At 37.4% G+C, this 144,179-nt stretch overlaps 4 protein-coding genes and 1 pseudogene across 9 annotated transcripts; 1 reads left to right on the top strand and 4 right to left on the bottom strand.

Moving 5' to 3' along the window:
- Positions 1-5,052: 5,052 nt before the first annotated feature.
- On the bottom strand, positions 5,053-27,356 carry LOC127442218 (nardilysin-like). Of its 2 annotated transcripts, none has more exons than XM_051700083.1 (31): positions 27,300-27,356; positions 26,426-26,632; positions 23,181-23,427; positions 22,754-22,835; positions 22,508-22,661; positions 21,938-22,011; positions 21,754-21,849; positions 21,474-21,596; positions 21,284-21,341; positions 21,126-21,199; positions 20,111-20,180; positions 19,757-19,834; positions 19,497-19,617; positions 19,114-19,172; positions 18,913-18,967; positions 18,639-18,743; positions 17,940-18,063; positions 17,059-17,145; positions 16,824-16,943; positions 15,199-15,250; positions 14,870-15,020; positions 14,653-14,780; positions 12,741-12,903; positions 12,217-12,248; positions 11,963-12,101; positions 11,678-11,725; positions 10,304-10,356; positions 10,130-10,213; positions 6,384-6,591; positions 6,188-6,277; positions 5,053-5,923 (listed from the first exon to the last, which is right to left on the bottom strand). In XM_051700083.1, the coding sequence occupies exons 2-31, from the start codon at positions 26,605-26,607 to the stop codon at positions 5,705-5,707; spliced, it is 3,276 nt and encodes a 1,091-aa protein (XP_051556043.1). In that variant the 5' UTR covers positions 26,608-26,632; positions 27,300-27,356; the 3' UTR covers positions 5,053-5,704. The 2 variants fall into 2 exon arrangements, with proteins under 2 accessions (XP_051556043.1, XP_051556044.1); XM_051700084.1 differs by having other exon boundaries at positions 26,426-26,742; positions 27,300-27,329.
- A 9,103-nt stretch (positions 27,357-36,459) lies between these two features.
- Positions 36,460-99,024, top strand: LOC127442220 (SLIT and NTRK-like protein 3). 4 transcript variants are annotated; one of them, XM_051700089.1, is made up of 2 exons: positions 36,460-42,551; positions 98,874-99,024. In XM_051700089.1, the coding sequence occupies exon 1, from the start codon at positions 39,866-39,868 to the stop codon at positions 42,509-42,511; it is 2,646 nt and encodes an 881-aa protein (XP_051556049.1). In that variant the 5' UTR covers positions 36,460-39,865; the 3' UTR covers positions 42,512-42,551; positions 98,874-99,024. The 4 variants fall into 4 exon arrangements, with proteins under 4 accessions (XP_051556049.1, XP_051556046.1, XP_051556048.1 ...); XM_051700086.1 differs by lacking the exon at positions 98,874-99,024 and having other exon boundaries at positions 36,460-37,074; positions 39,842-43,169; XM_051700088.1 differs by lacking the exon at positions 98,874-99,024 and having other exon boundaries at positions 36,460-37,074; positions 37,590-43,169.
- Positions 97,038-102,863, bottom strand: LOC127442241 (programmed cell death protein 10-like; annotated as a pseudogene).
- A 5,805-nt stretch (positions 102,864-108,668) lies between these two features.
- Positions 108,669-117,983, bottom strand: LOC127442230 (Golgi integral membrane protein 4-like). Its single transcript, XM_051700106.1, has 9 exons — positions 117,515-117,983; positions 116,464-116,538; positions 116,241-116,290; positions 116,067-116,120; positions 115,724-115,874; positions 114,440-114,522; positions 114,165-114,248; positions 113,605-113,662; positions 108,669-108,787 (listed from the first exon to the last, which is right to left on the bottom strand). Exons 1-8 carry the CDS (start codon positions 117,699-117,701, stop codon positions 113,618-113,620), a joined length of 729 nt encoding a protein of 242 aa, XP_051556066.1. The 5' UTR covers positions 117,702-117,983; the 3' UTR covers positions 108,669-108,787; positions 113,605-113,617.
- Positions 117,984-119,117: 1,134 nt separating this feature from the next.
- On the bottom strand, positions 119,118-126,984 carry LOC127442226 (pentraxin-related protein PTX3-like). Of its 2 annotated transcripts, none has more exons than XM_051700099.1 (3): positions 126,621-126,984; positions 123,603-124,163; positions 119,118-121,286 (listed from the first exon to the last, which is right to left on the bottom strand). In XM_051700099.1, exons 1-3 carry the CDS (start codon positions 126,751-126,753, stop codon positions 120,670-120,672), a joined length of 1,311 nt encoding a protein of 436 aa, XP_051556059.1. In that variant the 5' UTR covers positions 126,754-126,984; the 3' UTR covers positions 119,118-120,669. The 2 variants fall into 2 exon arrangements, with proteins under 2 accessions (XP_051556059.1, XP_051556058.1); XM_051700098.1 differs by having other exon boundaries at positions 119,120-121,286; positions 123,603-124,166.
- Between the last annotated feature and the right edge of the window lie 17,195 nt (positions 126,985-144,179).

Here is a 144,179-nt window from a genome sequence, read left to right as displayed (position 1 = left end):
TTAGGAATGAGTGTTCCTGAACAACATGTCAGTGTGGGATTATATGTTTTGTTTGGCACATTTCTCTAAGGATTCTTTTGAGAACCATTATAATTCAGACTTTGCAAATAAACAAAGGATATATTGAAAGATTGAGCAGTGCTAACTATACTGGACATGACAGTAATGCCGGTGAGTAACAAATTTAATACTACAGTTTCTGTCTGCGTTTGTTTGATATGTAAGGAATTGTATAGTCAGCTGATTTTATTGAAAAATAAACCATGATAAGGACTCCAGCACAGAGGGGATCGGGCTTATTACACTGTTACACGGAGTGCAATGAAAGAAAATTGTATAGTACAAGCTAGTGGCTTGAGTCTCACCTGTCTTGTATTAGCCAGGACGTCCCATAATTTAGCCAAAATGAATGCATCGGGAAGCCCATTCTCCCATATTTAAGCAGCGAAACCCCTCCCCCTGTCGACTGGCGAACATCCCGTATTTCTCATCATACTGGATGGGTATTGAAGCGTATTGTGTATCTTAACACAGTGGGCGTGTATATACTGAAATCTTAAAGGGACCATACAGCAAACTAAGTGTTTCAGACAGAGGGCCAGAGACAGGATGAAAAAGGTAATTTAATAATATATTATGACAGTTTTTTTGTGCAAAAACCTTAACTTTGCTGCCAGCATCCTCATACCTATGGCTTAATCACAACCATGTGATATTGGTTAAGTAATAATCATCCATCCATCAGTTTTAATAAGATTCTAATAAGAATAACAGTCTAATAAATTAAATATATATTTTTCTGAATATGTCAAGACAATAGACTTGAATGCAAGTTCATGAGATGCAAAGACAAAAGATGCAAGACAATACACTTGAACAGGCTCTCATTTTCATGTATTAATGCTGGCGCAGGTAACATATAATACTAAAAAGAAAAATAATAAATGTATTCTTTTACAGTTTCTACTGTACATGTGCGAGAATTTCAACCACTGTGAAAATGTTAGTAGATTTTCTTCATATCTGTTATGACTGCTCTGTAAATTATGTTTCTGATGAGGTTTTCTCTGCAAAATATCCCACAGAATTATTATCTGTTGCGATCATGCAAATACACATCCATGTAAACCACTTGCTTGAAACAAATTTAGCCATGCTGGTCTAATGTATTGCATATTATCATAGTATCAGTACAGACAATTTATCTGTTTTTGGTGAGATCAATAAGCAAAATTAATGACAATCTCAAAATTCAGGTCGAGCCCTTTTGTGTAAGTGTATTCTCTAAAAATTAAAGATCTTTGACTACTGCATCAAATTAAGACAATACCTTGGGCCCATATGCACAAAGACAATCCAATCAACTCCAGCTCTCTCCGCTGAATTTGCATGCATGTACATTTACTGTATGTGAGCTCACTTACACATGCAGCAAGGTGCCACATCATTTGCAGATTCGATTATGACACCTGGACGGGAATTGTTGCATAAATAGAATAGTACCAGCATAGGGAACCTATAACAATGCTGAATGCACGACATTAAGAGCTTGCTGGACTCATACTGTATGTGTCAGTGTATTCATGTAGTGAGAATGCTTTAGTACTTGGCTACCATATTTGTTATTTGACATATTTCAAATTAAACACTAAACATGACATGTAAATGTCATTTCTTCTTTCCAGAATGTCATTACATAGACAGGCAAATCTTCAAATGCAGGAATGATTACATGAAAATGTCATCTCGGTGAGCATGAGAAGTTGGATTCAATTTGTGCCGGCTGTATTTCTGCCATCTATTTAGGTTGCAGTGTCACAACAATTTTAACTTATACTGATGGCTATGTCTTTTTCAAGGTCTTAAATGAGATTCTTTAAACACACGTGATCATAGATAGGCCAACACCTCAATATCATCAGCCATGTTCTTATAAATTAGAGCTTTTGTTTGTATCACTGTCTGATAATAAAGAACAAATTAAGGCTTCATAAAGAGCAGCCTTTTAAAATCCATAATAGTGCAGTTACACAAAATGAAATGAGTTATAATATTACAACTTTTTATTTATCTATTGTGTATTGAATTGGGGGGGGGGGGGGTCTTGCATTATCTCGGTATTGAAAGGCCAGACCCAATTAACCTGCCTAACAGAAGTCCTTGTTTCACTGCCTGTGCTTTGATGCCTGGGAGGCACATAACTCATGTCTTTCTAATAGTTAACATGGTCCGTAAAAAAGAGCAACAAAGCCAGAGCTCGATGACTAAGCTGAGAATATTCCCAATAGAGAAGGAAGCTGACTTTTCCCCATTTACATCTGCCTTTTTCTCTGAATTTATTCATATTATCTAGAGGCCCCCTACCACTTAAGCAGCTTATCAATTAAGATACCCTGCAGGAAGTGAGATCAACTGACAGCATGGTGACAAACCGTATAACTATAAGACACAAATGAATGAACAATGACACAAGGCCAGCAGTGCACTCAGAAACAGTCAAAATACTTAGAACTTGTTCCATGTTTCCGGTGTGCCATGATGAAACTCTAGTCATTGATCTGCACATATGAACTGCTTCAGGCCAGCAATATCTGAACAATAAAAAGAGGGGGTGAAAGGAGAAGAACTATTTTAGAGAACCGAGAGACAAAATCTTGCTTTGCTGCTATGTGCCACCTGCCTGGACAAGGAGACACAATGCCAGCTCCATGTGGTGTGTTGGCTGTGTTAATTCTCAGTGAATTTTCACACAGATTTAAGGTGACCTTTAGAGAGTTGAGAGCTACTACATCTACTACACATAAATCACATCGATATTAAAGGTGCACTCAGTAATCTTTTCCTCATTAAAAAAGTTTAACTCTTAAAGACATGAATCATAATTTTGCAATATATATAGGAAGACTCCAGTCATATCAGTAACCTTATAAAAGCCGTTTTATTCTACAGGGAGAGGGTCAGCACATGGGGGCTGCCATAGTATCACATGACCAGCCGAATACTACTCACTTAATCTCAGTAACCATCCTGTTATTTGACACTTTCACTCATTGATTAAAGAAATCATGGCTGACTGTGAAAAAATAAAAAAATAAAGAGATATATCTACAATGGCATCTGAAAACTATTGATTTTAAATAATGCTGCATCCAAGTCGCTTGGTGTCAGTGTAAGATCAAGATGACACAAAGAGAAAAGTTACTGAGTGCACCTTTACATGAGAAAAAAATGTAGGGTGACATTTTATCCACTGAAAGCTGATTAGATAAAAAAAAAAAAAAAAAAAAGGGTTAAAAAGAAAGATATGTGACCAGATATTGACCTACAAACTAGGCAGAGCAAGATTTATTTTTTGTTTTGTTTTGCACTGTAAATACTTCATTAAACAAATGTTGTGATACTTTACCCAGATTTGAAGTCTGTCTAGTTGAAATATCCCACATTATACAATCTCTTAAAGGAATATTCTGTGTTCAATAAGTAAAGCTCAATCGACAGCATTTGTGGCATAATGATGATTACCACAAAAAATAATTTCGACTTGTCCTTCCTTATCTTTAAAAAAAAGAAGCAAAAATCGAGGTTACAGTGAGGCACTTACAATGGAAGTGAATGGGGACCAATTTTTGGAGGGTTCAAAAGCAGAAATACGAAGCTTGTTATTTATAAAAGCACTTACATTAATTCTTCTGTTAAAACATGTATTATTTGAGCTGTAAGGTTTAAATCATCATTTTTACAGTCATTTTAAGGTTTGTGGACATTACATCGTCATGGCAACGAAGTTGTACAATTGGATATAACTACACAGTAAAGGTTAGCAAGCGATTTTATCACACTAAAATCATGTTAACATGCATATTGTTTATGTCTTGTGGCTATACTTTTCAAAAAGTATTTTAACGTTTATGGATTGGCCCCATTATATTATATCTCTTCCATTCTAAGTGCCTCACTGGAACCCAGATTTCTGCTTTTTTTTTTTTTGTTTTTTTAAAAGGAGGGACAAGTCAAAATAATCAATATTATGCTAGAAATGCTGTCAATTGAACTTAACTTGTATCCAACCCACAATATTCCTTTAAACTCATAATAGCAAGAATAACACATTTCTTTTTTTCAGTATTATGACCATGTCTGTCTTTCTGATTGAGTTGTTTTATTCATTTCCTTTTTAAATTTGTATACAACTTATTTTTAAATGTATTCTAAATTACATCTACATTATATATATATATATATATATATATATATATATATATATATATATATAGTTTTTTTTTTCTTTTCTGTATTTCTCTAATGCAGTGCTAAATGTTCTTTGAGTAATGTGAAAAAAAAAAAAAAAAAAAAAAAACATTAGGAAGACTATTTTTTATTTATCTGGATAAACGTGCACCGATAAATCACAGACAATAACACCAGGGATGTGCATTTAGATAATAAGAGTGAATCAGCGTTTTCAGAATGATGCTTTTTCAGCGGGAGGAATATAGATAAATGTTGTTTTTTCACATTTTGCTGCAAATGTCTGTCTTCAACATGTTCATTTAAACAACTGTGGCTTCATTTCGCATCGGAAAAATGAAAGTAAAGTCTACTTGCGGTTCAGTGAGTCAGATACCGCTCTGACTGATTCAGTGACTTCATTCAGTGAACAATTCGTCAGACTGATTCAAACTGACTTCTTGTGAGTTGGTAAATCATTTGGAGTGATTTATTCAAAGAACCGGCTCAGAATAGTAATTTGTTCGTGAATAGGACTATGTTAGTCACGCTGCTTTAACGTGCAGGCAGCGAACACAATGCAATAAGAAAGACGTGTTGTTTTGAGTGTCAGTCCATGGTGTACACACTTTTTATGTCATTACATTAAATCCACACTGCCTTCTTGCAACTTGGGTAAAATATAAATACTTGTGCCGTGGCATGGAAGATTCAGTAGCGGCCTACAGCGATCACTGGGGTTTGTTTTGATTTCATGTGACTGAAATTATATTTTAAAACAGAATGTTATATTTAAGATGAAAATGATCAAAAGCAGACGAGCCATTAGTAGTTTTACAGTGCTTTTAATAAATATATATTTGCACACTCTAAGGTCAAGCAGTGACATTAGCCATCCCTCAGTTCACAGGTTGAAGTTGTGCCAAATGCAGAATGATGCTATAGCAGTAAAAGGGACCATCATCATTTTGGTCATGCACGCTCCACTCTAATGCCCATCTCGGAGCACCATTACAGATCCTCAGTATCAGGCATCATCAGCTGGCCACATAAAAAGCACTCCAACAATCTCTCTTACTGCATCTCATTCAAATATATTTTATTAGTACAAACATAACACTGCAGACCTAATGATAAAATGCACACCTTTATGAGTAGTATGTCATGTTTATGCTCTAAAAGTTCACTACAGCCAGGGAGGAGTATAATGAGATCCATCTTGATCTGCCAGACCCCCAGACTGAGCCCCATCCATGCCCGCACTCTCTCTCACACACTCACACAGCAATGTCATTCTAACAGCATGGCTCAGGATATGAATGCACACATGGCTGAGGCTCTTTTCTCATGTGCGAGAGCATCGGGAGACTGCCACACCTGACCAAACCTTGCTCAAGTAAGACAGAAGACAGAAGGAGAAGATAGAAGATGGAGGTAGGGGTCTGCCTGCCTGGCAGTGTGAGTCCATGCTGGCTGTTTATTTGAGAATCTTGTGGTAAGGGTAGAGGTTGAGGGTGGAGGTGAAGGCCCGGATGTCTGTGATGGTCGTGGCTGAGGACAGTAAAGAGGAAGCTGGAAGGAAGGTGAGTTTGGAGACCTCCCCATACAATGACATCTTACTGCCTTCCTCCTCCTCACCTTCAGTGGCAAGATGTTCACTAGGAGGGTCGTTCTCTTCTATTCCGTAACCAACAACCTAAGGACACCAATCATCCTTCAGAGTGTTATCTACAACTGTATTTTCACTATACAAGGTGAATACTAAATGGTCTACACATTACAATTGCAAATGCACAAATGTTAAGTTTAAAGCAAAATTCTCAGTTATTTTAGAGGAGTACCTGTGTTAACTGAGCTTGGGTGTATGTGTTATTTCAGTAAAGTGCTGCCTGGCAAGCAATGTAATTTAGATTCACTTTTATAGATTAATTTCAAATGAGTGACAGGTGGGTGAACTTACATGCACACTGAGCTCCCTCTTGCCTTCACCCCGGTGTTCCATGAACCAGTTAACGAGTTCAGCCTTGGTCATGAGTTTCAGTGCATCAATCTTTTGTACAAGTACAAAATAAAAATGTCAGAGCATTTCCCCACAATTCATCATTAACACGTTACAGAACTGTCAGATACTGCTCATGCACAACAGGTTTCCTCACCTCTCGGCTGAGTCTGTCGAAGACGTATTGCTGCGTGACCACCTCTGTCCAGTTCCTGTCCACCTCCTCGCCGAGATGCGTGTCTTCACAACCCTTCAGTTTGACGAGAGCAGTCACCTGTGTCTTAAAAGCCTCATCACTCAAGCTGTTCATCTTCTCCCCAAAGCTCACCAGGAACTCCTCGATCTTTGTCTCCACCAGCTCAGTGCTGGAGCACAGGAAGAAAAGTGAGTGAGGGAGTGAAAGAGAGCCTTAAAGACTGAAAGTATAAAACTTGTTCAGGGTAGAAGCCATAATTAATTTTACATGAATTAAATTGAGGCTGTGAGGGAAAAACTTAAGAGGCTGTTTAGGCCGAATGCGCTCGAGTTAAAAAAAGCTAGACGCAGTGTAACAACAGAATGCAGGTGTCTCAAAACACTTTTAAAACGGCATCTTAAAAATGTGGTGCTCCTGCACGAGATACTAAAAAAAACAGCGAGACAGTGATGTAGACGGTTAACCGGCTAACCAATTAACCAGCATTAACAAATTGTTTGACTAATTCTATCAGTTAAAACTAACCGAGAGGTTAATTAAAGTAACAACAGGGCTAATTTGATGGGTTTAACTTGTAGGGCATGTTATATGTACACATGAGAGCACTGTTAACACGTAAACTACTATCTTCCTCTCAGTCTGAATGACAAAAAAATTAAGCATGCACTATGGGAGCATTTAGTCCGTGAAGATGACATGTTCAGGTGTAAATTGTAAAATAGGACTTTAAAGTTTAGTAGTAGCATGAGTAAAATGCGGTACCATATAAAAAAACAAACATCTGCAAGCCTCTACATCTAAGCGCATGTTTACGGCTGGACGTCAGTGCATCCGAAGCGGGTTCCCAAGCTTCCCGGTTTTGCTGCGTACCATAATGACCAATGCTCATGTAGATAAGTTGATTTTTCTAAACAAAAATTATTAGGATTGCCCAGCAGCACAGGGGTGGGTAGGCTATGTTTTTATTCATCCATTGTTAAACTGCCATAAGTTATTGCCTCGTAGGTTAATTGGGCATGCAAGTGATCCATTCAAAATTAGTTTGTTATGAAATATCAGAAGGAAATATACGGTTGTTCATTCAAATGTTGATGTAATAACTATTTCTAAATATTCACATCTGTCATGTTAGCCTGTTTTGTTTAAGCCAGACATTTTTTATGCCTGTTTGGCTTATTGGTTAACCAGTTAAATGCTGGTGGTTACTCGGTTTAAAAAAATGTGCATCCCTACAGCAAGATGTGATGCCATGGTCAAATACATCTGTCTTTGTGTATGTTTACAAAGAAAAATCTATTAAAGAAAAACAGTGCATATGAATGCAAAAAATGTGTTTGGTGTGAACAGCCCCCTACAGTCTGTTTGAAGGGTTGTACCGTTTAATATCGTTGTGTCAAATGTCAGCTGATTCAACAAAAAAATATGTGAAAAGTCAAAAGAATATCTCCGTATCCCAGTAATATCCCAGCTTCCATCCCAGTATTTTTATGCAAATTTTGGGATACTGCATAAAAACTGCTGGATGGAAACACCAAGATGTGAACAAAAACTTAAACGCTAACTTGTGTAGGATACATTTTATATTTGATTGCACATAAACTATGATAGAAACACATTTACTGAATAAACTCTTATAGAATTTATATAGGGATATAGATGTGCATCAAAAAATGCTTGTGACTTTGCCTGAACAAGTCATGCGACTGAATATTTAGTTCAAAACTGGACTAATCAGTGAACCTCAAATGATGCTCTGGTCATTCTGAAATGCTGCTGTCCTGAAAATCCAAAGCCCGTGTAAAGTAAAAAAGTCTCATTAAAACTTGAACTATGCCAAAGAGCAGGTTAATTGACGCTTTTGGTTCATCAGACACATATCTGAAAAATACATAGATCTGCACGGCAAAGTCATAAGGTTGGAGAAACGCATACACTTAAAGCTCCCAGAACTTATCGTTAGCAAACAAGTACTTCAGAGAGTTTTGTCTGTGTGTTCTAAAAAGCAGGTATTTTATTAAATGTCAGAGTCACAGTGTTTACATGCACTTAAGAAAACGGTTTATTCCAGGGTTTTTGCAGAAAACGGCATTCTGAAAACTCATGTAAACGAGGACGCTGATTTCCTTACGCCACTTAAGGGATTAAGCAAGCAGTTTAACACACCTAGGTTTTTCCTCAAGAACGCGGCTTAATGTGGACATGTAAACATAAGCGGCGTTCTGATGGGTGTTTGAATAGTGTGCATGTGCGTGGAACAGACCGGATAACTAATGTCATAGGATGGAGCCCAACAACAAGAAACCACAGCAGAACAGAATTTCTGGGACTACAGTGGGAAAAGCACATGCAAAATAAAATATACCCATTTATTAGAGGTGGGGGAAAAAATTGTTCAGCAATGCATCACGATTCATACTCAAATGATTCTGAATCGATTCTCAAAAGAATCAGAATCGATTCTGAGTTCAGTTTAAATCACGGCAGAGCAGTGGCGCGCGCCAAAGACAGAGGTAGAAACGGACCCTTTTGCGACAGGGTCATGCGAAACTGAAAAAAGAAAGAAATTGAATCGTAATCGAATCAAATCATGAGGCCAGTGAAGATTCACACCTCTACTATTTATACATAATATCGACAGTCCCTAATGTTCACGTTTATGCATTTGTAGGGGGAATCCCGGAGTTTTACATAAGAGGGAAACCCCAATATTGCGGTGCAATTCCACTGCAGGTTGCAATAGAAAGTTAAGAAAACAAACACAGCATCATCTCTGGAATATCTGGAAATAAAGTGAAGCAATGGAGAATGAAAAAGAGAACTCTTCTCCAGATGCCATGTTTGTTATTTACAAAAGCGTCAGGGGGAAATTACGTTGCTGTGGAGAAAGCTGCTTACTGACCGAGCCACATGTATTCGGGAGTAAAGAGTACACCACTTATACAGTACACGTAAACCGGAACGCTGCTTTCTCGCAATAATGCTCTTTCACGCAATAAGCTGCTTTCTGGTGTCCATGTTAATGTAGTCAATGGCTACAATTTCCCTGGAAGTGACTATTTTGTTTTCTTATACACAAGGGATGGAAACGCGGCTTTATTCACAAATTATTTTTGCGATATTCAGATTTTTCGCATGAATTCAATTCGCAATTAGGATGGAAACATAGCTCATGGTATCAAAAGAAATCCAGTGGACAAAAAAACTCTTTAAAAAAAAAAAAAACAAAAAAAAACATGGGTTGTGATAATTAGACGTATTTAGACCATTTAGACCCATTGTTCAGACTGTAAGTCTATCCTTCACAACCCTGTTTTAAATTGTGAAAATTTAAATATGGCATCTACCCTGACAGGTTTATTGGCTATGGTCGGAATAGCATGCTACCATATTACTGTTACACTCACTAATTTTTTTTTCATTAGCAAGCAGTATACAATGTGTACTGCATAGTATTCAGTTAGTAATAAGGTAGTATGCCATTCCAAATATAGCCAATGTTAACATTTAATGAAGGTTTTATTTCACTTCAGAAATAATGAGAACCAATCAGAGAAAATAAACATTGCAATTTAGTTGAGATAGAGGTGGAGATAAAGGTTAATTGTGAATTTTGGAGTCAAGAGGCAACAGCTGCAAACTTCAGTGGATAAATCAGATAATTCTGATGCAACAGAGAACTGCAACTAAAATGCACAGTGAGAGCTCACTTGAACTTTGTGGCCTGAGTCTCCACTGTGACTGAGAATCCAAGGACACCTGATGTGTTTCTACAGGTGGGGTAGACGTGATATCTATAAAAACAGACGGAGTACAACTAATTAGAACCAGGAACTGCAGCAAGATAAAGTCTTAACAATATAGTCCCTGTGCTATAGACTCACCCTAGTGTCTCTTTGGTTCTGAGGAAGTCAAAGCAAGGCTCCTCCATGTGCATCTATAACACAGAAGTAAGAATGAGACGATAAAGCTCTGTCAAGGTCCAAAATTAACTTTGCCATACCTGGCAATGATTGGTATATTGAAAAAAAATGTATGCCAGAAATATTAAATTGTATTTTGCATTAATATTATTCAAAAAAAATATTTAAGGACTTCAGAGGACTTATAGTGAATATAGTCACTTTTCACTTTGATTCACTATATGGCAAATAAACCCAGTGAAGAATTTTTTATTTTTTTTTCTCCCCTGTTCTCCCCAATTTGGAATGGCCAACGCGCTCTAAGTCCTCGTGGTGGCATAGTGACTCGCCTCAATCCGGGTGGAGGAGGATGAATCTCAGTTGCCTCTGCATCTGAGACCATCTATTCGAGCATCTTATCACGTGGCTTGTTGAGCGCGTTACTGCGGAGACATAGCACGTGTGGAGTCTTCACGCTATTCTCCGCGGCATCCACGCAAACTCACCACGTGCCCCACCGAGAGCGAGAACCACATTATGGCGACCACAAGGAGGTTAACCCAACGTGACTCTACCCACCCTAGCAACCCGGCCAATTGGTTGCTTAGGAAGCCTTACTGGTGTCACTCAGCACGTCCTGGATTTGAACTTGCAACTCCAGGTGTGGTAGTCAGCGTCTTTACTTGCTGAGCTACCCAGGCCCCTCCCAGTGAAGAATTTTTATAAATTCACCTTTTGCGTTCCAGAGAAAACAGAAATTCATTTGGGTTTGGAGCGACATTAGGATGATTAAATAATGACAGAATTTTCATTTTTGGGTAAACTATTCCTTTGGGACAAATTATTCCACATGTATATTATCACACAGTTCTGAACGAAAATCTTCACACAAATCGATGAGTAATTGGTTAATGGTGTTCAAATGCAACCAAAGTATAACACTCACCAAGTGCCAAATGCAAGTGAAAAGTGTTACATTTTGCACCCTTAGCACAGCTAATGTAAGGCACCCTATGCAGGAACAGGCTCTAGCCTGCAGCTATAGAGTAGGACAGTACATCACACTTTACAATGAGAGCCAGCTCAACTTTTCAGAGTCTTTTAAAGTAACTGCTGAGAAAGACAGAAAGCTGGACAGCATCCAAAGCCAAAGTCTTCTGTGTAAAGTGGATGAGTTGAGCTTATGGCCATGCAGATATGTGTGCTCAGCGCTCTGGAGTGCAATAACTGAAAACTTCTTCTGAAACTGGCAGCAGGGACCGATTTCATTGCTTAAAAAACCTTGAGGAGGCTGCTCTTATACTTTTGCACCAATATAATAATCTTGTTCTCCATGGCACAATGTTAACAACTCACCACAAGCAGCTCCATCAGAGTGTGTTCACTCAAGTTCTTAGGACCAGACTGCCAAAGGACAGAAATGACAGAGACAGGGTGACATTAGGTACAATACAGAAAAACAATGCATTGCTATTATAGGATGGACATTTCAACATCTGGGCTTTTTATATCTGTGCACATATTCGTGAAATTATGTGCTGCATTTATTTATTTATTTTTGTCTCCTTTGTTGAGCTAAACTAATGAACCTGATAGTAAGAAGTTTAATGTACTGTATGAAAAAGTATTAACAGATATTACCTGGTAATACACAGTGACCTCAGAGTTTGCATCTCCCTTGTTGAGAGACTTGACTTTGCAGAGATGGTGTTTCTGAGGGAGCTCTACAACTCTGAAGAGAACAGGGACCTCTACTGACAACTTCTTGAACTGCAGTTTGCTGAAAGGGGAACATTTTAAGGAAAAAAAATAAATATTTATGGTTCTATTTTTTTTTATTGTGGTACTGCTCTACAAAACACCACAAACTCTATAACAAAAAGTCAAGTGCTTACTCTGAAACATACTGCAAAAACTCCATGGATTCCTGCAGTCAATGAGAAATTCAACATTCACGTTATTACATTCTTAACAGATCTGTAGTTCTGAGTGTAAATTGAAAGCTTTATACTTAAAGGAACATTCTGTGTGCTCTATCAGCAGCATCTATGTCATGCTGTTAATTACCACAGAAAATAATTGCAACTTGCCCCCCAGTCTGTAAAAAAAAAAAATAAATAAAAAAAAAATAAAAAAAAAGAAATTGACAGTTATGCACTTACAACAAAGTCAACGATTGCCCTGTAGACTTCCAATGTACTGTAACTGCATTTCTGTCAACACATTTTTTGTTTGCTTTTACAAACTGAGGTACGAGTCAAAATTATTTGCTGAGGAAATCACCGATAATATGCCACAGATATTGGTGATAAAGCATATCTTGTTTTTAACCTGGAATATTCCTTAACAACAATATACAGTACTGTACATACACAATGTTTATATAAAAAAGTATGTGAAAGTTTTGGGTGAAACTCACAGAACTAGTGAAGTTTCCTTGCACTAGTCCTTCAGCATACAGCTCTGACTTGAAGCTGCTCACAAACTCCATGAGCTCATCCACACTGAGCCCATCTACCACCGCTTGGTACTTCTGGATGGTTGACCAGCGAGAGTGCTCCAAAATCAGAAGCCTAATGTCCCTGAGGAGAAATAGGAAATAATTAGGAAAATAAATAAACCAAAAATAAGGAAAGACACAGCTAAGATGAGAAAAGCTATGGTTTACATTTAACAGCAATAGCTATGGAAAGGATATCACTGTGCAATAGCAATAACATGGACATCATCACTGTGTTTAAAGGAGCAGTTCACCCAAAAACTTCATTTACTCACCCTCATGCCATCCCAGATGTGTATGACTTACTTTCTTCTGCAGAACACAAATTAAGATTTTTGGAAGCTCTGCAATTCAAGTGAATGGTGACCAAAACTTTGAAGCTCCAAAAAAACACACACACACAAAAAAAAAACACAAAGGCAGCATAAAAGTAAACCATATGACACAATGGTTTAATCCATGTCTTCTTAAGAGATCTAATCCATTTTGGGTGAGAACAGAAAAAAATTAAAAACTCCTTTTTCACTATAAAACTTTCCATTGCAGTCTCTAAGCACGGTCATGATTTCCAAGCATGATAACACTTTCTAGTGCTTGATGGCGCTATAGGAAGTGTAATAAAACTTGAAATGATGGTCGCCAAGGAGACTGCTGATGTCAAGATTTATAGTGAAAAAAAAAAGTGTTATATTTTGGTCTGTTCTCAACCAAAACCGATTGGATTGCTTCAGAAGACATGGATTAAACCACTGGAGTATTATATATTACTTTTATGCTGCCTTTTTGTACTTTTTGGAGCTTCAAAGTTTTGGTCTCCATTCATTTTGCATCGTGTGGACCTACAGAGCTGAGATATATTTTTCTAAAAGTCTTCATTTGCGTTTTACAGAAGAAATAATGTCATACACATCTGGGATGGCATGAGGGTGAGCAAATTATGAGAGTATTTTCATTTTCAGGTGAATGGTTCCTTCAAAAAATGGTGGGGGCAGTTTGGGGGGAGCACAGGTTCCAGGTTCTAATCTGCCATAATATTACTTTCTACTGCAATAAAGAAAATTGCAGCTGAATGTCAAAAGAATGTATATCAGGAGTGGGGAAACTTGTTTGCATTTTGTTTTGTGATTTCACTAAAATGGATAGTGAGTCACTAACAAACGACAGATTGGAGCGTGCTGGAGAGAACATTGCTGCCGTCACTTTCCGCAACTGATGAACCCTTTACTCACTTCCTGGTTTGGAACGCAGTGAGTGGGAGACCACATCAAATATTATATTTGTGTTCCTATTTGCTCCAAAAAACAAAACAAAAAAAAAAAACTATAATGTTTTCACGACTTTCCAAAAGAGGACAAATTACGGCAGTCAGAAGAAAGATGCCAAATTTACTGTCACTGCCTCAGCAGATGTTTTTGAAACCCAATTACAGCAGTGCTGACTATTTTTACTAATGCATGCCAGGGAAGATAACACAAATAATAATTTAATTTACATTTAATAATTAAAAAGCTGAATATAATATAATATAATATATATATATATATACACACTTTTTGTTTTTTTTACTTGACTTGAAAGCTTGGTAGATTTACACAGCTAAAATAAGGTGGCAATGCCTCACAGTCTGTGAAAAAGGTCCATAACAACTTCAGCGACCACATGGCTCATTTTTTATTAAAAGCAATAAACAGAGCTAGATCAGTACTCATTAAAACACACACAAAAAAATTCAAACTCCTGCATGATAATTGGAGACGCTTCCTCTGTATTAGACAAATTTGGCCATGTCAATATAAGGAATGCAATTTAAGTGAATGCAAAGGAGACATACTTTCCAAGCTTCTCTGGCTTAATGAGGATGTTAAAATAGGTCTTCTTTAGCTGCTCTGCAAACATGCTGAACACGTCAGGAGCGGCGGAGAAATCAGTGAGATAATCCACAATGAGGTTGAACAGCAACTGCACATGGAGAAAAGAGGGAAATAATGACAATTTTTAAATCTGGAACTAATTTCTTTATATAACCTGAAATTGTAAGTGTTACTTACAGGTAGTTTGTGGTTGAAGCCCTTAACCTTGATGACAAGGCCATGTTCCCCAGCCACTAGTTTATATTCTAGCTGAGCCACATCGGCCTCGTAGGCTGGCTCAGCCAGGTTATGCACCAGGATATTCACAAACAGGTCAAAGAGCACCAAGCTAAGTGGAGGTGAGAAAGAAAAGGACAGAAAGAAAGGTAAATGGATGGACAAGAATAGAAACCAGACATGAAGTTATTCCTAAAGCCTGAACGGACGCACTAATGGCTAGACAGGGTTACCATGGCTACAGCATTTACAAGATACGCTCGTACTTCTGTACATGATCTTCAGCTTACTTTTTAGGAGACTTCTGAACCACAGGTGATATGAGGTGGAACCGCACATATGCTGGAGAAAGAGAGAGAGTGTGAGGTGGGTAATTGAGCATGGAGGTTGCAGGGTCAGAAAGACACTTAAACTGCAACTAAATGTATTTTGCTAGTAGACATCAGATACAGAGGGGTTAACATTGAAAATCTGGGATTCAAAATCTAATTTAAAACCAAGAAAAAAAAAAAGGTTTAGGATTACAGAAAAAATCGTATGAAAAAGTTATAATGAAGAAATGTTTAAGATTCAGCACAATTTCAAGGTCGCTATTGCAATGCAAGCAAATGTTGTGACATTGACCATGTTAACACCTTTAAACAAAAGGTCAGTTTTCCTTGCTTCCATTGAAGCACACAAGATAATCTTTGTGAATTCTCAAATCATGTTGGGATAACATGGATCATCAGGTTTTACACAATCTTCCAGCTCCATGCCAGCTCAAGCGCAGGCTGACATTTAAACAAAAAGGGGACCAAAATAGTAAGAATTCATTTTCAATCAAAATGTCATGCTGATAAAGTAATCTGTCCTGAAAAAACTGTAATAAATGATAAAAATGCAAAATAAAAAAATGTTCACAAGTGGACTCAGACTTTTGAGCCCCACTGTATGCGATAGTCTCTAAAACACTAAAAACGCCAGTTATTTGCATACAGTGTCTGCGCTGATTTAGTGCCCGAATCACTAAAGGAATTATACAGATCAGTCAAAAGCACTATTCAGACAGGACTAGTTTTCTAAACGACGTTTGAGTTACAATTAGTATCACCCGACATCTGAGATTTTATATACTGATTCGGACGGGACTAAAGATCTCCGTGTTTATAACAGAGGTACGATCTTAACGGTAGTTCATATAGGTCAAAATACACGTGAAGCATTGTGAAAACTCAATAATCAGCAATCACAGACATTCGCATTCGGACGGGATTAGAATTCTCAGAGGACCCTTGAGTTAGCCGAAAAACAGTAGGTAATTTGATCTGGAATTTTTACAGAGGTTTCGTGAGAAAAAGACTTGTCAGATTCGGACAGGATTAAAATCATAAAGTACATCTGTGAAATGCAAATTTCCCTAACCTCCAAAGGGAAAACTAGTCCCATCCGAATAGGGATTAAGGCACAAAACGAGCCCACAAAATCGCTGCTGAATGTAATTTGCACATGCAATTCTGAATTTACGGGCCGATTCTGAGCACTATATAACAGAGGATGCAGCAGACCACCGATATCTGACATACTTTGGCAGGACTGAACAGCATTCCTGCCCACTGTGATCCAGAAACATCCATCATCTCTTTAACATGCTGAAAGTGCACTTGACTACATCACACATCTGAAAATATGCTAGGTTATAATGCTCCATCTTTTGATGAATAACTGCTGATATGATTGATAGAAAATGTACACAAACATCGCTTTTAAATAAAATACATTTTACCACCTGCTTTCATTTGACGGTAATAGCACGTTGAATGCTTGAACTAAAATTGCAGGTGGTTAGTGAATAAGTTGCAGGTTTTTGCGCTAAAAAAGTGGCGCAACCATTCAGTGAATTCACCCCTCAATATATTCACAAACACATCCACACCTTTGGGAATTTTGAACTTGTTATCCTTCTTGTACCACAGACATCCTCTGTCATTGTTAACTATTCGGATAGGATACTCGGTGTCCGGACAGTCAGGTGTTTTAAGGGCAAAATCAGTGGCTGAATGTGAAAAGAGAAAACAACAATTGTAAACAGCCTTAAAACAGGATACAGAAACAGTACATTAGAATAAGATTCCACTGTTCACTACAGCAAAGCATTACAGCACTCCTACCAATGAACTTGTTCTCAGCAGGAAGGTGAAGGCTTGGATTTAAATCAAAATCTCCAGCCCAGAGATCTCTCCAGTATTGCTGTATGTCTGTGGGCCAAAAGAAAAGAGGTGTTTGAAACAGTTCTTTCTGGAGGAATGGGCCAAAATTCCAGCAACTTATTGTGAGAAGCTTGTGGAAAGCTACCCAAAAAATTTGACCCAAGTTAAACAATTCAAAGGCAATGCTACCAAATACTGACAAAGTGTTTGTAAACTTCTTACCCACTTGGAATGTGATGAAAGAAATAAAAGCTGAAATAAATCATTCTCTCTACAATTATTCTGACATTTTACATTCTTAAAATAAAGTAGTGATCCTAACTGACCTAAGACAGGGAATGTTTTCTACAATGTCAGGAACTGTATTTGGCTAAGGTGTATGTAAACTTCTGACTTCAACTGTATTTACTATAAATTCTCCTCCCTCCCAGTAGGTGGCGATATACACGAAGAATGCGGATTGCCAAAAACAAAAGAAGAAGAATGTGAATGTGAAAGTGGAGACTGATAGTAAAAAATTATTTAAATATTGATCTGTTTCTCACCCACACCTATTATATAACTTCTGAAGATATGGATTTAACCACTATCTTGTTGCCTTTATATACTTTTTGGACCTTCAAAGTTCACTTGCATTGTATAGACCTACAAAGCTGAGATATTCTTCTAAAAATCTTAATTTGTGTTCAGCAGAAAAAAAGAAAGTCGTATACATGGGATGGCATGAGGGCGAGTAAATGATGAGAGAATTTTCCTTTTTTGGGTGAACTATCCCTTTAACACCGTTTCTGATCCTGAATATTGTTATGCAAACAAAACTGAAATTATAATGATCTACGAACCCTCCACACTGTATTGTGTCCCAAACCACTTTTCCTTGAGTGGACACTGGCCTTCGTGCTCAGGGGACAAAAGGAGCAAGTTGGCCTTCTCTGGTGTGAGGAGGTTCAATGGAGCAGAGATCACCTAAGAAAGTAACACAATTCAACACCTTTGGTTATCAGAAGTTCCTGTGTCTGCTTGGCATACTTATATAGCACAAATATGTACCAGTGTCAGAAATGAACTATTAATTAGATTTGATTTTCTTTAATTTGTATAATTTCTTTATTCTTTACCTTTATGAGGTCAAATTTTTTAACCATATAAAAAATATACTATATTTCATCCTTTTATGTGAAATTGTTCAATTCAATAAATTCATTAACACAATTCTCAATCTAAATAATTAGTTTATAATAATCTTCTATAATTAGAATTTTTTACCTTATTTAAATCTTACCCGTAAAAATAAATCAACATCAACAACTATATATCTTATGCTATGATATGTATAACCAGGCCTACAACAGAATAATATAAACTATATATGATGTTTCAAATAAAAAACAAATTCATTGTGGTTGTATTTTTTGCCCGCATATTTAGATTTTTGAAGGCAATTTTGTCCCATGCCTCCCTTAATTTCTGACCCTGATATGTACTCATTCTTTTTAACACTGTAAACTGTAAGTCAGTGGTGACTGCGATCAGGCATCTACCTCTGGTTTGAACTCAAACATAAGCTGGTCTCCAGTTAAGAAGTCCTCTTTTGGGAACAGCTGCATGTTTTCACAGATATCCTCCACATACTCAATGGGATCAGTCTGTAAAAGCAACACTGTGAGTACTAAGTGAGCCCCTACAAAGCAAAGTCCTCATCACCAACTCTTTGTTTAATTGGTTCTTGGTCACGAACACCAAAATGCTTAAATGTTGGAGGAAAACAACAAATCATTCATACACTGACAGCAGTGTTAAAAGCTCAACCCTTACCTGCTCCTGATAGTGGAATTCATTGGCCTCGATCTTTTGAATTTCCTCAAATATTCTACAGAAGAAAAAACATTTTTAAAGTTTGTTGAGAAGTCTTACAAGCTGCTACATTCTTCAGTGTTGTGTGTGCTAAAGGTCTGCAAAGATTCTCTTCAATAAAACTGGACACCTGTTAAGGTATACTTCAAGTAAACGGCCTACCTTTGTTGGGGCCCAAGTGTCTGAAGCATTTTCAAATACTGGAACACCAGATCAGCAACCTGAATGAAGAAAACCAGCTGAATTATCATGGATGCATTCATTCTGACACTAAACTTTAAAGAAATTGTGTCTTGTTATAATTTAGGATGGTAAAGAGTGTGTTTGTGCCTCAGAGGCTTTGTAATCCTATTTTACACACATCCAGCAATTCTGTTTTCTGTTTCTCAGCTTTCCCCCTGTACTTCTATAATGACATTAAGTGTGTAAAGTATATTATTTCTTAAGGATGCTAGTAACTGTAGTGGATGTTTTCTGACATGTTCAAAAACACAGTGTAAGCTCATAAAAGTCAGTTAGTCAATGTTCCATTTAGACTTACAGACCTTATAAAAGTTCTGGTAGCCCTCATCGGTCAGAGTAATGGAGATACTCAAAATTGAATAGGTGGTGTTCTGATCGAAACCAGTTTCACTGTTTCCACCAAACAAAGCTAAGGCCCAGCACCTGGACAAAGAGATCAGATGTAAAAAAAAAATTCATTGACATTTCAAAACAACACTTGCTACGAGCAGTGGCAAGTTACATGGAACGCAGAATCACAATGCCACTTACTAAAAACGAAATCAAGAGAGAAGTGACTTACTTCTTCCTAAGCACAGACAGGATACTGCCACTTCCCTCGTGACCAATCAGCCAAGCAATGTAATGCAGAGGCTTTACCCTGAGGACAGACATAAAGAGCTTTGGATAAGCATCATATTGTTAAAAAATAACAATAATACTGGGCCTCTGGAAATCATTACAGACAGGCACAAATAAAATCAATCTTTTAGAACTACAGAGCTCTTTTCCGAAGGTTACTTTTGCCAATATTTTGGGACCGAATATAAGTTATTTAAGGAGTCGCAGAAGCATTCAATTGAATCTCAATGTGGGTTACTGTGCTTTAGATGTTTTGAGGAACTGAAACTGAAAAGTTTGATTCCAACTGGTTTACCTGTAGTGCTTCTCTTGTGGTGGAAGTGCCCATGTGATGGTAAGGGCATTCACTTTTCTAACAGGCACCACTGTAACAAACATACAAGACATTAGTATTGTGTTAAAGGGATAGTTCACCCAATAATGAAAATTCTGCTACTGTGTTCTACGAAAGAAAGACATTAACTGTGACTTTAAATGATAAAGTACACACAAAAATTCTCATATAATTTACTTACCCTCATACTATCCCAGATGTGTATGACTTTCTTTCTTCTGCAGAACACAAAAAAAGATTTTTTGAAGAATATCTCAGCTCTGTAGGTCCATACAATGCAAGTGAATGGAGACCAAAACTTTGAACCACCGAAAAAGCACATAAAGACAGTATAAAAGTAATCCATAAGACTCCCGTGGTTTTAGCCTTGTCTTCAGCAGTGATCCAATCGGTTTTGGGTGGGAACGGACCAGAATGTAACTAATTTTCACTATAAGTCTTGACATATGCAGTCTCCTTGGCAATCATGAGTTCAAGCTCGATTACACTTCCTAGCGCCATCTAGTGCTCTGCACATGCGTCAAGCACTAGGAAGTGTAATCGAGCTTGAAATCATGATTGTGCCTAGAGACTGCAATAGCAAGATGTACAGTAAAAACTGAGTGACATTTTGGTCTGTTTTCACCTCAGACTGATTGGACTGCTTCACAAGACTTGGATTAATGGATTAAACCACTGTAGTCTTATGGATTACTGGTCACCATTTACTTGCATTGTATTTACCTAAAGAGCTGAGATATTCTTCTAAAAATCTTTGTTTGTGTTCTGCAGAAGAAAGAAAGTCATACACATCTGGGATGTCATGAGAGTGAGTAAATGTTGAGAGAATTTGAATTTTTGAGTGAACTATTCCTTTAAGATGAGTCACAGTTATTGTATCATCATAACTCCTAAACTGCCTATCCAAAAACAAGTGTAGACAAGAGTCTAGAGTTATCTCTAACCATGAACAGACACTACATTCTATGTCATATACCTCGGTAAAGTTTGTTGAAGGCAGGTGTGTCAAAGGGGTCCAGTTGCCCTGAAAAATCAGGCTTTGGCTGCCCACTGAAAGAATTGAGAAATAATTGTTTTAGCACATTAATATTATCACATTTTACTCAATCTAAATAATGCTTAAGTTCCACTTACTTGTTGGGCACATGACTAAAAATTTCTCTAACCCATTCCTCAAGAGTGTCAAGTTTCTCTATAAAAGGTAAGAGCAGAGTACACCTTAGGATCAACTAAAACATTTCAATATTTTCCTTAAAATATTACAAAAATATTATAAATATTTCCAAATTTCATGTCCAAGGCAGGCTCTTCCCACAATACCTACCTTTGGACTGTACAGCTAAGGTCATATAGTGGGCAGAGTAGTACCTCTTCCAAAACTCACGCAATCGCTTATAAACATTGATATTCTTTTCCTTGGGTTCAGTCTTCAGGGTCTGTGCATTTCCTTAAATAAAAACAGAAGACTGCACAATAAGCTGAAATAAATCTATGACTTGTCAGAAAAAACAATGCTATAAAACAAATCAAAGAGGCTGAGTCAATTAGTATAAAGCAGCTTTGTAAATCAGAGACTGTAATGTGTATGGAAGTATTTGACTTACCCCAGCAAAACTTGCCCATGGGATGGTTGGGCTTCGCTAGACTGCCAAAGAGCATTTCCTTACGGTGAGAGTCTGAAGGCTTAGCGAGCTGATATTCTGTAACAAACACAAACATATAAGGGTGTTAATATGCTCCATCTAGTTTTCAAGACTTTTTAAAATTTATAACTGAAGCTTCACTCACCACTGTCCACAGCCTCAACCTCTCGGTCAATGGCGTCTTCAATCATAAGGGGACAGATGAAAAACTGAGCCCATCTGAGAAAAAACGACAATATCACTCTGATAAAGGTTTTGTAGGGTCAAAGCTTAAAGGCATAGTTGGCCCAAAAATTAAAATTCTGTCATCATTCACCCACATGTTGTTCCGAAATGAGATGTTAGCAGAATGTAAGCCATTTACTTTCAATGTATGGAAAAAAATATGCAATTAAAGTGAATAGTGACTGAGGCTAACATTCTGCCCAACATTTCCTTTTGTGTTCCATGGAAGAAAGAAGATTATATGGGTTTGAAACAACATGAGGATGAGTGAATGATGACAGTATATTCAGTTTTTGGTCAACTATCCCTTTAATACATATAAAAAAATGTATTTGTTTTTGTTTTAAAGCTTTGGGTTCCGAAAATATTCAAAAGAGGGGTGTTGAAGTGTGAATTATGACAACTGCACTCATTCCAAATCAAAAAGAGACAAAGAGGACATCAAGATAAGAGCCGATGTGATATGATCCCATCTTTAGAGCTACTTCACCTGTCAAGGGCCTCTTTGAAGCGTTTCCTCTGCACGTCAAATTGGAAAATGGTTCTCTCGCAGTCAGTGGAAGCATTATCACTGCCGCCATGCTTTTTCAAGAACGCATCAAAGCCGTTCTCAGAAGGGTACTTTTCACTGCCCATGAACACCACTGAGACACGAAAGAGAGAGGATAGAGTCAAGAAAAACAGGTCTAAGAATAAACTGCTAAAAAATTGGAGAATGCCAGCTGTTGTGACATACTGTGCTCTAGGAAGTGTGCAAGTCCAGGCAGGTCATTAGGGTCACTGAAACTCCCTACGCCAATGCAAAGGGCAGCTGCAGACTGATTTCAGGAAAAACATTGTCAGACTACTCCTTAAAGGGATAGTTCCACAAAAATGTCATGAAAATTCTGTCAACATTTACTCACCCTCAAGTTGTCCTAAACCCATATGATTCTCTTTCTTCCATGGAACACAAAAGTGGATTTTAGGCAGAATGACGGTCTCCATAACCATTCAATTTCATTGCATCTTTTACCATACAATGAAAGTGAATGGTGACCGAGACTGTTCCACAGAAGGTAGAAAGTCCTAATGGTTCAGAGTAACATGAGGGTGAATAAATTAAAAATTAACCTATCCTTTCAAATGACCTGTTGCTCATCATTATTGACCACTATACAAACCTGTTTTTCAGATCCCTTTTTCTTTTTGTCACTGTCCTCATCCAGCTCTTCAAAGTCACTGTCCTGACTCTCCCCTTCCTCCTCAGACTCTTCATCTGTTCCCTCCCCTGAGTCTCCCTCCTCTTCCTCTCCCTCTGCCTCTTCTTCTTCTGAATCTTCTTCATCCTCCTCATCTTCAGCTTTCCCATCTAAACCACTCAGATCAGAGATCAAAAGAGCCCTCAGTCCGTTACTCAGCTCAATGAATCTGGAATGGAAAGAGAGAAAATATTTTGTTAGCTGGATTAGCTTTTAAAGAGATAGTTCATCCAAAAATGGTAATTCTGCCATTTACTCACACTCATGCTGTTCCAAACCCATCGGATTGACTTTCTTTCGTGGAACACAAAGGAGATGCCAGGCAAAATGTTAGCATTAGTCATCATTCACTTTCATAGCATCTTTTTTCCATACAATGAAAGTTAATGATGACTAAGGTTTTTCAGTGTAATAACCCCTTTTTTGTTCCAAAGAAAAATGAAATTCATATGGGGTTAGAACAACATAAGGGTGCTTTCCCTGTGTGTAGTTTTAAATTACATACTCCAATATGAAACAAGAGCATGTGTTTTACCTATGTGATCTCATATTTCTGTTTATTCCTTATCCTTCAGTATCAACATATCATTCTTAATGTAAAATGATCCTTTGAAATGTTTGACTTGTTACTACTGTTATGAAACTGTTAACTGGGTCATTCTTCAATTGGAGAATTTGTTAAAATGCTTCTTATTTATTAAAAAATATACTTTATTGCTAAGTATTTAAAAATAGTTTATTATGCTTTATCCAGTAAAATGGAAGCTTAAAGACATTTCGGTTTTTAAAAAATTTAATGAAATACTGGTGACACCACAGCTTATGTCAGTGGTGTTAACAATATTGAAGTGAAATTCTGGGTTGTTCTAAAATGAGAAAATGCTATTATGATAGTTTCAAGGTCAGAGGGACATTCTGTAAATATTAATAAGATTATATTGATCAAACTTTGGATTAAAATCTATCAAATCTGCAAGTTATGATTGTAGCACCAAAGACTCTGTTATAGTGTGACACATGAAATTATCAGAAATTTGGTGAAATACATTCAGTTTAATAAGAAAGAATTAATTCACCATGCACTCCTCAGATTAACTATCACCTACAATGGGGAGGGGGGGCTTTTTCCATTGTTGTAATGCCACAAAAATGAAGTTGAGGGACAACTTTTTCTTAAAATATCACAAAAAATTTGGGATATTCTAAAATGCTTAACGTGAAAAACGCTTAACATGGCTTAATGTACTAAAACAGTGACATCTGAAGACCAAATTCAGTATGCACGTTATTGTTGACGCATACTACAGTTGCAATCAAAATTATTCAACCCCCCCAAGACAGTGAGGATTTACAAAGGTAAGCTTTTCTGATGACCCAGAATTTTTAAACTTTACATCTATATCAGTTGAGTGACACATTCAAAGTCATAGTGTGAATATATAACCTAATATTTGTAAATATTTTTAAAAAATACAGCCATGTCATAATTATTCAACCTCTATTGCATGTAGCTGTTTCTTAAATGTGTAAGGCTACATAAGTAATTGTTTTAAAACAAAATTAAGTCATCAATCTGCAATGGCACTTATTTAAGATTTAAAATTTAAGTTTAGGGTTGTAAACAAAAATGTATTTCTATGCAAAAAATGCAATTAAAAATAAGCTGTCTCAAAAGCCAATAGAGTAGATTACATTACACAAGAAAGGTCATGGCACTTCAATTTCCAATAGACAAATTTGGCAGCACCATTCATACATTTTTTTAAATATGGTACAACAGCAACCTTCTTGGGGTGTGGAAGAAAGCAAAACTTCACCAAGGGAAATGTTGACTTGAATATTCAAGAAGTAATTAGGAAAGACCTGTGGAGTCCTGGAAGAAAGTTTTATAGATGTATGACACTAAACTGAAAATGAGTTTTAGACCCATGGGTCAGCAGTACGTCTGGAGTAAGATGACAAGGTGATGACAAGAACAACACCATCCCCACAGTCAAACATGGAGGTGGGTCAGTTCTGTTATGGGGGTGTTTTGCGGCTGCAGGAAACGGCTATCCTGACTATGTGACTGACACCATGGATTCTTTCAGGTATCAGGCCATTTTGGCATGAAAAATGTGATGCCTTCAGTGTGTAAATTGAAGCTCTGTGATCACTGGAATTTCCAGCAAGACAATAACACCAAGTATACATCCAAGTTGTCCAAAATCTGGTTCAGGGATAGGTCGTGGAATGTCCTTAAATGGCCCTTTCAGTCCATCATTAAAATCCCATTGTAAACCTTTGTTGGGATTTCAAGGAAGCAGTGGCAGCACAGAAACCAAAGAATGCCAATGAGCTGGAAGCTTTTGCTCATGAGAAATGTGTAAAAAGTCTAATAGAGAGGTGTCCGAAGCCTGAGAACACTTACCTGAAACATTTATTTGCTGTTATTAAGGATAAAGGATGCTCCACAAATGATTGACTTTGGGGGTTGAATATTTTTGACATGACATTTGTGGAGAGAATTATTATTTTTTTTTTTTTTTACATTTGGGTAAACTGAACTCTTTGTTCTCAAACTCACTCGAATGTGTATTGAAAACTTACAATGTTTACTGAGGTTTTAGTTGATGTGTTTAAATTCACATCACCAGAATGTATTGCTGGTCAGAGGGGTTGAATAATTTCGATTGCAACTGTATAAACAGGCAAGAAGATGAGCCCACAATCTCAACGCAACGTGCAAAGTTCAAGTGTAACTTTGCACGTTGCGTTCAGATTGTAGGCTCATCTTCTTGCCTGTATATAGTCAACAATAACGTGCATACAGAATTTGGTCTTCAAATGTCACTGTTTTAGTACATTAAGCCACGTTAAGCATTTTAGAATGTCCCCAAAATATCTTTTTTTTTTTATTTATTTCTTTTATGTATTTTAAGATAAAAATGTTACTTTTAACTATGCGCAAATTGCTTTCACCCAACAGAATATAAATGTTCAAACATTTTACAATTTATTGGTAAAGTCGAGTTCTATTGTTGCAAAGGAGAGGGACATCATTTGCAACTGCAAATGAAGAATGACCCACCTGTTACAGTGAAGATACACAGTATCTATTATTTTATTTTTTAAATCACAGTGGTAAAATGCTGTGGTTAATGGTTATCCGAATGTGTAGACTGTACCTGTATTGCTTGGGATCACTTGGAGATTTAATAATATGAGGATCCCCCTGGTTGTCATCTCCACCACTGTCTCCTGGAGGTGCGTTTGGTTCTCTGAGTGGTTGTTGTTCTCCCCGGTCTGGACCGGCAGACTGAGCTGAGCTGCTGGCCGCAGCACATTTAAACTTGTTTGTCTGAGGCATCTTCAGCAATTCTGATACTTTAGCTCTGGGGAGGAGGTGAATATGTCGCTTTAAGACCCTGCTGCAAAACAGGGAAAACCTACGCGTCGTCGTGAATAGAGCAATATTGATTTTGTTTTTGGTGTTTTTAATTGTCTAAAAGAAACGATATGTGAATTAGAACAAGGTGTCAACACACATAAATATATGCAGCAGTCGATATTTAATTATATGGCACATAAATAGAGCTCGTCTGATAGACCTCAATATCGCTTTTTAACTTAACTACGTAAAATTTTAACTTCAGTGTTATATTTATGTATCTTTGTATCAACAATACTGTGACAAGCCAGCTGTCTTGTAAATAAAGCATCACAGAAGCTCCAATTGATATGCAACCAGTTTCGTTTTTTTTTCTAGCAAAATGTATGCAGATAATCGGAGATCAAGCTTTTTTCGACAAGAGCTTGCCATAATATAATCATAAATGTAAGCCAAAACTCGTGTTTCCATAAACATCACAGTGCTACACTGAAGCTAACCCACAGTTGCTACATAGTTGCGCTGACACTTCCGACTGATACAATTTAAGATGAGCAAAAAATATCTGGCTTGCTTGCCACGGTCAATACACTGAATAAAAATGTCTAAAATATGATACGTCTAAATGCACATTATTTATCAAAGTTAGTCAAGTTTCATCAGTCTCATACCTCTTGTCCTGATGATGGGTCAGCCGAACTAACAGCACTCAGCTCGTCACTGGTAGGTTGAGTCTATGCAACAAGAAGAGCCCTGATTCGTCAAAATTTGTTGACGTAGTAAAACAAGGCTCTCTGATTAGTCAAAGCCACTATTAAGGTGATTATAAATATGACGCCGTTTTCATGGAATACTAAATTAGCAGAAAACTTTTGTATTGACGTCATGTTAATGTCTGGCTGTCGTTTAGAAAGTGTGAAATTCTAATATCTTAATTTGTAATTTCAGTGTATGTGTATGCTTATGCACTGAGGTGACCATTACAAGGATGGATGGATGACAGACAGACAGATAGATAGATAGTCCTACATAAAACATCCTAAAGAACATGATGTGCACAATTGTTTATGAAGGACTTACACTTTTGACATCATGGTAAGACATTTAGAGAGCTCATGACTGAACTCATTATAAATCTGGTAAAAACATTGGTGGCCAAAAGTTTGGAATAATGTACAGATTTTGATGTTTCGGAAGGAAATTGGTACCTTAATTCACCAAAGTGGCATTCAACTGATCACAAAGTATAGTCAGGACATTACTGATGTTAAAAAACAGCACCATCACTATTTGATAAAAGTTATTTTTGATCAAATCTAGACAGGCCTCATTTCCAGCAGCCATCACTCCAACACCTTATCCTTGAGTAATCATTTCAAATTGCTAATTTGGTACTAGAAAATCACTTGACATTATATCAAACACAGATGAAAGCTATTTAGTTCATTAAATGAAGCTTAACATTGTCTTTGTTTTTGAGTTGCCACAGTATGATATAGACTGGCATGTCTTAAGGTCAATATTAGGTCAGGAATGGCAAAAAAGAAACAGCTTTCTCTAGAATCTCATCAGTCAATCATTGTTTTGTTGAATGAAGGCTATACATTGCTTGAAATTGCCAAAAAACAAAACAAAAAAAAAACTGAAGATTTCATACAAGGCCAGATGTACAACTAAACAAGAGGATAAGTACATCAGAGTCTCTAGTTTGAGAAATAGATGACTTACATGTCCTCAGCTGACAGCTTCATTGAATTCTACCCGCTCAACACCAGTTTCATGTACAACAGTAAAGAGAAGACTCAGGGGTGCAGGCCTTATGGGAAGAATTGCAAAGAAAAAGCCACTTTTTAAACAGAAAAACAAAAAGAAAAGGTTAGAGTGCAAAGAAACAGACATTGGACAACAGATAATTGGAAAAGAGTGTTATGGATCTTAACCCCACTGAGCTTTTGTGGGATCAGCTAGACTGTAAGGTGTGTGAGAAGTGCCCAACAAGACAGCCACATCTATGGCAAATGCTACAGGAAGCGTGGGGTGAAATGTCACCTGAGTATCTGGACAAACTGACAGCTAGAATGCCAAGGATCTGCAAAGCTGTCATTGCTGCACATGGAGGATTTTTTAAAGAGAACTCTTTGAAGTAGTTTTTTTTTCAAATTGTAATAGTAATTTTTCATGTTATTAATGTCATGACTATACATTGTGATCAGTTGAATGCCAGTTTGGTGAATAAAAGTACCAATTTCTTTCCATAAGAGCAAAATCTGTACATTATTCCAAACTTTTGGCCGTCAGTGTATTTGGCATTTATGTTGTACACACATTTGATTTCACATGACCTTTACAGGGATTGTAAGGATAATGTAAGACTGACTGATGGCATGGCCACAAGTGAGTACTGTATGTGTGTATGTATATACTGTATAAATAAAATATACATATCTCATCATTTACTGACTTTCATGCCATCTCAGATGCGTATGTCTGTCTTCTGCTGAACACAAACAAAGATTTTTGGAGGAATATCTCAGCTCTGTTGGTCCTTTCATTGCAAGTGAATGGTGATCAGACCTTTGAAGCTCCAAAAATCACATAAAGGCAGCATAAATGTAATCCATACAATTCCAGTGGTTTAATACATGTCTTCTGAAGCAATGCAATCACTTTGGGCGAGAAACAGATCAGTATTTAAAATCTTTTTTTACTATAAAAATGTGAAAGTGCATATTTATAATAAAAAGGACTGAAATATTGATCTGTTTCTCACCCACAACTATCATATCACTTCTGAAGACATGGATTAAACCTCTGGAGTCGTATGGATAACTTTCATTCTCCCTTTATATGCTTTTTGGACCTTATGAGTTCTGGTCACCATTCACTTGCATTGTATGGACGTACAGAGCTGAGATATTGTTCTAAAAATCTTTGTGTTCTGCAGAAGAAAGAAATTCATACACATCTGGGATGGCATGAGGGTGAGTAAATCGTGAGAGAATTTTCATTATTGGGTGAACTATCCCCTTAAGGTCATTGCACATTCAGTTGAGTTGAGGTAGCTAACATAAAATGTGCAATATGTAGTCTTAAACCTTGAGAACATAATGGCAAACGATCCCTGAAAATGTCATTTAAATGCATCAGATACATACGAACAGATTTCTTGGATAATAATTCAAAGGGTACAATTTATTTCAAAAGATTCATATTTCTTGTATGGAGAGACATGCTATTTATATGAATTGGCTTGTATTAATCTTTGCTGACACTTTTATTATTGAGAGCATTAAGTCTACTATATGACAGCATCTTACAGCACAGCTTAAGTGCTCTTTTGAACCATATTCCTTGCCATTTAATTACCTACAGATGCCCTGTGAAGAGAGGCTGATAAATGCTGCATCCATGACAACCACAAGTGGAATGGTATACTGGTGAGCTGAACTGTCATTATAAGACTATCAATACAAGCGTTAAGAGTAGATTTCAGACTATTTTATTTCACAAATCTCAGCATTGCTGCATTCATGGGTTAGACCTACTGGTTTGCGCATGCATCTAATGTGATGTATTCAGGTTGTCCTGCTGACAGTGAGAGAACTGGAGAGTGGGGTTTTGTTTATTTCTTAGAACAGGCGATATGTGCTTCGTAATTTAATTCTGGTTAATAGTTTCTGTATTTTACCATGTACAAGCTCTCTGAGTGTGGATAATCATACTCATTGGATCCCCTGTGTAATCCTGTGTGGGTATTGCTTGCCCGTAAACACATCGTCATTGTTCAATCTGCAGCTCTATCCGTCAGTAGGGGGAGCTCTCGTCATGGCATATTTTCTGCTTCATTTACTGTGCGTACATGATGTAATTCTTAGGATTTCAAGTATGATGCTCTCTCTGAGCACTTCTCCTGTTGTATGAAATGCTGTTTCACAGTATTTTGAGTTTAGGGTCTGTGAGTTTGAATTTGTTTTTACACAGAGGCCTTTTTGACGTAGAAATTCACAAAGGTGAGAACAAAGCACAAACTAAAACAAATAACACACTAAACCTTGTTTGTGAAAGAATTTATTTGTGTTAATGATTATTAACAGCATTTCCTTGAGAAATTAAGAATTCCCAATGATACTGTTCAAATTTATCAATGAAGCACAAATAGATGGGCTAAATGGGTTCACAAAAACAGTAATAATTGGGCAGCAAACCTCTTAATAATCCTGAATGGTTTTATTGAAAAGGTTTAAGACTATATATTGCATATGGTGTATTAAGTTCCTTCGCTGATTTTGTACTGAAGTTAAATGTGCATTGACCAGGAATGTTCCGGGTTAAATACAGGTTAAGCTCAATCGACAACATATGTGACATAACATTGATTACCACAAAAAAATAATTTCGACTCATCCCTACTTTTTATTAAAAAAAAGAAAAAGGCAATTAGTTACAGTAACACACTTACAATGGATGTGAATGGGGCTGGTCAATAAATCCTGAAATACCAACCCGATCTCATGGAAGGTCGTACATAATTTACGAGTTGGCTATTTCGTATGGTCTCACACGATGTTGTTCGCATAAACTCATACGACCTCATCACGTTCAAATTCCCGGATGTTTAATGTGGAAGTAAGCGTGAGTTTCACGCACGAGGCGTTAAGGACATACTTATTAATATTATGCCCTAACCCAAACCCCTTATCTAAACTTAACCAATCAGTACAGTGTGTAAACATGATAGGAAGCTGTTGTGTGTGACAGAAGCAAGTAATTGTCACAATGTCCAGTGATGTCACTGGCTGTAGTGAAAGTCGTAGGAATTCAAATGAGTGCAGTCGCACGATATCACACAAATTAGCCATATTTAGAAAAGTTGTACGAATCCTGACAATTTCGCCGTGAGAGTGTGTTCCAACTGCATTGTTTTAAAGGTATAGCCACAAGATGTAAACATTATACATGTGAGCATTATTTTAGGGCCATAAAATCTCTTACTAACCTTAGTGGTGTAAAGTTATATCCAATATTACAACCCTGTTATCCCAGTATTTGATGTAACTTTACACAGATAAAGCTAGTAAGCAATTTTTTCACACTAAAATCATGTTAATTCGTATAATGTTTACATGTTATGGCTATACTTTTGAAACGGTGTCTATTTTAATGTTTATAGACTGGCCCCATTCACTTCCATTATAGGTGCCTTACTGTGACAGATGTTTTTAAATAAATGAGGATTGAGTCCAAATTATTTTGTTGTGGTAATTAACATTATGCCACACTTGCTGTTGATTGAGCTTAACTTGTATTGAACCCAGAATTTTCCTTCAATAAATGGCTTCATAATTTGGATTAGCTTGATAAAAAGTCTGAGAAAATGCAGTGGTGATCCATCAATCATGACCAGCCATTAAAATCAATTGTGAAATCTATATTTTTATTATCCATGTTTTAGCACCTGTCTGTACGGACATTTAAATCTGTTCTAAAATAGAACCATTCATTCACTGCACTTAATCCACCAAGAGTTTACACAGTGACTCCAAAGGACAGGTTCCCATGGCAACTGATTTAGATCCTAATTAAAATGGGAGGGTAGTTTAATTAGCTTAACACTGGTTATTGCTCAAGGCCGACCGTCCTTGGTGGATGTCCATGTGCGTGAGGTCAATGCTCTTTGGTATTCCAGAGGTTCGCCTAACTAAATGGTAAAAACACCTGTAGATCCAGATACCCCTTCCTCCCCAGCACCTCAGTGTCAGCTACGCCCTTTATCGTCTAATTGCTACAGCTGCGTAATTAATGACCAGCTTCAGGCTAAATGAGCCTCAAATGGTCTGACCACCAGATTATATTTTATGATTGATTTTTTTTCTGGATAAATGACACCTTCAGACAGCAAATTAAGACAGTTTGTTCAGTCAAACTCACTGTGTTGTTATTTTCTGAGGGGGATTTATAGTAGAATGAGAGTGCTTGAAGTGATTTGTTAATTATTTAGAGGTGCTGAAAATAATGTAAATCCCTAATATAATCATTCCTCAAACAAAGCTGATCTTTTATAATAATATTACTCACAATTACTTGCTTAAATTGATCTCGGTGAGAAAAGCGTTGCATGACTGTTATTAAAAATAGAATGACTGAATTGTTTCTGCAGATGGCAGTTGAAAGATGCTTCAAGTCAGAATCTGGCATTCATTTTTAGAGGTGGTTGGGTGTCAGTTTGGGATGGACTTTTAAGACCCTAAATCAATAATCTTACAGTTCATACAAAATTCTTTATATAAGACTTGTTCTACACATACAGTGCACCCGGAAAGTATTCACAGCGCTTCACTTTTTCCACATTTTGTTATGTTACAGCCTTATTCCAAAATGGATTAAATTCATTATTTTCCTCAATTCTACAAACAATACCCCATAATGACAACGTGAAAGAAGTTTTTGAAATCTTTGTAAATTTATTAAAAATAAAAAACGAAAAAAAAATCACATGTACATAAGTATTCACAGCCTTTGCTCAGTACTTTGTTGAAGCACCTTTGGAACCAATTACAGCCTCAAGTCTTTGAGTATGATGCTACAAGCTTGGCACACCTATTTTTGGGCAGTTTCTCCATTCTTGTTTGCAGGACCTCTCAAGCTCCATCAGGTTGGATGGGGAGCGTCGGTGCACAGCCATTTTCAGATTTCTCCAGAGATGTTCAATCAGGTTAAAGTCTGGACTCTGGCTGGGCCACTCAAGGACATTCACAGAGTTGTTCTGTAGCCACTCCTTTGTTATCTTGGCTGTGTGCTTAGGGTCGTTGTCCTGTTGGAAGATGAACCTTTGCCCCAGTCTGAGGTCCAGAGCACTCTGGAGCAGGTTTTCATCAAGGATGTCTCTGTACATTGCTGCATTCATCTTTCCCTCGATCCTGACTAGTCTCCCAGTTCCTGCTGCTGAAAAACATCCCCACAGCATGATGCTGCCACCACCATGCTTCACTGTAGGGATGGTATTGGCCAGGTGATGAGCGGTGCCTGGTTTCCTCCAGACATGACGCTTGCCATTCAGGCCAAAGAGTTCAATCTTTGTTTCTCATAGTCTGAGAGTCCTTCAGGTGCCTTTTGGCAAACTCCAGGCGGGCTGTCATGTGCCTTTTACCGAGGAGTGGCTTCCATCTGGCCACTCTACCATACAGGCCTGATTGGTGGAGTGCTGCAGAGATGGTTGTTCTTCTGGAAGGTTCTCCTCTCTCCACAGAGAAATGCTGGAGCTCTGTCAGAGTGACCATCGGGTTCTTGGTCACCTCCCTGACTAAGGCCCTTCTCCCCCGATCGCTCAGTTTGGCCAGGCAGCCAGCTCTAGGAAGAGTCCTGGTGGTTCCAAACCTCTTCCATTTACGGATGATGGAGGCCACTGTGCTCATTGGGACCTTCAATGCTGCAGAAATGTTCTGTACCCTTCCCCAGATCTGTGCCTCAATACAATCCTGTCTCGGAGGTCTACAGACAATTCCTTGGACTTCATGGCTTGGTTTGTGCTCTGACATGCACTGTTAACTGTGGGACCTTATATAGACAGGTGTGTGCCTTTCCAAATCATGTCCAATCAACTGAATTTACCACAGGTGGACTCCAATGAAGTTGTAGAAACATCTCAAGGATGATCAGTGGAAACAGGATGCTCCTGAGCTCAATTTTGAGTGTCATGGCAAAGGCTGTGAATACTTATGTACATGTGATTTTTTTTTTTTTTCATTTTTTTTTTTTAATAAATTTGCAAAGATTTCAAACAAACCTCTTTCACGTTGTCATTATGGGGTATTGTTTGTAGAATTTTGAGGAAAATAATGAATTTAATCCATTTTGGAATAAGGCTGTAACATAACAAAATGTGGAAAAAGTGAAGCGCTTACTTTCCGGATGCACTGTAGATAACTAATATTGGCATTATATTCATGCTATATAGCCAGAGGGGAACTATAGACCCCACAGCAGAGCCTGGTTTCTCCCAACGTTATTTTTCTCCATAAACTAACATCTTATGGAGCTATTTGTTCCTTGCCACAGTCGCCTTTGGATTGCTCACTGGGTGCCTAAAGACAATAATTTTTAAGGCATGATTTTCAATCACATTATTCATTTAAACTGCACAATGAGAACTTTTTAAAGGGATAGTTCAACCAAAAATGAATATTCTCTCATCATTTACATCCCAGATGTTTATGACTTTCATTTTTCTGCAGAACACAAACACATTTTTAGAAGAATATTTCAGCTCTGGAGATCCATGCAAGGCAAGTGAATGGTGGTCAGAACTTTGAAGAATATAAAGCATATAAAGGCAGCATAAAAGTAATCCATATGACTCAAGTGGTTAAATCCATATCTTCAGAAATGATATGATAGGTGTGGGTAAGAAACAGATTAATATTTAAGTCCTTTTTTAATATCAATCTCCACATTCACTTTCACATTGTGAAAGTGGAGATTTAAAGTAAAAAGGATTTAATATTGATCTGTTTCTCATGCAAAGCAATTGCATAACTTCAGAAGACATGTTAAACAACTGGAGTCGTATAGATTACTTTTATGTTGCCTTTATGTGATTTATGGCGCTTCAAATATCTGGCCACCATTCACTTGCATTATATGGACCTACAGAGCTGAAATATTCTTCTAAAAATCTTTGTGTTCTGCAGAAGAAAGAAAGGACTCTTGGGTCGTAGGTTTAGGATGCCAACATTTTGGATGTCGGATGTGTTTCTATGTTGTTCAGTTGCTTGTTTACTGTCAAGAACGCCCATGTTTAGAAATTCACTGAAACAAAATTTCCCTACGGGGATAAATAAAAGACTACTACTACTAAATGGTGACATAATTTTCTTTTTTTGGGTGAACTATCCCTTAAAGACATTACAGCATCATTTTCTGTAAAGCTGCTTTAAAATGATGTGTGTTGTGAAAATCGCTATACAAATAAAAATGACTTTAAAAAGTCTCTCAATTTCAGTCCAGCAATCCCCTGAAGGTGTGTTTGTATTTTCCCTTCAAAGGACCATTTCTCTGGTAAATACTCTTGCACCAATTTGATGGAGAAACAGTGCTTTAAAAGAGAAGAGACGCTGCTGTCACAGGCTAATTCACTGGAACGTGTTCAGATCTGTAGCACTGATCTGTGTGATGGCATTAAAGATTTTTTTTTCTTGAGATCTTCAGGAAAATGCTTTAATGCTCAAAGGCACAGAGAGCTGCCAAGACAGAGTATTAACTAGCTTTAGCTTAGATTCCCTGTTACCTGTGGGAAATTCACAATAAAGGAAAACTAAAGTCGATATGCTTGTGTGCGCAGAATATTACTCTGGATTTATGCGAGGAATTTAGTGGCTTGGGGTTTTTATAGGTGTACAGTTATTCTGACAGCATGCTTTAGTTGTAATGCCCATTCTAGGGAATGAGGCTTGGAGAATATTCCACAATGATAAGACATCTTATTTATTTATGTACATCATTGTCAAATGACAAACTCATTAGAGCAATTAACTGGTGATTTATTGGGATAATTAATCGGTTGCACGATAAATCAACACAAGTGAGCATCAAGTCAGCATTGTTCATTCTCCGTTCCAAATTAAGCCCAAGTATGAAACACCACATTGTTGTGCAATAGCAGATGGCGCTATGTTTCCATGGTAACCAAAATAAGGTTTCATTAAATTGTAAGGGCCATAGTACCATAAGGGATGACGAACAAGTCACCCAATAAGTATTCTCGCTCTAGGAACATTTGTAGTATTATTTAGTAATGCAGTAAAAAAAAAAAAAAAGTTAAACTGTCGCCTGTGTTAGGAATGAAGGGTACGGACAACATCAACTACTTTATTTCTTTAAATCTCCGAAGAATTTTACAAATGCTTTTCACGAGAGCGAGCGTAAAATCACGCCAATAAAGCCTCTCTAAATCTGAAATTGTGTGTCACGCGCGGGCGGCTGCGTTTATGTTATTCTCATCATCTCGCGCACATTTGGAGCGTTTCAAAGCGGTGCTACGTGTGCGCGCGCTCGGTGCAATGTATCTTATTTGGGAACCGAAAGAAGTCCGAGGTAGCGCCAACCTGTCATTTATTTTAACGACAACTTGCACACTTGCACCGGTTGAGTTTCTCTAGCTGTCACACAGAAGGTAACCGAAGATATTGCTCATCGTCAGTCCTCGCGCTGGTGCTGAACAGCCTTTGCTGTCTTCACTGTTGAGCGCTGGGGAGCGGACCTGCATCCTAAAGCAAACCTTTCTGAGACATTGCAGTCCTGTCACGACTCCGGCTCTCCTGTTTGCCTCAACCACGAGAGCGGAGAGGAGAAGAAGAGGAAGAAGTGTCTCAACGGTGGTAACATGGCAAGAACTAGCATCATTTAAAGTGGTCCATCTTCTGCTCTTTTAATTCCACTGCAGCAACCTGAGTGAGTAGCGCACATCTCTGCTCAGTTAATGCCGCTGATATGGATCCGGGCGCGGGCTGTGGTAAATCCAGACAAAGGGGAATGCTAATAGATTGCATTTTAGCGCAGTGGATTTCACTGTGTATTCATATGAATTATTTCTGTTACAGTTAGAGTGCAATCTAGTGACAAGGTTCGCTTAGCTAATGAAAATGTATTGTAACGGGCTCCATAAGTTCAGGTTTTTTCATGCAGTGCTTTAATGGTTTCCTCATGTCTGTATAGCATACCACACTTTGGGTCTATTCTGTTGAGAAAGGGATGTGATGATTTAGGTTGAATTTCAGTTAACTTAGTAGATATAGGCAATGTCTCATAATTACACAATCCATTTGCTTCTGAATTGCTCTTTTATGTTCTTCTCTTTTATATGAATTAAAAAATGAATATGAAAACAAAATCAAGTAGCATATGCAACATCATGAAAATTCTCTCTTTCTGTTAACCTAGAGATTTTGCTTGCTTGCATTCCTTAGGTTCATTCTTTCAATGACCTGTATGCACAGACTGTATACTGTAGCTACCCCATCACCAATCAATAGAACCGTGGTCTTATTAACATCACATTCCTAAGTGCCCTGCTGTGTACATTAGCTAATAGGTGCTCCTGGAGGAGGGGAGAAAGAAAATTTTTCCACGGAGGTCAAATTGATATTCGAGAGTCATTAGCTGATTTAGAAACTAAAGTGAAACCACCGGAGAAGCATGATGCCTTTAAATGGATTAGGTCACCGAGACATCACATCTTCACTCTCAATATCACTATGGTGAATGCAGCAGGCATACTTTAAAAGTCAATGGCGATGTCCGAAACCGAAGGAAGCTTTCTTGCTGCCCTGACAGTCAATGACTTCACAGGCAGTGTTTCAGACTGTCTTCTAAGGTACCATTACATCACATCTAATGATCTGAAAACTGAATATTTAATGACTGCGATGCATATTTCTTGATAAAACATGAACACGTTAAAGGTGCACTCTGTAATTCTAATCCAATACACTTTTTGTCAAATTCTGCAAAAATCTCCTCACAGTCTGCTAGCTGTCCGTTCTATGGGTGGGCTGGAAAAAAAATCTAATATATGTACACAGCCCTGGCTCTGTAAATGGGACAAAAACAAAGTGGACTGGACCAATCCACACAACACTACTCCAGTCAATCAGCAACGGGGTGGTTCTTTCACGTGCACAGGATGTGGGGTGGGGGCAGAGCATGAGGGAAATTCTTTTGAAGAGCAATGGCAAATCTGGCTGATGTGAACTTTCTAAACTCCAAGGAGGACAAATGGCTGAGAAACAGACCGAAAAGAAAAAAAAATCAGACAAATATAAACAAAAAAATAAGGATTATGATAAGTCGAGGGCTAGGAGCCGTGTCAACATCGGCGAGGCTTTTCAGTTTGCATGAATTTGGGGGGGCGGAGCTTCCAAAGGAGCACTGAAAGGAGTGGTGTGTTTATTTTGGCAGTTCGAATATCAACAGTGTTTCTCAGGAATCGCTGAGTGCACCTTTAAACTAATTTACTTCTTTCAACCGCTCCATCAGATGCCATTCTTATAATTACTGTACAACCACCCATTGAACCACAGGGACAGATTTGTGGGATATCGTAGGCAGTGAAAGATACATCTGTCCAGCCGTAAAAAAATATATCAGATGGTTGCATTTCGTGTACAAGGTGTCATGTAAACATTCGATTCAGTGATGCCTTCCTACCTCTGTATACTGCATGACAAGGCAGCATTTTTCAGGTTTTGGACACTGCCAGTCCACAAACATTAAAATACAGTTTCAAAAGCTACAAGACTCAAACATAATACATGTTAATATGATTTTAATGTGTTAAAATGAGGGATTTACTGGCATTAAGATGTTTACCAGATTACAGCGTTACCGACGTTAAGTTGTCATGACAATGAATCTGTAATATTGGATATAACTTCACACAGATAATGTTAGTAAGTACATTTATCACACTAAAATCATGTTAACACATATAACGTTTACATATTGTGGCTATATTAAAAAAAAAAAAAAAGTGTGTATTTTAATATTTATGGACTTCCATTGTTAGTGCCTTACTGTTATTGCAATGTTTTAGTTTTTTGTTTTGCTAAAGAGTAAAGATTTGTGGTTATGCCACAAATGCTGTCAGTGAAGCATAAGTATTGTTAAACTTGAAACATCCCTTTTAAGCTCTGCTGAATTTTGCTGATATTGTTAAAGGGATAGTTCACCCAAAAATGAAAATTCTCCCATAATTTACTCGCCCTCATGCCATCCAAGATTTGTATGGCTTCTTTATTCTCCTGGACACAAATGAAGATTTTTGGAAGAATATTTTAGCCGTATGTTAGTCTGAGTCACCATTCATTTTCATTGAGTCTTTTTTTCCCCAAAAACATGAATGGTGACTGAGGCTGTCATTCTGCCAAACATCTCCTTTTGTGTTCCATGGAAGAAAGAAAGTCATATAGGTTTGTAACATAAAGATTAATGTAAAAGGTAACATAATTCATGTTGACGTGAACTATCCTTTTGATTGTACCTATCCTTTGCAGTGAAAAGCTGCACTCAAAGCAACCAAATAAAAAAACATTGTCTTACAGTATAGATAGATGACGATCTCACCTATGCTCAATTGTTTAGTCAAAAGTCATCATTTGGATTGAACATTATTTCTCGTACTCCCTGTATTCGGTCACTAAAACTGTTGTATTTTTTTCAGTGCAGTGAAGGACCTCTTGAGGCTATGCACTTGCGTGCTTCTGGTAAAAGCATGTTGTGGGTTACACTGCTAAGCACAATTGCACTTGGATGGACGACTCCTATCCCTCTTCTTGATGACTCAGAGGAAATAGATGAGCCTTGCTTTGAGCCCTGCTACTGCGAGGTGAAAGAAGGCCTGTTTCATGTTCATTGTGACAGCAAAGGATTTACAAACATTAGCCAAGTCTCACAGACATGGCTTAGACCATTCAAGCTCTACCTGCAGAAAAACACTTTACGGAAGCTCTACTTCAACAGCTTTCTGCACTTGAACAATGCGATTGCCATTAATCTGGGCAATAATGCCTTGCAGGACATCCACGTTGGGGCTTTCAATGGTTTGGGCTCTCTGAAAAGATTGTACCTTCATGAAAACAAGCTGGAAGTGTTTCGAAATGACACATTTCTTGGACTGGAGAGTTTAGAGTACCTTCAGGCTGACTATAACGTTATCAAGAGAATAGACAGCGGAGCGTTCCGAAATCTTCACAAACTCAGAGTGCTCATCCTTAATGACAATTTAATACCTGTGCTGCCAGCTTTTCTTTTCAGATCTGTCTCTCTGACGCACCTTGACTTGAGAGGCAACAGACTAAAGACGCTGGCTTATAAAGGTATTTTGGAATATATTGGTCGCAGTCTTATGGAGATCCAGCTGGAGGAGAACCCTTGGAACTGTGTCTGTGAAATCATCCAGCTCCAGGCCTGGTTGGAGCGGATTCCATACACTGCAGTTGTCGGAGAGATCACATGTGAGTACCCCTTCCACCTCCACGGAAAGGATCTTAGAGAGATCAAACGCAGTGAGCTCTGTCCCATACTGAGTGAAGCAGAGATTGAGTCAATTCTAGGCATCCCCCACTTGCCAGTCTACACAGGGAGGGTGAGGCCTACAAAGCCTTCATCTATAGTCTCCCCCAATCAAAACACTGTTTCCTCTGTGGAACAAAGTGAAAGACCTCCAAAGCCAACAAAAAGACCAAGGCCCTCAAAGACACCACCAACACCACGTAGTGTGTTCCCTAATCAGCCACCTATAGCTGGATATCAGACAAGGCCACCTATACCAATCATTTGCCCCATTGGATGTACCTGTAATTTGCATATCAGTGACCTTGGTTTGACAGTCAACTGTAAGGAAAATGGGTTTCGGAACATTTCTGAATTAATGCCTCGACCCTTGAATGCTAAGAAGCTTTACTTAAGTGGAAATCTCATTCAGAGAATTTATAAGTCAGATTTTTGGAATTTTTCCAGTCTCGATTTATTGCACTTGGGTAACAATCAGATATTCTACGTCCAAGAGAGAGCTTTTGTTAATCTCCCTAATTTGAGAAGCCTTTACCTGAATGGTAATAACATTGAGAGCTTAACTCTTGATATGTTTCATGGGTTGCAGAACCTCCGGTTCTTGTATTTTGAATACAATGAAATAAGAGAAATTCAGCCAGCTGCCTTCAGTTTAATGCCGTCCCTGCAGCTAGTCTTTCTTAACAACAACCTCCTGCATATGCTGCCTGTGGGAGCATTCGCAGGTACTTCGCTCTCACGCCTGAACCTGCGCAACAACTACTTCCACTGCCTCCCAGTCAGCGGGGTTCTAGAACACCTGCATGCGGTCGTTCAGATCGACCTGAATCAGAACCCCTGGGACTGCTCCTGTGACATCATCCCTCTGAAAGAATGGCTGGACACACTAAGCTTAGTGGTCATAGTTGGAGAGGTAGTGTGTAAGACCCCAGAGCTGGTTGCAGGAAAAGATTTACGCTCTCTGAATTCTGAGGTGATTTGCCCTGAGCTTCGACAGTCCTCACTGTCTCCTGCTGAATCAGATAGTGCGCTTATCACAACGTATCCCGGGGTGGGGCCGCACCCGCCAAAAGGTGCCATACCCCTCTCCGTTCTCATTCTCAGCTTGCTGGTTCTGTTTGTGTCTGCCTTTTTTGCCGCTGCAGCTCTTTGTGCATATGCTCTTAAAAAGCGTGAAAAGCTACCCTTTAGGAAGCAAGGGGAAGTGGGCCTGGCAGGCATTCAGATGGAATGTGGAATATTCACTGAGCAGCCACCCACCTTACCTGAAACTCCTCCTTCCAATCACGTGTATGATAGCATTGGTGCTCCTTCACACATGTGCAGTATCCCTATTTATAAAACTGGCCAGGAGGAGTCAGGGCAGAAGCATCCATTCTCAGAGACAAAAGAGGGTGGATCACACTACAGAACACTTGTGGAGAAAGAAAAAGAGTGGACCATAGCAATCTCTAATTCCCCCATTAACACTATTGTCGGTGTTGGAACGCCATGTAGAGAGATTGCCGGCTTTCATGAAAATGGAATACTCTGCCCAACTGTCATTGATAGCCAAGGTCCCACCCCCAAGGTGGGATTAGTGGACAGTCTTTTTGGCACGACTTCCCAGTTTAGCAACCTGTCGGACAGACATACACACCCTCCCTCAGAGTACCCACATGCAAAACAGGATGCCAGACAAAAGCAAATGATCACAACCACTACAGGGACAAGGACAGGATGTCCTAATCAAACCCAAAGTGATTACCCTGAGCTGAGGGCTAGACTCAAAACAAAGATGGATTACATTGATATGCTGGAGAGGTCATATCAGTTCTAAGACATGTCAGATAAAAGACTGCACATCCAAAATGAAAATGGTAAGACGGCAAAATAATTAATGCAAGTTGCTCTGGAGGAAATCCCTCGTTCAGATTTTTTAAAGTGCCTTCAAAAGAGCAGCCAGCAATGTTGTAAATGAGTATTTTTGTATCACAGTTTTATTTATCTAAAATACATAGATTTACATAGTAAGGGAAAGGATCAACTGCTGTTTTGAGACATTGCAATGTTGGTAAACATCAGGAGCAAAGTGATATGTATGAATGCAGGGTGTGTGGTCTTGGCTTTTAACTTGTTTGCATTAAAAACTTCTGAGATATTTTTATTTAACTAAAAATTGTCCTTCAGCAATAGATACTGCAGTTATTGTATAACTGTAAAGTGCTTTGTTGAATCTGTATTTTCAAATTGAGTAGATTGTCTTTATTGGGACTTATTATGGACCAAGGTTAGGTCAAATCACGATAAAGGTGGGGAACTATTGATCATGTCCTTACATGATCTGTCTCACAAAGGCAAGGACAGATATGTGCATATATTTATTCTTAGAGTATAGTGTTGCAATTATTATTGTAAGACATCATGTTAAATCAGTGTATAATGATTATGCCTCTGGTTTATCCTTCCTTGAAAAAAATACCCATGAATTCAATAAAGGGTGCTAAACTAAATCAAGTCTTAACATTCTGCAAAATGCACCATAGTAACATAAGATATTTTGGGCTCTGCACACACACAGCACTGTATCAATGTGCTTACAGTACACTTTAAAAGAGATTCAAAAGAACAGAGTGTTTCAAAGACATCATATGTACAGTAATTAAAATGGCACACAACAGTGTGGAATTTGTAAGAAATGGCATGATATTGACAAATCGGTTTGTGAAAGAATCTCTCAGGTCACACAGACCTGGGGGACAGGAAGCGTAGAATATGTACAGCATTCTTGTTGCATCCTTTGCAGTCTCCAGTCCCTTGAGTGTCCATGGGAGGGCATCAGTTAGATACACCTATTCACCATGCATAAGCTGGCTTAACCTAGTTACTACGCAGCATTGCGTAAGGGAGGAAAATACGGGTTTGGCGTTATAAAAGCCTTGAATAAAGCCAAATCTGGAAAGAGATGAAACTGAATATTTATGAGTATTGAAGTCCTGTCACCCTACATTTTGACATTTTTCATTTTGTATTTCCTCATTTCATGATCTTGCTTCATAATTTCTCCTTTATTCTCCTCTCCTTGCTTGAAATGCAATAACAAACCTTCACTTAGATCCACTTTTATCCATTTAAACACTTGCATTCCCAAATCCACTTTACCACTCTGGTTCCTGCATCATTTCAGGTCTCTACTGTAATTCTGTAAACATTAAAGTGATGAAACCCCTGAAGTATGAAAGTGTGCGTAAGGCATAAAGAATGATAGTTTTAGCCGGTCCCAATATGGCTTTGCTATTGGTCCAGCTCTACTTGAAATTGGCCAGTCAATGAACTGAAAGTCCAAGGACACGTGTGTGTGAAAGGAGGATAATGTCAGAGCCCAAATTGGCTCTTATCGCACTACCCCTGTTTATTTTTGCTAATGTTGTACTTGGCAGATTCCATCCCTCACAGGCCATCCATCATTTACACAGTTGGACGTTTATAATGGCATTTCTGTCTCTGGCATCCAAACCTGCCTGTCAAAGAGAGTAGCTTCCTAACCACCTTTCCTCGGTGATAATCCACCAAGTTTTGTTCAAAGTATGAGGAGAGATAATCCTCTCAATGGCAATCCAGTAACCCTCATTATACACCTCTGCCGTCCAATCCCACAGACAGCCCGGCCAACTGCTCCTGTATGCAGAGAATATGATCACAGGGGCAGTCAGCTGCTCTGCTACATAGTGCTCATGTGCCTCGCCAAGACAAAGTGTCATTTAACCAAGAGAGCATGAGCAGAGAAAAATGAGCAAATGTGAAATGATAGCTTATGTTTAATGGTCGATGGAATCTAACTATCAGGCAGTTATTTTCTTTGATAGAATTGTGTTATTTTTTTTATTTATTTTTTTATGGCAATGCTTTCAACATAATGTGCCATCATTATGAGGTTAACAATGACTTCTGAAAAATGCTCTCAGAACAGTCAATTAACAAAACACTGTTATTTTGAATTCTGATCATGACATTTGGCGATGAATGTGACGACAGCATAATGCACGGCACCACAGATAATGTGTTCCCCACACGTAAATGAGCCACAAAGTACCTGCAGAATTTTCAATTGGAATACAATTAATCAACAAACGGTGTGTGCAGTTGCTCTCTGACATTTGCATTTTTACCGGAGACTGGCCTTTTCCTCCGGCTGTCACGCCTGTAATGTGTCTGCTCAGACATCCCGTCAAAACTCTTGCCCCTTGGGAAATTCAGGGACACCATGGTGCAGGCAGTTGTCATTTTACTTAGTTGAAATGTTGGACAGCTTGGACATGGTTCAACTGTTTTGCTGTCGTCAATGCTGTTCCTTCTCAAAATGTATCATCAAGCAGGAAAATTTCGAGAATTTTGTTCTAACTTGTGTATAGTTGGGTTTCTTTGTGTCAAGTGTCAGGAATGCTGTTGCCAAAGGCCCTTCTAATACTGAAAATACCTTTCTATACTGACCAATATTGCTGGGGTATTATGTTCAGTGATATTATTCTCTACATAGTGGTACTGTATGTGCTTTAACCTTTACCTATATTGAAGTTGTTTTTTTGAGAGAGAAAAGAAAAGGAATAAGAATGTGTTTGAAAAGGACAGGGAGGTCGAGAGAAGCTTTTTTTTTTTAAAGCTTCTTTAGAAGATAAAAGAACACCAAATCTGACTAAGCCCACTGGGAATCTGGAATTAAATTCCTCCTTTGTAGTTTAAAATTAAAAAGCCACAAAAAGATGTTAGATGTTAGCTCCCACAGTATACCTTTCATTTAACCAATTTACAGTATTTAGTATTTCTTTACTATACTATACTATATCAGAGATTATTTAGCAGAGACGGTCCACTTCTATTAATATGAATGGGAAAAATTGGAACACCCAACAGTCAACGGATGTAGAAAGGATGTCTCGCCTTACAGGTAAAATAGCCAATCACCTTTTAGATACAGACATCGCCTGTTAATCAATTCGAGAATGCGCATGCGCATTAGCTTTACAAGCCAGGAAAATTTAGCTTTTTAGCATAATCTGAGGAAAAGAAGCACAATTTATGATTCCAGTGTTGTCAGATTTTACTACTGATTTGAAATACGTTCTTTGATCATAATCTTGACCAACCATTTTGGATGTATCTGACTTTCCCTGTTGTAGGAGATAGGTGCTGCACTTGTATGCCGCTTGTTTACATAGAAAAATAGCTGCCCGAGAGCATTCCAAAGATGACCCTTCTTGAATTAAACAGCGGAATCTTCTACGTGGAAGGGACCAAAAATGTCTTGTCTCTCAACAATCAAAGAAAAAGATTTTTTTTTTCTTTTTTCTTTTTTCACAACAAAGAATAGAGAAAAAATTACAAATATTTTGGCTGAAGTAAGAAACTGTGCTGTCACCACTATGGTTAAAGGGAGATCGATATACACTGGGGAAAAAAGGATTTTGTAGTTAAGTAAATATAGCAGAAAAGATTAAGTACTTTCTACATTAAATAAGTTAAAGGATGAACTTGAAATTATTAAGAATATTTCCATTTAAATGTAAAAAATGTATGCTCTAGCTTATAAGTAAATATTATTTTGGATTGTTTGCTATTTTTACAATGTGTCATTTTGCATTAATCCTAAAGTAGAAAACCTTGTTATATTTATTAAATTTCACTGGTAAATACAATAAGTAAATTTTACTCAACTTTACTCATGGTGTTCCCAGCATGCACTAGGCTTGCATAATTAATGAACTTGCATGATTTCACTGTTTGCAAGTTTATTTACACTGTTTGTACTGTTAATTTTGTAACATTACGTTTGGTAACTTCTTGTTTTGTGCAGTATTAAGTTCATTTTCTACTCAAAATTACCTGTTCATGATCAAAAAAAAAAAAGAAAAATTATCTGTTGATTGTCACCATCATGGTGCTTTGTCCACCAAGTTTTGAGTTCTGCGTGCACAGCCTTGTATCTTTCAAAATTCACAACCTGACATGTTATAATGAGATGTTTATTTAAATTTTACTAAGTTTATTAAAGTACCATGTATATTTATACATATTTGTAAGTTACTGAATTAAGTAAAATTTGTAAGTTAAATTTACTCCGTCACTTTAATCAATACTATGTCATAAAGTTAAGTAGATTTTACTTTTATAGTTTTATACCATTAAGATTTACTTCAAAAAACTTTGTGCAAAAACTTGCACAATAAAAATTAAGTAAATCTTACTAGTCATTTCCCCCCCCAGTGTATTCAGTGAGCACACTGTAACAGTTTTTCACATTTATTCACTGGTACTTTCATACACACAGTCACCTAAAGAGCTTAAAACATGCTAAATTTGCAATTTGAAAATATGCGGAGTTTGGGCTTTATTTAATTTAGTGATTCATATGTTTGTTGATTTCAAGTAACAACAAGTCCTAATTTCCCCATTGCCGTCACACTCTTGTCATTTTCACATTGACCCCTGCATTGTCAGATCGGCTCACAAACCTTGACTGAATGATAGACTGTGCTTCCAAGTGAAGGAAATGCTTAGGAAATATTGCCTCACAACATGAACTGTTGTGAACTTCTCTAAGTGTAGCTGGTGCAAGAACAGGCTTGTGTTTTGTATGCTGTATGGGTTCAATACTCTGTTTGAAGCAGCTCTGACACCATGCTGAGAGCTTTGTCTTGGGAAAAGAGAGGAGGATGCTGTCAAACCAGATCTTTTGTTTCACCTCCCTACTTTTCTTTCTTCATCTGGAATTAAACTCTGTCAGAAAGGAGAAAAGTTGAGTTTTAGTGTCTGAAGAGTGACTTTAATGCCCAGTTCTTCTTTTTATATAGCAAGTAGTCGTGTACCTACTGTTATTTGCTGTCCGTGGTGCTAATTTTCTGCAGTATTCTGTGCTATGGTGTGCATCTTTTTGCAGTGTGCTGTTTCCTGCAGTGGGAGCTGTTTTTGTGCATTTGAGGATGAATCTAGAATCTGGTACACTGTGATGCAGCCATCAGCACTGTCTCTTCAGTCCGCCATCTGCTGTAGTTTTTGGACATTTATGGAAGATCTGTCAGTGTAATTGTGTGTTTGTCCTGGCTGGGAGGGCATTGATCTGACCCACAGCATATAAGAGTGTGTAGCAGTCACTGTCTGTGCTCAGTATTTGCATGTTTCCATTAAGAAATCATGATCATTGTGCAAGGGTGAGGAAAAAAGGAAAACAAAGCAAATTATGTGTCTGTTTGTTTATTTTAATGGTTTGAAAGTACACGTAATGCTTTTTTTTCTGTGAAATCTGCCAAAGGATTTATATGGGGTATAGCTATAAAGAAGAGGCTTCTTGGAACTTTAGACAGCTTTAGCATGCTTTAAAATGGGGCTTTATTTTTAATTAGACTAATCCGGTATCCTCAATAGAGACTTTTGCTGATCATGTTATTGCCAGCAGCATGTTTTCTTGAAAATATTTATCACCTGGCAAATTCCTTAACAATATAAAGAGAGGAAGAAACAAAGACACACACACACACACACACACACACACACCCAAATAACAAGATGTTTTTTTAAAAATGCTGAAGTTTACAGGCGTTTATGCCTGTGTCAGATTGAGCTGCTTTGGGCAGGTGGGAACTAAATATGAAAAAAAAAAAAAAACATTTGAACAGAAAGAATAAAGCAGAAAATCTCAAATGGATCACAGACAAAAGAAGCTCCTTTTTGCTTATATGTCCTATTTAAACACACGTAATTTATGCACTTATGGAATTGATTTTCATAGTGTAACACTAGTTTCTACATTTAGCTAATTACAAGAGATTCTGTTGAGATAGATAAGACCGGAAATTTTCTTAATTATTGTTTTCCAGACTTATGACAGAAATACTTTTGCAATCAAATGTTTGATGAAAAGCGACCTGAAGCTATGGTGTGTTTCTGCATGATAAGGCATAATAACAAATACAATAATCAGGCAGGTTTTTAATTTTACACTGGATGCCACAATAGGATTACAAAGAGAGGATAATTACTTTTGTGCCCTACCACCTTACAAGATTCAGAAATGATATCTAAGAATATGCCATTTCCATCTCTATTTTAGTCAGTCCCGAAGCAATCAAAATAACTGTAGAGAGACACATCCACACGCTGTAACTTTTTTTCTATTCCCTCCATCTTCCTTCATTTAAATGAGAGTGCTGACCCCATTAGATAAAAAATAGAAGAGGGGACAGACTGCATTCATTTTAAGAAGAGTGATTAATTACAGATGTTACAGAGACAATGAAATATAGATCATACCGACTGGGACTCTAGCCGGGTTTACTCAGTGTCAGGCTCTTCCAATTTTGATCAGAGGGAGAGAAATTCATCGCCAAGCTATTTGGCACGGGTTTCGGGATCATTAACATTCTCTTCAAAGGCATGCAAAAAAGCATGCAGCAAACAAAAATTCTACCCCAAAAGAGAGAAGGAGCACTATGACTTATTATGACATGCTGTGATATATTTATGTCGAGAGATATTTTGTTTTTGCAGAGTGTTGCAACTCATATTGCACTCATGGCTTGTGTAAATGGTGTTCTAAAAGGAGCTCTCTAAACCAAATCCGAATGAAAATTTGCTTCGGCCGACAGATGTAGAGAGCAAACGAAATGGAAAGGAGAGGATGTGCTGAGGAAAAGCCGAGAGAAGATAAACTTTGGATGGCTGAGATAAAGGACAGATCATTAGTCAGGGCTCTTAATATAACTGCAGGAACAGGAGAACATGGCACTGTCAACTTTTGGAGATTCTATTTCCAATTTATGTGTACAGATTTCACAGCTAGCTGTAGAAATGGAACCTCTAGCTACGTTAATGAAATATTAAGAAACTTGTGTATGTTTGCATGCCTTATCCTGACAACATGGATCAGGTCTGCATTAAATAAATGTCAGAGGAAACATCTGGTAAAAAAGCATCACATTATGACAAAATATCAAAGGAATAGTTCACCCCAAAAAATGATAATTCTCTCATCATATTTTCACTTTTATGGCGTCTCGTACTTGTTTCTTCTATAGAACACAAAGGATGATTTTTGAAGGATATTATGATAAAGGTAATCCATATCACTCGAGTGGTTTAGTCCATGTCTTCTGAAGCGATATGATCTTATGCATCATTTGAAAACCAATACCTCATAGGGTGTTGGACTTTGGACTCGGAGACCCAGCCTTGAGTCCAGATACGGGTGCTCAATTGAAAATGAATTGAAAGTGCCATTGAAGTGACACAAAATGACATGGTTGCTTCAGTAAATGTGCTTTTAATATTGAATTTGCTTTTAAAACACTGTCGGTTAGGTTTAGGTGTTGATTTAGGGTAAGGACGTCTGTTTTGTTGTTATTTTTCTAACACTATTGGTTAGGTTTAGGTTAAAGTTTTAGGTTAGGGAGATATGTTTTACTCTTTAAAACATCCATCTAATCTAATCTAATCTAATATAATATACCTTAAAAACCTTGTCTGATTACAACATCATTTCACTCTCTTTTGGCGCCCCCCGCTGGACATTTCCCTGGGAAACTGCTGCCAAACGTGTAATGATGCATGTAATTTTGGTATGCAAAAATGTTGACATTGTCACGTAAATTTCATGAAATCAGTCTCCTTGGTGAGATCATGAGAGAAGCTTGATTACACTTTCTCTTGCTTGGTGTACATGTTATGCTGGCTTTATGACATTTTTGGAGCTTGAAAGTTTTCAAGCTTTCCCACTTGCATTGAATGGACAAATGCGCATTATAATATCCTTCAAAAATCTTGCTTTGTGTTCTGTAGAAGAAAGAAAGTCATATGAGTTTGAGACAGCATTAAAGTGAGTAAATGATGAGGGAATTATCATATTTGGGTGAACTATCCCTTTATATAGTGAAAGACACATATTTAGCTGGTTATCAGAGATAGGTGGCAACAGTGTTCTGTTAAGACATAACACACACACACACACACACACACACACACACACACACACACACGCACGCTAGTTTTAATGTGGACACTTAAAACTAGCTCCTTGCCCAGCTTGTTTAAATGCACATTGTCAAATACAAAATCCAAGTCTGATATAAAAAAATTTTTTTGTTTTGTTTTATTAAGCATGGTTTACTGGAAAACACTGCACTTCAAACAACTCTGAGAAGCCCCAAGTGATATCTGATATGAATGATTGTTTTAGAGGAAACAAGAAGGTTATTTTTCTACTTGCAAAACATTCTGTCAGAATACATGCCAAATTCTGACCCATACTGCTAAACATTATGCATAACTAATAAAATTCTAATACACAAAAAGAAAAAGAAAACTATTTGTGGGTTTTCTTTATGAGAAAGGATTAACAGTGGGTTGAGTTTAGCATTAAGACTGATCTGCTTTTGTAATACACTATAAAAAAAAATTAAACCTTAAAATGTCAAGGATTACACAATCATTTTTAAGTGAATTATGGCCTACTACTATAAATTCGAATGACAGTACTATACTGGAATTATGGATTAAAACATTAATTCTCTAAGTATCCAGTATAATAATACCAGTGGATCTGGCCCTGTAATTTATTTTGCAAGCCTAGTTTAAATTCAAAGCACCATGCAATCCAAGAGTACAGTGGAGTGAGCAGGAATGGTAAAGTACTGCATTAATACGTATGAATTCTTATGTTGATGACTGCAGAATGCTGATGATGGTTTGATGGTGTCAAGGGATGAGCTTGCATTATGACTTAGACTTCATAATGAGAGTGAGCAGATTCTCCACTCATTAGTAGTGAAAGGAAATTTGGTTCAGGGGCAAAAAAAAAATGTGCACAAGCTTGTTCCTTAATACTCAAATAAAACCTTAATGATTTCCTCAGTTGTAATGAATGGGTACTTCTTTGCAGCCAGAGTTTAGCGGCTTTCATTATGAGTCTTTTTTACATTTCCTCCAAGCAGGGTGGGTCTCAATTCCAGAACGGTTCGTTTTTCAGAGCCCAGTGTCTTTAGAGAGTCTTCTCCACTCTAAGGCTTGCTGCCAACTGTCTCTTAACTCTGACTGCTGGAATAACACCTTCACTGTATCAATTATTCCAGTCTATTTCCCAGCCTGACAGTTGCCATTATCCTATCAGATGCCATCGCTGTCATTGAAATTGAGCCAAGGCGGAAGCGTTTGTCTACCTGGGAATTTGCGCCTGTTCATCCCTAACATGGAATGGATGCACAGATGTCACATTAAAATGATGGCTCGTCTTTTGCACAACCCACATGTTCTATAGCCCATCTAGCTACACAGACCCCCATAATAATTTGGCAAGCTTTAACATTGTATAGACTCTTGAAGACTTGGAGGAGGTGTCAGATGGCCAAATTGATTTACTTTCAGTAAGGTGCACACATTGTGTGCTTTGCATTAAATTCCAATTATTTTTGAACTGTTTAGATTTGAGAGAGCAGCTCTTCACCCGGCAATGCGTTCATATGATTGCTCATTTAAAAAAAAAAAAAAAAAGATTCTGTGAATAAGGGAAATCTGTTTGATTTCAGCCAGGTGGATTCTAGGAATTTGTTGGGACCAGATAAATTATATGTGACTGTTTTTCCAAAAGGTAGTTTTGCATATGATTGAAATTCCATTAAGATCAATTATAAAAGGCGCTGCAAAGTGAATAGTTATTTTACTGCTAATATTGGCCTATAGTTATGAAATTATCAAGCCATCAAATATGTGAGTGCAAGTGAGTCTGCAAGTGTGTGTGTGTGTGTTTGAGCAGGACTGACCTTGGCTAGAGCACCTGAAAGGGAAAATGACAGTGGCAGCTGTATGATATGCAGCGGTGCTGTCTTTTGCAGTCTCTTATTTAGGCCTAGTCCCCAAAGTCATTTGCAAGGATAATTAGAGAGGTACATGAATTGTATCTGCAGAGCTTCTCTCCCCGTGCTTAATAAAATATGAAGTTTTTAATGACAGTGTGAGGTTATGCACCATTCATTATTCATCACATTATGTAACCTTTATGTAAGTCCTTAATTAATAAGGACTTCGGTAAGTTTGAGGAATAGAATTGAAAGGTTTCACAGCTGTTTTTGATGTGGGTTCTGATTCAGAGTGGGACAGCCCTATGGAAATCCAGTTTTGAAGATGAGCAAACATGAGCAAACAGTCCTAGTGTATAACCATATCATACATGAAAATGAAGAGATTAATCATTAAGTGGTTTTTGTTCATGTGCTAGATACATAATCTGTTTCACACAGAAAGAGATTATTGTTGTACTTCAGTCATGTTTCAAAGCATTGCATGCCTACCTGGTTAGCAGATGTCATGGCTATGGAGATAGAGGTAGGGCAAATTTCCATTTCCCTGAAAACAACACACAGAGAGCATGTTGTTTTAAGGGAATTAACCTTTGATGTTAATGAGGCACATTTCCAAAGCACATTTCAGCAGTCATATCTGAACTCTCCATTGCACACTATCAGCTACCATCAGTTGCCGCAAAGCAAACTGTTTTCTCAATATCTCTCTCTCCGCAAGGCCACTAGCCAGGTTTTGTGTCCCATAAGACCAAGAGGGAAGAGTTCACTGAATTATGGATGTTTTACAGTGCTAGGAATTCTGTTGAAATCTTCTGTAAATAAGCTTTAAATCAATGCAGTGTCAACGCAGATAACCTCACGACCACTGAAATGCGGCCAAAAACTCTGCAAGCGCGACATTAAAGAAAGAATATGAGGGCAATTTTGCAGACAATGCAGCACTAGAAGTAAAACAAAAATGCTTAAGCTAGTTGTTTGTTTAGGATATTTGTTGAGCAACAATTAAACCATGACTAGGATTATTAAAAAGATTTAAAGAAAGAAAATTAAATGAGGTACAACCGGTTGAAACTTTAGCACAGTGTAATTAAGACTTCCCTGCATTCCAACTGAGCAAAGAGGGGAGCGCATGGCCACCGCATTGCCAACGCGCAATTTGGTTGAATATGCTTAAAAGGGATAGTTCACTCATCATTTACTCACCCTCATAAAAATACAAGTCAGGGCATAAATATTTCCCCAATTGTCCACACGAATACTTCTCACTTAAATAAATTCAAATAGTTTTTACAAATACGTATCTATCAAGTTCTTGATTTAATTTGCATCAAAACATTTGTGAATGTTGTTACAGTTATTTACGTTGAAAATGCATTTGCAAATTGTCATGTGTGTTGATCGCTATGGATCTGTGTGCGGCTTTAGGAAGTCCTCTTTAGCAATCACGTTGAGCTTTTAATCCACCAATCATAACACGCCTTGCTGAACGTTCGATCATGGTTTAGTGTTTCCCCTTTACCACAGTTACTCATTCATTCGTTCGAGAACAACAGGGAGTAATATCTATTAGATTTGGCTATTTTAACAACAAAAAACATGACGAAAAGCTTTTGTGTAGTTTTTTGCACTTCAGACAAAGCAATAAAACCCGGAACTGATTTTGTAATTATTATTTTGAATCGCATTTCAACCATATAGAAGCGTAAAGAAGAGCGCTGTGGCTGCAATCGACCAAATGCTGGATACGTGGTTTAGTGTGTTTGAGAAACACTTGAGGGGATTCAAGACTAAATCAATCATCATATCATCACAACAGTGGTTCCAGCAGAGACATAATGATGAGTTAACACCAGAGCACAAGACAAGATACCTGAGAAAACTTGACATGATCGGAGTGGAGTGCTGCTTATATTGGTCTTCACACTTCAATCATTATCAGTCTTCTCAGGGGATATTGTGCTTACCGTTCAAGTACAGTTGCTGTAAATGTTTAGGTGCACAGTACTGTATGAATGTATACACATCTCCATTAGCACTGTATTTACTGCCAAACAAAGTACTTATTAAGAAGAAACAATAATGAAAAATGCTTATGATTGTAGGATTAATTATTATTACATTGCATTTTACTGCATATTTCTTGTTTAATAAAATTGATTTCATCCCCATAATTATTGAATTCCCCTTCGTGTTTTTTTATATATATATATATAGTTTTATTCTATGTGTACTATTTTAACCTTACCAAAGCTTACTTACATTGTCCGCTGAGGCTGTAAATTGTCAAATAAAAATAATTAAAGGTCTTCCATTGAAATCGCATCAGCCATATCACTGGTTTCATCTTTTTTTTTATTTATTTTTATTTTTTTTATTAACATTTTTTTATTGATTCAACCATTAAATATATACATAGCAGAACACACATATACATAATCAATATACAACACCCACTATCCCCCCCACCCCACCTGACCCCCCACAACACCCCAGTGGTCACACAACCATAGACACACAACAAAAATAAATTAATGAATTAATAATAAATAAATAAATAAATAAATAAAACAAATCACACACATAAAACCCCTACACCTCTCTCCACTGTCCCTCCCCGAGAGCCCTCCAAAAAAGACAGATATCTGCCCCACTTCTTCTCAAACATGTCCAGACTCCCCAGTCTTCTGGATACCCCCTCCTCAAGAGCTGCCACTCTGGCCATCTCTGAACACCACTCCTGAAAAGGGGGCGCTCCTGCCGACTTCCAACTCCTCAAAGTGATCTGTCTGGCGATCATAACACTAGACAGGACCCAGTTTTTCATGTGCTTATTCTCCAAATTAATGACTGCCCCATCTCCCAAGATACAGAGTCTGGGGCAAAATAAAATTTGAGAGGCCAAAACCTCGCACATAAAACTGAATCCTCATTCAAAATTCCTGCATCTTAACACATCCCCAAAAGACATGGGTTGTGTCTCCATCTTTTAATTGACATCGCCAGCAGGTGGGTGTGTCTTTAAGACCAAGCCTATGCAATCTAGAGGGGGTCCAATAGACTCTATGTAAAATCTTAAATTGCATGAGGCGAACCCTTGCGTCTCTGGATGCAGATTTGATATTTTTTAGAATCCCAGCCCACTGTCCCTCCTCCAATACCAAATTTAGATCTTTCTCCCATAATCTCTTAAGAGAAGTTGAAGTTCCGTCTCCTAGACTCTGAATTAGTAGGGAGTAAAACACCGATACCTCGTGACCTTTTCCAAAAGCAGTAATCACCTCTCCCAGAGTATCTGCCACTTTAGGAGGGTGTAAACCACTCCCAAAAACAGTACAGAGCAGGTGACGCAGCTGTAAATACTTATAAAACTGAGATCTAGGAATCCCAAAAAGTTGAACCAAATTTTGAAAGGATCTCAACACTCCATTCTCATACAGGTCACCGAGTGTAGTAACCCCCCTCCCAATCCACTCTGACCAGCAAAAAGGGGACTTGCTGATGCATAGTTTGGGGTTCAGCCATATGCTCGAGGCAACATTTAAAAAAATGTCAGAATTAAACAGTCTTGACACTTTAGTCCATACCGAGTTCAAGTTCGAGATAACGGGATGTACTTTAGCTTCTCCGATTGATTTGATAGAAAGGCTCTGCAGTGGCAAAACAGGGGCAAGAACTTCCTGTTCTATACAGAACCAAGGAGGGGCTCTCTCAGGTGGAAGCGACCAATGAGCCAAATGTCTGAGACCGAATGCATAATAATAAAATAAAATCTTGGGTAGGCCTAGCCCACCTTTGTCAATCGGCCTATGTAACTTATTGAAATGTAATTTGGGACGCTTACCATTCCAAATGAAAGACTTTGCTATGCTATCAAATTGCTTGAAATAAGAGAGGGGGACATCTACAGGGAGAGACTGCAGTAAGTAATTGAATTTTGGAATACAATTCATTTTAATAACATTAACCTTCCCAATCATAGATAAATGTAACGAAGCCCACCTGCCCACATCGCTCGAAAACCGTTTTATACTGGTTTCATCTCTTAAATATTTTGTGTGTGTTTTTTTAGGTTTCAAACTGGTAACTATGAGGGTATTATGCTATAAATGTGGTTTATGAGGAAATTTCTAGTGTCCCCATAATTCAAATCACTTAAAAAACATACTAAAAGAATGCAGAAAGGTTTTGGTGAGGGTTCGGTTTAGGGGTAGGGTTAGGGGATAGAATCTATAGTTTGTACAGTATAAAAATCATTATGTCTATGGAGAGTCCTATAATGATAGCTGCACCAACGTGTGTGTGTGTGGAATAATTTTAAAATATCATTTATCAGCTATTATTGATCATCAATTGAGATCTTCTCTAGATTTGGATACTTGATTATTCTAGTTATTTCTATACTTTTACATTGCACTCGTTCATTTGGATTCTGTTAGTAGAGTCTACGCACCGGCCGGGTTATACGAGATCATTCCACAAACTGGCCAGTTTTGGGTCATTATCCAGAGGTAATTGACTAATACTATTCAGTTGCTCCCTGCATACATTTATCTGAATAATAGTTTTGTTTAGTCCCCCTAGATCTGCATACGCTTAGTTAAAATAACACTAATTTCAACCAGAGGAGTGATTTATACTGTCTGGATAGGCTGACCAATGCTTCCGTATCCAGATAGTACTTTTAATTGGTCTTTTAAATGTACCCTTGGCCGGAATAATGTTAACAGTAATCAGAGGTAATGACAAACATTATTTAGGCTAACATTTTATTGTTCTAAATAATGATTATATTTAGTCCCTACAGTCTAGGTACACTTAGTTAATGCCAAATAGTTAGCCAGAAAGCTAAGGTCTCAGAAGACATGCCCGATGCTCTATCAATGCTGAGCCGTTAGTTTGTACTAACACTGATCACATATTTGTGTCAGCAAGGACTTAACATAATCTACTAAAGGCAAGAATTTCAGAATAAGTCAGAATAGAATCAAGCTTAACAATTTAGTAGTCAGGTAAATATGTATCAAGCCAATTACATAATTAATCAATTCAGAAATAATCAATACAAAATATCAAATGCTCAAAGATTAATCTTAAGAGTAACAGATGCATACCTGGCTTCAGCAAAGTATGTAGTTAGAAACTACGGGGATTTCTGGCTAATGAACAATGTGCTAAATTTCCTTAAATACCCAGACCACAATTAAATGGAATGACAATAAGAATTTGGGGATGAATAGGTTTGGCAGTCCTGGGGTCACACCTTATCTGCATACAGGATGTAGGCACACCCCCAGAATTGGTCAGAATTTCTCTAAATTCTCAAAAATGTGTTATCATGTATTTTACAGTTACGGTAATGAGACCTTCGTACCAGTCACACTGAGACTTTTTCAATGATATGAAACGTGAATAGCCAGACATGTAATTAGACATTTGTTACCTACAAGATTTAAATGTGTTTTAAGGTGATTTTGAGCTGAAAGGGACAGGAGGGGGTAAGTAGGAGAGAGAACAGATGTAGAAAGACAACAATGTATCTTTGCGTGAAAGTTTCTATGCTGATTTTCTCAGAGATCATACATTTCCTCTGCCTCCCTGGGGAGTTTTGTCCTTTGAATGCAAACTCCTTGGCACCCCACCTTACAGTAGAATGAAAGGCAAATAAAAAAATCAGTTCCGGTTTTTTTTGGCTTTGTCTGAAGTGCACTTAGCTTTTGAAAGAGAAAACTCCCGGTAGATGCGGACTTCTCGACAGTTCACACTAATCTCGCTACAGCACCCCATGGCGACATTGAGAAAGCAATGTGTACTTGCGTTGTGTTATGAATTGTGGTCTGACACATTTTGATACGCAACTACGCACAATGTCAAGCTTGTGTAATTAGAAACATCTGCATTCATGCGCACTTGGATCACTTTCTTTGTCCTTGAACATTTTGCAAGGGCATTTAAAGGGATAGTTCACCCAAAAAATTAATATTCTCTCATAATTTACTCACCCTCATGCCATTCCAGATGTGTATGACTTTCTTTCTTCTTCTGAACACAAATGAAGATTTTTAGAAGAATATCTCAGCTCTGTAGGTCTTCACGATGCAAGTGAATGGTGGCCAGACCTTTCAAGCTCCAAAAATCACATAAAGGCAGCATAAAAGTAATTCATATGACTCCAGAGGTTAAATCTATGTCTTCTGAAGTGATTTGATATGTGTGATTGAGAAACAGATCAATAAGTCCTTTTTTACCATAAATCACCACTTTCACTTTCACATTCTTTCCACATTCTGAAAGTGAAAGTTAAAGTGGAGATTTATAGTGAAAAAAGATTCAAATTTTGATCTGTTTCTCATCCAGAGCTATTGCATTGCCTCAGAAGACATATTAAATGTGAATGAATTAATTAATTTAGTCACAGAACATGTAGAACAGCTCAGAGTAGAATCTCAGAGTTGCCATTTTGTAAATAAAGTACAATGCAGATGGACACAAAAACACATTCAGTGTGAACAGCCCCTAAATCTTCATTTACTGGAGAAACAGCAACAGTTGTTTGCCAAGCTAACCCAGAAGCTATACCCTTAGCCCAAGCTTAAATGTGTTCTCTCCACAGACCTCTGTGGCCCATTGTTAGACAGACAGCTACAATATGTTCCTGCCACAGGCCAGTCTTTATTCTTTTATTGGGTTTGGTCTGAGCTCTCTGGGTTATTCCTCTGTATCACTCTTCTCTCTGAAGCATCTGACGCTCCAGTTAAATCCTAAGAGATGTTTTTTCAGTGAACATTTCACCTCTCTAAAGGTTTAGAACAGAAGCTAAACAAAAACAAGCAAACCACTCAGATGTATTTCCACACATTGGTTAATAGATTGTCATTTAATTTGTTGGATGTTGGCCACCTTTGAGGTTGCATCACATTCTCAGATCTTTTGAGAAGGTTTGATCTTTCAATATAATATTCTGCCTCAAGAATGCAAACAACAACCTTGGTTAGACATTATATGAGAGCACATGGAACATTTCTTTGGTATGTCATATTGATACTGTATGTGCAATAAAGCAATCTGATATGAAACAACAAAGAATCCGCCAGAGCAAAGTGAAAGATACTTGTGCCAGGGACTGCTGCAATGCAGAGAAAGATTTATCTAGACTGTTCTTGAAAGGTCTGTTTGGTATATTATTTATACATATTTCATCATCATGGCCAGCTCCACAGTGATTGCATAATTTCTTGCACTAAAATATTTGAACCCCCAGAATCCAGTAGAATTTCCCTTCGGTATTTTGCGGTTATTTTACTGCACTCCTTATTTCAGCATTTATATTTTAGATTTAATTTCAACACTCAAAGATGAGTGTATATGTATGTGTGTGAAAGAATGTCTGAATATATTACAGCATTGGCTAAATAATTTCAATTCTGTTCCAAAGTTTGAGCATGACGAGTGTCAGAGTGTGCTATTAAGTATTGTGAAGTTCAGAGAATTCTGTGAGTTGCTTCGCACAATGGCTTTCATCTAGATTAATTGAAAATGACTTCAGCTGAGTACAGCCTTTACAGACACAATGTCTGTGCGGTGCTGTAATTATTATCCGTTGATTTGGACCATGCTGTACAATTTAGTCTTTCTCCTCGCTTTTTTTCTTCTATCCATTATTGTTGTTTGGTAAAGTAGAACTACAATTTCACAGCTCAGAGGCTGGGTCAGGACTAGAATTATGATTAATAATATTCCACAGAAAATGATTCAGTCCTCTGTGTTTTGGTGAAAAATAATTACTCTTCTTAATTGTACAAAATAGCACTGCATGAGATACAGATATCGAGAATTAGAAGCACTAGGCTTGTGCAACTGGTGCTTTGTAACAACCTCTCAAAGGCATGTCAGTTGTCTGCAATTATTGATAATTTCAAGAGAATTTCCTATTGAATTATTCAAAAACAGTCACATGGTCTGCTTTGTAGTCCCAGCTCCCCATTCAGATATTTGAGCCAATTCATTTGGATTGGTAGGGTGATAAAGACTTCAGCTGTGTGAGTCCAGTTATGACACTTCAGTTATTAATTACTGCATCTTATATTTGGTCATTGACTGTAATGCAAGGCTGTTAAATAGCCATCAGAACCCAGTTGAACATTGTTTCAATTTACATGAAGTTAGGACACTTTTGTAAATGCATTATCTTTCTAACTTGTGCCCTGTAGCTCAGTTATTCTTCCCCTTCAACAATACACACTGACAAAGGATAATCTGATCCTTTACAGAAGCAAGCACTCTTTATTTATCACATGACCAGTGTTGCTTGGCAACCCAAAGCCTTCAGTTGATCCACCAGCACAAGTAATATATCTATTATTTCTGGGGCAGTGGTGGCTCAGCAGTTAAGGCTCTGGGTTATTGACCAGAAGGTCAGGGGCTCAAGACCCAGCACCACCAAGATGCCACTGTTGGGCCCTTGAGCAAGGCCCTTGACCCTATCTGACCATATCATGGCTGACCCTGCACTCTGACCCCAGCTTAGGGATATGCAAAAGAAAAAAAAAAAAAAGAATTTCACTGTATATGTGCAAATGTATAATGTATGACAAAAATAATAAAGGCTATTATACAGAAAAGCAAAGTAGCCTGCAAAGACATATACACTGCCTGGCCAAAAAAAAAAAAAGTCACCATTTGGATTTAAATAAGCAGATACATATTTAAGACCCTATGATTGGATCATTATTTCAGCTGGTAACAATTCTTTTAACCCTAACTGATGCAGTGTGTAGTTTCTTATATCTTAAACAACCAATTCGGAAGATGTATCCTGTGGTCGTGGAAAAGATGTTACTGCGTTTCAGAAGGGGCAAATTATTGGCCTGCATCAAGCAAAGAAAACAACTAAGGAGATTGCTGAAATCACTGGAATTGGGTTAAGAACTGTCCAATGTATTATTAAAACCTGGAAGTATAGTGGTGAACCGTCAGCTTCACAAAAGAAATGTGGTCATAAAAAAATCTTGAATGATCGTGATCGGAGATCACTAAAACATTTGGTGAAGTCACATCTTAAAAGAATCGACAGTAGATCTTACGGCTATGTATAATAGTGAAAGTAAGAGCATTTCCACACGCACAATGTGACGAGAACTTACAGGATTGGGACTAAACAGCTGTATGGCCACAAGAAAGCCACTTGTTAGTGAGGCTAATCAGAAAAATGACTTCAGTTTGCTAGGGAGCATAAAGATTGGACTGTGGAGCAATGGAAAAAGGTCATGTGGTCTGATGAGTCCAGATTTACCCTATAGACACGTGATGGGCGCGTCAAGGTAAGAAGGGAAGCGCAGGAAGCGATGCACCCGTCATGCATAGTGCCCACTCTACAAGCCTCTGGAGGCGGTGTTATGATCTGGGGTTGTTTCAATTTGTCAGGTCTAGGCTCAACAACGTTTTGCAGCAATCAAATGAAGTCAGCTGACTACCTTAATGTACTAACGCACTTTTTTCAGGCAGTGTATACAACTCACTCCAGCATTTTTTTATGTCTATTTGTTGCCCAAAGATTAAATATATTTAATGTATTATGTGTCTTTAATGTATACTATCTTTATAGTATAATAGTAACATATTTGTATTTTCCATTTGTAACAGGAAATAATGGGAGAAAAGTGTGTATATGTAACTGGAGCCAGCTTGTACGTGCAGTGCAGTGTGTGTAAACCTCACTGCACGTACTTAGCACTTAGCACGTCCGCCTCCCATGCCAGAGACGCCGGTTCGAATCCCATTCGGAGCGGGTCGTGCAGGACCAGTTACAGTGGTTCCGTGATCCAGATGGGAGTGAGGTTTAGGGGGCTGTAGCCGTTAGCCTCCTTGTTAGCGTGCCCGCCTCCCATGCCAGAGACACTTGTTCAAATCCCATTCAGAGCAGGTCAAGCAGGGCAGGTTACATATACATAGGGGAGACTGGGGCTGGTTGTCACACAGTATACTCCAGTGAATATTAATCAGTGTAGTTTATTTTTTAAAGTCAGTTTCTGCATAGCCACATACTGTACCTTGAAGTCTTGGCTACAAAAAAGCTATTGAACACTTCCAACTTTATTGCCCAGGTAAAAAGATATTTTGCGCATTTGGACTTTTGACTTCACATGCCATCATTACTGAAATATAGCCTTTGTGACAATTAGCCCCACCCCTATATATTTACTCATGAGCCAAAAAATTATGACCACCTGCCTGATATGCCGTTGGTCCTCCACGTGCCACTAAAACAGTGCTGACCCACCAAGGCATGGACTCTACAAGACCCCTGAAGGTGTCCTGTGGTATCTGGCACCAAGACATTAGCAGTAAATCATTAAAGTCCTGTAAGTTGTAAGGTGGAGCTGCAATGGATCGGACTTGTTGGTCCAGCACATCCCACAGATGCTCAATTGGATTGAGATCTGGGGAATTTGGAGGCCAGGGCAACACCTTGAACTCTTCATCATGTTCCTCAAACCATTCCCGAACAATGTGTGCAGTGTGGCAGGGTGCATTATCCTGCTGAAAGAGGCTACTGCATCAGGGAATAACATTGCCATGAAGGGGTGTTCCTGGTCTGCAACGATGTTTAGGTAAGTGGTCAAATTGACATCCACATAGATGGCCAGACACAGGGTTTCCCAGCAGAACATTTCCCAGAGCATCACACTCCCTCCACCGGCTTGTCGTCTTCCCACAGTGCATCCTGGTGCCATCACTTCCCCAGGTAAATGGTGCACACGTACACGGCCGTCCACGTGTTGTAAAAGAAAACGGGACTCATCAGACCAGGTGGCCTTCTTCCACTACTACAAGGTCCAGTTCCGAGCTCGCATGCCCATTGTAGGCCCTTTCAGTGGTAGACAGGGGTCATCATGGGCACTCTGACTGATCTGTGGCTACGCAGCCCCATACGCAGCAAGGTGCAATGCACTGTGTGTTGTGACACATTCCTCCCATAACATCATAAAAATTTTCTGTGACTTGTACCACAGTACACCTTCTGTCGGTTCAAACCAGAAGGAAAGCCTTCGTTACCCTTGTGCATCGATGAGCCTTGAGCACCCAACAAGCTGTCGCCGGTTTGTGGTTTGTCTCTTCTCTGACCACTGTTGGTAGGTACTCACCACTGCTGACTGGGAGCACCCCACAAGCCTTGCCGTTTCAGAGATGCTCTGACCCAGTTGTCTAGCCATAACAATTTGGCCCCTGTCAAAGTCACTGAGGTCTTTACTCCAGCCCATTTATTTTGCATTCAACATGTTGACTATGAGAACTGATTATTTGCTTACCATCTAATCTACCCAGACCTTGACATGTGGCCTTGTTAGGAAATGATCAATGTTATTGTCTTCACCTGTGAGTGTTCATAATGTTTTGGCTCATCAGTGTATGTAAGAGTGTGTATATATATACTGCTATATCAAATTAAGACATGTACTTACAAGAGCTCATTGCTAATACTAAGTAAACCTACAAGTGTGACAATATTCTTGAAATATAAGTTTTGTGTTCAATCTATGGCACAACTAATTTTGTGGTCTAGTAAGTTCTGATTGTAGATGAGAGCAGCAAGTCTGTGCTATCTCAGATCTGTCTCTGGGACAAAGGATGAGTGTTGTCAATGCAGTTCGTCTGATCAAATAAAAAAAAACTGTTTTCTGTACAGGAGCCTCATAGATGCCTGTGAACCTGAGAGCAATCCAGACTGTTTCAGTATCAGATAAAAGAGAAACAATCGCTAGATACAATCTCTCTAAAGTGCCCACTTGATTTTTTAGATTGTCCCTGTGCTATCTGCTGGCAGATTATCCTGAGATAACTGACTCATGTAAAAAAAACAAAAAAAAAACAGGTGAAGAGAGGCCATCTCAGAACTAATCTGTAAAAAATACCCGTGGATGTGTGGTGTATATTGCTTTATGCCAATTCAACCAAAGAGAACAAGAAAGTGAGCTGGCTTTAAATGTTTTCAGACTACCAGTTTATTCTCTTCTACTTGGCTGCACACATTCGGAAAAACGATCGAATGTGACCTTTTTTCCTACACAGAAGTGGGAGTATGTTTTTGAAAAGTTCATCTCACTGGCTTTGACTTGATTACTCAAGCTGTGTTGTTTGTGCTTGCAGGCATCATAAAGAAACCCGGAAAATGGGGAATCTGAGTGCTTCTATTCATGTTGTAGAAACACAGGTCAATGGCAGAGCAGAAATGCTCAGCCATTATTACTGCAGAAAAACCCCCAAAACAAAACTATTCACTAAGTGCTTTATTTTAAACAGAAGCATTGTTCCATGTCCTAACCAGACGCAATGTAATAAGATTCCAGTGACAAGCAATTTGTCTGTCCACACTGAACGTGGAACTGCTGTGCGACGTGCCACAATCACAACCAATCAGAAAATATTTGATGTTTAATGCACAGTTTTTAGGATTTTACAGTCAAAATAGAAACATGGAAGATTAACATGGAAGAGATACCTTTTGTTGCTTGTCCACATAATCACACAGGAAGTCGGCATCAGTTTCTCTTCACTGTATTATGTAATTGCCAGCTAAAACCAACTCACTTTACAACAAATTTTTGACACCCCTCTGTGGGCATTTCACCTGGAAACTTGAGCTCACAAGTGCACTTTCCGCTATGGCCACTGGGGGCAGTGCTTCGAATTTCAGTAAACACAAACCGACTTTATCTTATGAAAAGTCAACCTTCTGTTTCCAAATTCAATGTAAGATCATTTTCTGCTTGTTGCTTTAAGTGTTGCGCCTGGTTAGGACACGGTGTTAATTGAGCCAACGTCGTATGTGGCCAAGGACGGATTACAGAACAAGCCAATGGGGCCCTGGGGCCCCTGACTATCATGGGCCTCCAGCTGAGATGTTCATGGTGTCCTGAAAACCAGTCACTGTGGATGTAAAAATATAATAAAAAATACTTTATGTTGGTGTAACCTAATTTGTCAGGTTGCTTAAATCAGATCAAATTAAATGTTTGACTTGAATAAAACCAGTTAATTGAGAAGTTACCACATGAAACACATTTTTAGGTTATCTGACAAAATTTTTTTACAGTTTAGAGCAGGGGTACTCAATTAAAGTTCCAAGAGGTCCGGTCTCTACATTTCCTTCCCAGCAAAGGTCCGGATAGTATGTAGCTTACATGGTGTCAGTAGTTATATGGCTAGGAAATTATGTATCTTTTTTTATTTTTTTTTTATAGTTTTTATAACTTGCCATATTGACAGCAATAGTACTTTGTAAAAAAAGAAGAAGAAAAAAATCCTGATGAGGACATTGGGGGCCCAGAGACAGCTAGTGGAATCTGAGAGATCTTTTCTACCAAAAGAAAAGAAAAGAAAAGACTGACTTCATCATTCGAGGGCACTTGGATGTGAATATTAAAAGATAAGATCAACAGTTTGTTTTGAAGCTGAATGACAGCAGTACAGTTTATGTGTTGAAATATTTTTACATTCAGAATCTATACCAATGCATGGGACATAGGAGGCCTTTTGACTGATAAAATAATACTGTGGGTTCAGGGGTGTATCCTGAGAGAAAATGTATGAAAATGTAAAAGCCTGAATGGACCATTTTTATATTTTCCTTAAAGTGAGAATCTGCTTACAACAAACAAACAATTTACATAACAACAGTGAAGCATTAAATATCTGTTTGATTAATTTAAATATAAATAGGCTTTCCTTGCCATGATGACATCTCTGATTAATTTTCACAAAATTAGAACAAAAATCTGTTTATTATGAAAGGCTCATAACATGCTGATTAATGAAGCTAATTTTAGATGGAAAAGATATTATAGTCTTAAGGCGGAACATTAACTTGTCCTGACGCAAACCTGGCTGAACCATCTGAATCACATATCAGACAGATAAAGATAGTTTAACTTGACTTACTTTTTGTTTTCTGCTGTGTGTTTAAGCGAAAGACACAAATTAAGTAAAGTTATACTATGCGGCGCCTCATGTTTACAGCGGGGAGAGAGGCAACGCATGCGGAGAAGGAATAAAGCATGTAGCGATGAACGTGCTTTATTCCCACTCTAGAGCGCTGAACGCTATTTATTCCCGCTCCGCGGGCGAATACACGTATGCTTACATAACACTATGTAACACAATTTTTGTTCCTGGGTAGTAAGTGTTATTTCCTAATTGCTTATGCCTCAAAAGTATAGAAAATGGCTGTTATTCTCCACAAACTTTGCTTTTGTGACCAGGACAGTGATATTTTGAAATGTACATATTTCCAATGAGAAAACGGGCAAATTTGTGTCTTTTCGTTCACATAAAGTCAGAAAAAAACAACATATGAATCCGAATGAACAAGTATTTATACTAAAGTAATATTCAAAGTGCTGGTCCATAATGGTAACAAGTACCCGTCTCTTCCTCTGGCTCACTCGGTGCACCTCAAAGAGGATTACAACAGCATCAAGACCTTGCTGGATGCCTTGAAGTATGATGAGTATGGCTGGGAGGTCATAGGAGACTTCAAAATGGTAGCATTCCTGATGGGTCTCCAAGGCGGTTTTACCAAGTTTCCCTGATATCTTTGCCTTTGGGACATCAGGGACACCAAGGTGCACTACCACAGGCGGGACTGGCCACAGCGGACCGAGTTCTCTGTGGGGAGGAACAACGTCAAGTGGGAGCCACTGGTGGACCCCTGGAAGGTGCTGATGCCACCACTGCACATCAAATTGGGCCTTATGAAACAATTTGTCAGAGCTCTAGATAAGGAGTCGGCAGCCTTCAAGTACCTCCAAGACTTCTTCCCTAAGATGTCTGAGGCAAAGGTCAAAGCCTCAGATGAAGTCTTCATCGGACCACAGATAAAGAAGGATTTTGGATTCATATGTTGTTTTTTTCTGACTTTATGTGAACAAAAAGACACAAATTCGCCCATTTTCTCATTGGAAATAGGTAAATTTCAAAATATCACTGTCCTGGTCACAAAAGCAAAGTTTGTGGGGAATAATTGCCATTTTCTATACTTTTGAGTCATAAGCAATTAGGAAATAACACTTACTGCAAAACAAAAAACAAAAAACAAACAAAAAAAAAAAAAACATTTGTTACAGAGTGTAATCACTTAGCCAGGTGTCAGATAACTAGCACAAAGCTTCAGAGCTCGGCCCGGATTTAATTGTCCTTAGGTCTGGATCCGGACTGGAGTCCGCCAATTGAGTACCCCTGGTTTAGAGTATGTGCCAGTGACTTTGACCTTAATGTAAAATAAATAAATAAATTATGTTATCTGTTTCTGGGCCCTCCTTAAAGGAATATTTGGGGTTCAATACAATCGACGTCATTTGTGGCATAATGTTGATTACCACAAAAAATAATTTTGTATCATCCCTCCTTTTCTTTAAAAAAAAGCAAAAATAAAGGTTACAGTGAGGCACTTTCAGTGGAAGTGGGGGCCAATTTTTGGAGGGTTTAAGCACAGATATATGAAGCTTGTAATTTTATAAAAACACTGTCTCAGTCTGGACAGAAGGCCAAAATGTAGTAAAAAAGATGCGTTTTCAAACTAAAACGTATTAGTGTGAACATGGCCTTAATTTGTCAGGTTGATTTAGTCAGATTAAATGACATTTTTGACTTAAATTTAGATGTTCCCGCATTTTGTAGATTACCTGACAAAACAACTGTCCAGCAACTGACTAGTGGATTAGTGGGGTCGACTTCTAACATTCATATTTTTAGTGGTCTTGGTTTTAATGGGAGACACAACATCTTGAAGAGCATGCAGATGAGCTTGCTGTGCTTAACAGTGAATTACATTCAGTACGGTAAAACCCTCTGCAAAAAGTTTAGTTTCTGAAATGCTTTAGGTTAAGTCCTTTTATCTGCTGCTGTTACAGCAATCAAAGTGCTGAATCAACAATACATTTCAAGATGATCACTGTCGGACATGAAATCCTCTGCTGAGTAATACTGTATTCCTGTATTTGTGAAGTGCTGTAGAGAGATTAAAGTATTTTGCTGAGTCTGTCTGACACTGCCTAAATATCGTGAACTAGATGTGTACCCGCAATATTTTCTTGCAGTTCGGCACTTTTGAATGTGCAGCGAGGATCACTCTGAAGCGCTCCGGTTACATTAAAGCCTGTCATTCGGCATTCAGGATGCGCATAAGCGTTTTTGTGCCGCGCTGTATTGGAGCCTTTCTTATTTTTTACTTTGATAGTTTTGTGCAGTTTTAATATATGTAGTTATTTAGCCTATTTTATTTATTTGTTTATTATCAGCTCGTTACCATAGTGCTGCATTTAGCGTTTGTATATCCCTTTGAAACGCATCTGATTAGTGTCACATAAACAAATCAGAGCATAATTATACATTATGTTCCTTAACAATGACTAGGCGATTATGAAAATTGGTAGTTTTGCACATCCGTACTAGTCATGGTACATTGTTGTGTCTTTTACAATGTACATAAATGTTCATTCTTGTATTTGTAACTTTAAATCTCACAACTGTGAAAAGAGGGGGTCTCCAGAAAATTGCAGAATCATAATCTGTCCTTGTATGTGGTATGTGACATTAGATATTGAAAATACCCTACTAGTGTACCTGTACTTGTTTTGTTTTTTTTTGTTTTTTAAATCAAGATCTATGTTTTATTTTTCCAGCATGATTTTCTATCAAGGACTCCTTCAAAAATGGTACTGTAAGTTAAGTCTGTAAGCAAATTAAGATAGTAACCAGGCAACCCTCGGCACAGAGCAGGCAAAAAGTGGACTCCTATTTGTCTGTGGTCACTGGCTGTGAATGTAGTCAAGGTTGGAGGATTGCAGCGGCAAGAGTGGTGCTTACAGGAGGGTGCAGGAAGCCATTAACTGTCTGACCGAGAATTCACAAAGATGCTAAATCACAATAACGCCTCCTACCTGTATTTCAATTATTGCTTTTCTTTTCTGCAATGATGCGGTGGGTTGACGTCCCCATGACTGTCTGCCTGCCTGCAGTGATTAAAATAATGATCAATCACAGTGCACTGGATGGGCCCTCATCATGCTCATATTCCCACTGGGGCCCGAACACATTGATGAGTGCAGTTGATTCATTCACTAATAATTCAGAGCCGAGTCAGAGTCAAGACTTTTTAAAATAACAGAATAACTCCTTATTTGCCACAGGAATGAGCTGTCTCTCACGTTTACAGCAGATGGGGGTGATTTCTGTAGAACTTCAGCGCAAAAACCTGCATCTTGTACAATAAGCACCCGCAATCCAGTATAATCAGAAGGTGAATGTGCTGAAACAGCACTGATATGAGTATTTAAATTAAAAGACTGTTATTCTTTGCAGTGCAAACATACCTCCTTTCTGTGTAAATTAGGCCTGGCGCAAGTAATATTATGCTGTTACCACCCATGGAAAGCAGGCAGTTAACATAATTTCATTGTAAAGAAATGGGCTGGGTTTCCCAATTACGTTGCAGCTAACACTTTCAGTATAATCTTAACTAACATTGTACATTATTTTACAAAGGATGTTCCCCAGACCAGCATGTAGATCACTGTCACAACTACTATGTTGCTCGGAACTGCACCCAAGAATTTCACACACTATTGCACTTGTGCATATGGTTGTGTGACAATAAAAGTTATTTGATTTGATTGCACGTTATTAAGCAGAGCATTAGTTCTTCGTTACGGGAGTTTTCCGGTCCAAAGTCTATATTCAAATATATTGAAATAAGGCACAACTTTCGCCAAAATGTCCAGAAGTTTGTCTTCTCAACATGAATCTATATGTAATCATGTTGTGGTGCTGCAAGTTAATAAATATTTTCTATTCATTTTATTTTCTCCTAAAACACTAAAAACAACAAAAATTACCACAGCACTTTCCTAAACACATTTTGGGAAACATTTTGTCACTATTCACTGCTAAATGTTCCTGATCCATGAGGTCATTGTGTGCAATATGTAAAGGTTGATTTTGAGGTAATTTGATATAACATTTAATAACTTTTCAAATGTTGCTAATTTATGTAACTAATTTGAATCCCTGAAATTGTCACATTTATTTTGAGTAAAAATACATATAAGTGATTATTCAAAAGGTTTTCAATTAACTTTCAAATAAGTAAAATTATAGTATTTTGGGTAAAAAATCCCCTTGTTGCAGGGGCTAAAGGCCCCATAAAACACATTGTTTTTCTTAAGTGGGGGAATAGATTTGTTATGAAGAATGTTCAAATTGGGCTCACATTGACTGATCCAATCACATTAGAGATTAATTTGATTAGAGCGATGTTATGAAATATCAAATGTGATCGAAATTTACAGAAAATGATGCATCCTTTTCAAAAGAGGTTATTTTGAATAGGAATTATGTTAATTTGTTACTCAAAAAAGCATCTTGTTGTCTCAAAAGTATTTGCATAAGTTGATCAATTTTGCTCTATAACTATTGCCCCAAATCTACACTATATCACTATGACTCTGCAGGTTTTTTACCACAAGTGTGCGGCCTTTAGCCCCATTGTACCCTAATGATGGCTTTGGTTAAGACAGGGTTTCAGATATATTGATGCTCAACTTCATAGAGATTAATGAAAGTGACCCGCATATAATGTGATTGCACGCGATGTGAATCATTATAAAGGGCTCTCACTTAGCCTGTAGCTAGTTTTGTTCCTTTGGCTGGAAACTTAACTGATGCACACAGTACAGGATTAAAATGATGACCATTAGTATTGAACTACTCATGGACAAATCTCAATATAAAGAGACACTTGGTGCATTCATAGATCATATGGTTAGAGTTCGAGGCACTGTGCACTTGAAGACTTACTGCCATTATGCAGCATGCAGTTGTGACTGCCATGTAAACAGAATAGGCTCCTAAAGCAGATTTGAAACAGCCATTGGAGGAAGGAGAAAGAGGATGAGGTAGAGAGAGGAAATTGTTCATTGCACACTCTCACTCGAATTTCCTTTGCTAACAATATTCTGTTCAATTATTTATTTAGACCTATTCATTTAAGTTTTAAACTGCTAATGACACCTGTGGACTGGCAATCTTAACATGAGGATGCACACCCGGCACTGAGTTGCCCAATCAGTGGTAGAGGGTTAAAGGAGGAGCCGGGGATGCCAGAGAGAGAGAGAGAGAGAGAGAGAGACAGATACACACGGAGCTGTGTGTGTGTGTCAACGTGTGTTGTTGTTTCAGTCCAGTGTTTTATGTTAGAATTAAAGTCTTATTAATTGTTAATCTGGTTCCCGATTCCTCCTTTCCCGATGAATGAGAGGCTTGTCTGTTACACTGGTGCCAAAACATGGAACTGGTGGAAGATGCGCCGTCAGATAGTCCTCGCCGCTGATGGAGGATCGCGACACCGAGGAGAGGTTGGTTTGCTGGTACTGGAGTGGTCCGCCAGGAGACGAAGGAGCCGCTGCCATCCGCCAGGAAGCAGAGGAGCTGTTGCCCTCTGCCAGGAAGCAGAGGAGCTGTTGCCATCCACCAGGGGATGGAGGAGCCTCTGCCGTCCTCCAGGAGGCGAAATCCAGTACCATCGCCCAGCGTCGTGGAGGATCTCTGCACAGCTGGCTGAGGACCGAATGGCGGCATGGTCGGGAACCGGAGTTTTTTTTTCTCCTCTTCTCTCTCTCTCTCCCCTCGCACTCTCTCTGTCTCTCCTGCTCGCTCTGTCTCTATCCCCTACCTGGGTCGGGCCGGAGGTTTGTCTGTTACAAAGACATAGAATAAACCACTCGAGACATATGGATTAACTTTTATTGTCCTTTTTGGAGCTTGAAAGTTTTGGACCCCATTGACTTACATTGTATGAACTTCATCAAATGATGAAGAAGAATGTTATAACCAGACACACATCCAGACCCATGGTATTCTTAAGCGCAATTGCAGAGGTGGACTGATGCTGTACAGTACTAGTAAAGTGTGCAAGATCGCAGTTGCCGGCTGCATCCTCCACAAAGAATCGACCTGTATGAGATAGAATTGCACAGCTAAAATTGCATTCAGAATAGATTTTGTGGGAACATTTGTGCCATTACCTGTTTGCATAATTTCTTTAGTGAACTGTGCACTAAAACAATGCAGACACAGCATGTGCAAATAAACTGTGGTAACAGGTGCTGTTCCTTTCTAGTGAATTCCTTCTATACTGTTGTTAAATAAGTGCTCAAGTGGGCGGCACCAGTTACAATCAAGCACGCAACTATCATTATAAATAATTATAATAATAAAAAATGGTTTACAAATGTTTTGCATGCTAATGAAAACTACTTAAATTGTTCTCTGTTCTCACACACTTGCTTGTGTGCACTACATCACCATTCCCCTTCAATATCCACAAACACTTGCTCTCTCTCACAGAGTATTTTTTTATTCTTTTATTTTTTTGCAAGGAAATTGTGTGAAGCTCTAAGCTTCTCATACTGTAGCTACAGCATGTGCGGAACGATAACAAAACAAATCTGCCATTGATTCTACAAACCATTTATAAATCACTTTGGAACTGTATATACTTCATAAACCATTTCCCATAGACCCAGTACCAGAGCATTAAATAGATAAATCCAGTTTTTCAAAGAATTTAACAAACCAACTCACTGCCTCATTACCCTGGAATTAATCTGAATTGCACACAATCCGTTAAAAACATAATAACCATAAGCTTACAGTCAAATTGTTTGGTATTTTTAGAAAAAGTACTCTTGCAAAGACACTGTGTTGTTGTCCACCCAGCTATTGCTTGCTGTATAGGGGCGGTGTGCTGTGCAGTGCAGTGTGTGTACAGCTATGTTGCTTCTGTTTAGACATGACTCCAGGGACGTTGCTTGACAGTAATCCTACTCCAGCCGTGATCTTTCAAACATACTTAAAGCTACAGTGTACCATAACAAAACAAAGAAACACTTCAAACTCAAAATCGATTGTGTCTATAAATAACGCTAAATAGCCATTTGTTAAGGTTGCATAGCTGAAAAACATCAATCACACAGACCATTCAGTCAATAGGTTCTCATTAATGTTATCCATTATCATTATTATCCTAGTGTTAAGTGCAGGGCTTAACCTACAGAGGTGGGAATTTTATCTGTATCATCCTTACATACTGTATGCTTCATTTTCATCTATCCATTTATATCATTAGTAATTCATGAGTTTGCAAAAACTTTTCACACATGTGTGGAAGTGACTGGAGGAAAGCTGGAGAAAGAGGCCAAATAAATTGAGCTGGGAAAATGGTGCAAATAAAACTATAAAAATAGTAAGCAAAAGCATGCACATCCAGCGGCAAAAACACTCAGTTGTAGGTGCTCAACCAAAAAAGTTGGCACACCACTGCTCCAAAAACATATAATTTATTACATTACCACCTTGGTGACATTTCAAGCCACCCGGCTCTTCATCAGACCATAAAAAGACACACAAACACACAAACACACACACACACACACACACACACACACACACACAAAACAACCCTTAAATACCCCCGAACAATTTCTCAATTAATGTCACATGACTAGACATCAATTAACATCCAGCATCCCAATTAAACGTAATCTCCAATATAAATACAGTAGAAGTACTATACGTATTTGAAATACAAAATATAAGTAACTGTATTCCACTACAGTTACAATTTAAATCATTGGTAATTAGAATACAGTCACATTAAAAAAAATATTTTGATTACTGAAGAGATTACTTTGCATTTTATTGTCATTTGTTTCATTAAATTTGTAGTCCTTTCAGATGGAAAACATTTATAAATATGTAAATTATCATACGAACAGACAGAGAAGTAAGTTTGAAGTAAGTTTGGAGCAGAAGAAATAGAAATAAACCTTGTGTAAATTGTCAGCTTTACGATGAGCTAAAATACTATTTCTAGCCATTTTACATGCACGTTACCAGGCAAGATCATATTTTTTATCAAGAATATTCATGTTGGATCATAATTTCTTTTTTTCTAGTAAGACCTTTGATATTAGGGCAAAAATCATATTCTTGATAATAATTTTTGTATTGTTTTCCTGTAAAAATATCTAAAAATCCTTAAAACAAGATCAGTTTTATTTATTTTGTTTTAGAAACAACACTGCATAAGATATTTAGGTTTTTCAGAGAATGTATTTTTAACATGTGTATTTTGTCCTACAGTACTGGCAGAGTTTTTATAGTCAAAACAAGTGAAAAAATCTTCCAGTGCTGAAGAAGTAATACAAAGTATTTAGAATACGTTACTGACCTTGAGTAATCTAACAAAATACGTTACAAATGACATTTTACAGCACATATTCTGTAATCTGTAGTGGAATACATTTCAAAAGTAACCCTCCCAACCCTGTGTGTGTGTGTATATATATATATATATATATATATATATATATGTGAGTGGTGAGTACCTACCAACAGTGGTCTGAGGAGGGACAAACCACAAATAGATACCACAGGATACCTTCAGGGGTCTTGTAGAGTCCATGCATCGACAGGTTGGCGCTGTTTTGGTGGCCTGCGGAGGACCAACAGCATGTTAGGCAGGTGGTCATAATGTTTTGGCTCATCGGTGTGTGTATATATATATATATATATATATATATATATATATAATTCTTGTTCCACTCAAATCTCTATCTTGGATGCTATTTTTCTGATGCAATTGAAACTTTGTAATGCAGCAGTTCTCATACGACTGTCTCCTTAAGATGAATCACTTTTGTTAGCTGCTTTGGATAAAAGCGTCTGCCAAATGAATAAATGTAAATGTAAAATGTAATGTAAATGTTTTCATCCTTGAATAGGAAAATACAGGAATATTTTTAAAATGTCTATAGCAAAACTGGAACAGTCCTTACATTACTGTAACCTTGCAACATCCCTATTTATAATTTTATTGTCTGAGCTTTTATGCATTTACAATTATTAAAATACTTTAATGAAGCTCAGCATGCAATAACAATCTTGGAGTGTTTAATTAATTTAATAGTTTTGATTCAGCTGTAATACTTCACAACGCTCTTCAAGGGTGAATTGAATGTCCCATTTATTACAAGCTTTAATGGCTTATTTAGCAGAATCATAGCATAACTATAAATAAAGGTCCTCTTGTGTTGTTTTTGAGGATTGTAGTTTGCTTTCAATCCAGGCCTTAGACATATACTGATGCCTATGGGCTTTGAAAGAAAATGAATTAGTTTGAAAAAAAAAAAAAAGCATCTGTATACATCCTTTTAAACATGAAAACACTTCTTTACCTTGATGGTTCCCTAACATTCAAAATATTTCTATGGAATTTTATTGAAGCAAACCAAATTATGAAAAAAGAAATTGTGAATTAATATTATTACAATTGGTATTATATACATATGCATAACTAAGACTTAAAACCAAGTACATTTATGGGTTTTTATTATGGAAATATATCCTTGAGAATATTTTAGATGGCTTTCGCATAAAAAGATTTACACCACCACTACAGCTTAGAGAAATAAGGCTTTAACTTTTTTATGACAATTATATTGTATTACATTTTGACATAATAATGTGGGCCATGAGTCATCACCGTTAATTAATGCTTGACAAAGCCCAATGTTGCATTGTGCTTCAGTAAGTCAAAGCATTCATAAGGTGTTAGGCGAAGCATTCTTCAAAATACTCACTTTTAAATATGTATTCATTTGAAATAGATCAAACTGTGAGCTCAAAATGAGGTTCTGAGAGAGAGGAAAAAGAGCGAGGAGGCTGAAGCCACAGCTCTAGTATTGAGCAAAAGGCCTGTTTTGTATGTACAGACACAGAGCTCATTACAGAAGAGGCAGAAGCCAAATCCTTCAGTGCCCGTAGGCAGGGATTTACTGAGGAGGAGATAAAAGCTGGTTCATGATCTCAGTAGAAGTACATGCTTGGTCACTGCACTTAAACACTTCATTGTTTTGGCATTCAGTTGAAATAGTGCTTTGAGCAGTGTGAACACAACTGTTTCTTTCAAATTACATCTCTGTTCTCATTATAAAGAGAGTTTTTGCTGTTGCTATGAAGAATGTGAAATATACAGTATGTGCAGACCAGCTAAGTTAGGAATCTGTAAGAGGGAATGTTAAGAGGCGTTTTACACACATCGAAGCAGTCATTGTCAACACCTCTGTGTGCTTCGCTATTGCTTCTAAAATGTGTGATCTCTAGTTGTATGAATGCAATTCATTAACACAATGCAAGGGGAACACAAAATCAAGGCTTCAGCTTAAAATAGCTGTAAAAATTAATATATATATATATATATATATATATATATATATATATATATATATATTTTTTTTTTTTTTTTTTTTTTTTCTTCCGTGAATATGAGGCTTGGAGTTCTCCACACAGATGAAGTATAATAAACATTTTTGCAATACCAACAAAATTACTCTCTTCAGTACTCTCTTTCTACTGCATGCATCGACATCGATTCCTAGATGCATTCGATTTGCTCCCCTTCATTCTCTTTAACTGTGTAAGCTCTGTGGCATTCCCTGAAGAGTCAACAATTGTTAGGAATTCAGCAAGAAATACATCAAGGCAAGTCTGTGTATATGACAGATATTCTTATTTGACTAAACTGGCTTTGTAATCCCACAGAAGGATAACTACCTAGAGGCTACACTTGTGTAGGCTGATAAATACAGTATGTTTTCCTTGCTGTCTGATTATAGAATTAACAATATGCCGAAAATCAAACCTTAAGGGCGAGTAAGGGGGATGAACAACAAATAAGCAGACATATAAAGTATAGACTGTTTCCGTGTTGGGGTCTTTGTTTCTCCTGTTTTCCATATTATGTTTAATGTAGAGGAAATAAAGTATGCAGACATTGCATTGTACTGATGCATCGTACAGTTACAGAATACAGAGTAGGTATCATTACAAACCCTTCACCAGTCTAATATTTAATATTTGTTGGACATTGTAAAATGATGGAAATTAAACTGCTAAACTAGCTCTATGTGTTGCAGCAATAAGAAAGTATTTAAACCATTGCAGACATAATAATGTTCCCATTAAGTAAGAGACCAAGTTCTCTGAAATTGTTTGTGCTGTAGTGAAAAATGGATCGGCAGATTTTTGGGTAATGTTATTTTAAAACAGCAGGAACACAAGAGCACAATGTGATTTTTTTAAGCACTTACATATTTACAGTGGTCTTAATGTTTGTAAAATTTTGATGAAAAAAGACTCTTCATCAAAAATGTACAAATAAATGAGAAAAGCAGCAGCTAAAGCAGAAAGCAAAAGTAACAACAGAAAGAACGAAACGAGGACAAGATTTCATGCTATAGAAGAACAGTGTATCATACTTTACGCAAAGTCTTATGGGCTTGTTTATTGAAGATGCCAAAAACCCCATTTTATGAATAATAATAAACCTCTCTGTTTATTGGATACACAGATCAATTATAGACTGGGGAATCAAAACTGTAATCTTTTTTCTTCCTATGAGCATAGACCCACACTTTTCGGTTTCGGTTGATGAAAAACAAATGAACCTCTGTCTAGGAGTTTTATTTCAGAGTCTAGGTATAAAAGAACACAATGATAACAGAGGTTGAAATGAATTCTCTTTGTCTATGTCTTTTTGTAAAGAAGCTCTTTTTTTTTCATCTCGCTTGTGTCAGGACTGTTTCATGTTTTTTATCCATCTCTTTCCAGAGAGCTTTGTCATGAGGCTTTTATCTGTACTCTATTTCACTGCATTTGTTCTGACCCCAACGAGAACAAACATAATTGAACATTCCTTGTTCAGAGAAACATAAACATTCTGTTGCAATTAGACTTGGGGATGAAGCAAGCTAAAACTGCAGTAGCAACGACGGAAGTCTGATATAAAACATAGACGATTTTTTTGAGAAATATGGTAATTGCATGACACATAGTTCAGGGAGGTCACTTGATATCTTGTAGTTAAAAATAAGACAAAAAGGCCCCTTAATACACTTTTGTATAGTCAGAGCTGCATAAGACATCGATAAGAGCTGTTGGTTCACGTTTACCCATGTTTGAGTCACACCGGTTCGTATCAGATGTCCACGCTTTCACCCCAACATTTCTGTCTTCACCCTACTGTCTTATAAATAAAGGCAAAAAAAAAAAAAAAAAAAAAAAAATATATATATATATATATATATATATATATATATATATATATATATATATATATATATATATATAAATAATACAGTTTATAGAACATTTAGTTATATGGACTTAACTGAATAAATGACTAAATTCAGTCATGCAACTCTGAATAGATAGGTTTTTTGAACTTGTTAAATGTTAGACAAATCAGCTTGCTCGCATGTGATGTCAAGCCAATCAGCTCACATGGTGTAAGCTGATAGGTCCTTTTACGTGTAATCGGGTAGCCAATCAACTTGCATACCCTCCCTTTGCCTAACATTGAAATTTTCTCAGTTTGCAAGTAAGCCAGTCTCACTGCAGTGTGCTACAAGAGTGTTCTCAGAAAATGCTATTTGCTCAAGTGGTTGCTGGGGCTTTTTCTTCTATCAGCTTGCACAGTATGATCTGCTTTGGCCATGACTCAGAGAAGCACGCTTTTATCAAGGTAAGGCGTAGCCAAATCAGGCATGGGCACACATCGCTATCTTAGGTCATTAGTTTAAATATATCTACACATGGTTTGGTTAGTTAAATAATTTCTGGGCTTTCCTGGTCCAGATACACATTATAAGTAAAGTCACTAGCCATTTAAGCCTTTCGGCTAAGCAGGCCCAGCCACACATAGAGACTGAGTTCATTAGCGTTATGCCATTCGGCCACGCACCTAGCTTGCACACACTCGTTGCACATGGCTCTTAGGAGCAGCAGCAGTACACAAGTCTTGGTGGAAGATCTGCTTGTTTGGGGGGCTGTGTTTTGTGCAGCTTCCATACTTTGTTGGGGGATTGAATTTATGTTTAATTGTGCAGCAGCATGTCATGCATTCTTGATGCAGCATGGCTTGTGTTTTTCTAATTGTGCAGCAGCATGTTCATATGCTTAACTCAGAATGTCTGTGTATGTTCTAGCAGTAACAAGTCTCCGTACTTGCTCTGCAGCAGCAGCAACGTAGCAGATCTAGTCTGCCAAGACCAATATCCTATTAATGTGTCATACCCACATAAAAAAAGATTTTCATTCATAAATAGCTAAAAAATATTAAATTAAAGCTTATGCAACTGGTCCTGCTCGACCCGCTTTGAGTGGGTTTCAAACCGGTGTCAGCCAGCATGGGAGGCGGGCACGCTAATGAGGAGGCTAAAGGCTACAGCCTCTAGCATCAGTCGCTAGTGTAAAAAAAGCTCAGTTTAGGTACATGACCAAAAAGGGAAAGACAATGTTTTTAAGAAAAATACAGCAAACCACAGCTTCAAAAAATAAATAATGTATTACATCATTATATTTTCCTTGGAGATGTGGTGTGCTGGCATTTTTCTTTAAAAAACATCCTTAAATAGCTTCAATGTAGTGAGGTACTTTTTGTTTGTAAAGTGTCATGTAGCTAACTACTTTTTCAAAAGTGTCGCTTGACTGTAGTTTAGCTACTTTAAGTAATGAGTAGCTTGGGAATCTACATTTTCAAAGTAGGCCCTCAGCATGTGTTGCTTGCTTGATCCAGCTTTGGCTTTGTGTGGAACTATTTTCATTATAAATGCAAATACAGAAAAAAACACTGGTCATTATCGATGTCGATGCATTGTGTCTACAATTAAAATGACTTAATATTATCTTCGTGTTTATAGAACTGTTCTTGAAAAAAAAAAAAAAGAAGAGCTATCACACTTACAATCGTGTTGTTACGTCCTACGGCCAAATTACAGCCTTGCTGTTATATCCAGTACAGCAGCACTCTTCCTCAAGTGATTTTGCTTTAATATGCACAGATTCGAAAAGCAGCTTCCAAAAGCAGCTCTGACTAGTGCTGGAAACTGTGATGGCAAATTAGCATTGCTGAGACTTATAATGCTCTAAATCATGCAAACCCCCCACTGATGCCTTCCCTGCATGTGTGCTCTGATCTGAACGGCTGGCTGAATTTAAAAATCTGCCTATTTGATTTATGTCAAAAAACAATAACCATCAATTTTGTTCGCAGCGACAAACTGACAGCTAGTTGCCCATAAGCTACAATATTTGACATCATATTAACCAACTGTTTACAAGAACAGTGGCACATTTCATGGTAGCTGGTATTTCACTGTCTGTTGGCAAATCTGTTTCTTATTAATGAAAATAACTGGCAATCGTGACATCCTCTGGAGTAAATAAAAACACAATGTAAAGACATGTATGCTCTCTCCAAATTGCAATTTGTGACAAAGTGACGTAAATTGTTTAAACATATATTCAGTGTAGATATATGTCAATGGTAAAGTGCGTGTTGATTTATTTATTAATAACAATGCCAAGTCAGGTAATAAATTCTACCTTTCTCTGAAACTTGTTTGAATAATCAGAAAGTCAGAAATCATTCTCGCTAGGACAAAAACATAGAGAGAGGCTTGTTGTAGCTAATTGTTGTAGCACAATTGCATGGCATTGAAACAATTTTAGAGTAGCACACTGCTAAGAAAACAGTACTGAAAAAGTGTCTACATCTTTGTGTTATTGTTACTCTATAACAAAGTTGAACTTGAGGAATGAATTAAAGGTAATATTATTGATCATTATTGATCATTCCCACAAGCAGTATTTAGTTAGACCTGAATGCCCGTCAACACCTGTCATGTGGTACTGTAAAAACAGGAGTGAGAAAGTCAATGAGAAAGAATAAAAAAGAAAGAAAGGAAAAGAGAAAGAGAGAGAGTGTGTGGGTAGGAAGAGAGACCTTTTGAGAATTGACTCCTCTCTGTAAATCAATTCTCAGACAGGTTTCTTAACAGCCTGAAATCTTCTATCATCTTGATGAAATATGAAAACACAGAGGAGAAGAAAAGACATGACTTTTGGTAAGTTTTAAACATCAATATACTTTCTGTGCTTCTACTGTATATAAGAACAGTGGTGCTCATATACACTACAAGGCCAAAAGTAGGATTGTGGACACCCCCTTCTAATTCGGATTTCAATGTGGAAGAACTTTACTGGCCTAGCTCTGAACCTCATTGAACACTGTTGGGATGAATTGAAATGCCAACTGCGAGCCCCATTGCCCAACATCAATATCTGACCTCACTGAAGCCATTGTGTCCGAATGGGAGCAAATCCCTTCACCTCTGTTCCAAAAGCCTTCCTAGAAGAGTGAAAGCTGTTAGGGAAGTCCAACTCCATATTAATGCAAATGGTTTTGCAATTAAATGCTTAACAAGCAGATATAGGTGTGGTGTTTGGGGGTCCTCAAATGTTTGGCCGGAGGATGCATGAGGTGTATGTAGCCTGGAGTACCAAAAATCTGACCAAGAACTACTTAAAAACCTTTGTCTTCCAACCAAGGCCTCCTCAAAACAGATTGCATTGTGGTGATTAGTCCAGGCTGCCCAACTGAATTATGTTGGATGTAACTCATCTTATTCACTTGTATAGTATGGCAATACCCCAGAACAATAGCAACTCATTACATTTTTTTGGACAATGTTGTGGCTTTTATTTGGAGCTCTGCAGGAAATTGAATCTATTTCATGAAGATTACTCTCCCAGAGGCTGCAGATGGCTCTCACTGGGTTACATGCTTTTGATAATTGCTACTGCAGAGAGGCCTAAGGTTACAGCAGAGTAACGGAGCATCCCGAATGAGAGCCATCAAAGTGCTTTTCATTAGCCTCCTCCAGTCTCCTTATCAATTAACTTCTTTAAAATCACACATTCATAAAGCTACCCAGATGCTTTCTGAATGTGGAATGGAACGTGAACGTCGTTATCATGGAGTACCTTCATCATGACAACATCCAGACATCTCACTGTTATTCTAGCGGGATCCGTATTCGGAGCCTTTTACTTCATGGTGGTCTAATTGCCGTGATTATGCGTTATTAGTTATGCAGACATGTTGGATTGACTTTATCAGCTCGAAAAACACAGTGAGGTGGGAGTTTGAGAATGAGAATATTGTCCCTGCTTGACAATGAGGTTACAATTACTGATTTGCCATTTCCAGTGAGTCCCAAGCCCATTGTTTTAAAAGGTGCCGAAGCGATGATTGATGCGGATGTTTTTGTAGTATTAATAGAAGCCCTGTCACTGACAGTGAAGATGTGATGGCTGCATTGTGTTTTGTGGGGTATCCATCTATCAGATTGGCATATGGTGGCATGCTTTGCACAGATAAGCTAATTGCCTTTTATCCAATAAAAGAAGGCAAAAATTGTCTGATCGATAAGTCTATCATTAAAGTTGCCTAATTGCTTAAAAAAAGGGGAGGAGAACATATGAATGTGCAGAAAGATGGCTATTAGAAATGTTTGGAGGCATAATTCACTTATTAATCCATGCCTTGATCCTCAGATGTACTGATACTGTTGCCACTGAAATGTATCTGTTCTACATGCCAGAGGTTCAACTAAACATTGACAGCACGTATGATGGAGGAACACTGCAGTCTCTTAATGACTCACGATAACCCCTAACTTGTCTAGCATATTTATAATTCCTTTCTTCTAACACAACAATTCAGTTCTTAAAGAGATAGTTCAGCCAAAAATGAAATTTCTGTCATCATTTAACCATCCTCATGTTGTTCCAACCCAAATTACTTTCTGTCTTCTGTGGAACTTAACATTCTGCCTTACATCTCCTTTTGTGTTCCACGGAAGAAAGAAAATCGTATTAGTTAATACTTTTCAGAGAAAGGTTTTTGTTTTTGCAAAATGATGTCATCCAATGAGTTTCACATAACTAATATTACTTTAGACATTTGTGTAACCCCAAGTAATGTATTTGTTACATACTGAAAGTCAGTAATTGTAATCTGATTAGAAGAATTTAAAATGTAATGTGTTACACTACCAGCCTGATCTCATTAAATTTACATGACAATGGCAACATTTTTGCAAACCAAAATTACGTGCTTCATTACACATTTGGCTGCAGTTTCCCAGTGAAATGTCCAGTGGGGGGTGCCAAAAGAGAGTAAAATGAAGTTGCAACCAGACAAGGTTTTAAAGGTGAATATTATATGGATGTTTTAATGAGTAAAATGTACCTCCCTAACCTAAAACTAAGAAATAGTGTCCTAAGAGATAAATGAGAGGTGAATGACCGCGCGCCACCTAGATTTTCTTGACTCGCGCACGGGGCCCTCATCTGTGCACATTGTCTGCGCATGTGCTGGCTATTGACTGTACTAAAAGAGTGTAACAAAGCAGTTGTATTGCGCATGCGTCGAACGCATTCCTATTCGTTCGCGGTCATAAAAGTATATGCAGAAAGGCGACGTGGTTGACCAGGCACGAGGCGATCCGGAACATGCAAAAATGGAGTATACTCGGGCTTTAACCAATAGTGTTTTTAAAAAGCAAGTGTTTGGCACTTTTGCTTCACTTTCACTTTCGTTTTGAGCATCCTTGACTGGGCTGAAACATAGGTCTCCAAGTCTAAAGACCAACACTATAAGGGGAGCTACTGAGGAAGTTAATCACATTGGAATTAGTATGTACAGTAGGTGGGTCTGTAATACAAGCGTTAAAATGTATCGTTTATCAAATAACATAGCAGGATATAGAGCAAAAAATAAGTGTTTATAAAGTCATAAACAGCCATAGTACCATTGATTTGTGTGAAAGTAAATAAAACACACAGTTGTTGTAGTACCTCTAGTGCTAAATTCACCAAGAAACTGCAGCAAAACGAAGAAAGCAACATGTAAAACTCAGTTTGCACAAATGTAGTTCTAGTAACGTTCGGAGCTATAAAATTAATGTTCATAGCATGGCTTACTTTGGTCTTGAGAGAACTTGATGAGAAATGTTTGAGTTTATACTGAAATCTCTGACTTGTGATAGCAGATGTTAGTGTCTTGGCAGATCTGAGCATAGTTTGAGACATTGTTGAGATGTTTTCTGAAACTCTAGTGGAGACACATGACTACTATAGGGTCTTTTTGTTAGAGAACAAATCAGAAAAGCAGAAGAGCACAGTGCATCTTGTCTCTTTCTGACCAGACAACATTTGGACAAGAAAGGATTAGTTTGACATAATTATTTTGTCTTAGCCACGGACCTTTAGTCACAGCTATAAGGAGATGCAGTAATGAGCTAATTTACTGTATTGTCAGAGGGCCTATCATGGCTTCAGGTCAGGCTGCATGGCAAATCCTATGCTAAATGATATGTGTCTGGCCTTTAGAGGGAGAAAACTGCATTCTACTGCAAAACTTCTGCCAACATAATTGAGATGCAATAAAAAATAAAAAATAAATTAAAAAAAAACTCTTCTACACAGATATAAATGCAAAGATGAGCACAATGCAGCCGCTCATGTATACGCTTCACCAGCTCTGTGAACCTGTGAAAATACAACACTATTTTCACAAGACTAAAGAGATGGAAAATGTACAATGTAAGCACACAATTAACTGTTATCCTGCACCTAAACCTACAGTTTATCACATAAATGCCAGATAAACCTAACCACCATGCGAACATTTGCAGTTTCAATTGTGCCAAACACAGAAGCTTTAATTAATCTAATGTTCTTGTGGCAGACGCACACAGTCGCACATGCAATCACGCTGTGGGAGTGATTTGTGAAGCACCATGTGGGGTTCTAATCTGCGGGTTGCAGCGGGAACTTTACAGCCTGCTCACAGGGACCGAGTGGCAGAAATTAGGCACAAATTCAATCATTCGTCCAGGCAGGCCTGGGCTTCTCCTACAGGCCTTGAAATGCACAGAGGCGCCTTGGGACTCGAGGGAAAGCGCAAGCTCCATCTGCAGTGGGGGTAAGGAGAGCTCCTGCTCACTGCACTAGGGGGTTATGAGTATTGCAGGCTGCCATCTCTCCACACATTAGTGTCACAGCTAAACTAAATAAGGACCCAGAGTCTGAGTGTTTAGCTAAGGAGTAATTTAATTTAGGGAATGACGTGGCGTTGTAAATCACGAGGATGAGACAGTGGACTACAGTAGGAGAGGAGTATTTATCTCAAGGCAATAAGACGAGATCAGAACATTGAGTTAAAAAGAAAGCACACACTAAAGATTATATTTCTGCAGACAGCATTTGGATCTCTGTATTTCTTGTATTTGGAATGGCTCACAAAGAGGCCCAGCAGAGCCAAAAGAAATAATGCTGGAGAGAAATGTGGCTCTCTGAGCTAAACAGCTCCTATTTTTCGAGTAAGTTAACTTTCATACGGTCATTGTTGAGGGATTTTGCAGAGGCGTCGAGCACCGCTGAAAAGAGCACTGTATTACCCGATTGCATCAACTAATCCTCCAACCTATTTGCTGAGGAATATACACAGCAAGACACTGGAGAACGTATACACATTTGACTCAGTCGTCTGTAAATTTGATAAGCCACAAGAGATCGACCATTTCTTACAAAATGTGCTGAGCCACAAACATGCATAAAACACATTGGAACACAGAAGAAACAGAAGACCAGGTGCCATATGCATCATACCCTTGTAAATTGTCTGCATATCTCATGGAAACATAGTTCATCATCTCCAGCTGTAGTCCTGGCATATTCATTTTTGTCTCTCTCTAGGTACTCTGAAGGATTGTAGCCGTAAGGTGCACAGGTTGTCCCTTGAGGCCAAACTGACATGATTGTATCTCTTATTAAAACCAGAATGAAAAGTCCTCACAATGAGAGAAACCCTTGGGAGCAAAATGGAACCTGGAGACTGCATGAATCCCCGCATTTCCATCAGCAGGAGGATGGTGTGAGTGCTATCACACATACCTTTACAGCATCCGTGTTAAATGCAATTCTGAAAATTATGTTAGATATGTACAAACTAAAAAATTTGAGAAAAAGTTTAGGATGACTTTAAATAAAATACTAATGCCTGGCCAGATTGTGATCCTTTCGTGCAAACGGAGTGTAGTTAGGTGGTAGAAGCTTTAGCCGCACAATCAGTGCAGAGGTTTGTGATGCACTGCTCCATTGGGACCTAATTTACAGAGAGAGGTGCTTCACAGTACTATAGAGTAGAACCCAACAAAACAAACTACTTACCAATTCATTTATTCCGACACTCATGCACAGGAGACACAACTATTTTCACTTTTTACCTTGTGCTTCAGGAGCATCGTTTCAAATTCGAAAGGTTTTTTTTCTCTGCAAAGAGGAAAAGTCGACATGTAAATAATTGTTTAGGTTTTTAGCAGCATACATTTATGCATATGGATCCAAGTAAGGTTTGGGCTGAGATGGCAATCTATACCTGTAAATATCAATATCGAGTTTGAAAGCATGTATTGTAGAATTAGAGAAATGTACAAACGTCTTTCAACACAGTAGCGCAACATTGCATTGCTCTTGTAATGTTTATTTTACTTTGTTTAACACAGGGCTGTTTTTAAATAGTTTGGATGGTGATTTTGAGATGAAAATACCTTAAGAATACATTTATATATCTAGTGTATTGGCTGGATGCTTCATATGCCATCTCTCTCTTTTTCTTCCAAATGCTGAATGGAGTGTACATTTGAATTCACAATAAACCTGTCATATATAACCACTATGGAAAATAATAGGTTTGGAGGTTTGGGAATATTATTCAATTTTACGGTCCATCGTGAAGGAGGATTTTTATTTCCCTCACAGATATGAAAACATCTGCCCAATTGCTCTTCCTGGTAATACATAATAAACAATATCAAAATGCATTTTTGCAGAGCAGGAAGGGCAGGAATTGATCACACAAACAGCAGGCTAATGGAGAGGAGGGGAGATGAAAGAACATCAATGCAGGGAAAATGTGCAAAGCCACAGAGAGGCACTGCCCGGCATAATGACTCAGCTGCCGCACAGGGACCAACAACTTTCGAAAGCATCTCAGACATTAAGCAGAGAGAAGGGAGACTCTCTCCCAGTACTCTGGCTGTAGGTGCTGCCTGATGCAATTAAAACAAGCCCACAGCACCTGTGCATAGACACCGTAAGGGTTCTTACTACTGAAGTATCACATTGGTGTTGAAAGGCCGTAACGGCCCCTAATATACACTTTTCAACAGCCGGCACCCCATGCATAATTAACACACATTACTAATTCAAACCTAAAGTGGTTCCCATGTAATCTACTGCAGTTTATTTTAATTAAACACATGTACTCTTGAAACGATCTGCAACTGTGTAATGTGTAGTGAATGAATAAAAACCACAGTAAGCTGGTGGTCATGTGCAGCTATGGACACATATACTGAAAATGGGATGGGGTAATTTCAGAGTACATTAATATTAGATCTGCAGTCTGCATGACAAGGTATAGTTCACCCCAAAAAAATTATTCTGTCATGATTTACTCACTTCCATGTTGTTCCAAACCCATTAGACTTCAGTCCCATAACATTGTCTAACATCTGCTTGTGTGTTCCACGGAAGAAAGAAAATCCTATGGGTTTGGAACAACATGAGGGTGAGCACATAATGATATAATTTTCATTTCACAAAAGTATTAATTCTCATCATTTACCACCCTTATACCATCTCAAACTCGTATTACTTTTTTCTTCTTCGGCTGAACTCAAAGAAAGTTTTTTTGAAAGATATTATGTGTTTTTGTCCATACAACGCAAGTCAATGGGGCCAAACTTTCAAGCTTTAAAAAAGAACTTAAAGGCAGCATAAAGGTAATGCATAGTGAAGTAGTTTAATTCATGTCTTCTAAAGCGATACAATCATTTTTGTGTGAACAGACCAAACTGTTACTACATTTTTTTAGGATCAGTCTTGACAACTGCAGTCTCCTTGGTGGGTCCACAAAAGAAGCTCGTTCACACTTCCTTGCGATTGACGCATGCACTGTACACGTGCTCTGCGAATAAACTTTGTGTGTGTTTCACAAAAGAAAGTAAGTCATACGAGTTTGGAACAACATGACAGTGAGTACATGGTCGCAGAATTCAATTTTTTTTGGTGAACTGTCCCAAGAATTTTAATTATATACACTCACTGAGCACTTTATTAGGAACACCTGTACACCCATTTATTCATGCGATTATCTAATCAGCCAATCATGTGGCAGATGCATTTAATCATGCAGATACGGTCATGAGCTTCAGTTAATGTGCACATCAGAATGGGGGAAAATGTGATGTCAGTGATTTCGACAGTGGCATGATTGTTGGTGCCAGACGGGCTGGTTTGAGTATTTCTGTAACTGCTGATCTCCTGGGATTTTTACACAACAGTCTCTAGAGTTTACTCAGAATGGTGCCAAAAACAAAAAAACATCCAGTGAGCGGCAGTTCTGCGAACGGAAATGCCTCATTGATGAGAGAGGTCAACGGAGAATGGCCAGACTAGTTCGAGATGACAGAAAGGCTACAGTAACTCAGATAACCACTCTGTACAATTGTAGTGAGCAGAATGGCATCTCAGACGAACCTTGATGTGGATGGGCTACAACAGCAGAAGACCACATTATTAGGGCACTTTATTAGGACCATAGTGTTTCTAATAAAGTGCTGTGTGAGTGTATAAGGAAATCATGGGGAGGGAAGGAGGGTGGCTAAACAGGACGTTTTCAAAAGAGCAACCATTATCAGCTGGTGTCCATAAAGTAAATGCTGAAACTCTGATGTGATTTGTAAAAGAGCAATGAAGATTGCTAGGAGCCAGGCTGACATTTGACCTATCCTGTAACACAATATTAAGATAAACGTTTTAAAGGATAGTCGAGAGAGAGAGAGAGAGAGAGAGAGAGAGAGAGAGAGAGAGAGAAAGGACTTACTCTAGTGTGCTTTAAACACAGTAATGGAAACAACCCCAGTGGGCTAGCCTTTGCTGGAGAGCGTTATCAGACAACTGACCTACTGAAATATGTGTTATAACCTCATGCAGCAAAACAGACAGGATTGCTAAATTTTATAAATTATTCTTAGTTCTAAAAATACATATTGTTCTAAATACAAATAAAGGGATAGTCCACCCAAAAATTTTTAATTTCTTCCAAATGGAACACAAAAGGAGATATACAGGTGCATCTCAATAAATTAGAATGTCATGGAAAAGTTCATTTATTTCAGTAATTCAACTCAAATTGTGAAACTTGTGTATTAAAGAAATTCAATGCACACAGACTGAAGTAGTTTAAGTCTTTGGTTCTTTTAACTGTGATGATTTTGGCTCACATTTAACAAAAACCCACCAATTCACTATCTCAAAAAATTTGAATATAGTGACATGCCAATCAGCTAATCAACTCAAAACACCTGCAAAGATTTCCTAAGCCTTCAAAATGGTCTCTCAGGTTGGTTCACTAGGCTACACAGTCATGGGGAAGACTGCTGATCTGACAGTTGTCCAGAAGACAATCATTGACACCCTTCACAAGGAGGGTAAGCCACAAACATTCATTGCCAAAGAAGCTGGCTGTTCACAGAGTGCTGTATCCAAGCATGTTAACAGAAAGTTGAGTGGAAGGAAAAAGTGTGGAAGAAAAAGATGCACAACCAACCGAGAGAACCGCAGCCTTATGAGGATTGTCAAGCAAAATCGATTCAAGAATTTGGGTGAACTTCACAAGGAATGGACTGAGGCTGGGTCAAGGCATCAAGAGCCACCACACACAGACGTGTCAAGGAATTTGGCTACAGTTGTCGTATTCCTCTTGTTAAGCCACTCCTGAACCACAGACAACGTCAGAGGCGTCTTACCTGGGCTAAGGAGAAGAACTGGACTGTTGCCCAGTGGTCCAAAGTCCTCTTTTCAGATGAGAGCAAGTTTTGTATTTCATTTGGAAACCAAGGTCCTAGAGTCTGGAGGAAGGGTGGAGAAGCTCATAGCCCAAGTTGCTTGAAGTCCAGTGTTAAGTTTCCACAGTCTGTGATGATTTGGGGTGCAATGTCATCTGCTGGTGTTGGTCCATTGTGTTTTTTGAAAACCAAAGTCACTGCACCCGTTTACCAAGTAATTTTGGAGCACTTCATGCTTCCTTCTGCTGACCAGCTTTTTAAAGATGCTGATTTCATTTTACAGCAGGATTTGGCACCTGCCCACACTGCCAAAAGCACCAAAAGTTGGTTAAATGACCATGGTATTGGTGTGCTTGACTGGCCAGCAAACTCACCAGACCTGAACCCCATAGAGAATCTATGGGGTATTGTCAAGAGGAAAATGAGAAACAAGAGACCAAAAAATGCAGATGATCTGAAGGCCACTGTCAAAGAAACCTGGGCTTCCATACCACCTCGGCAGTGCCACAAACTGATCACCTCCATGCCACGCCAAATTGAGGCAGTAATTAAAGCAAAAGGAGCCCCTACCAAGTATTGAGTACATATACAGTAAATGAACATACTTTCCAGAAGGCCAACAATTCACTAAAAATGTTTTTTTTATTGGTCTTATGATGTATTCTAATTTTTTGAGATAGTGAATTGGTGGGTTTTTGTTAAATGTGAGCCAAATCATTCACAATTAAAAGAACCAAAGACTTAAACTACTTCAGTCTGTGTGCATTGAATTTCTTTAATACACGAGTTTCACAATTTGAGTTGAATTACTGAAATAAATGAACTTTTCCACGACATTCTAATTTATTGAGATGCACCTGTAAGGTAGAATATTAGCCTCAATCCCCTTCCCTTTCATTAAATGGGGGTGAGGAAAAAAGATGCAGTAAAGGTGAATGGTGACTGAGGTTAACATTATGCTTAACATCTTTTGTTTTCCATGGTAGAAAGTTGGTCCTATGGGTTTGGAACAACATGAGGGTGAGTAAATGATAACATAATTTTCATTTTTGCGTGAACTATCCCTTTAATTCATTGCCTTATCTGCTCTTTTCAGTTGTGATTCTGCACAGGCTTGTACGGATCTTTGTTTCTAGAAATTCTTAGGCTGTTGTGGGTGTTACAAATGTGATGTTCAAAGGGAAATTATGGAGGTGTAAGAACAAAGGAAAATAATACATCTGTTTTATTGCTGCTCAAACATGTACTTTGGCACAATTACATTGTGTGAGTGAATTTTCACCCTTCGGCTTGTGAGAAGTAAAACGTTATGTCAGGTGGGAACAGAGACAGGCAGAGGATTGCCTCCAAAGTGCTCGGAGAAAGGGAAAGCATCATGGTCAACTGAAATCTCAAGCTTAGTGATGTCACTGCAGAAGCTTTTTATGTCATAGACTGGCAGCATACATCCTCTTAATGACTAGTGAAATTATTTTAATTGGCCACATTAGGGTAATAAGCTCTACAAATTTAGAAATTTAAATAAGAAACCCATTAGGTTGTAGACATGGAATCAGTCAGTACTATACTGGCATCCAGTGGCTGAAATGAGAAGACTGAGAGAATGCCCAAAACTGTTCTACCTCCCTATTCTGACACACCAACAAATTACCCTCTCTTACATATACATATGACCACTCTCACACACACTTGTTCATGCCTGTGGAAAGAAGCGTGAATAATTCATGATTCATTCTAACTTGGTCAGCGTTTTAAATATCAAATCCCTTGAAGTTCATGTTTACCATGTTCCCCCTCGACATAAGAGAGTAAAGGGGATGAAAAGGTGATCCATCTTACAGATCATCAAAAAGATATGTGTTTTTCTATAATCTTGACTTTAGAATTGCGCAAAGACTGAGGACCGTATTAATATTAAACAACGTACCATTAAGTATATGCTGTGTGCTGAGACAGTAGGCAGGATACACTACTACGAATGTGCTTATGCTTGTGTATTCAATTACCTCGCCCCAAGTTAATCCATGGTTCAACAACAATTTTAATTTCATGGAAGAGTACACAAATACCTGGGGATTGAAAGATTTCTGCATTTAATGACCTGGGTTACAGTATGACACCTGCTGACACCGTCTGCAGACCTTTTTGCACCCACACACCCGTTCAGACGGGCAAAAATAAACAAGCACTCAGCAATCAATCAAACATGTTGCTATGATAACTAATGGTGTAAGGAGGTTCCACTTCTCCTCCAAAGTGCTCTCTCCAGCAATAATATCAGCAGGGATTCTGATGGGTCTTTATACATCCTGGCAAAAGAAACCCGGAGTGTTTCATCCAAAAACTGATGTATGATTGAACAGATATAACTGACATGAAACGTGCCTCTAAAAATGATTGAAAGTCTCAGTGCACAAGCACATTTGTGAGAATCTTTCAGGTATAAACTTTGAGACAGATAATATGAAAGTGAGCATAAAAGTTATAATAAACTGTAGTTCCAAGCAGTATAACATCCATAAAACTTACCCTAACCTAGAATGAAACCTACATTGACAATTAGATCTTATTTGTGAGTGAACTCATCCATTTTAGACCTATAGACATTTGTGACATCTTTCAGCTTCAAACTCTGATATGGATAAAATAAAACAAGCATAGAAAGGAAGTAAATTTGAATAAGTAATTTCTGAGCAGTATAAGACAAGCATAAAACTATCCCCTGTAGTGAAATCAATGCTTAAAATTACAACTCTAATTTCATAGTAAATGCAAAAAATAAAACTTATAAACATATGTGATTATCTTACTGGTATACACTTTGAGATGGATAAAATTAAAGTGATCATAGAAAAGAAAGCAAAACTGTACTTCTGCACAGTATAACACAACCATAAAACTTTCCCAAATGAACTTGGAATGAAAGCTAAATTGACAATTATAACTCTGTGAGTGAACTCATGAGTCTAAAACTTGTGTCCAAATGTGTAAATTTTTGCTCTGATCTTCCAAGAATGCAGACAAAAACAAAGCTGTCCCTGGTAGAGGCTCATTAAACTCAACTTGGACCATTTTAAATGCTAATTCTGCACTGACTCGTGGGCATTCCGCATTAATGCCAGCACTTTTTTCTAAATCCAGAAGACTGGAGGAGCATCACATGAATATCAAACATTGTGTATAAATTAAATTGGAGAAGTTGACTGGAATGACTTTGAGCATCTGATTTAAATTTAAAATTCCAAATGCAAAGGCCACTTTGGAAAATGAAATAGAATTTGTACTTCAGAGCTATCAACTCTCTGGGTTGTTTTTATTCTATAACAAGCACTTATTATGATGAGAGCTATTAAAACAGGCAGTGGAGGAGACTGTGGAGGGCTTCCAATGTCAAAAGCCACCGTGAAACGTCACTGGTGGCCTCTATTCATAAAGAGGCTTTTTCAGCAGGTTCTGCTAATGCCAAAGGTCGGACTACATGCTGTTTCAACACATACCACTGTTGCTTTATCAGACACACATAAAGAAGCCCAACTAAACCCATCACCAGGAAGCAGCAGTCCTCAGTCTTATATCGACAGGTAGAAAACAAATTATGAATACAATAATCGACACAGACAGGGACGCCTGCTGACATTTCCAATCAATGAGTCTCTATGATTGATCAATCTGCTACAGCTACAAACTTCTGAACTTTTTCAACAAATGGCTTTAGAAAAATAGTTTTCACAAGACAAATCGGTGAGCCTGAAAGGGCATCATTAGTTATTAAAACAGAGGCAGCATCTTGTCTATGCTAGCCTTGGGCGTTCTATTTAGAGTCAGTAATAAATGGTTTGCTCCCCAGTATCATCTGTTGCCCTGCCTTATCAGTCACTTGCTTTTCGCTCAAGGATTTAACCCCACGCGTAACTGAGGCAGCAGCAAGGGGTATATAAAGGCATTAATGGGATATTTAAAGGAACACTTCACCCAAAAATTAAAATTCTGTCATCATTTACTCACCCTCATGTTGTTCCATGTGGTCATTCTGTCTAACATCTCCTTTTTTGTTCCACAGAAAAAAGACAATTACACAGGTTTGGGGCAACATGAGGGTGAGCAAATGACAACCAAACTTAAATTTTTGAAAATAAGTTGACAAATTGAATCAGGAATCAAAATTGACCCTCTAAAGCAGGTGTGGGGAACCCTGCTCCTGAAGGGCCACTGTCCTGCAGAGATTATCTCCAACCCTAAACAAACAAACCTGAGCAAACTAATCAAGGTCTCCAGGATTTCTTGAAAAAAATTAAGGGCAGGTGTGTTTGATTAAGGTTGGAGCTAAATCTGCAGGACAGTGGCCCTTCAGGAGCAGGGTTCCCCATCCCTGCTCTAAAGACTAGTAAACAACATCCCTGCATATATATATCTACACTACCGTTCAAAAGTTTGGGGTCACTTGCCTGAAATGTTTCTCATGATCTTAAAAACCATTTGATCTGAAGGAGTAGACTTAAATGTTTGAAATTAGTTTTGTAGATAAAAATATAATTGTGCCAACATATTAATTTAATTACAAAACTAAAAATTTATTTAAAAAAAAAAAAAAGTTTTTGGACCGAATAATTAAGAAAAGCAGCCACTAAGTGCCCAGCATATAGATAGGAACTCCTTCAATACTGTTTAAAAAGCATCTCAAGGCGATACCTCAAGAAGTTGGTGGAGCAAATGCCAAGAGTACATTTCTGCAAAATCTAGGCATAGTGTGGCCACTTTGGATTTATTTGGGATTTTTTTAGTCACAACATAATTCCCATATTTCCATTTCTATTATTCCATAGTTGTGATGACTTTACTATTATTCTAAAATGTGAAAAAAAATAAAAATAAAGAATGAGTAAGTGACCCTAAACTTTTGAACGGTAGTGTATTTTCATATACTGAGCACTTTAATAGGAACATTATACTAAAACTGGGTAGAGCCACCCTTTGCTCTCAATTCTTTGTGGCATGGATTCCACAAGATGTTAGAAACATTCCTTTGAGAGATTCTGGTCCGTGTTGACATGATTGCATCATGCAATTTCTGCAGATTTGTCAGCTGCACATTAATGCTGCATATCTCCCATTCTACCACATCCCAAAGGTGTTGTATTAGATTCAGATCCGATGACTGAGAAGGCAACTGAAGAACAGTGAACTCATGGGCATGGTCATGAAACCAGTTTGAGACGACTTTTGCTTTGTGACATGGTACATTATCATGCTAGGAATAGCCATTAAGGGATGCACATGGTCAGCAACAATATTCAAATAGGCTGTGGCATTCAAGCGATGATTGATTGGTATTAATGAGCCCAAAGTGTGCCAAGAAAACATTCCCCACACCCTTACACCACTGCCACCAGCCTGGACTGTTGACACAAGGCAGGTTGGGTCCATGGATTCCTGCTGTTGGCACCAAATTCTAACCCTACCATCTGTGTGCCTCAGCAGAAATCGAGATTCATCAGACCAGGCTACGTTTTTCCTGTCCAGTTTTGGTGAGCCTGTGCCCACTGAATCCTCAGCTTTCTGTGTGGAACGCGAGGTGGTCTGCTACTGTTGTAGCCCATCCACCTCAAGGTTCGATGTGTTGTGCATTCTGAGACGCTATTCTGCTTACCACAATTGTACAGAGTGGTTATCTGAGTTACCCTAGCCTTTCTATCAGACTGAACCAGTCTGGCCATTCTCCGTTGACCTCTCTCAACAAGAGGGCATTTCCGTCCGCAAAACTTACGCTCACTGGATGTTTTTGGCACCATTCTGAGTACATTCTAGAGACTGTTCTGCATGAAAATCCCAGGAGATCAGCAGTTACAGAAATACTCAAACCAGCCCATCTGGCACCAACAATCATGCCGCGGTCGAAATTACAGAGATCACATTTTTTTTCCCCCATTCTGATGGTTGATGTGAACATTAAAAGAAGCTCCTAAACTGTATCTACATGATTTTATGCACTGCACTGCTGCTACACAATTGGTCGATTAGAGAACTGCATGAATAAGTAGGTGTACAGGTGTTCCTAATAAAGTGCTCAGTGAGTTATTTTATATTGTATAGTGTATACTGTTATTATAGTTTTTATTTTATTTTATTCAATACCTGGCACCTTATTTTTATTGTTTTATTATTATTTTTGTCTTGTCATTATCTGTTTTGTGTAATATATTCTTTGGCAATATTGTATGTAAACACAATCATGCTAATAAAGTACTTTAAAAATTAAAAGAAATGTTTTCATTGAGTGAATGTAGGGTGAATATAGATAGGTTTAGTGGGAAACCATTCATCTTAATAACAAAAGTGTCCCACTTTACCTGTATTCACCCTATAAAAATAGGCCTTAAAAGTTTAGAATTAAAGATTTATGTTATTGCTTTTTTCAGTTTCAAAAGCAATAGCATTATGATGTTAAACTACATTATTAGATCATACTTGGCATCTTTCAGCCCAGGATACCCCCTTCTGTCTCTACTCAGAGGTTACATTGATCATTAAATTTCCACTTAAACACACAGAGTCCAATATCTCTTCCATTAACTGTGCTTCTTAATGTACATTATGGAGCACATATCATAAAAGCAGTGTTCTGAACTTCCTTGGTACATCTCTGGGGATTTATTATGTGAATGAATCAAAATCTCTCGGGACAGAGAATATTAAAAATCTCAACATTTGGAAACTATTTATTGAACATTTATAACAAAATATCTGTTAAATATACCATTTTAATTTCTTATTCTTTATGCCTGAATGTCAAAGAAAGAATACATATTTACACTCTGTATATGGAATGTTGCATGACACTTTAAGGCACAAAGACTTTTGGCTTTCATTTGAGTGGAACAACAGTGAAAGAAAAGGTAATGAAGCTGTCAAGAATGTTGAAATCATGATTATTATAGGCTTAGAGTAAATTAGCACATTTTATCTTGAACTTCTCATTTTAGGTTCCTGCAAATGAAGCAAGGTTTATAAAATTATACCTTCAAAAGTCTAATGTATATTACATATAACTAGTTCAACACTCCCGCATATATTACAACTTTATCTCCTAGGCGACAGTTTTGAAGGTCTGTAGTATCAAGTTAGTTTGGTGGATAAGCCTGTTGGCACTGCTAAAGATGTTTATTGCCCTGTGAGTGAGAAAGAGAAAAAAGTCAGATCTACAACATCAATTAGCTGCTCGTTTTTCATTGAGAAATGCACTTTCAGCTAACAAGTACTGAAGATCTGTAATCTGTCACTGCCTGCTTGTTTACTTACTTTCCATCTTTTAAGAATGTTTTCAATGTATCACTGAAGCTTTTATAGTACTTAACAAACACCTTCTTTTGGTGTTCAAGTGCCTGGAAATAAGAAAATATCTCCACATTAACAAATTCAATTTTATTTTAATCCAAGGAGGACAAACTTCAGCCACATCTGGCAAATGCAAACAGGTAAAAGAAGTTTTGTCCCAACTTGCAACTGTGGAAGATGTTTCTGTGAAGTAAAAAATACTTACTCTGCGATTCTGATACTGATATGTTAACACATTGTTGACTCCAGCAGCTCCTTTATAGCACTGGCTATGTCTCTGTGGAAATCAGGTCAGGAGTGATAAATACATTTATGAACAGAAAGAAGAACTGACTCAGCAGTCAGATAGTAGTGATTGGGCAAATAATAGAGAACAGGTCCCGTTAAAATGTCTACTAATCTTGTACATTTAAACATCGCCTGAGGTCTATTTATCCATGTTATTGTAAGCTTTATGAGATTGCTTTGTTGATTATTTGTTGGCTGAATACTTGATTAAATCTAAAGCACTAGTCTTTATGTAAGGCTATAAGGGAAAAAACCCATAGGCTCCAAGAGTTTTATTCTGCAGTTAGTGACTAAGCATCACACCAGTAAGTAGCGATTTAGAAAATGCTTTTATCCAAAGCAACTTACAGTGCTCTTATTACAGAGACAATCCCACTAAAGAAGCTGAGGTTAAGTGTCTTGCTCAAGCAGACAATAGTGATAGCTCATGGTTTGCTCGCTCCTTGTAGGGTTCAACCATGTAGCCTTTCTATCACCAGCACAGCTCTTTAACCACTATAACACATAAGGTTAAGACACAGGAAGAAATACTTACTTTATGGTCTGTAGAAAGCGCACTCTGTCGTTAATCTCATCTGGGATTTATCTCAGGATATGTTTGATGGCTCTTGCTTTCTCATTCAGGTCCTGGCATTCTTGCTCTGGTCTTTCAATCATGTACTCTGCAAAATATGTTACATAAGTTCTTACTTTAGAGACATCATTCACACCTTTCAGGTTCAGATCCCACAATAGTGCATATGATGTCTTGATTTTTTAACTTGGAATGAAAGGGACTCCTCAGATTATTACTGGAAAGATAGATCATCATTAGTGTTATTTTGAGCCTTACTGCCATCTAATTCATTTCGGAATAACCCAACAGGAAAGATGCTGTTTGAAAGACGGAAGGTACCAGAGACAGATGGTGTTTTTTTTACCCTCCACATCATCCGCAGCCATGCGCAGTAGTGACTCTGTGAAGTTGATCTCCACATTCTTCTTCTCCAGGATCTTCATTATGAGTGAGTCATGGGTTCTCTTTCTCTGCCTTATGAGAAAGATAACATGAATGTTAGGCAAGAAACTCCTCTTTTTTTAAACACAGATATGTATTACAATATGACTCAGATGCATGTCACAATCAAATCATGTTATGGATTTGCCAAAATGATGACGAATAGACACATTCTTCAGGAATATAAGACATATCCAGGAAATCTTACTTTGATAAATGCTGCCCGTGCTACTGACAGGTTTATCCTCTCCAGCTGTCATATGAAAAACTTTTAATATTGCACTTTTAATATTCATAGACCACTGTTAAAAATGGGAAAATACCTCATTAAAGACAAGGTACATGACTGCGTATAATGTCATAGAGACTATCGAAATTGTCTCAACTTCATTCTTTATCTCATCCATTGTCATCCTCAAAGGAGGGCCCACCATAGGTAAAAATGGGCAGTTGAGCCAGGCAACTAACTTGCAGTTATCCCTAGAGCCCTGTAAGCCTTTTTTTTTTTTTTTTAAAAGGAATATAATGATCATTAATAGTTGCTAGACAAATATGCGGGACATAATGCAGTTGTGATGGCGATGCTTTAGATTAGATGATTGTTCAAAATATCCTATTGAATATCGGGAATGTATCATATATGTAAATCCTGATATTACACCGCATCAATTTTTCTTTAATAGTTGTGCACACAGCATATACACATCGATGGATGGTCCTTATACTAAGACCGAAAGTTTCCCCCACTACTTGGTGCAGGTTGCCAGCTTGAACAGGGCCATGACGATTCACTTTCGGGTCGGAATCGGTGGCAACCTGCAATAGGCGCAACATCAGGACCAATATTACAGTCCTATCAGAAGGGCAACAGCTCCCTTTTGATTGCAATTCCTAATCTTCTGATTGCATTTATTTGTGAAATTAAAATGACAGTTAGCTGGCTAATTTTAATGAATTGTCTCAATACTCTCCCCATTTTACCAAAATAGCAGGAAAAAAATTAGGCACATCTTGGAGGCGAATTAGCGATAAACACACATTTCTGTATGGAAACGGCTTAAGGGGCAGATTTCTTTTGCGCTAAATCAAAACTTATGCGACAAAGTGTTTTTTTTTTTTTTTTTAAGCATGACGTCATCACGCACACCATTTTTATCGATAAAACGCCATTTGAATGGAAACAGGCAGAAGACGGCAAATTTCGCAAAAAAAAATAAAAATTTTTAACTTATTTTCACTTTGTCGATAACGAAATAGCGAGAAAAGTGGATGGAAACTAGGCTATTGAGATTAAAATGTTTAATGTAGAGTGGGTGGACACCTGCATTAGACCTAACTGTCTTCATTCATGGTCAAACTAACTGTATATTGCTACAACAGTGTCCTATATTATTGTGAGAGGACAGCAGAGGGTTTGCATATTTACGCTATAGTATCTAACACCTTGGTTATTTTTGTGAACGAAAACAGAAAGTGAACCTAAGTGTAAAGAAAGAGTAGCTGTGGTTAGTAACTTGACTTGCTATCTCATCCATTATGGCAGGGGATGTCTCTTGATTATTAGACATTTATTTTTATCTTCCGATTTATTTAGGAAAAAATTAACAGACCTCGTCATGGGGTTGTTTGAGCTTTACTTTTGTGCTCAGATGGTTTTAGAGTTAGCAACCTAGCTAAATCTCCCATATGAAGATAGTAACAAGCTAGCTATCAAAGTTACCAGATAAACGTGTCCATCTCGAAGTCATCGAGGTAATATGATCATAACGCAGTCTAAGCATTAAGAAATACCTGTTCTCGCCTTCGTCTTTAAAGTAATGCTAAACTAGCATAATTTTGCTGTACATTTTGTTTTCAACTTCGGTAGTCGGAAGTTTTATGCATGAACTGTGAGAAAGGTGACGACTTCCGTCCCCTGGCAAATCACCTTGCGCGGCCTATCAGGCGTTCATTTGAGCTTCTGTTAATGTTATAAGAATATTTTTATTGATTTTATATGCAAAACAATACACATACAAAAACATAACATACAAAAAATAAAATACAGTATAAAACAAATGTATAAATAGGGGCTGCAGAAAGAGTCAAAACATGAAGAAATTAAAAGGTGAACTAAAAAACTACATTCATCCTCAATTAAAGATATTTTGAATACAGTACAATAAAACATAGATTGACATCTAGTTCTACATTGTCATTTGAGACACTCATTCAACATAAAATAAAAAATAAAGCATGACTAAGAATTTTCCATTTGCGTCTTTACAGGGATAGTTCACCCAACAATGAAAATTGTACTCACCCTTATGCCATCCCAGATGTGCATGACTTTATTTCTTCTGCTGAACACAAACTAAGATTTTTAAAAGATTATCTAATCTCTGTAGGTCCATACAATGCAAATGAATGGATATCAAAACTTTTAAGCTCTAAAATACATAAAAGCAGCATAAAAGTAATCAATACGACTCCAGTGGTTAAATCCATGTCTTCTGAAATGATATGACAAGTGTGTGTGAGAAACAGATCAATATTTAAGTCCCTTTTTGCTATAAATCTCCACTTTCACTTCCACATTCTTCTTTTGTTTTTGGCGATTCACATTCTTTGTGCATATCGCCACCTACTGGGCAGGGAGGAGAATTTATAGCAAAAAAGGACTTAAATATTTATCTGTTTTTCATCATATAGCTTCTGCAGATATGGTTTTAACCACTGGAGTCGTATGGATTACTTTTATGCTGCCTTTATATGCTTATTGGACCTTCAAAGTTCTGGCCACCATTCACTTGCATTGTATGGAGATATTCTTCCAAAAATCTTAGTTTGTGTTCAGCAGAAGAAAGTCATATACATCTGGGTGTTGCATGAGGGTGAGTAAATGATGAGAGATTTATTATTTTAGGGTGAACTATTCCTTAAAGTTTTAACTATTCCTTAAAGTTTTAAATAAATGACCATATCCTTCCAAAGTACATATAAATTATACCTCTGTAAGCCTAATTTCTATTTGCTGTAATTCCTATTGTTTAATAATTCTTCCATTCCACTTCCCAAATTATTATATAAGGGTTCCTATTTATAAGCATAAAGATTGCATAGGATTTTAATTCACAACAATAGATCTGATGGTAATAATTAGAGTTGTATTTTGTTATACTTGATAGGGAAAGACAATATGTGCATGAAGTTAACAAATATAAGTAACATATCTGAACGAAGGTTTAAAAATAAAGTAACATTTGAAAATACTGGAAGCATTTACAGTCGTACTACATGTTCTACTCTTCCTCTATTTCTTTGACATTACCTCTCTATATTATTATTGCATTACTACTATTAATAAGTGAGAAAAAAAAGAAATTATTTTAAAAACAAATGTGCTTAATTCAAACAAATTGCATAAAATAAATCACTGAAATATTTCTTTATACATGGAACTCATACATTTCTTTAATTCAGCAGGATACCAGTTCATATTGCCCTAGTAAGATTGCACCGAAAAGATACAATCCTTTGATTAAATATAAATGCTGACCAAATCCTTGTACTTGAAATTAGTTGAAGTAGTTGCTTCTAAAAGAAAAGTCATTGTTGTTGCTCTTAAGCCTATGTTCTGTCAGTAACACAGAGTTTAAAAAACTTAATGGGGAGTTTTAATATTTTAAAATAATAAAATATTGTATGTTTTTCTGCCAGTCAAAAAAGGAAGTGTAAAACCACTCAGACACCAGAGGCAGTCTTCGTCACATCTCAGGCCTTTGATTGGTTTCCTTAAGATCTCCTTCATCCACTTTATTACTTTTACTTGGAAGCACTCTTTCTAAGTGACACCAGTTTCTTCCTCTGATTTTTCATTCAGGCTATGTCCTGAAACAATTCATTATTCATGCAGGTGTTATGACAGTTAGCATTTTCTGTGCTCAAAATATACAACATAACATGTTTATCCACAACATATAAAAACATTCCAGTGCATTTACAAATATGTTCTAAAGACATATTTGACTAATACAGAACAAAGTTAAAATTCTTCTCTAACATTTTCACTACTTGTTTAAGGTTAATATGAAAAGACTTCTTGAGCATTGGACTGACCTCTGCTCCATTATTCTCACTATAGGGATCTTCTTCATTCTCTTCCTTCTCTGCTCCCTTCTCTCTATCATGCACTGAGTCATCGATAGTCTAATGGAGGTTGCAGTGGGAACAGGGGGGGAACAAGTCATTTGTCATGTATAATTTTATATCACCTCCTCGGGAAACTAGTCAATCAATGCCTGCGTTTCCTCACCCCATTTTCTAACTCATCCTCATATTGCTCGTCTGGCTGCTCCTCTTGCTGCTCTGGATTGCCTGCCACCTATTGAAAACAAAATATTATCCTGTGATACAGTGCATCAGTATTCTGTTAAGCGTTAAAAACAATTAGGTTTAATTCTACTTTCAGACAGCTAACTAACACTAACTTTGTAAAGAGGTTTCATTTAACAAAATAATAATGAAACAATATTTTGACAATGATTAGGTATTTTATATTTTTAAAGCTGAAGTGTGTAATTTCTAATGAAACTGATTGGAAAAAATAATTCACGTTTTTAAACAGGTTTCCTGAACATCCCGGTCTTCCATTGGTCACCAAACATATAGTCCCACCCTAAACCCATTCCATTGGTTGACCCAATGTTGCTATGTAGGGTCAGGATGCTCAAGCAAACAGTGCAATGTTTTTATAGTACCATTTAGTACCACTGCCTCAGTGCTTACACTTTTCAGGTAAATCAGCTCACGAATGGCTTACTTATAGTTGTCTTTGCACCTTAAAAGAATATTCTGGGTTCAAAACAAGTTAAGCTCAATTAACAGCATTTGTGGCATAATATTGATTACCACAAAAATTCATTTTGACCTGCCCCTCATTTTCTGAAAAAAAAAAAAAAAAAAAAAAAAGAAGCAAAAATCTGGGTTACAGTGAAGCACTTACAATGGAAGTGAATGGGGCCAATCCGTAAACGTTAAAATATGAACTATTTGAAAAGTATAGCCACAAGACAACATAAGCTATATGCATGTTAGCATGATTTTAATGTGATAAAATCACTTACTAACCATTTCTGTGTAAAGTTATAGCCAATTTTACAACTTTGTTGCCATGATGATGTAATGTCAACAAACCCTAAAACCCTAAAATGACTATAAAAATAACGATTTAAAAACTTTACAGCTCAAATAATACATTAGTTCTTACAGCAGAATTACTGTAAGTGCTTTTATAAAATTGTAAGCTAGCTACAGATTTCTGCCTTTAAGCCCTCCAAAATTTGGCGCCATTCACTTCCATTGTAAGTGCCTCACTGTAACTTTGATTTTTGCTTTTTTTAAAGAAAAGGAGGGATGAGTCGAAATAATCTTTTGTGTTAATAAATATTATGCCACAAATGCTGTCCATTGAGCTTAATTTGTATTGAACACGGAATATTCCTTTAAGATGGGATAGAAAGTATTTTAACAACAACAAAAAATACACACTTCAACTTTAAAGGCAAAATATGTGAAAATGCCAAAGGTCATGATCACTACAAACTTTTTGCAGACAGTAAAGAAGTACGAAAACACTCAAAAGGTTAGTTTTCAATCCAGTCTCTGCCTGTCTCTCACAGAACAAGCTGCTGGATGACAATTAGTCAGGCTTCAAAAGTAGACATTCCACCGAGACTGCCCTGCTGTCTGTCACCGATTCGCTGAGACAGGCAAGAGCTGGATCTAGATCATCCATCCTTATTCTACTGGACCTATCTGCAGCCTCTGACACAGTCAACCATCAGATCCTCCTGTCCACCCTCTCTACTCTGGGCATCACAGGAACCGTGCTTAGCTGGTTCAATCTCTCATGTAGGTCTTTCAATTTAGCCACAAGAGGTGATGTGTCCAAGTCACATCAGCTACTTACTGGGGTACATCAGGGCACAGTTCTTGGACCACTTCTCTTCTCTATATACACAACATCACTGGGACCCACTATTCAAGCACATGGTTTCTCTTACCACTGCTACACCGATGACACACAGCTCTACTTGTCTCTCCAGCCCAACGACCCCACGGTGACTGATCTCGGGCTGCTTGGCAGACATCTCGACCTGGATGAAGGAACACCACCTGCAACTTAACCTAGCGAAGAGTGAGCTCCTGGTCTTTCCAGCCAACCCTGCTGTTAAGAACTTTACCATTCAGCTGGGTTCATCTACAATAATGCCTTCCAAAACGGTCAGAAATCTAGGGGTAACCATTGACAACTAACTCAATTTCACAGACCACATTTCAAAGACAGCACAATCATGTAGATTTACACTCTACTACATCAGGAAAATAAACATGCCATCTGAACATGCCACACAACTCCTTGTTCAGTTACTTGTCATAACTAGACTAAATTACTGTACTCATTGCAGGCCTCCCTGCATGCGCAATTAGGCCTCTGCAAATGATCCAGAATGCAGCAGCACGAGAGCGCATGTCACACCACTCCTTGTCTCTCTTCACTGGCTGCCATTTGCTGCACGTATCAGATTCAAGGCTCTGATGCTGGCATACAGAACAGTCACTGGGTCTGTTTCAGGGTACCTAAAATCTTTCGTGCAGAGCTACATTCCCACCAGAAGCCTAAGGTCAGCTAATGAGAGGCACCTTATTGTACTAACACAAAGAGGCACCAAATCACTTTACCGGACTTTCAGCTTCACTGTACCTCATTGGTGGAATGACCTTCCAAACTCCATCCGTGAAGCAGACTCACTCTCTGTCTTCAAATAACTGCTAAAAACACATCTTTTCCATGAGCACTTGACCATGCACTCATAAAAATAAAAATAAACTAATATATATTATTTATTTTTTTACATTCTAGTCTGTCTTGCATACTATTATTCTGATGAAATTGAAACTATGTAATGCAGCACTTTTCATGCTACTGTCTCCTTAAGATGAATCGCTTATGATGTATTATTCCTCTTTTGTAAGTCGCTTTGGATAAAAGTGTCTGCCAAGTGAATAAACGTAAATGTAAGTGTAGCGCGGAGGAGGGCGGGGCCAGGCCGGAATGACGCACGCCCGGACCCCAATCAGCCTGATGAGGCGAGCGAGGGATAAAGGCGACCGGAGTCGGCAGTTCGAGAGAGAGAGAGAACTACAGGAAGCTGCCCTGTATGTGTTTATATTTGTGTGTTTTTGTTTAAGTTCATCATTAAACTTTATTTATATTGTCAAGCCGGTTCTCGCCTCCTTCTCTCGTGGACGGCAGGGCACTCCTCCACCCCTGGCAGCGGCTCCAGGCAGTAGGGGAGTCCAGTCCCCACTTGCCTCGCGGACGACGACCGTTCCCCGCGTCCGGGCAGTCGGGCTACTCTGTCCTCCGGTGGATGGCAGCAGCACTCCCCTGGGTGGATGGCAGTGTCAAGGACTCTACGACGGGCATCCCTCCTCCCTCCCGGGTTTTGGCACCAATGTAAGGTAAGGGAAAGGAGGAGGCGAGAACCGGCTTGACAATATAAATAAAGTTTAATGATAAACTTAAACAAAAACACACAAACATAAACACATACAGGGCAGCTGCCTGTAGTTCTCTCTCTCTCGAACTGCCGACTCCGGTCGCCTTTATCCCTCGCTCGCCTCATCAGGCTGATTGGGGTCCGGGAGTGCATCATTCCGGCCCGGCCCCGCCCTCCTCCGCACTACAGTAAGTAAAGTGGAGCTTGTCTTTGTCCTTTAGTAGACCTCATCCTGATCTCTCACCACAAGCTGCTCATCCTCCTCAGGCCTGTCCTTGTTCACACTGGGCTTATCCTCTGTTTCTTCTTCTGCCTCTTCAAATTCATCCTCTTTTTTGAGGTTGTTGGCCTCATTCTCAGAGTTCAGGTCCCTTACTCCCAGGCTCTTCTCAAATAAGCCATTCTAAGAGAGAGTAAAAAGTAATTAATTGAAGTGTCTTATTACATTTTTAACTCAAATGGTGTAATATTTCTATGTTAAAACGTTGAAGAAAGTGATTTGCTTTTCAAAGTCAACTAACTGACAGTACAACCACAGTTTACACTGTTTACACAGCAATGGCTTGATTTTAATGAGTTATTAATTTAAAACTCTGCATCCAATTTGTCTGTGTTCACACTGGATGGAAAATGGCCCAAATCCTATTTGTGTGGACTGTGACACAGATCTAATTTCTGAGCAGCGTCAACACAAACATCAATCTTTTCAAATCTGATTTGGGGCACTTTCATATGTAATCATGCAGTTCTTACTACAAAGACTTTGATCTGTGGAGAAAAAGCTCAAATGTCCAGAAAATCCAATGTTAGATAAGATGAAATTAACAACAAAGAAACTGAGACACCAAATAACATGTAAACTGTCTTATCAGATATACCTTATCATGCTTTTGAGTGTTCTCAATATCTTTCACACCTTCTCGTCCAGCCAAAACATGGTGTGATTGCACAGCATTCCCTGTATTTCATCAGAAATCATCATGTAAAGTTAACATATGTAACAAAATGTAAACTTTAGTTTAGTTTAGTTGTTTGTTTTTTTCCACAAACTTAAAGCAAAAGCTTGAGTCAATTGCAAGTTTGATGACCAAAAATGGCCATATGACTATTTGGCTATAGTATTGTTTACTACTGCATTTTTGGTATCTTTGGTTTCAGAGCCCTTTGCCTAGTGGGATAGTTCATCAAAAAATGAAAATTCTGTCATCATTTACTTACCCTTATATTTTTTCAAACCCGAATAATTTTCTTTCTTCCATGGAACACCAAAGGAGATGTTAGGCAGAATAATTGTACGGAAAAAAGATGCAATAAAAGTGAAAGGTGGTGACTGAGACTAACGTTCCACCTAGCATCTCATTTTGAGTTTCATGAATAAAGAGATTCATAAGGGTTTGAAACAGCATGAGGGTGAGGAATTAATGACAGAAATTTCGGTGAACTAGCCCTTTAATAAAATGTTATACATTCAGAAAAACCCTTATCACCATAAAAAAAAGTAAAAAAAAAAAAAAAAAAAAAAGACATTTTTCTTACCTTCAGCAATAACTTGATCCAAAGGCTCAAAGTGTTCTTCGGTTCTGTGGAGTGTCTCTGTCTGTGTCTTTTTCTCCAAGGTTTGGCTTAGAGGTTTACTCGGGTTAATGCTCAGCTCTTCTAAATTTGATAAGGAATGTTCCAGCGCTGCCTGTTTCCTCTCATCCTCTCCTCCTCTGTCCTTTGATGTGCTTCTTTCCTCTTTCTGCCCTTTTCCCTCTGCAAAAACATCAATTTGAGGCGGCTGCTTCACTGCTACTTTGGTCTCATTGATATCCAACACACCTTGAGGGGATAACCCATTTCCCTTTCCCTGATATCCTTCCACCTGTAAAGCACAAACATCCATATGCCCAAAGTGTAGTGTGGCTTGGTGATAAGACACTCACATTAGCCACTGTCTAGAAGCTGAAAAACTAGCCAAAATGTCCTACAAATATATACTTAAAACTACAGTAGGAAATGAGAATAATGAGAATAAAGCATTGCTGGTCACAACATCTACTGTGAATAAGTGATTTTCTTGTGTACCTGATGTGGCTTAAAATCCAGTTCTTCTTTTTGGCTCTTCCTGTGTTCTACTGCCTCCAGTTCATGGCTGTGTGTGGTTGCACTGGGTAATGTATGGATCTTAGCTGCTTGGACTGCATTGGATGCTTTATAGCGATTCTCCTTTAATTGCCTCAGTTCTTCCACCTGAAGCTTTATTCAAACATTAAATAAAGATAGAATAAAAATATTTGAAGTGATAATTTCTGATCTATAGATAAGGCATGAAAGTCATACTGAATGAGACTTGATGCAATGAAACAAAACACAGAGAGACTCTAAGACATAAACTAAATAATCAACCAAGGGAAAATGCAGTGAATTCATAATTTGAAATATATTCTAAGTCATATATTCTAACCTTCATAAATAATTGTTGTAAATAAGGAGAATCATAAGGAATTAAAAAATTCTGGTTCCAATTCTTCTTAACGATTCTGATACCTTAATTTCATTCATGATTCTTTGAGTACTTTTGAGGAAAAAATAAGAAATGCAATATTTGCAGTAAAATGCAGTTACTATTTAAGTCTCGCAAGTTGGACATGGTGAAATGAAAGACTTGCAATTCAGAAAGCATTTGATTCACTTAAACGAACTGGTTGATAAGCATCATTCGTTCGGGAGGTAGAGTGTATATTTTGCGGTGTAGATAGTGGTTTAGAGGTATTGAGTTATGATGCTTTAAACAATGTATTTAAAATAAATTGGATTATTCAATATTTAAAGAAGAAAGACAGCATTTGGAATTAATTTCCCAACTATCTGTTCAAGCAAATGGGTAACCTCATTTTAATTGAAGTGTAATTATTCAATTGAAAAAATACCAGTTAAGCTTGCAAAATTCCATAAACAAGCTCTCATGGCATGGACAATGGCCTATAAGCATAATTTTTCAAGGAGATACTATATTTGGAACAACAAAGACATTCTATACAAAAATAAATCTCTATTTTTCGATCTATAGTCAGTCAATTATTAAAAGTGACGGAATTCTGTTAACATATAGAGAATTTTTGGATAAATTTAAAATACCAGTTAGACCTAAGGAATTTGCAGTTGTAATGGATGCAATCCCCAAAAAGGTATGGGGAGAGAAAGACCCAAATCTTGTTGACTTTAAGGATAAAATATTTATTGGTAATACAAATAGTTTCAAATAATTACATTAGAAATATACTAAATAACATTGTATATCCCCCAGCTAATTTTTCAAAACATTTTTTTGGTCTTCTGTGTTTGGAGACTTGAATTGGCATAAAGCCTGGAGAACAGTGGATACATTTTACATTAATAACAAAATAAAAGAAGTTTTTTTTTTAAAGTAATGCATAGAATATATCCAGTAAAGCATGTGCTGGAGCATTTTAAACTGGATATTGATTATCTTGCGACTTTAAAAATGACAAGGAAACTATTTTTCATTTATTTTTCATTGTATATATACAAAAATATTTTGGGTTGATGTGGAACGTTTAATTAATCAGAAATTTAACATTGCTTTACAGCTGAGTGGAGCTGACATAATGGTATACTTCAATGACCATGAATTAATAATGAAAAAGCATATCTTATACAATTGTTAATCCTAATGGGAAAGTTTCACATTCATAAAATGAAATGGTCTCACTCCAAACCAATTTTTTTTCACTTTGAAAATGATTTAAAAAAATATTGTAATGTTCTATACAAATATAAAGGTAAAAAGGCGATTACAGCCTGCAGTATTGTAAGCAAGTATGATATTTTTACATAAGTGGCACCACTTTCCTCTTTGTTTTATTTATTTTATTGTACTCTGGCACCTGTTTAGTACTGTTTTTTTTTTTTCTGTTTTTTTCCAAACATCTGAATGTACAATTCTCATTGTATTGTTCTTGAAAAACAAATTATTTATATATATATATATATATATATATATATATATATATATATATATATATATATATATATATATAGTGGTGTAGATTCAGAAGAACCTGCTCAAATTCCGGCGCTGCTGAATAGCAATGCAGGAAACATTAACTGTCCCTGCATTCAAAATCGTATACTGTCAGAATATGTACTGTATTTGATGAAGGGCAGACTTCTCAGCTGGTAAAACAGTACGTACTTCAGGTATGCATGCGAGTAGTATGAATAAATTTTGGATATACTGTACTTCCTCCAGGGACATGGGTATTGCCCTGTGACCCAAATATATAATGTAATAACAACAACCGTGAAAATAATCTACTCTGGTTTTGTAAAAAAAAAAAAAACATCATTTATGCACAATGAACAACTTTCTTAGTATACAGTATATGGCACTTACAGTTGGAAAGAGCCGTCCAACTCGCAATTCAACGCCGTTCTTACAAATCCGACGTTTTAAAGTGGTCATGACATGCCATTTTTTTTTATTATTTTAATATGTTCCTTGCGGTTCACTTATAAAATTAGCAAAAAACAAACAAACAAAAAAAATCATATTTGTAAAACATGCTCATTTTCCACCTTTATTCTGACCCTCTGTCAGAAACGCTCAGTTTTGGTGCTACTTCTCCTTTAAAGGGGTCATGAAATGCTCTTTTTTATGGTTTCATTATCTTCCCTGAGGTCCACTAATAATGTTAGTAAAGTTTTTTTTTCTTTCAATAATACATAATTTTGTAATATATGATAATTTTCCACTCTGTCTCTGACCATCTTTCTGAAAAGCTCGAGTTTTGCCTCAGCTCCTCCTTTAAACTTCAATGTAAACACCCTCTGTTAAGATTGGCTAAAAGTGTGCAGCCCCTCAAATTCAGCCATATTTAAACTCAGTCGGAAGAGAATAAACAAGCACCAAAACATTAGAAATGTACATTTCACGGTTTACACATAACGCACATCCAACACACTGCATCCGAATATATTACACTATTCATCTCAAGCAAAACTGTTAACACTCACACCCTGTCTACACCGGATGCTATAATCAATGATGCTGTCTACCATGGAAGCATGCATCCATTGCGGTGCGTCACTACAACAGTAAGCAAACAGGTGTCTCATTCCATTTTGCACTGCCGTTACTAATGCCAACAACACAAAGAAACATTTCAGAAAGTTTGTGTCGACGTGCCCGGTGTAGACAACGTCAAGCCGTTGCGTAGCGTCAATGGACGCACCCTGTGTAGACAGCGTGTAAGCATCATAAACAATCATGACACTTGAAATATTAATAAATGGAACTGTTTAATTATGTTTTTGATCGAGTCCAATAGTGTTTTTAACTGTCCCATATCCTTCAGTGACAATTCTTTGGCAATGACTCATTTATGACTGCTTCACAAGATGCAAACATCAAGTTTATTATCCTGCACTGAGGTGCACATCGCTGGAAACAAATCAAAATGGTAAAAGATGTCCATCTAGTGCCTTTACATACATCAACAATTAAAAATACCGCTGATAGGCAAAAGGACAGTTTGTTGACTGGTTTGAGCAACAAAACAACAGGAGCCAAAGCAGCTGATGAAACAAATCTTCTCTTTAGAGTTGAAACTTGACACTGCGTCTTTTAAAAGTGTGCCAGAGAGATGACAACAGTCAAAGACGTCTGTGTAGTACTTGTTTGTATACAAAAATAATTAAAAATAGTCCAGATGGGTCCCCTTTTGTGTTCAGGAGTAATTAGGCCACGACAGTAGGCCTTTTGTCCTTCTGTCTCTGTTTATGAGCCAAGTGAGCACCAGTGGGCGGGGCCATGACTTGTTGCTGTAGAGGCCATCTTGAATTAATAAGTACCCCAAGTGACGTAGGGTTGTCACGGAAGTAGAGAATGGGGCATTTTGGCAGCTTCGTTTCAATAAATGCTTTTGGGGATTATGTTTTGAGTTCTGGAATTTACAGTATTTTTTTTTTTATATAGAAGAATGACATCTTATATGTCAAAATATCAAGGAAAATGTGATTCCTCATGACATGACCCCTTTAAGACTTGACAGTAAACGCCCACTGTTATGATTGGCTCTCTGCTGTTGACTGACCTGCTTTCTCCTTGCTATCTCACTGCTCATCGCTACTGGGAGGGGCTATGGAAGCGATTAAAGGTTAAGTAGGTGTAGACAAAGGCGGTCAGATGCAAATGTCTACCACAGTGTGACATCACAATGTAGAGGAAATAGAGAACGAGTCGTTTTGGCAGCTTGTTTTCAACAAATGCCGTTTTTTGCAGTGAGGAGGAAGTTTTGAGTTCTGAAACTTACAATTTGTTTTTATAGCACAATGACCTCTTATATGTCAAAAGATCTAGGAAAATTTGATTCCTCATGACCCCTTTCAATGTGACATCTCCTCAGCTCCTGAGGGATTATTATGGAATCGTTAAGTGTCCAGTCGATCCGCACTTCAGAATCTCGCTGGAAATAGTATAATCCAGGTATTCCTCGCATACTGTTTTATAAATACTGAGGATTCGGCTCCACTGGCATACTGTTTTTGGCATAATACTGTATATAGTAAGGAAGTATGGATATTCGGACACAGCTAGAGTATATTATTACGGAGTTACGTAGGTGGAAGAATGCTCGTTCGTGAATCGTTAACGAAACAGTAAACCATGAAAATCAATCGGTTCCAGTTCTGAATAAGGATCGGTTCACGGTTCCCAACCATAGTTGTCAAGGAACCCCCTTAGTTTTATTTGAGAATGTTCTATCTCTAATGGAAGTCTGGTGACTGGAGCACTTTCTGAAATAATGCTAACTGCCTACTACACATTATACTACACATTTGTTTTTGTATCACATGATGTTACTGCAAAGACGTTATGTCATTTGATGTAAAAAAAAAAATAAATAAAATAAAGGTGTATAAGCCATTTTAATGTTAGAATGCATCACACAGAGGCACTTAGCGAGTATATCTAAATATTCAATCAGCTCAAAATGTTCAGTCGCTGATGTCAGTAGAATGTTAATGGCTGGCAAACATGCATCACTCACACAGGGTCAACTGTCAGGATGGGAACACATCTGTAGTCATTACGGCTGAAGCTGCACCCTGAGGCACAGAAAAAGATTACCTGTTATCTGAGTCTTTAGACATACTCAGGAGGTATGCATAGCTAGACATGTCCTACGAAATAAGCTCCATCTGTATCCACATTTTATCTGACTGTCTCCATTGGACTAGATGCCATGGAATCTTAGGGAAGAACACAATTAATAGTTGCAGACAGCTCTTGAATGTTGTTTAATTATGTGGGATTCATTCAATATAGTCAACAGATGAACTATGACTATGATCAGTAATGAACAATATTTTCTCACATTAATAGTAAACATTGTATATTAGGCAGAATTAGTATGTGGACAGCCAGTGTTAAAAGCATTGCTCCAGGTAACTGGAGATGTAAATAACGTTCAAGAATTGTTCTGTTATTTGCGGAGTTAAAAGTGTTGCAGCATGCAGTGAAGGAATGTGATATACACCAAGCATGATACATGCACAAATACATCCTGATCACACTAAACCTAAAGCAGCAGTCAGAAATGTGAATTACCTGGGCTGCAACAAGTGCATTTTTATGGTCTTCTAATGTGAGTGAAAGATGATCTTTTGAAGCTTTTAGGTTCTTGTGCTGCTCCTGCAATTTTAAGAAATTTAAGTCATTTTTTTGTATGTTAGTGTTTAATAGCAAGAGTTCACAATTATGAGAGACAGCAATTATCTTTCCTTTTCCACAATTATCTTTTCTGAACTACTACATGCAAATTCAAACTCCCTTTAAACCCAAATCACATAATATATCCCAGAATCTTTTGTACATTCTCTAACCCGCACGTCAAGTAACTGTGTGTAGATGTCCTGATGAGCTTTCCGCAGCTGTCTGTTCTCCTCTTGAAGATTGTATACATTCTCTGCAAGGGGAAAATTAAGTGATAAAGGATTCTAGCAAAGGTGTACAGAGGGGTGCTTTTTAAATGGATAGAAAAGGATCCTAAAATGAATAGTTTCACAAAAATACAAATTCTATCATAATTTACACATCCTCATGTTGCTCCAAAAACACAAGTGACTTTCTTTCTTCAATGGAATACAAAATCTGTTCATCACACTAAGTATTTGTATGTCTTCAGAAGACTTGGAATATAATGCATGAGTCGTATGGACTACTGTTATGAAACTTTTATGGTGTTTTGTTTTTTTGGTTTTGTTTTTTAATTTTGGAGCTTTGCCAGACTGAGTCCCTTTTCAATTTCATTTTCATAGAAAAGAGTGGATTGGGAATATTTCAACATTTCTCTTTTTGTTTTACATGTATGAAAAAGTCATTAATGTTAAAAATGTTCATTTTTGGGTGAACAATACCTTTAAACGTGAGGACTTAAAGGGATAGTTCACCCAAAAATGAAAATTCTCTCATCATTTACTCACCCTCATGCCATCCTAAATGTGAACGACTTTTTTTCTTCTGCTAAACACAAACGAAGATTTTTAGAAGAATATTTCAGCTCTGTAGGTCCTCACAATGCAAGTGAATGGGTACCAAAATTTTGAAGCTCCAAAATGCACATAAAAGGAGCATAAAAGTAATCCATATGACTCCAGTGGTTAAATCCATATCTTCAGAAGCGATGTGAAAGGTGTGGGTGAGAAACAGATCAATATTTAAGCCCTTTTTTCTTTTTATAACAATCGATATCCACGTTCACATTGTTCTTCTTTTGTTTTTGGCGTATCACATTCTTCATGCATATCCCCACCTACTAAGCAGGGTGGCAAATTTATGGTAAAAACTGATTTAAATATTAGTCTGTTTTTCACCCACACCTATCATATCGCTTCTGAAGATGTGGATTTAACCACTGGAGTCTTATAGATTACTTTTATGCTGCTTTTATGTGCCTTTCAGAGCTTTAAAATGTTGGTACCCTTTCACTTGCATTGTGAGGACCTACAGAGCTGAAATATTCTTCTAAAAATCTTCATTCGTGTTCAGCAGAAGAAAGAAAGTCATACACATCTCGGATGGCATGAAGATGAGTAAATTATGAGATAATTTTTTATTTTTGGGTGAACTATCCCTTTAAATAGGAATATGAGTAATACACTGATTACCTTTCAGTCTGGATATATCAACCTCCTTCTCCCTCTGCAAGTGGTCCATTTCCTGCCTGTGCTCATCCAGAACATGTTCGTGATCTTCCCCTTGATTTTGGTGTTTCTCTTGAAGTTCATAATATTGCATTCTTAAGTCTTCATGCTGGGCCTGATCGTATCGAAGTCGACAAGCAAGAGAAGAATTATTGTTATGTTTCACATTACATTTATATGGTTGTATCAGATACAGTTTCAACAATTAAAGCAGCGAATAAAATTACAATTTGCATATACTGCATAATTGCATTTTAGAAACTTTTTAAATGCATTTTAATAACTCCCATTAGGAATGCCATCTCACCTTTAGGATTTGGTGCTCCGTCTGCAGAGCATTCAGTCGATAGGTCGACTCTTGCTGTTAGGTGAAACAAAACGTAGTTATTTTGCATCTTAAAACCATGTCAGCTATAACAGCTCTGTCATGTTTACACATATTTAGTAATCAAACTCTATCAGCTTTAGATTCTAGTCTTACCTTTTCTTTGTTGAGGGCCTTTTGTGATTCCCGTTTAAACAAAAGGAAATCTGTGATGTATTGACATTCAATAACAGCTTTTAAAAACAAACTTACAGCACACTGTAGTCAGTAAAATTCACTCATTATCATTATCTTTCATTATCATTATCAATTCACATTCAGATAATGTGGGTTGTGTGTATCAGGAAATCAATGATTGTGCTAATGAACAGGACATTACCCTCTTCAGCCTTCTTATGCTCAAGTCGCTCTTTCTGGAGGGATTTTTCTAGTTTAGAATGATGCTCGTATACCACTGAGGACAGAAAAAGAGACAGAGAGAAAGTCAGAGAGTAAATATTAGCACAAGTAGCCCCTAAAATGTCACAGAGAGGTGAAAATTCTCAATGTAGTGGTATCTAAGTTTCTCAAAGACCCCATTCAGAGGGGTGATTTCCACAAAACCTGTTAGGGAAAATTACCGCTCATATTTTTACCCTCAAATCTATACAAAAATGCAATTATAATTTGCGTAAAGGAAATATATATTTCTATATTTAGGACCATTAGGATTTTTTTGCAATATGACATTAATTTTTGAACCTTGAGCACAGTTTACCATCCAGTTCTCATTACCTTAACCTGTCCAGACATTTTACTTTTACTATTAATATTTTTTTTATATTAAAATATTTTATTTTTAATATAATTCTCATTACTGCAACACAGTATTTTTATTATTATTATTATTTTATTTTTATTATTTATTTATTTTTTTTTTATCATAATGACCATCTATTTTCGGAAATGAGAACTTGGGCGGGTAAAATGTGCTCGTCATAAAAATGTCACAATGTAAAAATCTTAATGGCCCTAAAAGTAGTCTGTGATATGCTTAATAAAATGTATTATTTGTTTCTTTATAGGACCAGGACATTTTCTTGACATTTTTTTTTTTTTTTGTGAGAATCACCCATAGACACCAACTGCAAATCATTAACTAAAGATTGTATGTGTAAACAATTAAATTTTTATGTGGCAGTTTAATATTATAATATTTTACAATATTATATTATATTATTAATGATATGTCTATTTTCAGATTCCGAGCGAAGTGTTATGATGATGCATTATATAATGATGACATGACATTCTAACTAAACTGGGCAAGTAAGTTTGAATGGAAATCTCCACAGAATCTGGCTGCATCAGATATTATCACAAAACAATCCGATAATCCATAATCAGGCTAATGCAAAGTGCCGTTTTATGTTTTCATTAATTTTCGTTACCTTGCAGCTGTGCAGAAAGTGACTCCTGATGCTGTTGGTACTTCAATGCTGTCGCCTCTGTCTTTTTCAACTCTTTATGCATCTCATACGAGATCATGAAGGCGCATAACGTCCCGCAGACAAAGATGAGAAGTAAGAAAGACTGAAATATTCTTCTCTGTCGTCTCGAGCAAATGCCTTTCCCCATCCTTTCCTCAAAGAGAGTCGTCGGTTAAGACTATTTTCCATCCGATTCTTCAATAACATAAAATGTTTACGAAACGCACATTTATTTCTCTATGTCGTCGCGATGCTGTCCCTTTAATGGACGCAACTATTTCTTTATCAAATACTTCTCATGTTAGCTCTAATTATAGATACTTAGTCCTAACGTGAAATGTTGCCTCCATACAGCAAATGGCTATGAATTGGCTGTTTTCTAAACTCTCATACGTGTCATTCAGAAAGAACCATCATTATATTTGCCAGTTTGTTCTCCTCAACTCCTCCCTTTTGAGTACACTACCACCCAGAGGCCAATGCGCAGACGACAATATTTTAAACAAATTCTACATTTAAACCGTTTCTGAAAGTTTCAATTCAATGAGAGCATAGCCTTTTGTAATCGAGATTTGTTCTTAATATGCTGGTACTACTTAATTCTTTACTCTTATGAAGGAAGTTATCAAAACGACAGTTTTGTATTTATCTATATCCAGAGTTGGGGAGTAACGGAATACATGTAACGGGATTACGTATTTGAAATACAAAATAAGTAACTGTATTCCACTACAGTTACAATTTAAATAATTGGTAATTAGAATACAGTTACATTCAAAAAGTATTTTGATTACTGAAAAGATTACTTTGCATTTTATTGTCATTTGTTTCATTTAATATTTAGTCTTTTCAGACGGAAAAATGTATGCATATAAATGATGTGATCCAAAGTGCATTTGAACAGCGGTGAAACACTTTTTTATGATGTGTTACATTCATACGAGCAGACAGAGAAGTACGTTTGAAGTAAGTTTGGAGCAGAAGAAATAGAAATAAACCTTGTGTAAATTGTCAGCTTTACGCTAAGCTAAAATACTATTTCTAGCCATTTTACATGCACGTTACCAGGCACGATCATATTTTTTTATCAAGAGAATTCACGTTGGATCATAATTTCTTTTTTTCTAGTAAGACCTTTGTTATTAGGGCAAAAATCATATTCTTGATCATATGTTTTATATTGTTTTCCTGTAAAAATATCTAAAAATCCTTAAAACAAGATCAGTTTGATTTATCTTGTTTTAGAAATAACACTGCATAAGATATTTAGGTTTTTCAGAGAATGTATTTTTAACATGTGTATTTTGTCTTACTGTACTGGCAGAGTTTTTATAGTCAAAACAAGTGAAAAAAATCTACCAGTGCTGAAGAAGTAATACAAAGTATTTAGAATACGTTACTGACCTTGAGTAATCTAACAGAATACATTACAAATGACATTTTACAGCATGTATTCTGTAATCTGTAGTGGAATACATTTCAAAAGTAACCCTCCCAACCCTGTCTATATCATAATCTCTATTTCTATCAGGAAGACTCGCAGACTTGAGTGAAATTTAAGATGACATTTATTTGATGTATATAAAACAGAATGTAATGTCTCTCTTTGGCGTAAGCCCCGTCTGGTGGTCCGAAGAAGTTGTACTCGGAACCGTCATATCCTGCCGGAGATAGGAGGCAGGGGCGAGGAGCCTACCCCTGTGCAGGACGGGACTCAACTGCTGGTGGTGGGGTGGTGGAGGTTGCCGTGTTAGCACACTGAAACAGCAATGTTTTATGCATTGGCTTACATGTGATTGGCTAGGAGTTACCTAGCTAATGGTGCGATGATGTACAGCTGCTAGTCTTCCCACTAGAACTACGCTGTGCTTACATTTCAATTATCATCAACTAACAACTGTAAACCTTAAAAAAAATGGAACTAAACATCTACATGTTGTCATACTCAAAATTCTATCTCTCTCTCTCTCTCTCTCTCTCTCTCTCTCTCATATATATATCCTAACTAAAATCACCATGGTTACAAACAGAGTTAGGATGAAAATATATAAATAAAATATATAATATATCAATAAGGTTCCATTTGTTAACATTAGTTAAAAACATTAGTTAACGTGAGCTAACAACGAACAATTATTTTACAGCATTTATTAATTATATACTAATACATTTTTAAAATCAAAAGTTGTATATGTTAACAATAGTTAATGCACTATGAACTAACATGAACAAACAATTAACAATTGTATTTTAATTAAGATTAACAAATATTAATAAATGTTGTAATAAAGATATTATTAATTCTTAGTTCATGATACCTAATGCATTAACTAATGTTAACAAATGAAACCTTATTGTAAAGTGTTACCTATAGTCCAGACCGTGGTCCATTGTAGTGTCTTTAGGCTTGTCATACACATAAATAAATTAGGTCAGTCAACACATGAGGGCTATTATGACCTTATGACTCTGATAGCACTGGAAAACACAGCTCATTGTAATAAACATTTCATGTACAGGGTGTAATTTAATAGATGCTGTCACAATGGTTTAGGCAAACGCCTTGCTTGGGTTTATTTTGTATTATTTGAAGTCAGACTGAACCAACTGGCAGTAGTCACATTAGAATAACACCAGTGCAGCATTAAGCCAGCCAAACATTGTAAATTGCACATAAACTACAAGAGAGGGCAAATCTGTTTCAAATTATTGGTGAACAATGTAAACAGTCCAGCATGGTGCTGTAAATAAATCCAGACTTGCCCCACCTTAAGTCATTAAAATGTCAAATTGGGAACAACAGAAACAGATCTGCTATTTGTAGTCCATTAATTAGGCTCATTAAGGCACACCACAAGAATTTATTAGCTTGGTACTCATTTGACAAATTCATTTACATTCTAATGCAATTTTCTCATTTATGCATTAAAACAAAAACAAAAACAAAAAACACACAGAATTAAACTGTTTTGATTAACTTTGTGTAAAGTGTTTAAGCTTTATTTGGTATGAACAAGAACTAAAAGCAGTGGTATAAAACACTGAGGTCAATACAAACTCATTGATACTTTAAAATATAATATCTCTTCCTCTTAATGTACAAAAATTGTGTAGCTTCAGTTGATGTACTGAGAACCTCCATGTGGAATGATCTCTGAGACACCCCATCCAATCACATTCCCACGATTATCACATGATCCGTCTTCTTTGGCATACTCTTTTATCCTTCCTGCTTCCAGCACATGGTCCCACATGTTTACTCCTGTCATCTTTCCTGTGAAGGCTACGGATGAGTCCAGTTTTTTGTAGATACCCAACCGGCTGCGCTCCTGCCCAAGCAGAATGAATCCATCACCAGGCAATATGTGCCCCTCGGCTACCCCAGCAACATTGGCAACTCTCTCTCCATTCACCCACAAAGTGGCCAGCCCCTGGTCTGAGCTCCAGGCTCCGCAGAAGTGTGCCCACTGCCCATCTGTTACTAGGTTGTGAGCTTCCACTAGATGGGTCTCACCACCCACTGTTAGGAGCAAAGAGCGCCTTGCCAAGAGAAGCTGGAGCTCCTGAGTGTTTTTCCTGGTGCCATAAGAGAAAAGCACTGTTCTGTTCAGAGACTGAGTCACCTTGGCCCACATGCAGATTGTAAATGATCGTAGGGAGAATGATTTGGAGGGTGTCACCTCTGCAAAGATGTGCTTGGAACGCATTGGAAATAATAAAGCCATTTCACAGCCTTTGGAAGAGAGAGAGAGAGAGAGAGAGAGAGAGAGAGCAAAAATTAAGGCTGCAAATATTCATTAGGGCAATAAGCATGCAAATCAGCATGCAAATGGGTAATTGATGAGAACATGTCCGCTGACTTTTTCTTTTTTGTTTTTGGTATTTTTTCTCAATGCCAAGAATTTTAACAAAGAGTTTCAAATGTACTGTATATATATATATATATATATATATATATATATATATATATATATATATATATAAGGGAAAGTAGGTCCTATGACTGGTAATTACTTAAAGGGATAGTTCACACAAAAAAGAAAATTCTCTCATCATCTCCACTCCCTCATACCATCCCAGATGTGTATGACTTTCTTTCTTCTGCTGATAACAAATTAAGGTTTTTAGAAGAATATTTCAGCTCTGTAGGTCCATACAATGCAAGTGAATGGTGACTAGAACTTTGAATCTCCAAAAATCACATAAAAGTCAGCATAATAATCCATTTGACTCCAGTGGTGAAATCCATATCTTCAGAAGCGATGTGATAGGTGGGTAAGAAACAGATCAATATTTAAATCCTTTTTTGCTATATATTTTCCTCCCTGCCCAGTAGGTAGTGATATGCATGAAGAATGTGAATCGCTAAAAACACAAGAAAAATGTGGAAGTGAAAGTGAAAGATTTAACTGTAAAAAGGCCTTAAATATTGATCGGTTTCTCACCCACACCCATCATATAGCTTCAGAAGATATGGATTTAACCAGTGGAGTCTTGTGGATTACTTTTATTCTGCCTTTATGTGATTCTTTTAAGATTCAAAGTTCTGGTCACCAGCCACTTGCATTGTATGTATCTCAGAGCTGAAAATATTCTTCAAAAAATCTTCGTTTGTGTTCTGCAGAAGAAAGAAAGTCAAACACATCTGAGATGGAATGAGGATGAGTTAATGATGACAGTTTTTTCATTTTTGGGTGAACTATCCCTTTAAATCTGCCGTCATTTACTCCCCCTATTGCTGTTCCAAACCCATATGACTTTCTTTCTTCCATGAAATACAAAAGGAGGTTCTGCGTAATGTTCTTTATTATGTGGAACACAAACAAAGATATTTTGAAGAATGTATGATGTGTTTTTGTCCACACAATGTAAGTCAGTGGTATCCAAATCATTCAAGCTCCAAAAGGACATAAAGGCAGCATAAAAGTAATCCATATGTCTCCAAAAGTGTGAACGAGCTTAATCCGCCAAGGAGACTGCATATGTCAAGATTTATAGTGAAAAAGAACTTACATTTTGATCTGTTTCTCACCCAAAGCAGTCGCTTCAGAAGACATGGATTAAACCACTCAAGTCGTAAGGATTACTTTTTGGCTGCCTTTATGTCTTTTTTGGAGCTTGAAAGTTTTGGATCCCATAGACTTACAATGTATAGACAAAAACACACCATAGTCCTACATCCTTCAAAATATCTTTGTTTGTGTTCGCAGAAGAATGAAAGTCATATAAGTTTGAGACGGCATAAGGGTGAGTAAATTATAAGAGTATTTTTGGGTGAAGTATCCCATTTTAAATCACACTTTTGCCTTCACTAGTTCATTTTAAAAGTTCCTGTGGTATGACAAATGATTAAAAAAAAATATAGATATATTTGTATTTGTTTTTACGTTTTATCCCCTTTTCTCCCCAATTTGGAATGCCCAATTCCCACTACTTACTAGATCCTCGTGGTGGCGAGGTTACTCACCTCAATGTGGGTGGCAGAGGACAAGTCTCAGTTGCCTCCGCTTCTGAAATCCGTGCATCTTATCACGTGGCTTGCTGTGCATGACACTGCGGAGACTCACAGCATGTGGAGGCTCATGCTGTTCTCCGCGATACACGCACAACTTACCATGTGTCCCATTGAGAGCGAGAACAATTAATTACGACCACAAGGAGGTTACCCCATGTGACTCTACCCTCCCTAGCAACCGTGCCAATTTGGTTGCTTAGGAGACCTGGCTGGAGTCACTCAGCACATCCTGGATTCGAGCTCACGACTCCAGGGGTGGTAGTCAGCGTCAATACTCGCTGAGCTACCCAGGCCCCGACAAATGATTTTTTAAACATACGAATATTCAATAAGCTCTCAGTTAATATATAGCCATGAAAGCTGCATGCAAACTAATTGCAAAAGTATTATCAAAATGCTGTTTAAAATAATTTTAGATGGAGTATAGCATGCCATACCGCAGGACATGTCAGCTTCCTAAAAGTATTTCATACCAACTATCCACATAGAGTGGTTCTAAGCATATTTTTTCCAAAAGCTGAAGCAGATATTCACCTGAAGGGATATAATGGTGTGCAATTGCTCTTTGGAAAAGGGCTAGCTGGGCATGCACCCTTTGCAGATCTGCAGCGGTGGCAATTAGCGTTCTCTCCAGCTTCCCGCTATCAGCACTGCTTGCCTCTTGTTCCTTTGGGTATGTGGGTAAAGATTTCATGGCCACTTGTGTCAGACCTACTCCTTGCAGGAAGTTGCTCTCAAGTTTGGTGAGACGTGTGGCCTGGCTCATGCTGAACTGCAGAAGCTGCTGCAACGTTTCATTTTTTTGGGCTTGAAACTTATCTGCAGCCTCTCGAAGCTGCTCCATGACTTTGTTTAGTTTGAGGTTCATCTGCTCCTTTATACCTTTGCAAGTGTTCTCTAAGACTTGGGCACATGCTTTGTTGTTGTTAGAACTAAGCTTCTGGAGTTCCTTCCGTATGTCATTCATCTCCACCTTAGCCATGTCTTCACTCTGCTGCAAGAGCATGTTTTGCCTCATCTGAGTGTCCTCCAGCATGATAAAAAGTTTGTCCCAGCGCAAGATATCTTGGGACTGGCAGGGACTTTGAGTGGCTCCTGCTGTGAGGAGAGAGGGTGAATGTTAGTGCTCTGTGTTGGAATGTGAGGAGACACAATCCTTCAGATGGTAAAACCAATCACATGATACAGCTTGAATTCTGATCAAAATCTACTCACTGTAAAAATGATAATTAAGGCACCTTTTGGAGTTCTTCAGAATGCCACACTGGCGTAGCCCTCTGTTAAACCTATAGGCACCCTTTCAAAAAGTTTTAAATGCTTAATGGAACTCATAGACTGCAAGAACTCTAAAGACTGTCAATAGTTCCTCCTAAATCTAATAAAGGAAAGGTTTTGAGGCACTTGATATATACTGTATTAAAGTTCCATGAGTGCACTATAGGATATTTGAGGCACTTTCAAAAGGAATCCTAGACATTTCTCTATAAGGGTTCCACCAGTGTGGCAATTTGAGAAACCCTGACAGTGTCTCAAGTACCTTTTAATTTTTAGAGTTTTTCTTTAAATACAGACATAAACAACAATAACATTCAAGAGGTTTTTTGTAGTCTTTTCTTCTTGCTCAGCATTGGTGCAGCTTAACTACATTAAAAAATTACTTCATGAGGTAACATCTAAATTAACTGATTTTATTGAAGTCAAAAATATGATTTAACATCCCTGAATCAACTGAATACATAATATTACAGCAACAAAGCTCATTTTAAAGGTTAGATAAAGTAGAAATAGCTCTTAATCTTTAAAGGTGTCATGCATTGCATTTTTTATTTTATTTTATAATGTTCACTGAGGTCCACTTATAATGTTAGTAGATTATTTCATCAAAAATAGTCATAATTTAGAAATAATTGTCCATTTTCTATCCTGTTTTTGGCCCTCTGATTAAAAAGCTAAATTTTTGGGTCATGTCCCCTTTAAGACTTCAATGTAAATGCCCACTGCTATGATTGGGTAACATCTTTGCATATGAAATAAGTGTCAACGCCCCCGCCTGTAGCTGTGTGGAATTGTTTTGAAAAATTCGGATGGTCATGCGACAGCAGGGTGCATGGACTAAGTGGGACCAGGTAGATTATCGAAACATCTCTTGGGGAGGGCTTTGGGAAGCTGAGCCCCTTCACCTGAAGTTCCTAATCCTGTCCGTTTATGACGTCCTCCCAAATCCAGCTAACCCCTTCTGTTGGGGTAAATCTGAGCACTCCAAGCGCTTTCAGAGTGGTATAATGTGTATATTACAAACTAATGTGTATATTACAAACTGATTACAAATTACATGCCAAAAAATGCAATCAGTAACATAATCTCATAGATTACATTTTTGGGGTAATCTAATCCGATTACTTTTAAATTACTTTTGGATTACATTCAACCTAATCATTTTAACATAAAAGTACAAAGAGGATTCTTTGAACTGTTGTGTACCTTGTGGGCAGGACCCAGAGATGGCATCCATTAGATCCTTTAAAGCAATTAGGTTCAATGTATAAGCTGCACACCATTGGTGAGGTAGTAAGAAATAATACTTTTTTTTAAAACACATATATCTAGTTTGTTTTAAATGCATTAAACAATAGAAACATTACATGAACAAACATTAATGAACCTGAAATCAACAGTAATGACACCATAAGGCCAAAACTAACAGTTCAAAACACTGACACACTTACTTTGAACTCTTACTACTTATTAATAGTCCATCACCTATTCCTTATTGAGGTGCATATCTTACTGTTGTAACGTAAAAGGAGCACCTGCTCAAAATGTTCATCTGTTAGACTATTGCACCTCGGGGTTAGAATATGATGATATTGGTATGAAAATGATCAATAAATTATTAACAATTTACTGCCATTGCCTTGTTAATATGTAATCATGTAATCTATGAAAAAGTAACTGTAGTCCTGTAGTTTTTTGTAATCTGATTACATAAAACAGATTACATGTAATCAGTTACTACAGCACTGTCCATAAGTAATCCAAAAATAATCAGATTTTATTACCTAAAAAATACGATAAAAGATTTTATTGTACGTTAATGATTGCAATTTTTAGTCATGTAATTTGTAATCAGTACCAGATTACAATTCAGAAGTAATCTACCCAGTAATCTACTTTTCAAAACTTTTTTATTTGTGAAAGCTATGGTGGGTCATGACATTGTGCTTTTATTGCATTGTGCATTATAAATACAGATATATAAGGGTGAATACAGGTAAAGTAAGACACTTTTTGCCCTTCATCTCAATGACAAAAAGTGTATCACTTTACTTCTATTCACCCTATTAAAATAGATTTACAGAACGCTTGATGTAGTTCATTTGAAAATAATTTACAATTGCAATTTGGAATTGGGCTCAATTAGATGAGAGACAGACAGTGCTGCTTTGAAACAGGGTATCACTTTTCATTTGAGAAGCAGTATTTCTGTATAACATTCATAAATAAAAATTTAATTATGAGAGACCTCAAAAAGGTATCTTGAATTTTACTTACTTTGCTGGAGGTCACCATTAATGATTTCATTGTAGTAGAGATCAGAGTAATCCTCTCCATATGCATAACCAAACACATTCCCGTTCAAAAAGCAAGACAGACAGAGGGCCAACACAGCCCCAGGCGCATACATTCTGATGTTAATATTGGTATGTATTTTTGCCTTTCTCAGAATGCAACAAGATTATTGTTAGGTAAATCAGATGTTCCACTGCCACTGTTTGCCCCTGTGGCTTCTTCCTGTGTTGTTCCTGAGCAATCCTTTGGCTACCGTCCAGCACTGGAAGCCCACTGAGCGTACATGAGGCTGAGCAGGCTCTTTTAAACTTAACACACAGAGCAGGGGTGTCACAGTGTGAGCAATACTTTGTTGGATGTGGGAAGCATATGTTATGTACTCAAATATCACAGCCCTTTACTGTTGGTTGGGCAAGAAATTGTCATAGGGGTGTGGAAAATAAAAGTAAGAAAGGGGCTGGGTCTCCCCTTCACTGAGAAATCTGTCTCAGGTCAAGGTTAAGAGTAAGAGAAACTTGGGTTAATCCATTGGGAGCTTTCCTCTTGCTTAACCCTCAAGTTGTTCCAAACCCCTATCATTTCCATGAATTATCTAGCAGAATAGCCAAGCTGCTCTGTCCTTGATCACCTTTCACTTTTATTATTTTTCAAAGAATGACAATGGAAATGAAATGTGACCAGAAACAGAGCATAGCCATTCTGCTGAATATCTCTATTTGTGTTCCATGAAAAAAGAAAGTAAGTCATATGGGTTTGGAATGACATAATGATTACTTAATGAATACAGAATTTCATTTTTAGGTGGACTATCCCTATAGCTCTTTGAACATTAACAGGTCCCATAAATATTAACACTGAGTGCATTAGAGCATCAACTCTTCTGACTTTAGCTGAACTGATTGGACAATTTGCAGAGAGAGAAAAGAACCTTGTGAATAATTGCTCAAACAAAATGTTGAAATAATTGTGCATTTGGCATTTCCAAAGATCTTCAGACAGGCTCAACATGTTTAAGATTGTCATGGTTTCTGTGATATTTAGACCCTTACACCAAACTGTTAATAATAACATAAACCACTTAATAAACACAGTACAAAACAACAAAGTAACATTCAGAATTCCAGATTTTATACTCTTGAACATAGTTTTCCATGACACAAAGTCAGTCTCTCATATCAGTGTATTCAAAAGTGGATGTAATCCACTGAACATATAGTTACAATATAGTTACATAGATTGAATTAATTATAATGCATAATGTGTATTTGTGTAGAGCAATCACTGTGGCACATGTATTCTTGTTTTAACAGATGCAAATGATGTTGACCTCACTACATTTTAAAATAAATGTACTTTATATGGAAACTTCATCCATTTTGTAGCACTGAAGAATCACATAATACAATCTTTTTTTCAGGTCTTTTTTCAGATCTGTTTTTAGCGTATTGCAAGGTTGTAATATTTTATGTTAAAAAATGTTTTTATAGGCTACATTTTACAATCTGGAAATCTGAAACCTGCTTGAGATTATGAAAAATGTCTACAGTTTATTATGGCTGCTATAAAGAGATCCTAGACTTGTTACCTTTATAAAATGTTGGCTTATGTACAAATGTTAGTTTATCTTTTTCAGTGGTTGACTCTGACTTGACTCTTATTAGTCTTCTGAGAAGTTGTGCATCTTGCCACAGAACGTTAAATTTTGTCTTGATTGTTTCTTTTTTTTTTTATTATTTGTTTTCTGTGTTTTTCAATAAAACAAAATCATTATATATATATTCCTTTTTGCAATATCAACAATCTGCAGAGAAAAGCAATAAATGATGAAGATGGCGTTCAATCAAGATATTTAATAATTATCTCAGAATGTTATAATGTTTTGTGTTATAAATGTTTCATCATTTGAGTATAGCGGACACTAACCCTGTCTCTCTTTTCCCTTGCACTCAATGATTGGCACATTCATATGTTGACATTGAGAGGAACACAGCTTTATTTATGCTAAATCATGCGTGATGCTTTAATCCTGAATTTGAAGCTGTACAACCAGACCCCCTAACCCTTTTGTATAAAATAAAATATAGGCACTTATAGGCAAAACTGTATGAATTGTTAAAGGTATAGTACACCCAAAATTTAAAATTCTCTCATCTCTTACTCACCTTCATGCCATCCCAGATGTGTATGACTGACTTTCTTCTGCTGTACACAAACAAATATTTATTTGAAAATTATTTCAGCTCTGTAGGTCCATTCCATGCAAGTGAATGGTGGCCAGAACTTTGAAGGTCCAAAAAGCAGATAAAAGCAGCTTAATACGACTCCAGTTGTTAAATCTATATCTTCAGAAGCTATATAATAAGTGTGGGTGAGAAACAGATCAATATTTAAGTCCCTTTTTACTATAAATCTCCACTTTCACTTCCAAATTCTACTTCTTTTGTTTCTGGCGATTCACATTCTTCATGCATATCGCCACCTACTGGGCAGGGAGGAGAATTTATAGTAAAAAATGACTTAAATATTGATCTGTTTCTCACACACCTATCCTATCACTTCTGAAGATATGGATTTAAAGTGCACCTATTATGATTTTTAAACGTGACTAATTTTGTTTTAAAGGTCTCATACAATAGATTTACATGCATCCAAGGTCAAAAAACACTTTAATTTGCAGCATTACCTTTTTTTCCCTGTGTCTTAAACGATTCGTTTAATCATCCGTTCTAAAGGATAATTTATATGTAGCTTGACAATAATGTGAGTTAGCCGGTTAGCAGAGGCTAACAGCTAACAGGCTAAAAGCCTGCACTGGCTGTACATGTAAACAGACCAGAGGCGGGTTTTTTGTTACCAAATTACTTAGGTTAGTACAGGAAGTAAGTCTGGAATTACTAACGACTCATTTCAGGTGTTCAGAATCGGTTCTTTCTTTTGGGTGTCAATAACTCCATATTTCATGCACTTTGACTTTTTTACATTCACAAACAGCTATATAACCACTACATGAAAGGTAATATTTGAAAAACCATAATAGGTGCTCTTTAACCACTGGAGTTTTATGGATTACTTTTATGCTGCCTTTATATGCTTTTTTGACCTTCGAGATTCTGGCCACCATTTAATTTTTATGGATTTTATGGACCTACAGAGCTGAGATTTTCTACTAAAATCATCAGAAGAAAGAAAGTCATACACATCTGGGATGGCATGAGGGTGAGTAAATGATGAGAGAATAAAACAATCAAGTTTAGGTTTGGTGAATGATTTTTCACTTTAATGTGTAGCTCTGAGATTCAGACAAAAAAAAAAAAAATAACAATGTGTCCATTTCATTACTAAAGATATTTATGTTCTATTATGAATTATTCAAAAGTTTTCTAATTATTCTCGTTACATTTTAACTTACAGAATGACAAGTTTTTTACCAAAACAGAAGATTAATTTTGTTTAATTATTAAAGTGATATACAGTGCATTTAGAAAGTATTCAGACCCCTTCATTTTTTCACATTTTGTTATGTTGCAGCCTTATGTTAAAATGCTTTCAATTATTATAATTTTTTTCACATCAATACCCCATAATGAAAAAAAAGCAAAAACCAGATTTTTTATAACTTTGCAAATTTATTAAAAAGAAAAAACTGAAATATCACATTGACATAAGCTATGACTCTTGAGATAGAGCTCAGGTGCATCCAGTTTCTCTGGATCATCTTTGAGATGTTTCTACACTTTGATTGGAGTTCACCTGTGGCAAATTCAATTGATTAGACATGATTGTCTATATAAGGTCTCACAGCTGAAAATGCATATCAGAGCAAAAACCAAGCCATGAGGTCAAAGGAACTGCTTGCAGAGCTCAGAGACAGGATTGTGTCAAGGCACAGATCTGGGAAAGGTTACAAAATATTTTTGGCTGCACTGAAGGTTCCCAAGAGCACAGTGGCCTCCATAATTCTTAAATGGAAGGACTTTGGAACAACCAGGACTCTTCCTAGAGCTGGCCACCTGGCCAAACTGAGCAATCGGTGGAAAAAGGCCTTGATTAGAGAGGTGACCCAGAACCCGATGGTCACTTTGGTTGAGCTCCAGAGATCATGTTTGGAGATGGGAGAAACTTGCAGAAGGACAACCATCACTGCAACACTTCACCGATCTGGGCTTTATGGCAGAGTGGCCAGACGGAATCCTTTCCTCAGAGCAAGACATATAAAAAAGCATCTAAAGGACTCTCAGACTGTGAGAAACAAGATTCTCTGGTCTGATGAAACTAAGATTGAACTGTTTGACCTCAATTCCAAGCGTCATGTCTGGAGGAAACCAGGCACCGCTCATCACCTGTGCAATACCATCCCAACAGTGAAGTATGGTGGTGGTGGCATCATGCTGTGGGGGTGTTTTTCAGCGGCAGGGACTGGGGGACTGGTCAGGGTTGAAGGAAAGCTGAACGCAGCAAAATACAGAGATATCCTTAATGAAAACCCTAAGCACACAGTCAAGAACAGAAGTGTGGCTTAGGGACAGCTCTGTGAATGTCCTGGAGTGGCCCAGCCAGAGCCCGAACTTGAACCCAATTGATTTACGTTTTTTTCTTTTTAATGAATTTGTAAAGTTATCAAAAATATGGGGTATGGAGTGTAGATTGATGTGAAATTTTTTTTATAATTTAAAGCATTTTAGCATAAGGCTGCAACATAACAAAATGTGAAAAAATGAAGAGGTCTGAATACTTTCTGAATGCACTGTAGTATTTTGATATAGTAAACTTATAATTAGTACTTTGTCCAATTATAAGTTTAATATAATTTAAGGCACTGCTGATATCCTCTAAGAAATAATGTAGATAAATAAAAACATATGTTTTATAGCAAGGAGCTGTGGTTTTTCTTGTTATAATGCCCTCAGTTGTTGCATTTACCCCAAGACTGTAGTAAAAAAAAGTAGTAAAAAAATCTGGTATGAAACATTAACATTTTTCAATAAAAATAGAGCTTTCTTGGTTCTGCACTATGGGCTACATTCAAAAGTTCAACAAAAAGTATGAGCATACTGTAACTATGTGATTTTAATTCATATCTGCTCACTAAGACAACCTGAATCAGTATGAATGAGCAGTATAGGCAAAAATAAGATCCCTTGTTAAGTAGAATTTATATATTCTATAGACTTAATTCTTAAATTAAAATTAGCTTGTCAAAGTTGGGAATGATAAATATTGCTGTTTTTCTCCAGTCAATAAACAAAGTGTATAAAAATTCCAAAAGACAGAAATTCTGAGAAGCAGTCATTAAGCTGAACGTTTATGAAATCCCTCCTTCAGTGATTTATCATTTGCTGGCATAGCAGTCGTGGCGTTTCATTCCATTCTTCTTTAAACTATTTGTTTACTTTTTATGCGAGTCTTACAGTCATACCACCTACTATGTTTAAAGTAGAAATCTGTGATCACATGATTGTGTTCTCTAGCTGGTTATAGTTCAGTACTCGGTCCACAGCTCATACAGAACACAGCGCTCTTAGTCAGAACAAAATTGAGAACATGTGTAGATGGAAATATTTACACTTCTTTGCCTTCTAGGGGGTGAGGTGGGAATTATACTCAACATGAACCGGGTAACACCAGATCTGGCCTGTTTCTATAAATGGGTTTTGGAATATGAGTTATTCAGGGACTGTGCAGGTGTTCAATAAAAATGTATCTTAGTATGTAAAATATTGCAACAAAAACTCATCCTCAGGAAATCTAGGATTGAAAATGTAATTTAAACCTTGAAGTAAATAGAAAGTTTTAGATTCTGCACTATTTCTAGGTCACTAATCAAGTTGCAAATTAATGACATCGACCATGTAAAAGAAATCGGAAACAGTAGGTTGACTTTTCTTTGGCTAAAATCGGTGCTTACCGAAATTCAAAACACTGCCCCCAGTGGCCAAAGCGGTAAGTGTTGTTGGGCATATGGGCATGTGTGAGCAACATTTTCTCAAATGTCCATGGACGGGCACCAAAAGAGAGTTGAAGCGAGTTGTTTTCAGCTGTACAGGCTGTAATACAGAGAAGAGGAATACATATTTTATTAACTGAACCCCAACCCAAACCCCAAACGTAACCCTAACCATCAGTGGAGTAAAAATGTAATGTAAAAGGGAAAAATGCAACCTCCGAATCACGCTCGTTACTGATTATGCCAATGCGATTACTTCCTGGTTTCAACATGGGATCTGAACCCGGGTCTCCCACGCTGCAGATCCAACGCGCTTGATGGTGATTCAAAAATATCAGATGGGAGATGCTTGGGGTACGGAACTCTCAGAAACAAAATGCAGACTTCCCATGTGATCATGTTTATGTGAACACAAAAGATGCTTGGAACAGTAGCAAGTGGAAAACATACCAAACACCTCGAAATTCTGAAATTCATGTTCATTTTTCAATTTACATTAGCAATAGATGCTATTTACATTAAGTGTAGATGGAAACAAAAAGCATCTTCTTTGCACTAAGTGCAAAAAGTGTTATGTTATTTAAACATAAAATAAAATATTAATCATAAAATAGGAGCATTTTCACTATAGTCCCACACTGGGAACACACTGTATACCAGAGGGTATGAGAACAGACAGGGATGATTCTAATGTACTTTAACAAGTAAATAATGTTTTTATGTTTCAATGTGTACAAATGAGAGCAGGCATTCAGTATACCTTACACACCTTTCTAGTTTCCTGCTTCTGCCCACACCCTCTTTTAAGAGTCTCACGTTTGCCTGCCTCCACTGACACGCATTACAGAATGGAAAATGACCTCAGGCCCATCACCGTCTGAATTGTGGAGCACTGAGGAGAGAGGTGAGGGGTTCAGTATGCTTTGAACAGGAGCAGTTTGTATGTTCACCATCAGCTGCCAAAGCTCTGTGAGGTGGTTCTCTGTTGCCGCTGTTGTATGTCACCACCACAGGATTTAGGAAATCATTACCATGCAAAGAAAACATAGCTGGCTTTGCTTTTCTAAAAGAAACACAGTTAGTGCTCACTGGTATACAAGAAGCCAATCAAATGTACGTGGGGTAAAGGTGGGTGAAGATTTGGGGAATAAACAGTCATAAGCATTCCTCAGGTGAAAGGAGCATGTTCGCCATTAAGTGAGACACAGAAACATGCTGATTTATGTCACCTGGCTGTCGATGCATAGCTGCCTACAGGACTGACCTAGAGGCGTCGACTCAACTGTTCCTAATTTTGGGGAGCTACCCCAAGGGCTGCCACATAAATCTACCTCATACAATTGTGTATTGTTTAGTTTTAACAGTGCATTACTGCTAATGTCATTTATTTCCTGTGGACCTGTGGTTGTAGAAAATAGCCACATAAAAGATATTTGATTCAGTGAGGTGATTCACAAGACATTCTATGGTGATTCACATATGATGTCTTGTTCATAATGGTGGTTAGTTGCATCCCGGAGGGTTATGATGGGTCTGTGTGGGGGGTGATGGGTTTAGAAAGTAAATGATACAAGGCCCCTCTACATTACATGGTGAAATAAAGCACTCATAAAGAATTAGTGAGTTCAAAGAAAATATTTTTGCAAAGTATTGTAAGTAAGCCATTCATAGGTTATTTTAGACACAAAATGTAAATACTGTGCCCAATAAAGCAACTATGGCCAGAGATTCACCCCTGATAATCAAAACAAGCATTATTTATACCATTATCAATGGGTAAATCATCACGCTGCAGTCTTCAATCTTATATTATAGATAGTGATATATTAGATTGCTAGGGGCCCCTAGCAAAGGTTCATACCCTCACTATAGATGCACTTTGGAGTACATGTGTCCCCCTGACGCAATGAGGTGAAACATTACAGTTCTCCAACTAAATCCCAGTAGTGCCATTGAAGCCAGCAGATCTGGAGTACATTATGAATCTTCCAGTCCCTGACAAAGAGGATGAATAATTACCTGATTAAAATGTCCCAGTGAGTGATTTATGGAAGAAGAAGCTGCAAGATGTTTCCCCTCGGGGACACTTGGTTTATTCAGTGCTACTCAGCCGCCAATAATACATTGTTTGTACTGTATGTGAATATGATACTTTGCACTTGCATGTCTGATATTAATTTGAATTGAAATGGCTGTCCAGCTGAGCTAATTTTCTCTACTTTGAAGTAAAAAACAAAACAAAACAGAGTTACAAACATCTGATGTGAAAAAACTGCATTCAGAAGCAAATGAGATGGTTTAAATTAAATAAGCTCTCCCTCTCGAGCATAGTGTTTCTTTATACACAAAAGAAGAGGACACCTTGTGTGCAATCCTTTATTTAAATGTTGACATGCACATAAGTAACAGTTGCAAACATCACAAGATATAAATATCCCAAAGGTGATTTTGCAAATAAAACATTACATTGAAATGCATGCAACTGCATTTTTGCCAGAATTTTGTTCATAGCTCTAGCTCAAAAATGTAATGAAATGTAATTTAATATTGGTGCTTTGACAAGATTTGTCTCATTGACTCAAACATTTTATAGATTAACAGGCTATTTTGTGTTCCACATCAGTACATCATAAAATTGCTGCCAGAGAAGGACATTTTGTCTAGGTGTTGTTTTCTGTTTAGCTCTCAGTGACATGCATTTAGCAAAAACAACCACAGGCAAAAAGAAAGAAAAAGAAAGCTTGTGAAAATATTCATCAAATATGATTTACAATTCATGCATTTAAATCAAAAAGTTATTTTCATTTGAGACTGAGCAAAAAGCATTTGCACAACTTCTCCATAAAACATTGATTCTGCCTCTGTAAATTTCTCAGAAATATATATTTGGCAGTAGATTTAAGAAAAGTGCTGAAATAAATACAAGAGATACATAGATCAAATTAGATTTAATCCATCTTCTTTTCATTGCAATCAGTGCTGTTTTGAAATAATCTAATGTGGCACAAGTTCATGTCTTGTATACTTATTTTAGAAAACTCATCTCATAAGCACATTTGTGAGGAGAGCAGAGGGACAAAGGGGTAAAGGCAGAGGGGTCAAAACGTGTCTTAATGACAGTTGGCATCTCTCCATCTTCCTGACTGAAGTACAGGAAAGACCAAGGCTATCCTTTATCCTATTAGCAAAGCAAGATATAATCGGAACAGCTGCAATACACTGAATTTAAAAGTCTTATCAGTTTTTCTGTTTACATTCACAATTGGTATTATAAACTACACACATACACACACAAAAAAGCATGATTAAAAAAAATCACAGAGTAAATAGAGATGGAACAATAAACTATTAACATGACAACATGACAAATTGTAAAGAGGAGTCCTGCTGAAGGAAGCATTACAACACTGAGGTTTGTAAAAAATAAAAAATTAAAAAAAATTAATAATGTCAAACACATTCACAGTTATTGCAACACCTACCACTCTTTTCAGTGTGGGAAGATAGAGGCCAGAGAGTGGCAGGTAGTATTGTTGATTGTGTGAAGGAAAGAAGCTATTATTGCATCATGCTGTTTGTATTTCCTGGAGGGCAGTGGTGCAAAACACCCAAAACAAGGAGAGTAGTGTCGTGATGCAGGGCTCCAGACTAAAAAAATGACTTCGGAGCCATTGGCTCCTTAACTGAAACATTAAGGAGCCAAATGGCTGTTTTTAGTCACAAAATCATATAATTGCTCTATTTAGATTGATTTTCAGAAACAAGATAGAAATCAGAAGAAAATGAAGATAGCAGATAACCCATTAATCAGAGGTTTAATAAACAGTATATACAGGTGCATCTCAATAAATTAGAATATCGTGGAAAAGTTCATTTATTTCAGTAATTCAACTCAAATTGTGAAACTCGTGTATTAAATAAATTCAGTGCACACAGACTGAAGTAGTTTAAGTCTTTGGTTCTTTTAATTGTGATGATTTTGGCTCACATTTAACAAAAACCCACCAATTCACTATCTCAAAAAATTAGAATACATCATAAGACCAATAAAAAAAACATTTTTAGTGAATTGTTGGCCTTCTGGAAAGTATGTTCATTTACTGTATATGTACTCAATACTTGGTAGGGGCTCCTTTTGCTTTAATTACTGCCTCAATTTGGCGTGGCATGGAGGTGATCAGTTTGTGGCACTGCTGAGGTGGTATGGAAGCCCAGGTTTCTTTGACAGTGGCCTTCAGCTCATCTGCATTTTTTGGTCTCTTGTTTCTCATTTTCCTCTTGACAATACCCCATAGATTCTCTATGGGGTTCAGGTCTGGTGAGTTTACTGGCCAGTCAAGCACACCAACACCATGGTCATTTAACCAACTTTTGGTGCTTTTGGCAGTGTGGGCAGGTGCCAAATCCTGCTGGAAAATGAAATCAGCATCTTTAAAAAGCTGGTCAGCAGAAGGAAGCATGAAGTGCTCCAAAATTTCTTGGTAAACGGGTGCAGTGACTTTGGTTTTCAAAAAACACAATGGACCAACACCAGCAGATGACATTGCACCCCAGATCATCACAGACTGTGGAAACTTAACACTGGACTTCAAGCAACTTGGGCTATGAGCTTCTCCACCCTTCCTCCAGACTCTAGGACCTTGGTTTCCAAATGAAATACAAAACTTGCTCTCATCTGAAAAGAGGACTTTGGACCACTGGGCAACAGTCCAGTTCTTCTCCTTAGCCCAGGTAAGATGCCTCTGACGTTGTCTGTGGTTCAGGAGTGGCTTAACAAGAGGAATACGACAACTGTAGCCAAATTCCATGACACGTCTGTGTGTGGTGGCTCTTGATGCCTTGACCCCAGCCTCAGTCCATTCCTTGTGAAGTTCACCCAAATTCTTGAATCGATTTTGCTTGACAATTCTCATAAGGCTGTGGTTCTCTCGGTTGGTTGTGCATCTTTTTCTTCCACACTTTTTCCTTCCACTCAACTTTCTGTTAACATGCTTGGATACAGCACTCTGTGAACAGCCAGCTTCTTTGGCAATGAATGTTTGTGGCTTACCCTCCTTGTGAAGGGTGTCAATGATTGTCTTCTGGACAACTGTCAGATCAGCAGTCTTCCCCATGATTGTGTAGCCTAGTGAACCAAACTGAGAGACCATTCTGAAGGCTCAGGAAACCTTTGCAGGTGTTTTGAGTTGATTAGCTGATTGGCATGTCACCATATTCTAATTTTTTGAGATAGTGAATTGGTGGGTTTTTGTTAAATGTGAGCCAAAATCATCACAATTAAAAGAACCAAAGACTTAAACTACTTCAGTCTGTGTGCATTGAATTTATTTAATACACGAGTTTTACAATTTGAGTTGAATTACTGAAATAAATGAACTTTTCTACGACATTCTAATTTATTGAGATGCACCTGTATAGTTGAGAAGATATTGTACGTAAGTTTGCATTCCCCTTTTGTCTCATTAATGTTCACACCCATTTCATAATTTATACATATATAAGAGATAAAACTAGAGGTCGATCGATATATCGGTTTTGCAAATTAATCGGCACCGATAACAGATTTCTGGAACTATCGGTTATCGGCAAAAATCCACACCGATAGTTTTTCCCCATTGCGTCTGGTTCTGGAGCGGCTGGGAAGGGTCTGCTGTCATTATACAGTGTGAGAGCAGCCTCTAGAGGCGAAATAAAAATTCACTTCACTGATGCCTTGTGCTGTTTGTTTTGACACGTGAGACTACCCTCAGCATGGAGCAGAACACTTCAGATGCGGATTTAAAACATCAACAATGAAAAGGTATGTATACAGTACACTACAGTACACATTGTCACATCATTATAAAGTAATTAGTTTGTTAACTAGATGCTGCATTAGTAGAAAACAGCAGTATGTTTGCGGACAAGGCTGAGAGGACACTAACATTAAAGCTAACCTCAAGCGGTTAGAACAATGTGACAAAAATACACGCAAGTCCTACCCAAATGTTTAAATGTCACGATTGTTACCATCTATTACCATCTATTTGCATTAGTTTACATCCAGCTGGTCACGTTTATGCATTCGTTAGCCAACTATGTTGCATATTTAAAGCTAGTGATGTGAGAAAGCAAATTAATATCTTCAAGCAGTGGAGAGAAATGTATAAACAAATCAGAAACGTATCTGATTTCAATTCAATTTTCTTTTTTATCCTCACTGTAATACGATCAGGGGTGTAGCAGTCATTTTAAAAGTGGGGGGGACACACAGCTGTCAGTAGGTGGTTCACACATACCCAAAACTTACAGAGCAGTACTACTATATTACAGTATATATTAATATATTAGTGTGATATAAGTATTATATTAATATATACATATTATTTTATTTTAATATTTGCAGTATTTTAAAAATTCAAGTATTGCAAAATGTTGCTAAATTAGCTGCAAAAATAAAGGGCATCTTGTGGAGCACTTGCTTCTGTTTTACACATGACAATAAAAGACTGAGCACAAGCTGGTCCTGAATAAATTCTTTAATCAATTACAATAATGACAATTGTGCATGTGTACAAATTTTGTTTTGCTCTGTGCTTGTGCATTGTGGGATTTAAATGTATCCAAGTGGCTCGAGTTTTGACTATATTCACCAAAGTTTGTTCAGATCCATTTAATGATTCAGTGACCATTTCTGGTGATGCCAGAAGGTAGTGACAAATGAGTGTCTTAAAATTTAAAATTTTAATCCTTTAAAATGTGTATGTCTACAGACCTACAAAGAGACATTAGTAGAGGTTTTAAGCATTATAAGAACTATCTAGCAAATCTATCATTTCCCTACAGTTTGTGAGCTGCGGCACATGACTTTTATCAAAATACAACAATAATGGTCTTATAATAAGAGTTTCAATAATGTCCGAATGTTTTCATGTATAAAAAAGCATGTCTACATATCTATTCACTTCAGTAAAATGCCTAAGTGTTCTAAGAACACAGCATATCTATCTTTTTTCCTACAGTTTGTCAACTGCACACCAACATAGAGGTAAAAAAACAGGAGCTGATATTACAGCTGCTACGCCCTTGATGATGACTTCAAATCGATCACATTCTTGCCCTAAAAAAGGCTAGACACAGCACAACAAATACTGTTTTGCAAAAAAGCAGGTGTCTCAATTTGCTTTTAAAGTTCTTTTTAATTAGACACATCATCTGAAAAACAGTGCTCCTGCACAAGACGCTGAATAAACAAAAACAAAGGGAAACAAAGACGTTCGTCTAGCACGCGTTTACACAGAAAAAAAAATGTATGGTTGCAAAAGCGTTCAGTGTGAACAGCCCCTTACAGTAGGGAGAGGTCTTTGGCTGTTGCGTCTTGCTGTCTTATAAGCATTTCTCAGATTAAGCAATGAGCTGTTTAAATGCTTTGTCAGGAAAGATGTTCAACTTGGAAATGTGTGTCTTGAGAACCTCGCGTTCGGTTCCAGTCTTTTGTGTTCCGTCTGTTTGAACAGCCCCTGTCCTGGGCTCATTGTCTGAGACGCTTTACCACCGAGTTCAGCCGAATACCACTGCTATCTGTGAATATTGCTACTTTACATACAACTGTACTGAATACAATTTTGCTGTTATTATGAAGCTTGAGTCTGGAGTAGTAGGAATCAGTGCAAGTGTAACACCATGTGAACTGTCTATTGACTGTCTATTTTCATTCAGTATCAATTTGAAAAACTATTGGTTGATTAATCCGTTATCGGCAGGTACTGCCCAATTTAGGTATTGGTATCGGTAAAATCCACTACCGGTTGACCTCTAGTCAACAACCTTATTTTTTAGGCATGCCACTTCTTTGAAACTGTCTCATCATTATCTGTGATGAGGTCCCTCACAGTGGTGGTGTAGCCGATAGATCTGACGATGTGATTACTTGAGTACTTGGCAACACAACATCTCTGCAGGGAGCCGGAGGAGTGACAGAGCGTGAAGTCTGGTCATGCATTCTGTGTTCTGTCAGTCAAGAAGTCTGTGATTCTTGCAGTGTGAATAACCATCCATCTTTTAAAAATCGGGTTTTTGATCTATGAGTAAAATATGGTCTGTAGTAAACATTATTTGACGATTCATGGACGTTTTGTTCTACGACATAAATTACACACAGCCTTACCTCAAACGTGAATTTTGAAGCCGTATTGAATTACATATAAACAATTACAAATTTAAAAAAATTAAAACAATTCACATTTGAGGTATGACTGTATGTAATTTATGTTGTAGAACAAAATGTCCACGTATCGTCAAGTAATGTTTACCACAGACCTTATTTTACTAATAATAATAATAAAAAATAAATAAAATAAAAAAACATTATAAAAACCCATAGGAAAATCCAGAGGGATCCCATAGGGAGTTAGACTTCCGGGTTTGCCTACAAACTGACGTCATGTCTGAACAGTTCTATTCCTGCCTTCAAGTGCACCTGGAAAACTCGTATCTCTGAGTCGGGCTTTCGTTACTGCATGTCACGCATTCAAGTGGGAAACAAAATACGGAAGAAGCCAATCTTAAACAATTACGAAATGAACGACGGCAAAAGCCATTTTTTTCTATTGTACTGGTGAATAAACATTAGTGAATAAACCTGCATTACTTATAAATGACATATATGATTTATTAATGGTATCCAACATATTATTAATTAATTTGCTTAAAACAAACTGTAAAGGGTGAGTCATTAGTTGATTGTCATATAAAACAAAATAATATTATTGAAATAAATTACAGAAGTTGAAATAATTTTGCAAAATCATAATTTTTCTTCCAATCATCTTTCATGTTAACACATCCCTTCCAAAGTCCCAACTTGGAAACTCATGTATCATCTAGATTTCAGAGTTTCCCACTCGTTAATATGACTTTGCGGAGTCATTCATGTGCTCGGAACTCGTAATTACTTTTTCCTGAATGCGGAAGTGTTCCACAGTTCGCCTGTTTTCAATTTTCTCCAGTGTTTTCACCCGCAACAGCATTTATTCTTAGCGGGCTAAGTATTACATTTGTAGAAGTTGTCAAAAAACTTGAATCTAAAGCGCCGATAATTTCACCGATTCAGTCAAGATCACCGGTTTTTTTTTTTTGACAGTGCCTCACCTGAGTAGATGACATGAAGTGATGGTCCGAGGTGATATCATTAACTATTTTGAGTTGTTATGACAGCCAACAACTGCACATGTTAAGCGTGAAATTCATTTTTACTTCAAATAACACTTAAATGGCTGTTGTACTCCATCTATATCGCTCGTTTCGGTTAATTTTACATTGCGTCTCGAGACCAGAAACAGAAAACAGGCAGTTAGAATCATCATGGCACCGCCCAGTGATTGCTCAATATTCCTTTTAAGTTAAGGACTGAGGAGTCAAAATTAGTTTTTGTGGTAATCAGCATTGTCACAAATGCTGTTGATTGAGCTTAACTTGTTTTGAACCAGGAATATCCCTTTAATAATAAAGAATTAAAATAAATAATATGCATTTTAAACATCTTCCCATCAAAACCCATCTTTTTTATTCTTTTATAAAAAAAAAAAACATTGAGAAAACAGATATATATGGAGTAAAAATAAGGTACAATTATTCATACCAAGAATAAATAAAAATAACAAGAGTAACAAAGGTCCACATACTTATTTTTCTCATTCATAAACAGAACAGTGCACGTGGAAAAACAAATCTGATTACTAGACTGGCTTTCACAATTCCAACGGAACCACTGATGTCACTTCCATCAATGTATAGACGAAGTTATTATAGCCCCTACCGGGTTCTTTTGGTAGCCCAGAAAAGAACTGCTGTCTATGGGCGCATCGCTCAAATTGCGCTGAAACTGCCCAAAAAGTGCTGTTTGTGGGGTTGGAACACCCCGTTTTCCACAGATTATTGGAGAGTGGGGCTTCTTTAAATTTCCACTGGATCGTTGCATCAGGAAAAACACAGGATTTTACATAAATGATAATAATTCACGGGTCAACATCATTGTTATTGCGTCTGCTCTGTTAGACCCAGTTGACCCGCAGCAGCTGTTGGTGGATATTAACTTTTCTTTTTTTTTTTTTTTTTATGAAGAATTTACGTAAATTCTGATTGCAAACTGCTTTTTTTTAATTTAAGTGCTGTCACTGTGACAGATATGAGGTCAAATACATTTGAAGTCAGAAGTTTACATACACCTTAGCCAAATACATTTAAACGTTTTTCACAATTCCTGACATTTAATTGTAGAAAACATTCCCTGTCTTAGGTCAGTTAGGATCACTACTTTATTTTAAGAATGTGAAATGTCAGAATAATAGTAGAGAATATGATATTTTTCAGCTTTTATTTCTTTCATCACATTCCCAGTGGGTCAGAAGTTTACATACAATTTGTTAGTATTTGATAGCATTGCCTTTAAATTGTTTAACTTGGGTCAAACGTTTTGGGTAGCCTTCCACAAGCTTCTCACAATAAGTAGCTGGAAATTTGTCCAATTCCTCCAGACAGAACTGTTGAGATGGTGTTCTTCGTCTTGCAAGCCTCACCCTTTTTCCTCCAAACATAACGATGGTCATTATGGCCAAACAGTTTAATTTTTGTTTCATAAGACCAGAGTACATTTCTCCAAAAAATAAGATCTTTGTTCCCATGTGCACTTACAAACTGTAGTCTGGCTTTTTTATGGTGGTTTTGGAGCAGTGGCTTCTTCCTTGCTGAGCAGCCTTTCAGGTTATGTCAAATCAAATCACTTTTATTGTCTTTTATGTCGATATAGGACTCGTTTTACTGTGGATATAGATACTTGTCTACCTGTTTCCTTCAGCATCTTCACAAGGTCATTTGCTGTTGTTCTGGGATTGATTCGCACTTTTCGCACCAAATTACTTACATCTCTAAGAGACAGAATGCGTCTCCTTGCTGACTGCTGCATGGTCCCATGGCGTTTATACTTGCATACTATTGTTTGTACAGATGAACGTGGTATCTTCAGGCATTTGGAAATTGCTCCCAATGATGAACCAGACTTGTGGAGGTCCACAATTTCTTTTCTGAGTTCTTGGCTGAGTTCTTTTGATTTTCCCATGATGTCAAGAAAAGAGGCACTGAGTTTGAAGGTAGGCCTTAAAATACATCCACAGGTACCCCTCCAATTCAGTACATCTCCTATCAGAAGCTAACTGTCTAAAGGCAGACATAGACATATCATGTTCTATCATATCATATCATGACATATAGACATATCATGTTCTAAACGACTCTAGTTTGCCAATATTAAATCTGTGGAATGGTTAAAAAATGAGTTTTAATGACTTCAACCTAAGTGTATGTAAAGTTCAGACTTCAACTGTATAATCTAACGATGATATTATATTATCAAGACCACCATATATGATATAACGGGAGGAACAGATCTTGTCCCCACCACCGCAGCGCATGGACTAGTTTGTGAAAGGATAAATGAATAAAAATAAGGTCATACTGCTAAAATTATGTCTTTGCATTTATTTTGAATGCAGTAAATAATATTGGTCAATCGAAAACAGCTGTTATTAAGTTTTGATATGGAATATGTTCATATTGAAGTA

Source organism: Myxocyprinus asiaticus, chromosome 6, assembly GCF_019703515.2.
Source record: "Myxocyprinus asiaticus isolate MX2 ecotype Aquarium Trade chromosome 6, UBuf_Myxa_2, whole genome shotgun sequence".
Taxonomy (NCBI): domain Eukaryota; kingdom Metazoa; phylum Chordata; class Actinopteri; order Cypriniformes; family Catostomidae; genus Myxocyprinus; species Myxocyprinus asiaticus.
This window is presented reverse-complemented; position numbering and strand designations above follow the sequence as displayed.

Coding starts and splice junctions, on each gene's coding strand:
- LOC127442218 (XM_051700083.1), bottom strand. CDS start 26,607: ATGCCTCAGACAAACAAGTTTAAATGTGCTGCGGCCAGCAGCTCAGCT. Junction 22,012..22,507: donor TTCAAAGAGGCCCTTGACAG/GTGAAGTAGCTC, acceptor GTTTTTTCTCAG/ATGGGCTCAGTTTTTCATCT. Junction 21,200..21,283: donor TTTAGTCATGTGCCCAACAA/GTAAGTGGAACT, acceptor CAATTCTTTCAG/TGGGCAGCCAAAGCCTGATT.
- LOC127442220 (XM_051700089.1), top strand. CDS start 39,866: ATGCACTTGCGTGCTTCTGGTAAAAGCATGTTGTGGGTTACACTGCTA.
- LOC127442230 (XM_051700106.1), bottom strand. CDS start 117,701: ATGGGGAAAGGCATTTGCTCGAGACGACAGAGAAGAATATTTCAGTCT. Junction 116,539..117,514: donor ACTTTCTGCACAGCTGCAAG/GTAACGAAAATT, acceptor TTCTGTCCTCAG/TGGTATACGAGCATCATTCT. Junction 114,523..115,723: donor TGATATATCCAGACTGAAAG/GTAATCAGTGTA, acceptor TTCCCCTTGCAG/AGAATGTATACAATCTTCAA.
- LOC127442226 (XM_051700098.1), bottom strand. CDS start 126,753: ATGTATGCGCCTGGGGCTGTGTTGGCCCTCTGTCTGTCTTGCTTTTTG. Junction 124,167..126,620: donor TAATGGTGACCTCCAGCAAA/GTAAGTAAAATT, acceptor CTCTCCTCACAG/CAGGAGCCACTCAAAGTCCC. Junction 121,287..123,602: donor ACACCATTATATCCCTTCAG/GTGAATATCTGC, acceptor TCTCTTCCAAAG/GCTGTGAAATGGCTTTATTA.